The sequence below is a fragment of the Pseudorasbora parva genome, chromosome 4 (assembly GCF_024679245.1).
Source record: "Pseudorasbora parva isolate DD20220531a chromosome 4, ASM2467924v1, whole genome shotgun sequence".
NCBI classification, from domain to species: Eukaryota; Metazoa; Chordata; class Actinopteri; order Cypriniformes; family Gobionidae; genus Pseudorasbora; species Pseudorasbora parva.
In genome coordinates this window covers 16,351,425-16,473,320 of record NC_090175.1, presented here as the reverse complement: position 1 = coordinate 16,473,320, position 121,896 = coordinate 16,351,425, and the positions used below count along the sequence as shown (strand labels likewise).

General features: G+C 38.2%; 6 protein-coding genes across 11 annotated transcripts in view; 4 read left to right on the top strand and 2 right to left on the bottom strand.

Annotated features, from left to right (window-relative positions):
• Nucleotides 1–480: 480 nt before the first annotated feature.
• Nucleotides 481–31,451, top strand: map2k7 (mitogen-activated protein kinase kinase 7). Of its 2 annotated transcripts, XM_067441073.1 has the most exons (12): nucleotides 481–686; nucleotides 16,896–16,943; nucleotides 20,179–20,323; nucleotides 20,423–20,489; nucleotides 20,580–20,693; nucleotides 21,668–21,787; nucleotides 23,000–23,107; nucleotides 23,232–23,411; nucleotides 23,676–23,756; nucleotides 25,076–25,218; nucleotides 25,328–25,373; nucleotides 25,493–31,451. In XM_067441073.1, exons 1-12 carry the CDS (start codon nucleotides 563–565, stop codon nucleotides 25,631–25,633), a joined length of 1,317 nt encoding a protein of 438 aa, XP_067297174.1. In that variant the 5' UTR covers nucleotides 481–562; the 3' UTR covers nucleotides 25,634–31,451. The 2 variants fall into 2 exon arrangements, with proteins under 2 accessions (XP_067297174.1, XP_067297175.1); XM_067441074.1 differs by lacking the exon at nucleotides 16,896–16,943 and having other exon boundaries at nucleotides 490–686.
• A 7,893-nt stretch (nucleotides 31,452–39,344) lies between these two features.
• LOC137072994 (retinitis pigmentosa 1-like 1 protein) lies at nucleotides 39,345–40,616 on the bottom strand. The gene has a single exon (XM_067441082.1). The coding sequence runs from the start codon at nucleotides 40,583–40,585 to the stop codon at nucleotides 39,491–39,493; it is 1,095 nt and encodes a 364-aa protein (XP_067297183.1). The 5' UTR covers nucleotides 40,586–40,616; the 3' UTR covers nucleotides 39,345–39,490.
• On the bottom strand, nucleotides 40,616–82,422 carry pnpla6 (patatin-like phospholipase domain containing 6). Of its 3 annotated transcripts, none has more exons than XM_067441077.1 (34): nucleotides 82,324–82,422; nucleotides 74,620–74,702; nucleotides 70,906–70,959; nucleotides 70,147–70,234; nucleotides 69,345–69,519; nucleotides 67,961–68,101; nucleotides 67,699–67,858; nucleotides 66,869–66,949; nucleotides 66,465–66,593; nucleotides 66,292–66,372; nucleotides 65,996–66,125; nucleotides 65,112–65,186; nucleotides 62,388–62,491; nucleotides 62,032–62,199; nucleotides 61,850–61,927; nucleotides 61,309–61,514; nucleotides 60,271–60,402; nucleotides 59,224–59,347; nucleotides 58,953–59,142; nucleotides 58,280–58,429; nucleotides 57,633–57,696; nucleotides 57,372–57,540; nucleotides 55,675–55,857; nucleotides 55,448–55,566; nucleotides 54,173–54,329; nucleotides 53,957–54,073; nucleotides 53,703–53,772; nucleotides 50,466–50,582; nucleotides 43,130–43,278; nucleotides 42,121–42,273; nucleotides 41,816–41,932; nucleotides 41,635–41,722; nucleotides 41,375–41,547; nucleotides 40,616–41,268 (listed from the first exon to the last, which is right to left on the bottom strand). In XM_067441077.1, exons 2-34 carry the CDS (start codon nucleotides 74,662–74,664, stop codon nucleotides 41,188–41,190), a joined length of 4,068 nt encoding a protein of 1,355 aa, XP_067297178.1. In that variant the 5' UTR covers nucleotides 74,665–74,702; nucleotides 82,324–82,422; the 3' UTR covers nucleotides 40,616–41,187. The 3 variants fall into 3 exon arrangements, with proteins under 3 accessions (XP_067297178.1, XP_067297176.1, XP_067297179.1); XM_067441075.1 differs by lacking the exon at nucleotides 50,466–50,582 and adding an exon at nucleotides 44,536–44,652 and having other exon boundaries at nucleotides 82,324–82,421; XM_067441078.1 differs by lacking the exon at nucleotides 50,466–50,582 and adding an exon at nucleotides 44,536–44,652 and having other exon boundaries at nucleotides 41,375–41,544; nucleotides 82,324–82,420.
• A 1,584-nt stretch (nucleotides 82,423–84,006) lies between these two features.
• On the top strand, nucleotides 84,007–85,452 carry lipt1 (lipoyltransferase 1). The gene has a single exon (XM_067442647.1). It carries the CDS (start codon nucleotides 84,185–84,187, stop codon nucleotides 85,301–85,303), a length of 1,119 nt encoding a protein of 372 aa, XP_067298748.1. The 5' UTR covers nucleotides 84,007–84,184; the 3' UTR covers nucleotides 85,304–85,452.
• A 1,686-nt stretch (nucleotides 85,453–87,138) lies between these two features.
• eif5b (eukaryotic translation initiation factor 5B) lies at nucleotides 87,139–107,580 on the top strand. The gene is made up of 24 exons (XM_067441072.1): nucleotides 87,139–87,272; nucleotides 89,555–89,677; nucleotides 90,191–90,269; nucleotides 91,538–92,189; nucleotides 93,582–93,793; nucleotides 93,871–94,021; nucleotides 94,108–94,200; nucleotides 94,288–94,380; nucleotides 95,177–95,245; nucleotides 95,353–95,669; nucleotides 95,752–95,859; nucleotides 95,939–96,049; nucleotides 98,377–98,444; nucleotides 99,342–99,483; nucleotides 99,561–99,692; nucleotides 99,896–100,078; nucleotides 101,796–101,957; nucleotides 102,059–102,190; nucleotides 102,337–102,468; nucleotides 104,970–105,046; nucleotides 105,120–105,284; nucleotides 105,783–105,921; nucleotides 106,080–106,241; nucleotides 106,604–107,580. Exons 1-24 carry the CDS (start codon nucleotides 87,238–87,240, stop codon nucleotides 106,709–106,711), a joined length of 3,645 nt encoding a protein of 1,214 aa, XP_067297173.1. The 5' UTR covers nucleotides 87,139–87,237; the 3' UTR covers nucleotides 106,712–107,580.
• A 1,319-nt stretch (nucleotides 107,581–108,899) lies between these two features.
• arhgef7b (Rho guanine nucleotide exchange factor (GEF) 7b) overlaps nucleotides 108,900–121,896 on the top strand; it is a 41,725-nt gene continuing 28,728 nt past the window's right edge. Inside the window, exons 1-3 of one of the 3 annotated variants that reach the window (XM_067441071.1) lie at nucleotides 108,900–109,275; nucleotides 110,850–110,957; nucleotides 118,818–118,902. In XM_067441071.1, the coding sequence (XP_067297172.1) occupies nucleotides 109,120–109,275; nucleotides 110,850–110,957; nucleotides 118,818–118,902 (349 nt within the window). In that variant the 5' untranslated portion in view covers nucleotides 108,900–109,119. Of the gene's footprint in view, nucleotides 109,285–110,849; nucleotides 110,958–118,817; nucleotides 118,903–121,896 lie in introns of all 3 variants that reach the window. The other 2 variants (XM_067441069.1, XM_067441070.1) reach the window with 2 other exon arrangements.

Here is a 121,896-nt window from a genome sequence, read left to right as displayed (position 1 = left end):
GTTGTTCAGACTGCTAAGAGTAAAGCGCTCCTGCCAAATAAAACCCGAAACTGAGGGTAGTGCAGATATGACGCAATTGATAGGCGATTTCCTCAGACGCTATGCTGAAACGTCCCGGTCCTTAGTTAAAATAGCAATTTTCTCACAATTTACAAATAGTTGAAAACATTTGGGATATTGTAGGTACTCAACTGATTAAAATATATAACACCGGCCTAGTGGTTTTTGGATATTTTACTGCAAAAATACTACATAGTGCACCTTTAATTGGAAGTACGAATATTCTGCTGGACATATAAACAAATAATAGTGATTGATTTCTGTGTCCATGGTAGCTATATATATATATATATATATATATATATATATATATATATATATATATATATATATATATATACATTTTGTTGTTGTTGTTGTTGTTGTAAAATACAAAATATTTTGCCTTGGCTCTTTGTCCTCATTGGTCACTAGAGGGCGGTTGTGAAAGCGCCGTGTTTCCTCTGTCGCCGCTAGAGAGCAGTGAGTTGCGGTGCTTGATGGTGCTGCTGAAGTTTTCAAGATGTCGTCGTTGGAGCAGAGACTCTCCCGAATCGAGGAGAAACTCAAGCAGGAAAATAAAGAAGCCCGCAAACGAATCGACCTGAACATCGACATGAGCCCGCAGCGGTCGCGCCCGAGGCCAAGTGAGTGTTTGAGAGGGTGAACGGGTGATGGGTCATAATGACGGAGGGATGAAATACGCTCTACATGATATAAACAAACCGATAAAACCCTCACACTTCACTCACATTCACTCTTATGATTCGCTGTTAAAGGTCCGGGGAGTTTTGTTTACCACGGTCTGTACTCCACATTATTTACCACGGATTTGTTCTTTAAAATAAATAAATAAAAATATCTGGCAGTCAGCTCACTAGCGTTAGCCTCGCGGCTAGCTGTTTAGCAGGCCCTGATACTCGCATATCATTCTTACTGTATGTGTGTCTGGTTCTTTTCTGTGAATGTTTTGTCTATTTATCTGTGTGTTTGTTTATCTGGCAGATTTTCCTTGTCTGTTCTCACACAATATTAGTGGGAATATCATTGTTTAGAGATGCTGTTGTTGGTATTAATGTTGTAAAGTCATCAGTCATGGCAGACTTGTGTTGTTGTGAATTGCTGGTTTGGTTTTTCTCTGAGACAGTCACCAGTCTGTATTTAGAGAAAATACATGTTTTCTTTCTCCTTTATAATTTAATGTCTTAAGCTTTTGTCTCTGAGAGGGTTGTCTTGAAACCATAGCCACATTTTCGTGATTTATAGAGATGAAAGGATCATGTAATGAGTGTTTTTAAATATTTCAGATCATTTAAAGTATTTTAACATTCATTTTATGTGAAATATTTGGGTTGTTTCTGTGTGAATGAAGTGTAAGGTCTCTTCTCAAACCTCATCCACACAGAAATTTTGATTGAGAGTGTGTTTAAAAATTATGTGTTGATGTCCCAGCCTCCCACTAATTGTTATATTACTTTCCTGGATGCTCACTGTTTCTGTCAATTGTTGTTTTGTGCTGGCTCATTTTTTACCCTAACCATAAACCCTTTCAGATTTTCAGCTTGTGTATTTATAATATGCAGCAATATCTGTGTCTCTGGATGCTGTTACATGGTCATTAAGCGGGGAGACAGCATACTGATTCCTTATCCAATATTTACTTAATATGGTAAATGTTCAGTGGAAAAAATGTAGTATCAAAAATATGATGTTTCGCTATTCATCAGTAAAAAGTAAAAGAACCATTTTAGAGTCATTTTAAATGTTTTCATTTAGTTTGTGTGTGTAATGTATATGTTTTGTGTATAAGATCTGCAAACTTACAAAGCTCATAGTGTCCCACAAAAGCAGACCTGCCTAAAACACTTCAAATACAGTCCAGTGGGTCCATGGGAAGTCGCATAAACATAGCCTCTAAGTTAAGATGGGATCTTAAGAACTAGTCTGATATCAGTCTTTTTGGATTCAGATTAATCCAATCTACCTTTTAAATTGACTTGCAGAAAAAAAAATTAGATGACTAACTTGTAAGACTAGTATATGCAGTTTATGCAACCGTCCCCAGATATTGCTCACAATGAGCAATAATATTAGCATAAAAAGTATTAGCATAAAAGCATACGCAAAGCAAGAAGATGAGGCTTTGGCAAATTGTAGTGTTTGTTGCGTGTTGCGGAGAGACTGTGATTTTGGATGTGATAGAAAACTGTATTTTGGCCTTCCAAAAAGCGATGAAATTAGGAATCAGATGTTAAGATTTATGGTACATCCTAAAAGTTTAATTGTACGCATCGCATTTTACAGAGAATGGCTTCCTGAACCTGGGAGAGTACAATGCTGGCTATATGCAAAAGACTACTTTCCACTGTGAAATGTTCTGCTCAAGTCGTGCTTGCAAAATTGGTTCCAATCGAGCTGCTTGATCATCCATATCTTCAGAATCCGCCTTGGGCTTGAGCTGATAAGAAAAAAACCGAGAACATTGTTGAGTGATTGGTTGATTGTGACTGTTGTCCACCAATGTGGAAATTCTCCATTGGCTTCTCATTAAAAAAAACATGACTATACACACTATATATCAATATAAAAGTTCCTTTCATTTAATATTCTTATTGCCACTGGTATGAAGGAGTGTTTATACATATTTCTTAGATATTTTGAGACCGTCTTACAGATGGAAGCATTACAAATTCTGAGTAAGTGTTGTCACGATACCAAAATTATGACTTCGATATGATACCAGACGAAAATACCTCTATAACGATACTAAATCGATACCACGGTAAAAAAAAAAACACAACAAAAAAACCTAAGATGAACAAAATGACAACAGAACTTATTATTCACTTATTTTTTACTAAAAATTCACTTGGCCAGCATGTTCCTGCCCTGATTTTTGACCATTCCCTCCTTTTATTGCTATGATAACTACCAGTGTGAACTTCCTTACAGAGATCACTTTATCAATCATGTTATCATTCACTAACCTTTCACTTCTCAATAGGTTGGGATGACCAAAATCTTATTTCATGATATGAGTAGGCTAATTTAATATTTTTTTAAGTGTAATTTTAAAATTATAATATAGATTTTTAATTGTATCTTTGTTTTTTTTAAAGGCAAAAAATGCAAATTACAAACAATATGACAAACAGTGCTTTATTTTTCAGCTACATTAGGTCTATTTAACAGTAGCATGTCAAGAAAGAAATTAAATAATCAAACATAAAACTGCTTACTTAGTTAGTCTTCACTTTATAATTTAAGAATAAACTAATTATTAATAAATATATTTTAGTTATTTAGCCAAGCATGTGGTGGTTTTCTATTTTTCATTGGGGTTTGATTAACATTAATCACACAGAATAATAGGTCTGTTTTAAAGGTCCACTGAAATCAAAATGTAAGTCTTTTAGCTTTTAGTATGACTGTGTTAGCCTTAAAGTTATGAATATGCTGGTATGTTCCAAAACTATGACAAAATTTGCATTTAGGAGATTGCAGTCAAAATTTACAGTCTCCCACTTCCTTTAAAATGAATTTTAGATGTTGGTGACATCATCGCAGACTCTCTCAGGTCTGCTCTTGCGCTCTAGTCAAACTGTATATTAAAGAAACGCTATTGGCTGTTTCAAAAAAGGGGAGGAGCTGCTAACAGCTGACGCCGTTTCAGGTGAAATTACGTCAACACATTGAATAATGCGGCGCATTTCAAGGCACTTCAGTGGGCCTTTAAAGCTACACTGTGTGATATCCAGTTTCTGTTCCTCTCAATTCCAATTTCGTTTTAACTCCTATGGTGGCAGTTTAGTCCAATATTAACATGTGTAACAACAACGACTCATGAGTTTAATGTCTCGGGGAATAATTAACTCAAAAGGGATTTAATATTCAATATTCATGAATTTATGAATATGATTTGCCAGTTGTTCATTACGTATTAAAATTTTCCGATAGGGAAAATTGTTTAATTAAATACAAGTAACCCTTTATGAAATTGCTTGAAATTATCCTACTAAGTTTGTCCTGCAAATTAGTTATAGACTTTCCAAATCAATTCTCAATAATGGATTACTGCTTTACGAGCGCATGAGAAACATTAACTTTACTGATCAGGATAAGTTCAATATTTCAAATGGTCATACAGTTTACTTTACTAACATAGTAGCATAAGCAGTTAGGTAACGTTTAGATCGCAAGTTTCATTGACTTTGTGTATGTGGCAGAATAACAGATTCAACTCATTAAATGTCTTTCGGAGGTTTAATAAACACAGACTAAAAATAACACTACAATTCACACAGAAAGTACATACTAAATATGCATCAAGAGAGTAGAAGTATAGATATTAACGAAAGAATACATAAAAGAGAATAATGAATAGACTGAAGTTAGAGAGAGATAAAAGAGAGAGAGAGAGACAAAGAGAGTGAGGGGGAGAGAGAGACAAAGAGAGTGGGGGGGGGGGTAAGCAAGGCATGCTTTCCTTCAGTTCAACCAAATACGACCTTCACGGAGTTAATTTATCCCAACGGGAGAATAACACACCCTCTTTACAGCAGTAAGAAATAGAATACTTGCATTCTTTTTGGTTTCGTTTTGACTTCTCGCTTGTGTGCGTATGTGTCTCTGCGTGTTCAAATGTCCTGCATGTCCGGCGGTCCTTTCCGAGGTTGGGAGGGAAGCGGCTGTTTGCTTTAGCGATGCTTCGTGTTCTTGAAGATCGGATTGTAGAAGAGAAGATTTTTGGAAGAGCTGAGGCCTGCTTGGAGGGCCTGCATTGGTGGCCTGGCTCAAGGGCCAGCCACAAAGACGTGTTGGTTCAGCCAGAGAGAGAAGAGAGAGTGGGGAGTGTAAGAGAGAAGGAGGGCATCCGAGGTCCTCCTTTTATGGTCTGGCCGTAGTCCCACCCTCCAGGGTTAGACTTAACCAATGAGAGTGTTGGGATTTCCCGGCGGGAAATTCCTCAGCAGACTTTATTGCTCTTTGTTTGAAGGTTCGACTCAGTGGGTCTCTGAGTCTTCATACTATAATTAATGCAACAAACACACACTGCATTTTCTGAATAAGTGATATACCTGGAAGTGTAAGTCGTGAAGTGAGCATTAATTTGATAGGAGACATGACATATATGAGGTTATCTGAACTAGTACTTTGTTAAGACACAGACAAAAAGATGCAAAATACCATACAGAAGAAACATTTTACAAAACAATTGTGTGTTTACATATACTGTCCTGGGGTGCATGTTCATTTATAGATGGTTTGTCTATAATTTGAGGCAAAAGCTCTGTGTCTCTGTGTCAAAAGCTCTGTGGCCACATTCTTTCCGGCCATAAAAGATCTTATCAGATGGTTTCCAGGGTGACTGAAGAATCTCCCTCTGTTGTGTTGGGGGGGAAGGTATGCTAGTGAGCACAACTTTCAAAACATATTTGTTAAATGTAACTGGCGATTGTGTGTTTGATTCGCCTGAGTCGCTACATAATCCCCCCTTTCGCTAGTTGTTGTCCCTCCTATGGACAACAACGAGCGATATCAAAGATTCAGGAAGATCAGACACACCATAGCCATGTTAGGCTCCAGTTGTTTGTGTCTCCGGAAGTTATGGTCGTTCCACGGCAGATAAGGCAGACAGTAGCCCAGTTCAGGTCTCTGTGCTTGTGCAGCAGGTGTCGAGGCAGCAGGTGCCCTGACGGTGCGTCACCTGTCATCCAGAAGTCTGTTTGTGTGGTGCAGGTGTGCTGTGGGCTTTCTGCAGCCCTGGGTGGAACCATGTTCCTCGCAATGGCCAGTCAGTCCTTTAGGTCTCCTGCCTAGGAAGATGGACTGCATCTTGACACTTTTATGTCCTATGCTGACTAGGAACTTTTCAGAGGGTGCCTCGCATTGTGGCCAGGCTGGGTGCCTTCTGGTGATCCACTTTGGTTTCTCTGTTTCAAAGTTCAAAGTCATTGGGGTTTTGAGAATCCCTTCAGAGGCGGCCTTGTGTTCGTTTAAGGCCTTCTTTCTCAAATCACATGCATGACATAGTGTGGGGCTTGGCAGTATTGCCTACAAGGTGACTAACTGGTGTTGGAGGAGAAGGTTCTTGAAGCTGGTGTAAGGTTAGGCAGAGGGCTTGGGCTCCTCCCCCCCTTTGCGTTTGTGTGCAGGGCTGGAGGAGCTTGCGCTGCTGATGTGAAGTTCAGGAGAGTACGTCTTTCTTTTGAGGATTCATTTGCAGTTGGTGATCAGCAGTCCAGGTTGCTCTCTCTCAGTGCGATGCCCGAGGTTGGACCCGGTGTGATGATGTCTGGTGGTGGCTGGCCTCTGATTGTCTGGAGGCACAGGAGCATGATCACGGCCGCGTTTCTTAGGCATTTCCAGATCTGTTGCATGGCCTCAGTAGTGAAGTGGATGCCTCTGTCTGAGTTGATTCTCAGTGGCAATCTTGACAGGAAAAAGATGTGATTCATCAGGTGGTATGCCGTGGTCTGGGCGGTGTCGTTGGGTGCTGGTTGACACTCCACCCACTTGGTAAACTGGCACACCACTGTGAGAAAGTACTTTTTGCCTTTTGTGGACCTGGGCAGGGGTTCTACCCGGTCGATTTGTAGGTTTGACCATGGGAACGTGGTCCCTCTGTGTTGCAGTGGGGCTCTGTGGTTCGGGTTTGCTGGTTGGAACCGGCAGCGAACTAGCCATTCTCTAACATACTCTGCCGCATCTTGATGCATCCCAGGCCCATATGCCACCTGTTTCAGTGTGTCATACGTGGCTCTGGTGCCGTGGTGTCCAGCACATGGTGTGTTGTGGGCGTACATTAGCATCACCCCCCTTTGCGACCGTGGCACTACAAGCTGTGGCGCTGTGTTGCCATCGGGTGCACACCAGAGAATGTTGTCCATAATACGCATCATGTGTCTGGAGTTATGTAGATGCTTGTGGCTAGAGTCATCAATGAGCTCAGAGTCAGTGATAGGGTGGTTGGAGGGGTCTGAGAGGTGGTCAAGAATTGTCTTTATTGCAGTGTCAGAGGTTTGCATATCCGCAATATCATTGTTGGAAATTTGCGGAGTTAGCGGTAGCAGCTGCAAGGCCGGCATTGTAGCCGGTGTCCATCGCTTGCTGTTAGTTAGCACTGCAACAATGGGGCTGGATGTGGGGTGCGGGGGTGCCCACATGTCGCCGTGTGGTGTGTTTTTACTGATTGTATTGCACAGTGGTAGACTTTTGGTTGAGTTGTCTGCCCACAGTGCAGGGATACTGTTCGTTGTGATAATGTCATTCAGCTGTAGGTCATTCATGACCTGGGGGCAGACGGCATCAGAGTCTTTGGATAGCTGAAATGTGCAAAGTAGCGAACTTGAACTTGGCTTTGGGGCTGAGGCTGTGTTGTCACAGTGTGCTGCAGGGGGTCCCGTGGCCTTTGTGACCTGGCAGTTTGGCTCTGTGGGAGTTCCCGTGACCTCTGTGACTTGACAGTCTTGCTCAGACGGTGTGTGTGTCTGAAGGGGCAGAGGGTCACGCACCTGAGCCCAGACTTTCAGCTGTTTGAAGTCCAGTACGGGTTCGAAGCGGTCCAGCAGGTCTTTTCCGATGAGAAACGGATAAGTGTTCATAGGGGAGATATAGACTGGGTGTATCAGCCTCATAGGTCCAATTGTCAGGTGGATGGAAGCTACGTGCTTGAGCTGGATGTCGTTTTGGCTATACGACTGCACATTTAGCTTACAAGTGTGAAGGTTAAGGGTGCGATTTTTCCTCTGTGCTTCAAATCTGAGTCTTTCAAATAGTTGGGCGGATATAAGCGTGAGGTCGGAGCCAGTGTCAACTAGGGCTTCGAGCTTAAATTCCCTTTCCATAGTGATAGTCAGATAGAGTTTTCGAGCCATCCCCTTCTCGATTAGGTTTCCCAGGAATCTTGGTGTGGGGACCTGTGTGTTGCTTGATAAGCCGTCTGGATATGTGTCAAGTGTCTCATTATGCGTGCAAACAATCAAAACAGCGCTTTTTGGTACATTGGGCTGCGCCATGATACTGTCTTGATTAGAGGCTGTTGCTGTCAGCTGTCGTGTGGGTGTGCTGCTGACATGTGGGGGTGCAACAGTTAGTACACTAGTCCGTGATTGGGGAACAGTGTTCAGGGTGGATGATTCAGTTGCAGGAAGGGCGGGAAGGTTGATTTCAGGTATCATGTCTAGTCGTGCTGTACCTGGTCCGTCCTTCTTGTCTTCCTTGTGAGGTTTCTGTCGGAGGAGCTCTTTCAGGATCTTTATGAGCTCTGTAACTTCAGAAGCAGCTACACTTTCTTTGCCAGACGTGGGTTCAGGTCTGGGCCTACCATTGTCCCGTCGAGAGTGGCCTCTTCGCTGGCTTTCTGGGCGAGGCGGGTCCCAGGATCCTTCAGAGCGATCGCTCTGGTACCGTGGACGGTCGCCATTATGACCACGCTGCCCTCTGCTGGCTTGGAGTGGTTTGGACTCTCTGTTGACGGGTCGGTAACTGTGGTTCTGTTTGGCGCCCTCTAGGGTTAGCTCTGGGTGGTGCACAGAGACAGGGCAGATGGTGGGCTGTTTTACAGTCTTTTCAGAAATGGTTTTCTGTTTGACGTAAGCTTTGTGAGCCAAGTCTCTTAACTGTTGCGTGCCCATGCTGCGCGGGCACGCCAGCACCCCCAGGTGGTAACTGATGGTAGGGTGCAGGTTTCGGAGGAAAAGAGTTTTGAAGTTGATGTCCTCCTCCATGCCTGGGTCGTTACGTGTCCCGAAGTAGGCACGTCGCAGTCTGTTATAAAAGTTCTGTGAGGTCTCACGTCGAGCTTGCTTGAGGTCCATGGCAGTGATGAACCCCTGGTCTGACTCGGGGTCGGAGTACTCACGAATTAGAGCTTGTCGTAGATGCCAGTAGTCCGCTTTGATGGCCTCTGGTTGTCGATCCAGAAAGCTGCGTACGTCACGATTAGACGTGGCCCTGAGCAGGTACAGTCTGTCCCAGTTGTTCGCGTGAGCGACAGTTTGCAAGTAAAAGTCTATGTCTTTTAAGTATGCGTGGACGTCGTGTCCTCCTGCCGGGTCTGGGCTGAAGGTAGGAATATTTCTGGCCAGCTTGTCAAGGTTCTTTGAAGCTTCGTGGCTGTTGACCTTGACTTCCTGGAAGGGCGTCCTTTCCTTTGCTGCTGACGGGGATTCGTGGAGACTGGCGGGTGCTCTTTTAAACAGGGGGCTGTCATTCCCCTTCGTAGCTCTTGCTTTGTGGCTAAAATGTGCGGAGTAACTGGTCAGGGGAAACTGTGTGTTGTGTGTTTCCCCCTTCCGGTAACGTTGCACTATATATGATTGTTTCAGTTCTCTTTGCACCATGTCAAGTTCATTTTTGAGCTCGTGTCTTTGCTGGATGAGCTCGTCGATCTCGGCTTGTGCCGACTGCAAATGTTTTGCATAGACTTTAGCTTTAATGTCTCTGTCTTTAAGTTCATCAGTGGCTCTCTCCAGGAGGAATTCGCCACGCCGAAGCTTTTCGTCGAGGTGTTTCCTGGCGTCTTTCTCTGACTGTACTCGTCGGTCGGTGTCACGACGGAGCTCCTTCAGGGTCTTTTGAAGCCTTTCTATTTCTTGTCTTTGTTCTTTGTCTGTTTCGTCGTCTTTCTCTGTGTCTAGAAGCTGATCTAGACGAAGCTGGGTGAGGGCTTGGTCTCTCCGGGCCTCCTTGGCTTGAAGCTTTAGCGTTGCTGCCTCCTGTTCCAGGTTGTCGTAGCTCCCTTCGCTTAGACGTGCCTGTGCGATGAGGACGTGGGCGAGGCTTCCGAGGATCTTGGCCACTTCCTTGTTGGAGTAGCTCTGCGTGGGGTCGTGTGTCATCAGCTGGTCTAGCTCTGTGTCCAGTTGTCCCTGGTTCAGCTGTCCCAGACTTCCTTGACTGGTGGCCGTTAGCGCTTCCAGCCATGTCGTTAGGCGATCCCACGGGACGGCGGAACTGGGTGCACGGAACATTACTGCGGACGAAAGAAACACAGCACACACACACACACAGAGAGAGAGCCAATGCAAGCTTGTTCTAAGCTAATGAGCTATCGTACGGATAGCTGGGAATTTTGGCTAACTGATCTAGACAGTTAGATAATTAGACAATTCAGACAATTAGGTGGGCGGTAGCCCTGGGGGGTCACTTGGTGAACTGCTGCTCGGTCGTCCCGGGACTATTTAATTCTCCTTGGGGTCTCTTGGTGAACTGAAAGAAACACAATCGTGATAGTCCAACAGTGAGGGTAGGAAAGAGCACAGTGGAAACAAACACAAGATGAATTGGTCTGTAATGAAAGGAATGTCAGCGTGCGCGCCGGGAGTGTTAGGGAAATTAATTGGCTAAATGCTCAAGATATACTAAAATTCGGCTTGTACTATGGGTTATCCCATTTAGCTCATCCGGGGTGGATTGAGGTCGCTTACGTGGAAGATTAAATATCAAGAGCAATTTAGAAAAAGGCAAAAGTTTCTGTCAAGTAATGATAAAACAAAAAGCACTTTTGATACCGTTTGTAATTACCAGACTGAGCTTTATTCCCAATGGGAGGGGAACAGAAAAACTTTTGCAGAGAAAAATAAAAATAAAAATAAAAATAAAAATGTAAAAAAAAAAAAATAATAATTAAAATTAAAATTTAAAATTAAAAATTAAAATAAAATTATAAATAAAATAAAATACAATAAAAGAATTAGAAGCTCAACTTAATTCAAATTAAATTCAAAGCAAGTTTAAATGAAATTTAAATAAGCCTGTAAGGAAAATCAAATAAAAGAAAGCCAATCAAAAATCTTATCCTATAACGATTAATCTCTAAGTGGGAGTTATCCAAATAAAAGAATTAATCAGAAAGGGAGTAGTGATTTAGTGTTGCGCTGACTTAACAGGGTATAACCACACGGTGGCGTCCTTCCTTCCAATTGGACTGTGTGACTTAAACCTAATTTCACTTTGAGTTAGAGGAAGTTATGTTTCTTTTTAAACTTCAAATTCGAATAAGGGTGTTTAATCAGCGAGAAAGGAGATTTGGTTGTTGCTAGAAAAATTGTATAAATGAAACTGTGTACAACAGTAAGCAATAAACAATTTATAGGCTCAAACTTATTTTGTTAAGGCAGAATCACATAACGGAGAGTGAAACTATCCGAATTTATCCACACGATGGCGCTATTGCGCCCGCCCTAGACTAGAGTTAGTTAGGCGGAAATGCTCACCAGATGGCTTTGTCTGGTTCTAGAGTCGCCCTCTGGCGGTTTGCAAGCGGCGTTGCAATTCTTGAGTCGCCCTCTGGCGGTTTGCAAGCGGCGTTGCAATTTCTTGAGTCGCCCTCTGGCGGTTTGCAAGCGGCGTTGCAATTTCTGAGTCGCCCTGGCGTTTTGCACTTTACTGGCTTTTGCAGATCATTTAAAAATGACTGCACTTTATGTGCACGAGCAACGAAACGGGTGACAAACAGGAATTTATCTTCTGCCTATTCACGCATTTTACATGGACTCCAATAGACATTTATCAATATGGCTGACGGTTTTCAGCATCTCTGATTCAAATGTTTTAGGTCTCAGGTCTTTGGTTAGCTAAGCCAGACTTAAACCAGGAGTTATCGTTTATCTTAACGATATAATAATTATTCTGAGGCCCCTTATATTGTACAGGAGAGTCTCGCCCTGTCCCAATCTTCCGCAATGATAAAAACTTTCCGTAGTTCAGATCAAGCGGGATAACGCAACGTACGTGTCTACAGACTTCATCAAAATCTCATTATTTTGATGGAACACATAATATATTGCTCGAGTCAAATGTATGGGTTTCCTACAATACATTTGTTTGGAAATCACGCGGATAAAACCTATTGCGCCTACGGGCTGCAGAGTTTTTCGGAGATCACGCGGATTTTCGTACCGTTCATATTTTTATTAATATAATCCGGCTACTTCAACATTTCTCAGCATCTGTTTATGCTTGGGTTCGCTTTGCGCGTACCGTTCATAATTCACAAAACAACACCAAAACAAAACGAAACAAAAACGCGCGTGCAGGTTATTAATACCTCAAAAATACACAATGAATAGAATATGAATATCATTCACACATACACAAACGTTTGAAACCTGCTCGCATTTTTCTCCACCAAATACATGTAACAACAACGACTCATGAGTTTAATGTCTCGGGGAATAATTAACTCAAAAGGGATTTAATATTCAATATTCATGAATTTATGAATATGATTTGCCAGTTGTTCATTACGTATTAAAATTTTCCGATAGGGAAAATTGTTTAATTAAATACAAGTAACCCTTTATGAAATTGCTTGAAATTATCCTACTAAGTTTGTCCTGCAAATTAGTTATAGACTTTCCAAATCAATTCTCAATAATGGATTACTGCTTTACGAGCGCATGAGAAACATTAACTTTACTGATCAGGATAAGTTCAATATTTCAAATGGTCATACAGTTTACTTTACTAACATAGTAGCATAAGCAGTTAGGTAACGTTTAGATCGCAAGTTTCATTGACTTTGTGTATGTGGCAGAATAACAGATTCAACTCATTAAATGTCTTTCGGAGGTTTAATAAACACAGACTAAAAATAACACTACAATTCACACAGAAAGTACATACTAAATATGCATCAAGAGAGTAGAAGTATAGATATTAACGAAAGAATACATAAAAGAGAATAATGAATAGACTGAAGTTAGAGAGAGATAAAAGAGAGAGAGAGAGACAAAGAGAGTGAGGGGGAGAGAGAGACAAAGAGAGTGGGGGGGGGGGTAAGCAAGGCATGCTTTCCTTCAGTTCAACCAAATACGACCTTCACGGAGTTAATTTATCCCAACGGGAGAATAACACACCCTCTTTACAGCAGTAAGAAATAGAATACTTGCATTCTTTTTGGTTTCGTTTTGACTTCTCGCTTGTGTGCGTATGTGTCTCTGCGTGTTCAAATGTCCTGCATGTCCGGCGGTCCTTTCCGAGGTTGGGAGGGAAGCGGCTGTTTGCTTTAGCGATGCTTCGTGTTCTTGAAGATCGGATTGTAGAAGAGAAGATTTTTGGAAGAGCTGAGGCCTGCTTGGAGGGCCTGCATTGGTGGCCTGGCTCAAGGGCCAGCCACAAAGACGTGTTGGTTCAGCCAGAGAGAGAAGAGAGAGTGGGGAGTGTAAGAGAGAAGGAGGGCATCCGAGGTCCTCCTTTTATGGTCTGGCCGTAGTCCCACCCTCCAGGGTTAGACTTAACCAATGAGAGTGTTGGGATTTCCCGGCGGGAAATTCCTCAGCAGACTTTATTGCTCTTTGTTTGAAGGTTCGACTCAGTGGGTCTCTGAGTCTTCATACTATAATTAATGCAACAAACACACACTGCATTTTCTGAATAAGTGATATACCTGGAAGTGTAAGTCGTGAAGTGAGCATTAATTTGATAGGAGACATGACATATATGAGGTTATCTGAACTAGTACTTTGTTAAGACACAGACAAAAAGATGCAAAATACCATACAGAAGAAACATTTTACAAAACAATTGTGTGTTTACATATACTGTCCTGGGGTGCATGTTCATTTATAGATGGTTTGTCTATAATTTGAGGCAAAAGCTCTGTGTCTCTGTGTCAAAAGCTCTGTGGCCACATTCTTTCCGGCCATAAAAGATCTTATCAGATGGTTTCCAGGGTGACTGAAGAATCTCCCTCTGTTGTGTTGGGGGGGAAGGTATGCTAGTGAGCACAACTTTCAAAACATATTTGTTAAATGTAACTGGCGATTGTGTGTTTGATTCGCCTGAGTCGCTACACATGGCAGTCCCCCTCTTCACATTCGAGTGCCATCGAGTGTTAAAACACGAAAGGCGAAGCTTTAATTTATGGGTATGTCCTTCTTTGGCTAATGTACTTTCAAGATGGAGGGGCAACATGGCAACCGGCATTCGAACCCCTCACCCGTATGTATTTTTAATGGCATTTTATAAACTTACGAGAATACTTTATTACTTGAAAGAAGTAAATATACATTAATGAGCACATATATTTTTGAAAGAACTAATTGTTTTTAGCTACAAATAAACTAAAAAAGTTACACAGTGTTGCTTTAAGACCTGCACGGATCTCATTACCTCAGCTGTCTACTTTCACTAAAGACACAATATCCGACTGTTTACCTGAATACTCGCCAGACCGTGCATTTTTACATATGTTTGACCATTCAAACCCAAACAATAATCCGTGAAAGAACTGAAAGGCCTGTGCCCGTTTCAGGTCAGAGTCTGCGTGCCACGCTTTTTCTTCTCATGCGCACATATTTCTGTTGCTTTCTTTATCGTGCGCTGGCCGTATATATTTCTCTCTTCTACTTCCAATGTTTAGTGAACGGTGGAAGCAGAGCTCTGCACACACGTCCTGACACCTGCTGTCACTCATCGATGCAAATTAAGAAATACAGCCCATATTAGCGCTGTCCTCCTTAAAGTACCGGTACTAATAAAAGTCCATATCGTACCGTTTGTAATAGCTGGGTATCGCAATACTTTTCTAGTACCAGTATATCGTGCAACACTATTCTGAGTTAAGTAGGCGTGTGGAGTCAAATACAACTTTTAATTGTGTGTTTACAACTACTTTAAGCCTTTGAAACTGAAGCTTGTGATTATGGCAAGAGGCATTATATGGTGTTTGGCCAATTACAACGTACTTGGTCTGCTGGCCAATAAGAACACTTAAGGCTTTTTGGAAGAAAGGGTTTTGTAGAAATCGGCGTGTTTCAGACAGACTGAGAATAGAGGTACTGCTGTAATATTAAGCATCTGTATGTGAAAAATGTGTTTTGTCATATTTAGCATGTTGCATTGCAATGAATGAAAGCGAGAAACTGTTTCTTCAGGAATCTGCAGACACACATGTAATAGACAGTCTCAAGGACTAAAAAGACCACAGTAAATATTGATATATGGGTGCACAGGACTAAGACTAAGGGATAGTGTGCAGTAGGGGTGTAATGGTCCTTTGTCAAAAATCGAATCGCACCGGTCCCCACTTTCCACCCACGGTTCGGCACATAATTGCACCATAGTTCATCTCAAATCTGACCATGCATCTATAATATATATATTTTTTTAAATATCAACAAACAGATAGACTAATGTGTCTTTCTGTCGATGGAGTCTTCCCAATATACTACAGCAATGATCAAAAAGTGCAGACAAAACTCTTTACAAAGATTCACTCTTTGTGATCTTGGTTCACTGCGAGTGCCGTATGCTCTAATATGTCCAGTCATTTACACCGTTATCACCCAGGTGTTGATAGCACGCGAGTGCATGTAAGACCTGAAGTCCTGATTTGTGTGTGCACTCATCTGAAGCACATAAATGGAAAAGCCATTGAGTTCTCTTTTAAGTCTTTTGCTTGAATGGACAAAATCACACAAAAGTGTCCACATGCCTATCTTAGCAAGTATCCTAGCAAACATAATAGGTAATGTGTTAAGTGAATGCAAACTGTCAAAACAAGGACAACGCATGTGTAACAGTATCAGTGTACTGGATAAGTGCATTATGTCTTAAAGTGACAGAAGCCTAATGTTCTGCCGTCTGTGTTTGTAATGTTAAACAACAATAGACAAAGAAATCACTCTCTGCTCTTGACTGAATAGCTTTTGTAACTTCAATAATGATTAACTAACCTGGAAACTAAGGTTAGATACCTGAAAAGCACTGTTTATTTGATTTGCTTCATTTGGTCCATTGTGTTTATTTGTGCTGTTGCTCGTAGTTTGATTTATTTTCTTTTTTCCTTGAACAGCACATACCGAACCTTAGTGAAACCATGACCCTAAAACCATAAAACCGAACTGTGGTAATTGAACCGTTACACCCCTAGCGTACAGTCAGCAGATTGTTATGCACAAGAAATCTCTTTAGGTTGATACAAGACCCCACTGTGAAGTTACCCTGCTTATGTGGCAACTTGCAACATAAGTAAAGATAAGTTAATTTGAGATATTTTATTACCTCAAGATTACTCGCAATCAGAATACCTGCTTCAGTGGTCTTTTATTTGTTGTTGTGGAATAACACAAAGCTAGATAGTGTGATTGAAGAATCAGAAGTGTATATAGTCCAATAACGAGGCATTATATCTTGCCCTCGGATTCACCATTAAAATGGTGGGTAATGAAGAGAGACCACAGACCACTTCTGGCAGTATGAAGCCAAGCAATTTAAAATGGCACTTATACACTTCACATCAAGAACACAACGAGGCTTGTTTAAGTTGAGAAGTTGTACTGTATTAATTACACACACAAAAAAATCCAATAGGATTTTGCAAGCAAGGTTTTGTTTTATTCTGAGTGTCTTTATGGATGCAAGTGGAGGGGCTTGAAAATAGTTTTCTCCACTAAAGGGAGGCCCAGCAGAAAACGTTTGGGAGCCACCAGAATAATGATCAATTTAAAGGGACAGTTCACTTAAAAATGAATGGTCATGATTGACCCCCCCTCATGTCGTTACAAAACTGTATAACTTCCTTTCTTCTGTTGAAGTCAAAATCCAAGAACATATTGAGAGAAGTTTTTGTCAATAGCGTACATCCCTACTTGATGGTCCCTTTAATTGATTATGGTTTCAGCTACCAAAGTGAAGTTCTTTTCAGGTGTAAGCCATGTTACTATATACATGTATGTATATATGTTTTTTTTTTAGCTGGTGTCAGTATTAAAAAGGCTAGGTGAAGTGTGCTCATGTTGAGGGTGAATTATATTCATAACATTTGAAGAGAGGACTCAGTGATTCCTGTAGGTGTGTGTGGGCTTTCAGTAATGAGTGTGTGTGTATTTTCTCTCCTGTGTATCTAGTCATCGTGATCCAGCTCAGTCCAGCTCCAGCCCCCTCCCAGCGCGCAGGTACCATCATCATCATCATCATCATCATCACTACATCACGCTGCGTCACCCTCTCTCCCCTTCTCTCTCTTTAACTTGCAGGTTACATTCACTACATCATCTCTCTTTTGCTCTCTTCTCTTTCTCAGTCATTCTTCTCCATTTTAATATTCTACCAATTCTCGTTCTTTTTGTCTCTTTCTCACACTCTTTCTAAAAGTCAACATGAAACGGCATTCGCAGCCCTTTTAATTTTCACAGCATGACGTGAAACAGGGCCTTCGACAAGAACAAATACAGAAAAGGACTTTTATTTACCAGTGAAAAAGTGGTTGGCGACTTCAGCTGACAAAGAATAGTTGTTTCAAAAGCAGATTCTAGCTGCTGCATTTTGACGAATGACTATGACAACCCTTTTTCCTCTGGATTATCATGCATATATGTTTCATTTGGAATTAGGTTGCAATTTTGTATAGTAAAATACGATATGTTAATTTAGCTAATTTTCTGTGTCCTGCTCTTGAGGAGATATCAAGCAGTATAATATTTGCATTAAAATGAATTATTATTTAATATGTTTAAACATTTACTGAATTTACCTATAAGTTTACTAATACATTTTGTAATTTGTCTATAAATTACAATCACAAATGAAGTTTAAGAAGTCTTTGCTCACTAGGGCTGTATTATATCTTATCCAAAAAACACAGAAATATTGTGCAATATTAGTTTCAATATATTAATTAGATCATTTATTCCTGAGATGTCAAAGCTGAATTTTCAGCATCATTACTCCAGTCTTCAGTGTCCCCAGATCGTTCAAAAGTTGCTCTAACATGCTGATGTAATGCTTGAAGGGATAATTCACTTTTAAATGAAAATTCTGTCATCCTTTACTCACCCTCAGGTTGTTTCAAACCTGTATGAATTTCTTTCTTCAGCTGAACACAAGGGAAGATTTTTTGAAGAATGTGAGTAACCAACAGTTAACTGGAGCCATTGACTTCCATAGTAGGAAAAAAAATTGTATGGAAGTCAATGCTGAAGTCAAGGGTCAGTAAAGGATTACAGAATTTTCATTTTAAAGTGAACTATCCCTTTAGGATGTTTTTTTTTTTTTTTTAAATGATCAGTTAAAAACAGCTGTGCTGCCTAATATTTTTTGTGGAATCCAGGATATATTTATTCTTTGAATAAAAAGTAGTTTTTTTAGCATTATAAATGTTTACGGTCACTTTTGATAAATGTAATGCATCACTGTAGAATAAAACTTTTTTTTGTATGAAAATGTACATTCCAGAAAAGTGGATTAATAAAGTAAATAGGGTCAATTTTATTCATGTTGGCTTTAATCTCATACAACTTTCTTTTTCATTAATCTCATTTACAGAAACACTTATATAATTTCATCAAATGCATGATGTTTGTTTCGAGAAGATCCATTTTCCGTACTTTCACCTCTGAAATCTCATTCTGTTTTCATTCACTTTGACTATACTCAAAATATAATTTTCCTCTCTATCTTTCATTTCTTCCCTCATTCCCTCTCTCCACTTGAACATGTAAAGGGATCTGCGAGCGTGTGTGTGGCGTGAGACCTGTGTGTAGGATTAACTTGTTTTGTTGGAAGATCAGACATTGTGCATGTTGTGGCTATAACTGCACGGGCCGACTGAGTGAACACCTCCCACACACAAACACAAAGCTATGGCGGCACTCGACAGGGTGTTCTGTGTTCAGTAACTGTTGGGTTTGAGCTTGTCTGGCCTCTCCTGTCTCTCAGCTCTTTGTCCGTTCTCTCCGGAAGAGACGGCTTTGGCTCTGTTTTCTGCACAGATGTGAATTATGGCCACGTAGTCTCCTGTATGTGTGCGTCCAGTAGGCGTTTCTGCACCGAATTGCTTGACCTCACTGACTAACCCAAGCTAACCGATTCTCTCCCATTAACAGGTTTTCCTGAGGAGGAATCAGAAGTTCTTCAGTTATCCCTTTCTCCTTTTCCTCTTTAGTTAATGTATTTGTCAAACTCTGGAAAAAGCAGTGTCGTTTCTGTGCTCAAACAACACATAGAAAATGTATCAAATGTTTATTTTTGCACGGTTTGGTGAGCGAATGCCAAATGTCACCTTGTGGTGACTGCTGCTTGTCTATCATAAGACTCTGCCCCGGTGCATGCTGGGAATGCTAACACTAACTCCAATGGCTGGTTTTCACTGTTTGGCAGCCTTTGTCACTTCTGTGTATGAGTGTGTCTGATCTTGGCATGACATGGACAGTTATTATTACTGTCTTGATTTGATTGATATTTCCTCAGGATGTGAAATTTCTTTTAAGACAGTCAAATTAAACATCGACACATAATGTGCTCCACAGCTCACAAGCAAGATATATTAAACCTCAGAAAATCTTTAAAGAAATTTCCAGGTCATATTTCAAAATATTATATTTTTAAAAATTTGTTATTAAATATACATTTTAGTAAATCTGTTATTATGTTTTGTACTTTATATAGGAGAGGTATAATGATCATAAATATAACAAATTATATTTATAAATTATTTTTATAGACAGATATCTGAAGTTTCTGTTATCTCTAATAACATCAAAAGCAATAATTAGAAAACATTATATAAAAACAATAATAATGAATTATTAGATAACAAATAAATGTGATTGCTTTTATATTATAAAACGAATAAAAATTATTAGAAAACAAATACATTTAAATTTATGCTGTAATACACAATATATTTTAGAAAACAAATTTGTTTTATTGTTATTATTTAATTGATTATTTTTATTTGTATTATACAATAAAAATCATTATTATTAATTTGATTAGATTACGTATCTCATTATATTTTTATATTATAACGTAATAAAGATTATTCCAATTTTTTATTATAAGTTGTAATATATTTTAGAAATCAAATGTATTTTAATTATTATGTTTTAATATTTAGTATTTTTATATTATATTGTTTTATTATATTATTATCAATAAAAAAATTTGAATGGCATTTAAAAATAAGCATGTTGCTGTTTGATGCTATTTTCATACGTTACGCCCATTTTTTGTAAGGAAAAATATACCTCCGAGTGAATCTGGATCAGCTGTCAGGTTCTGGACCCTCAGACCTGAGGCTCTTAATTCAGGGTCCTTCCTGAACATTTGTCCCTGTAATGGCCATCAATTAACGGTTACTGACTTCTGTCCTTTCTCCCACTCCTTCCAACCTTCTGGTCTGTTTTACAGCTTTACAGTTACCATTGGCCAACGATGGAGGAAGTCGCTCATCCTCTTCAGAAAGCTCTCCTCAACACCCCTCGTACCCTAGCAGACCTAGACAAATGCTCACGCTTCCCACCCCACCCTACTGCCTACAGAAGAGCCTGGAGAAGTATGCCACGTGCACCGCATAGTGTAGTTTGCTTACTTCTCATTTTAAGAAAGTAAAGGTCTTGGTGTGTTAATGTGTTCCTTATGCTTTTATCTTCAGTGCTGAAATCGATCAAAAGCTTCAGGAAATCATGAAACAAACCGGATATCTGAAGATTGACGGACAGGTGAGTTACCAGTGTGAGTCTTCATAGTTCCTGAAGGGAATTGAATGTGGAAAAAGTGCCTGACCTCTTGTGTGTGTGCGTGTTCTCCAGCGTTACCCTGCAGAGGTGACGGATCTGATCAGTGAGGGGGAGATCGGCAGTGGAACCTGTGGACAGGTTTTTAAAGTTCGCTTTAAAAAGACTGGCCATGTGATCGCTGTCAAGGTCAGTTCAGCACTTGGTTTCTCTGCTCAATCTTCTGAGCCCTATTTTAGCGATATAAGCACATTGTCTAAAGTGCACGGCGCAACTGCACTTAGGGCGTGTCCTAGTTTGATGACGGGAAAAATGGTCCAGCAGGGTTGTACCTATTCTCTCAATGAGTAATGTGTGTTTTGTGTGTAACATGCAATAAACCAAGCAGAGTCTCATCCCCCATTCCCTTTAAAAACCATTTGCGCTTGAACCATGTTGGAATTTGCAACGGAAAAACTGAATGCTTCTCCAGGGGGGAATCCTTTTATTTTTATTATTTAAAAATCTTTGTGTGCTGCTGCACGTCCCTGTGTGTGTAACAAGCAGAGTGTACACGTGTTATGGACCAGCCCATAGGCGCATATTACTAACGCACCCTTTAAATAACACAATAACAATACTGCGCCATTGACTTTAGACCAGGTTTTTGTTTTGTTTTGTTGGTCATTTTCAGTTCCTCAGAATAGCTACGCGCAAACAATGTGCCTGCCCACACCCCGTTTTCAGACCAGCACGCTCATGGCCGCAAATGCATTTGTTACGTGAAAATGATAACTGCGCTGGGCTGGAACTAGCATAAAACACTTGCGACGCTGATAATTAGTGATGGCCACTTCGCAAACACGCTTGAACAATTGGTTTATTTGATTCAAAGTTTCTTACATTTAAGAAGTTGGTGTGATTTGTGATATCAAAAAATATAATAATTGCTATTTATGTTGAAATTCAAATATTATCCAGAAAATCTTATTCAAATTTTTATATAATGGAGTACATGTTTGTCATCTTGAACTTTCCTTGTAATTACTGAATCATTAAAACAGCAGCTTAGGCAGGAGTAAATACTGTTTACTAATTATATCACTGCTCTTTTTATAAATGGATTGTGTTGTACTAATAATGTTTAATTTGAGCGTGTTCCATTTGTGTGTTTTTCCTTGCAGCAAATGAGGAGGACGGGTAATAAAGATGAGAATAAGAGAATCCTCATGGATCTGGACGTCGTTTTGAAGAGTCATGACTGTCCGTACATCATTCAGTGCTATGGAGCAATAGTCACCAACGTAAGTAACAAGTCAAGTCAACTTTATTTATATAGTGATTTATGCAGTACAGTGAAAACAGGAAAATAAGGATTCAATGATGCAAACAGAATTCAATTCTGCTTTGAGGAGCTTTTAAAAGACAACCCCAAGTCATTATTTATTTGAAATCAGTACAGTGTTGATTCATTTCAGTTCAGTAGCTGTGTAAAGTACATAATAAATTGTCCCCAACTAAGCAAGCGAGAGGTGACAGTGGCAAGAAACCCAAAATCCATCAGATGTCACAAATGGAGAAAAAAAACCCTTGGGAGAACCGAAGCTCAGTGGCTCAGAGCTCCTTTGGCCAACGAAGAACACAGTGTGATTATGATTCAAGTCAGAAGTCAGATTGTGGATCGGTAGCATTCAAAATATTTCATTCAGTTCCTTCTGCTTGAAGATTGGATTCATCGCGCTGGTATGGAGACAAAGCTGGCCATAGGGGTCTGTGCAGAGGACTTGTCTGGTTCTTGCGGCCTTTGCTGAGGATCTGTGCCGATGGCTGTCGTGTTGACGAGGTCTTCACAGGGGAATGTTCTAGTAGTCAAGTCTCTGCTGACATTCAGGGCTGCGATGAGGTCGTGTCTAGGTGCAGGTCCACCATCTGATCTGGATATGACCCGGATCCGGCTGACTACGGTAACCTCGTGATAGGGATGAGACAGGGTAATATTAGCGTACATGCCATTCTTCTTAAGAAGTAACAAGAACATCAGGTGTTATGGGACGCATTCCCAGTTCCGGTTCATCTAATTTATGCAGCCTAGCAATCCTTTAATGGATATGAATAGTATAAATGTGATAATGTGTATGCCAGGTTAAAGAGTTGTGTTTTAGTCTAGATTTAAAACTCTCTGAGTGTGTCTATTTCCCAAACAAGGCAAGGAAGCCTGTTCCAGAATTTGGGTGCCAATTATTGTTTCAAATATAACCTTTCATGCAGTGTGATGAGGTGGAATTGATATGAAGAAACCATCATTCATATCACTGAGTATCAAGCGTTTAGGAATCCTCCAGAGCTGAAATTTTGTTTAGGACACACTGTAAGCGGTCGACCAATCAGAACAGAGTAGACTAATTTGTCTGACTAATTAGAGCAGGGTAGGCTTTAGAAAAGGGGATTTAGTGAGACCGAATCTTTGAACAATTTGAAATATATTGAATTATTTAAAGGTGTTTCTACCTCTGTAGACGGATGTGTTCATCGCCATGGAACTAATGGGGACGTGTGCAGAGAAGCTGAAGAAGAGGATCCAGGGGCCCATACCAGAGGCCATTCTGGGAAAGATGACCGTGGCGGTAAGACTGTGTTTTAAACTAATTTGTTTCATAATGGAATCTATTATTGGTTATATTTTGGACTGTTTGCAAGTTGAAACTGTCAGATCTTATTTTATCTTACACTTTTTCTTTTTGTATGTAGATTGTGAAGGCTCTGCTTTATCTGAAAGAGAAACATGGTGTCATTCACCGAGACGTGAAGCCATCTAATATCCTGTTGGATGACAAAGGGCAGATCAAACTGTGTGATTTTGGCATTAGTGGCCGACTGGTGGATTCTAAGGCCAAGACACGCAGCGCTGGATGTGCTGCATACATGGCGGTGAGCACACATTGGGATTTCAATGTCATAAAGGAGGTTTCAGGATTTTGAAAAATGTAAAACAAAGCAAGATTATGGGGTAAAATTTTAAATAAATAAAAAGATTCTGTAGTGTTTGTACATTTAGAGTATAAGTATACACAAATACTTATTTATCCTGCTGTCATAAAAGCAATAGGTGGATATAATATAGGAATTATTGTTTTACTGACTACTTTTTCATAATATGCATCATACATATTTTCCATCTTTTGTGTTTTTTAGCCTGAGAGAATAGACCCTCCAGACCCCAGTAAGCCAGACTATGACATCAGAGCTGACGTCTGGAGTCTTGGCATTTCTCTGGTGGGTTCTTCCTTTCTTCTTTTTCCTAGCTGACCTTCATATACTGGCATTACTTTGCTGGTCAGTAGTTGGTTTTATGTAGGGGGTGTTATATTATTATTATATAATATTATGATCACACTTTTAATTTGCTTAGATGTGGAATTTACGCTACTGTTCAAAAACTTAAGTAATGATTGTTATTTTTGTTGAAAGAAATTAATACTTTTATTCAGGATGGATGTAATTGATCCAAAAATGATAGTAAAGACATTTATTATGTTGCAAAAGATTTGTATTTTAAATTAATTCTGTTCTTGTGAAGGTTCTATTCATCCAATAATCAAGAAAACAATTATTGTTTCCAATAAAAAAACAAAACAATCAAAAGCAAACAAGTCAGCTTTGACATTGAGCACCAATAATAATTGAGCATTAAATCATATTATAATTATTTCTGGGATCATGTGACACTGAAGACTGGGGTAATGCTGAAAATTCAGCTTTGCATCACAGAAATCAAATGCTTTTAAAAATATTTTATATAATAAAATATAATATTTCATAATGTTTCTGGTTTTAGTGTAACTTGACGCAAATAAACACAGCCTTGATGGGCATAATTACTTTTTAAAAACATTACGATACTTACAAACCCCTAAGTTTCAGACGGTATTGTAAATGTAATTAAAGTGCTGTGTTTCAAAAAACAATCTACGTGAATAACTAAAGCCCCTTTCACACTGCGATTCCGGCAAATACACGGATAATGCGACCTGGCATTTGTTCCCGGGCTGCTAGATTTGGTCCATTCACACTGCCAGCAAAATACCGTAATATGTGCGCTTTCACACACAACCCGTAACAGTCCCGGGTCGAGTTGACACGTGACATCCGGATGTGACGTATAATTGCGAGCGATCTCAGCTTCAGCGCGGATAATAAGGAGCTCTGTGGTCTCGACTTGTGTCCAGTTTGCGCACATTTCTGCTTGTTTAATTTTAGTTTCTTTTGTATACGAACACTCTCTACGTTTAAAACACTGACTAGCTCTTCTGGCACTGCAGGGTTGTATTATTGAAAAAACAAGCTCTAGGAGTCGCACGATAACTACGTACACGTTGCGGCATTAGTTTTAGCTTTTGTTCACACAGCGCTCGTCCCGGGTCGAATCCCGCAATGTTACTAGGTCCCCGACCCGGGTTTAATTCGGTAATCAATTCCGGGACGTGGTTGCTTTCACACAGAAGGCGACCCGGCAATGTTCCGGGAATATTGCGGGTCCGACGTGCTGTGTGAAAGGGGCTTATGAGATTCTTTATATTCCTCCCCACCTGTAGGTGGAGCTAGCCACAGGACAGTTTCCTTACAAGAACTGCAAAACAGACTTTGAGGTTCTCACCAAAGTTCTGCAAGAGGACCCGCCAGTTCTTCCTCTTGGCATGGGATTTTCCGCTGACTTTCAGTCCTTCGTCAAAGACTGGTACGCCCTCACACAGTTACATAAAGATAACCAAGATTTAGCACCAGTATCAGTCAGTTGTGTTTGTGTGCGAATTTTGTACAGATCTTACTTTTCTTTAACTCTGCAGCCTCACAAAGGATCACAGAAAAAGGCCAAAATACCACAAGCTGCTTGTAAGTCTCCATCTCCCATTAGTTGTAGTGCTCAGTTCAATATCAAAAATATAAGATCTTAAATAGCCTTGTCTGAACATTTCTTCACACTAGTGGTCTTTTTCCCCCCTTTTCTATAGGAACACAGTTTTATCCGTCGTTACGAGGTGTCAGAGGTAGATGTGGCGGGCTGGTTTCAGACGGTGATGGAGCGCACAGAGTCTCCTCGCAGCAGCCAGTGCTTCAGCCATCACCAGCTCCACTCTCTCTTCAGCAGGTAGCCAGGCGGAGAACGGCAGAAACGGGAGAGAAAGAATGGTGTGATGTTGAGAAGTTGATTTAGAGACACGGATGGACAGGTTTGAAATGTAAATTACGTTAACCTGAAAGACAGGACGGAGTGGAAATGGACCGATTGAGAGTGGAGAAAACAAAAGATAGAATGTTTATTTTGGAGTTTGACTGATCGACAGACAATCCTGGGCAGGTTTGATGTAAATCTGAAATATTTTTGTCCTCATCCACCCATCGAACAGGATGGACCATCGCAGGTTGCAGTCTAACACACACACTGTGACACGTGCGCGCACATTTACAGTAACACCATTTCACTAACCTCAGAGCATTGACCGTCATATAAAGATCAGCCACACGAGTAAGCATACAGTCCATTTAGTTCACTTTAAAATCCAAATCTGCACATCCTCCGTAGCCCCTTACTCAGGGACTGAACAGAGTAGTCGAACAACACTGTGTAATGGTGTGTGTGAGTGTGTTATCCGTTCATCGGTCCTGGTTCTTCACTTTCCTGTATGATTCAAGCGCACCTTCAGTTCACAGCCATTAACTGAATCCAAGCAAATAGAAACTAGCTGTGTGATATATCATAAATTATGTTTTATAGAAGTGTTCTTTTCTACTCTAGCAGAAATCAGCAGATATTTCTATAATTGTAACACGTACTTAAAGCGTATGTGATTCTTAGTGATATAACTTCTAATCCTTGATGTGTAGATTTTTATAAGTAGTTTGGTCTGGAATTTCATGTATGGAAATAGATATATTGGCTAAGAGATAAGGTTGTATATTAAGATAAAACTAGTGGTTGACCGATAAGGGTGTTTTTAAAGGTGAAGTGTATAATTTCTCGATATTACAATACCTTATCCCAATTCAATAGCCACAACGGTTATAAATGAGCAATTTGTGTTTGTTTGAGGAGCGTTACTTAGTGACATTGGTTCAATTGATCAATGATGCGATTTTGGGGTGGGACTATCGGTTTTGTCTGACCAATGGCAGTTTGGGAGATTGTTTATCATAAATATCGTTTATAAATAATATCATTATTTGTGCAAATCCGTTATGCAGAAATTACACACTTCCCTTTCACCGGCGATGCTGATGCCTAGAAAGAGTTCTGTTCATCGGCCAGTGGCGATAATCTGACAATTGGGTGTTGTATCGGTCTATCACTAGATAAAACACAAAAAAATTAGCCCAGATTTTTTTAGTCATAACAATGCACACCTCAGGAAGACAAGTGTTAGAAATGGGGATTTTTAACAAGATTTAGGTGTTTTAGTCTTAGTGTGTCTGAGGATGACAATAGTACCCGCAGCACACCAGTTTCAGAATACCATCCATAGAACTGGAAGTGAGGGGCGGGGCTTAAAATGTCATAGTTGCCCTATACATATATGTAATTTTCTTTTGTCAAATATAAGCTGTTTTCACTTGGATTTTGATCGGATCGATGGCTACAATATTTAACAATAATACTTTTAAATAAAGTCACTTTTCTTTTCAAATAATATACATGTCATGATGTACAATGATCAACATTTTAAAACATAGCCTATTGATCATGCTTAATATCAATGAATACAAAGACAGTAGTTTATACTTCATAGAAACAGGCTAAAACTATACACAGTTTAAAAATATTAATAAATGTATAACTTTTGTGAAAATATATCTATTGACTATAGATATATTAGTATTATGTAGTTCACATTCATGTTGTTACAAATAATACTGACAGAAAATATCCTGAGAATTAATGTTAATGGATACAAAAACACTGTAGTTCAGTGTTACTTCAACAATACTACAGCTTTTTTAAATTATTTAAAAAATATATTAGGCCTAATACATACGTAACATGTTATAAAGTGTTTCACATTTGACTCCATAGTCAATCGTATTATTTCGATTGAAAATAATAGACAGAGAATGTGACATTACTATTTTCAAATGTCAAATAAAAATAACCATTTTACACAAGGCCTTAAAGTGAAACGTGTTTCTCTGAAAGAAAACAAAACGGACCTATATAAAATAGTTCTAAAATAATAGGTTTAAAACGAATTTAAACTACACATAATACAAAAATAAAAACATGCAAAAAAAGTTATCATTTTAAAACATTTTAAAATCCATATCATGGCATTTCTGCAGAAACGCTTGAAAAGATTAAAGTTATTTCATCCCAGAAAACGAAATGAATACGTTTTATTAATGAATAATTATTTAATATTAAGACAAATAATATATTTTGAAAAATGCCATAAAAATGTGAAAGCCGTAAACAGATTGAGATTATTCGTTCACCACTGCATGCATCATGACAGCAATATCACACACACACAACATGTTCTCCTTCACATCTCACTATTTCTCAAGGATATGAATTGAAAAGTAACTATGTAAAAGTATTGTTGTCAAATATTGTAGACATCGATCCGATTAAAATCCATATGAAAACAACGTGTATGGGTAGCGCCGCTTGCTTTCAGTTCTGTGGATGGGGCTGTGAAGCTGGTGTGCTGCGGGGCTGCAGCTGGATATATCTCGAGGATGAAACCACAAAGCAAACATGAGAGATGTTGTCAGAGTCACTCAGAGTGGCGTCGAAAGTCAAGCGAGGGAGTTGGACTTTTTGCTGTTTGTTTCAAGCGTTTCCTCCACAAGAATATAAAACGTCTCGTTTTGTGAGTAGAACATTTCTGCTCCGATTCACCCGACTCATCTACCCAGACAACCGTTCATCATTTCATTCTCTTCACCGTTCGCTCTTTCCCATGAGCATTTGAGTTCCTGCAAACCAAAGCTTTTTTTTTCTTCTTTTTTTTGACACGGCACTGCTTTTTTCCTGCCAAGCTGTTGTTCTCAGAGGATTTCAGCACCTGCTTAAGGGTCGTGCTGAAGATGTTCAGCAACTTTCACAACCAAAGCTGTAGAGTGTGAGATTCACTGCTTTAAGAAGCCAAATCACTGCTAGACTGAGTGAGGAAGAAAAATATATGACTGAACCAATCAGCAAAGAAAGATTTAGAGGGTAACTGTATGTTGAGACAGGATGTATGGTGTTATATAAGGGACTGAAGAAAGACTAATGAACGTAGCAGAGGGAACGATAGGATGGAAGAGAAAATGAGGAGAGAGGCATTTGAAAGTATGAAAGAAAGTCTCCAGTGAAGTCTTATAGAAAGTATTGGCTCATTTTTGAAAGGTTTGGTGAGATTTCAGGGCTGACAGTAACAGGTGTCGGTTGTTTTAGAGATTGCTGTTTTGTGAGATAGCTGGATGTTGCATTAAAGCTTTCAATCGTTTTGAACCAATGTACCATTTTTTTTTAGGGTTATTTTTAGTTTGTGGTGTTTTGCATCTTACTGTTTTGCTCTATATCCTTGAAACTTTGTTCTTATTATCTGCTATTATTTTTATTTTATATTTATTTATTATCTTACTGCTGCTACTGTTTACTTTAGATGCTGCTCTCAGTGATTATATTCCCCAAAGGATGATTCTTTTTTTTTTCTAAACCAAATGCATAAAACACTGCAATGTCTACACATTTACCAAATACGAGAATGATTGCATGTGAAGTGCATGACAGGATTCATTAAGAGACAAAGAGGAAGCAAGCAAGGAAGTAAATTGAGAATCTATACCTATATCTATATTTATATCTCAATAGTTTGTTTTTAAAAACTATGCCAACTCACAAATGTCACTGCTCACTCTATGCCACTAACAAGAACGACTTCCAGTTATTTGTACAAAATAAATAATAGACACCAGCTGGTATTATCTATATATATTTGAGCTAGTTTTCCCTTATTACACCGTTAGCTGTGGGTCACGCAAGCAACTTCTGTGTCCGTCCTGCGGTGGATGAATTCATGAGTTTTATTCATCAACTTGATTGGGTTGTTATTCGCCTGATTAAATGTTTTGCCTGCTATGATTTTGATAATGTGTGAATTTGACAATGCAGTAACACCTTTTAGTAAAATAATTCAGAAGACTTTGCCCCAAATTCATCAGTTTGCGGAATCCTTTTGGATCTGATCATGATAGACATTTTAAGTTTTCCATCGATTTGGATCGACAAATAAAACAGGAAATATTGTTTCCGAACGCGATATTTAACAATGAGCTGTAACTATTTGCCTCCCAATAGGTTATTCGCTCCTTTCACATGCCAAATAGAAACTTTAACAGAACACTGGTTTCCTGTTTGGTGTTGATATTCATCAGATACTGTGGAACCTGCCTGTCTGTCTGTCCGTCACTCTCTCAGTAGACCTTATAGATATAACCGCAGCATTACACACCAAAGGTGTCATCAATAAAACAAATTCAAACCAGTGGCGTTGTTGTCATTAGGATGATTGTTGTTATTCTAGATGATGCTGGATTGTTATTCTGAGGACCTCCAATGAGGGATATAGAGCTTCATGTATGTAATTTCCAGCGAGACTGTGGCGGGCGAGGTACTGGAAACAGCATCTTAGTGTTATGTTCTTTTTCAGTCCGTCACCCTTCCCTGTTGGGGTTTTATTTGGCTAACACATGCCCATGGAAGCTTGTTTGATAAAAATGGCGAATTTCTCACAGTTCACTTTTTTCCTCAGAATTTGGGTTATAAACTCTCAATTATGTGAGAGAGTCAGAATTGCGGAGTGTAAACTCTTCAATTTAAAATGTCAGCTTTATATTTTGCAATTATGATATTATTTCTAACAACTCTGAATTTGGAGGGAAAAAAACTGATAAAAGAAGTGAGAGATGTTAATTCACGACTGGAAAAAAGGTCAGAATGGTCATACAAACTAAGTCAGAATTTCAGGTTTACATTTTGCCGTTCTGACTAACAGATTTTTTATTTTTTTTTAAATAGATATCCGCAAAAGCAAGAAATAAACTTAGAATTGCAGTATATAATTAATTCTGAGAAAAAGAAAAATACAAGAAATAAGTCAAATTGCAAGTTATAATCTTTTAATTGTAAAAAATCAATTATTTCTTGCATTTGCAAGTTTACATCTTGCAACTCTGACTTCTTTCTTGCAATTACGAGTTTATGTGAAAAGTCAAAATTCAGAATTGTGAGATAAATGACGTTTTATTTTTATTCCGGGGCAGAAACAAGCTTCCGTGCACACCGCTAAGGCAAAATGTTCTGAGATGCTAATCTTTATGGTTTATGCTTGTTTAAAAGTGTACTTCCATTCACTGTTTTCTGGCACTATTTTAATTTTTATTTGTTTTTATTGATTCTGAAATCAAAGCATAATTTTATTTTTATTTTTTTAATTGGTTGTTTCTGTGAATAAGAGATACCGAACCCATTTCTGCGGCGGTAGTAGTACACATCCCTGAACACCAAATGATGTTAACTAAACCAGTGCGTGCTGCTGTTTCATTTCTATCATTCTCGCTGTGTGTGTGTGTGTGTGTGTGTGTGTGTGTGCGTGTGTTGCAGCATCACTGTTATTTTGGAGTGTGTGCTCAGGTGTGTTCTTTACCGTCATGTTGTCTTTATTACTTTGTCAGAATTTTTTTGAATCATCATCATAATGGCCCATCTGTAATTAAACCAAATACTCACTATGCAGTCACTCAAATCAAGTCCGTTTGCATTTTCCCCCACTGAACTTCCTGTAAATACACAACTACTGGAGTCTCTTGATCTCTGTGACGAGCGAGAGAATGTCACTTCCTCAGCTAGTGCGGAGAGAGATTTTATGATCAATAGAGAGAGATGTTCTTTTGTTTTTCCTCAGTGAGCTGACATATTTAAGGATTGTATTGGGGCGGGGCGGGGCGGGGCGTGTTTGGGTTGGTAGTTCAGAGAAATAGTTTGTCAAGTGCTGTAAGTATATCAATTGCATGTTATGATCTCTGAAGTAACTGCCATTGATTTTACATTTTGTTGTGGGTTGAATGGGAGGGAGGGGAGACAAATATTTTCTTTTATTTATGATTTTTACATATATATATATTTTTTTTTTCTGTATTTTTTTTCCAATACATTGTGTTTTTAGAAAAAGACACACTTTTGCCTTTTATTGTCTCCTGACTTCTTTTTTTAATCTTAATATGCATTATACAATTTTCACTTTTATCATTGTTGGCTGATTTGAAGCTGTGATGATATTTTGTCATTTGTATTGATTCTTGACCTTTTGTTTGTTTTTCTTCCATGTTAAGTTTGTGTTCGGTTGATCTGTGAGTGTGTGTGAAGAGAGGTTTTAGCAAGACATTGTGTCTTCAGCTGTTAGAAAACCAAAAGTCTATTATTTTGTATCCGTTTTGGTCCTTTGTAACCATTTATTTTCAGTTATTTTGAATACGATTACCGTTTTGTTTGTTCTTATTATTGTTATACTATTATCTTCAGGGTTAAGATCACACCAAATTAAGATGAGACCGATTGCAAGTTATTGTTTCACAAATGGTTCCTGCGAATGTTTCGTCAAAGGTGTGTCTTTTTCTGTTGAAGCTAAGCAATCATTTATTGCTCTTTTTCGTTCCCCCTGTTTTTGTGTAGTTTGTTTTCTTTCTTTCTTTCTTTCCCCTGGAGCGGTTATCACAGCTCTGTTTTGCTGTATGGTTACAATGTGTCTTTATGTGGAAATCTCACATTTTTTAGCTGCTGTTGCACTGGAGGTTTTTTAAATTATTATTGTTATTATTAAAAATTGTCATGATGGAGTTTAGAACCATGTAGTTCCAAATTCTGTTTGACTTAGTGTTTAAACCTGCTAATTGAGTTTGATGCGGCCGTTGACATGCTGTTCAAGTCAAAAAGAACAGATTTCCATAATGTACTCTATTGTTGTTGGCATCTTGATACAGCTTGGGAAATATATTGTAAAAATTAGAAATGCTTTGTGCCAACAACAAACTTAGACAGCCTTTCATGTTTTCTGGTATATGGATAAATGAAAGTTATAGAATATAGATATTATGATGCAACATTTTTACTTTTTGGGATTAGTCTGATTTAAACGAAGATATTTGATGTGGTGTTTTAAAAATAAGACTCAACTACAACAGCTTGTCTTTTGTGAATATTGAATTTTTTTGTTTTTTTGTTTTTTTACTATTTATTGTTTTCCTTTTTTGGGGGGTACCATTTTAATATTCGAATGGAGCAGAAATATCCCAAACTGTTGTATTTTATTGAGATACAGCCATTACAGTTTTATCATCAATCTGATGCCCCTCTCCCCACTAGTTTCTGATGTTTTCTCATTTCAAATGAAAGAAATGCCATTATATTGTGAATACCTCAGGATTTTTTTTTCTTTTGGGAAAAATTACAAAACTTTCAAAAACCTAAAACAAATAAAATACAAAAAAAGTGTTTTTGTGGTTTATTTTTGTTTTATGTACCAGTTCTTTAATCAGACAACTGTTCTGCTTTTGAAACGGGATCTTTCTTCTTGCACACTGTACTTGTACATATGCCATACCTTAAAGCAGAGAATGTCCTCTAATCCACAATGAATTTCACTGAAATTGTTTGCAGAATAATTATTGGGAAGGATCACCAAAGGGAAAGGATCTGGCTATATATGGTGTAGGTCAAGATGTATATGATAGTCAATGTAAATTTTAATATTTATATAAATTATAAAATAATTTACACAAACCTTCTTGTTTCCCAGCTCTTAACTCCTGGCAATAGCTAAAAATATAATAGTGCAAATATCGTCTTGGAAATAAAAAGTTAAAATCTATTTTATTAGGGGTAAAAAAAAACTCGTTTTTAATTGATCCTCATTTTTTGGAACCAGTCGATTCTTAAATCCCAAGGATTGATTAGTCATCCTGTTTTCAGTTGTCGATTGAATGTTCCATTGTAGTGCCTCCCATCCAGTAAATCGCATTAATTTTTGAGCTTTGTTACTATTCATATGAAACAGATTCTCAGATTTCAAAATGCGTCCATTTTATTAGGAAATTAAAAAATATAAGCGCATACTGTTTTGGAGCTGTGATGTGAGATCCTTTTGGTGCAGCTCAGCTCAAGACAAGCAACACATTAACTGATATTCTCTTCAGTTTTATTATTATCAGTTACAGCGCAAAATAAACATGAATGAGCATCTGAAAGTGTTAGAAGATACAGTAAAACTTGAGGAATCGGAATCCGTATCATGTCACATAATCGCTGAATCTGTGTTTCAACCGTGGTAAGATGTCAATAAGCTTGCTGGGAACAATGTCAAGTAACGTCACTGTGTGTGTGTTGGCCCCCCTTTTTGCTGCCAAAACAGCCTTGACCCGTCAAGGCATTGACTCCACTAGACCCCTGAAGATGTGCTGTGGTATCTGGCACAAAGATGTTAGCAGCAGTTCTATTTCAAGCATACGTTTCGGTGTCTCACTATAGGATACATACACCCCTTCCACGTATTCCTCAGCTATTACATTACGCCAGCCCCAATAGACTGGTGGACATGACATAGTGTCTGGGAGTAGCCTCCCATCCTCAGTATAAAAGGGGCCACACAATGTCACTACAACATTCAAAAATCTCTTCTCGCTTTACACAAGAAGCCGAAGCCTATCTTTTGATAAAACTCTTGAGAACAACTTCTGGACGAACTTCTGGCCGCCACCACGCTGTTCTCTCGCCTGGCTCCTTCAATTTGCATCCCAGGTTTGCAAGGATTGTTTGATAACAAGGCCTGTGTTTCATGCAATGAAACACACCAGGTCTGCTCTGCATGTCTCTGGCTGAAACATGCCCATTTGGCGATCGAGAATCCCGGCTCCTGAGAACACTGCGCACGCTTCACCATGAAGAGCCTTTGATGGAGGCTAGCACGCAAAGCTAGCCTGTCAGGCCACGATCCCCACATGTCACCTAGTCCGGTTCCAGCTGCCACTGTGCAGGTAACCATTCCTGTAGTAGTGTCCCTCTGCCTAGCATGCTTAGCATGGACGAGGATGAGGATGCACTCGATTTAGAGAAAGAGGGACAAACTGATTTTCTTCTCTCAGAAGAAGAGGAAGATTTTGAGGACTCCCCTTCCCCTAGCACAACTCCTCACCGTGGTGGGAACCACGGAAGGGGCGGGTGGGGCACCATCCTCTCTGCTTCTCAGTGTTGATCTGCAAGGTGTGTGCAAACACGGTGCAGATTAACAAAATATTCTGTGGCCAACCCTGATAGCGGAGACTGCAAAGACTCGCTATGAGGGCAAGAGGCTGCCGAGAGGGAAACGGGCAGCATGTCAGCTCCTTCCATTATTCCCTGAGCTCCCGGAGGAAGTTACAGTGACCTGGAAGGACAACCTGTTCACCAGCAAGATGCCCGTGCAGGAAGGATCCACTCTTGACATTTAGTGGATGGAGAAGGATGGCCTTCTCCGAATGCCCCCCATGGAGCCATGAGCACACCCAAAAGCGCACGGCGGCTGCAAATCCGACATTACCATCTAAAGCGGACAGATTCCAGTCGAGCAATGAGGAACACGCTTACAAAGTAGTCGCTCTCTCTGTCAGAGCTCCGAACGCGATCTCTATGCTAACCACGTACCAAGCGGAGCTTCAGGACGAAGCGTCGACCATGCCAGGTCAGACACATTGGGAAGAGATCTGTGTCGTTACGGATCTCTCTCTGTGTCTTCAGAGATACGTGGTTTAAGCCGCGGACAAGGCCATGACCACAATGGCCATTTTGAGAGTGAGGACTTTTCCTCTGACATGAAAAAAAAAAAGCCATCCTGGACACGCCAGTGGTCGCAGAGGGCATTTTTGGCTCAGCTCTGATACTGATGCCAAAGAGAAGCGAGGAAAAGAAGAGGGATGATGAGGCACTGCAACCTCTGAATGCCCAGAAAGTCACAGACTGCACCGCCTTTGCCACCTCGGCATACCTTCGCACAGGCCACGGCCCACCCACCCGGCAGCTTTCATGTTCCTAAACGGCAGAGACCGATCGTGAATGCAGCGGGTCAAGGTGGAGTACAGGAACAGAGAACTGCCTGGTCTAGAAAGAACTATCCACCCGCATCAGGTCAGACCGTTCAGCCAGCTCCACGACCTCATCCTCATGCCCATTCTCGGGAGCGAGGAGGAAGAAGAAGGCAGTTTGATGGGATCTTCCCCAGGGACGGGAGCCCACAGCCACCCTGTTTGCTAGCTCCCGATCCTCAAAAGTTCAGTGTTCAACAAGGAACGAGTTCCCACTTCCAGATGTTCTGTGTGGAAAACAGCCCGGCTGGGCCAGGGGAAACGGAGCGGTGAAAAGAACGAGAAACGGTGTAGCGGTGCACACCCACCCACCAGTCACAACCCCTTTCTATGTTCAAAACTCAATAAAGTTTTCACTCTACCCCCAAAACATATTGAAAAACACAATACCACAAACATATTAACAGAACACAATATAACATCTACTCGGGGATGTTAAAGGACAACTCTGGCGAATTTTTAAGTTTATCTTGATCGTTATATCTTTGTGAGTACAGTCTATAGGAAAAAAAAACCCCGAACCGAATTGGTCCTTGCAACACAAAGTTATTACAGTTAATGCCCAGATTCCCCCCCCCCCCCCCTTGGGGGACTGCATGTAAAGGGTGTCTTTGTGCCTCTTAACAGACAAAATGCAATTAAAATGTCCGTCCATCATAAAGAGGGCCCTTACATGACAACGAGATGCATTTAGCCACTTAGCCATTGTTTAAATTCACCTGTCTTAGACGGCTAAAACAGTCACGCTGAAGTCATGTGGGAACGCAGCGGTAGCGGAAATAAGGCAGTCCAGTTGGGAAGAGCGTCAGGTGTGTGTAAAGCAAGATTATTTTAAATTACTGCACATCTTTTCTCAAGCCGGGTGTGCCCAAATGGAAGGATAAATAAAGTTTACATTACCTCCACAGTGGCTGCACCCGTCTTTAATCACGGAATGGCATTTTTCTTCAACCGGCCTGGCTGTGTTGTGTCTTTGTAAGTTAGTCAAGTGTTCGCTGCAAATTTTTACAATTCGGAAAGGCACAAACAATTTCTTCTTCACTCGTGAGCCCGATCGGATCATCACTCTAGTGATGTCCGGTCACGAACGAATCGTTCTTTTGAACCGGTTCTTTTTAGTTAACCGGGCAAACCAGTTCACCAAAACGGACTGAATCGTTCTAATTGTTTCGGGTCTCAAATCATCGCTGACCCCACACGTTATTTTAGTTACTCACTTTCTGACATGAGTGACAGTCCCTCCGAATATAAATAAACTAATGTCTTGAATTATATGTTGTAATTCCAACTGTTCACTGAGTCATGTTTTGCTGAGAGATCTGATGAACTCACGAGCAGCTGATACTGAGCATGCGCGAGTAACTGAACAAGCAGCGGTACAGAATCGAAAACTATTGGTGCTTGCAACACGGAGTTATTACAGTTAATGCCCAGAGCTCCCCCTCAGCTAAATTTTTCAATTTTTTTTCATTTTTTGATAAACTATCCCTTTAAGTGAGGTGTTTCAACAGATCACCCTCTCTGCTGTACTTGTTTGAATGTAGTAGTGACGTTGTGTCGCCTCTTTTATAAGATGGGATGCCACGTCACGTCTGCCAGCCAATTAGGGTTGGCATAACGTAATAGGGCTTCTGAGGAATATGCGGAAGGGGCGTATCCCATAGTGAGACATAGAGTGACCTATTGAAGTCCTGTAAGTAGCGAGGTGGAGCCTCCATGGATCGGACTTGTTTATTCAGCATATCCCACAGATGCTCGGTTGGATTGAGATCTGGGGAATTTGGAGGCCAAGTCAACACCTCAAACTCGCTGTGCTCCTCAAACCATTTTTATTTTGTGGTTGGGCACATTATCCCGCTGAAAGAGGCCACAGCCACCAGAGTACCATTTCCAAAGAGGGCATTAAAATGAAAAAACCTTAAATACAATACAGATCTAAAGTGAAAATTAACGCTACAAATGATGACAGACTGTATAACTCTTACTTCTTCCTCTTAGAACTCCCGCTGGTAGTCGACCGTTGAAAAGTCCTAAAGTCAGATGATGCAGTTCATATCAGAAATTTCTTAATTTTCTTTTTTTAATGTACATTTAAACGCTATAAATGTATAAATACCCGTAGTATAAATCTTTTTAAATACTAACAAAAGGTAAAAGAATGGTAGCCACAAGAATACTTGCCCACACTTTCACACACACCACATGTTGGGTTTCCATGTTTTACAGAGACTTTCCATTGACCGTATATTCTATCCACTGACCCTAAAAGTGAAACATGTAAAAGGAGTAGCTATATCCATATGATGACCAGAAAGATTTCATTCATTTCCTCAGATTTGTTGATGTGTATAAACAAACCATCCATGATCAACAGAGCTGCTAACAAATTTATAAAATCCAGTTTTAAAGCTCGACAGGAATGTCATAGGTTTTATATAAATGCTTGCCCACACATTTCAAAAAGACATAAATAATCACTCAGAAACACCAAATCTTTCTTCAGAAAGTGATTAAGTCATGGCATTAAATAGAATTTTATTCATCATTATTTCAATATTCAGTATTCATGTCTTAGGCTTCAAACGGTTGCACGTGACCTGCCTGACCCTCAACAACCTCTCATATTAGACATTCGAAATAATTTTTTCTTCATCATTATCAGTGCAAAAATGCTAATCAAGCAAAATAATGTTTACTGTTATTCTCCACAACCTCTAAAGTGTTTTAAAAAGCTATTTTAAAAAAGCTAGTGGTAAAACAAATAAATTAAATAGTAGTTGGCAATCCTTTTAGTTCTCATAAACGTATAAAACAAAGATGTCTCAGCATAAAAGACTGAAACCACGCAAAAGCATCAAGGATCGAAGAATTTGTACATCATGATGAGGCTTCATACATTGATTATGGACAACGTTTGGGTTGGTGAATATGGGATGACATTATTGATATTTGGCTTGCTCCAGTACTAGATACTGCATTCCTGGCACTCATTCGACAACATAACAATTTAAACTTATTTAATTTAATGAATTAATCTAATGTAATCTTCATGTCTGGTATAATATTACAGGTGTCCATTTTGTTCATTTTCTCTCTTTTTTTTTGTTTTTTTGCTTTGTGAATGTGCAATAACAAAATAAGGCATCCACCTCGTCTACTTGAAGCACAAGTAGCTCTACATTTCTGAAAGGCTGAAAAAACACTGTAAAAAGACAAACCCACATGAGATATGTTTGGCATTATGAAACTCCTCATAAAAGCTCCCTTCATTCTGCATTCCCTCCCTTTCTACTCTTTCTCACTCTGTGTCAATCATCTTCTCCGCTCACTTCCTCGCTCTCACTTCCTCGCTCTCTGGCGCTCTCACTTCCTCGCTCTCCGGTGCTCTCACTTCCTCGCTCTCTGCCGCTCTCACTTCCTCGCTCTCTGGTCCTCTCACTTCCTCGCTCTCTGGCGCTCTCACTTCCTCGCTCTCTGGCGCTCTCACTTCCTCTCTCTCTGGTGCTCTCACTTCCTCGCTCTCTGGTGCTCTCACTTCCTCGCTCTCTGCCGCTCTCACTTCCTCGCTCTCTGGTCCTCTCACTTCCTCGCTCTCTGCCGCTCTCACTTCCTCGCTCTCTGGTCCTCTCACTTCCTCGCTCTCTGGCGCTCTCACTTCCTCGCTCTCTGGCGCTCTCACTTCCTCTCTCTCTGGTGCTCTCACTTCCTTGCTCTCTGCCGCTCTCACTTCCTCGCTCTCTGGTGCTCTCACTTCCTCGCTCTCCGGTGCTCTCACTTCCTCGCTCTCCGGTGCTCTCACTTCCTCGCTCTCTGATGCTCTCACTTCCTCGCTCTCTGGTCCTCTCACTTCCTCGCTCTCACTTCCTCGCTCTCACTTCCTCGCTCTCTGGCGCTCTCACTTCCTCGCTCTCCGGTGCTCTCACTTCCTCGCTCTCTGCCGCTCTCACTTCCTCGCTCTCTGGTCCTCTCACTTCCTCGCTCTCTGGCGCTCTCACTTCCTCTCTCTCTGGTGCTCTCACTTCCTCGCTCTCTGCCGCTCTCACTTCCTCGCTCTCTGGTGCTCTCACTTCCTCGCTCTCCGGTGCTCTCACTTCCTCGCTCTCCGGTGCTCTCACTTCCTCGCTCTCCGGTGCTCTCACTTCCTCGCTCTCCGGTGCTCTCACTTCCTCGCTCTCCGGTGCTCTCACTTCCTCGCTCTCCGGTGCTCTCACTTCCTCGCTCTCTGCCGCTCTCACTTCCTCGCTCTCCGGTGCTCTCACTTCCTCGCTCTCCGGTGCTCTCACTTCCTCGCTCTCCGGTGCTCTCACTTCCTCGCTCTCTGGTGCTCTCACTTCCTCGCTCTCTGGTGCTCTCACTTCCTCGCTCTCTGCCGCTCTCACTTCCTCGCTCTCTGGTGCTCTCACTTCCTCGCTCTCTGCCGCTCTCACTTCCTCGCTCTCTGCCGCTCTCATTTTGTCGCTCTCTGGTGCTCTCACTTCCTCGCTCTCTGGTGCTCTCACTTCCTCGCTCTCTGCCGCTCTCACTTCCTCGCTCTCTGGTGCTCTCATTTTGTCGCTCTCTGGTGCTCTCACTTCCTCGCTCTCTGCCGCTCTCACTTCCTCGCTCTCTGGTGCTCTCACTTCCTCGCTCTCTGCCGCTCTCACTTCCTCGCTCTCTGGTGCTCTCATTTTGTCGCTCTCTGGTGCTCTCACTTCCTCGCTCTCTGGTGCTCTCTCTTCCTCGCTCTCTGGTGCTCTCTCTTCCTCGCTCTCTGGTGCTCTCACTTCCTCGCTCTCTGCCGCTCTCACTTCCTCGCTCTCTGGTGCTCTCATTTTGTCGCTCTCTGGTGCTCTCACTTCCTCGCTCTCTGGTGCTCTCTCTTCCTCGCTCTCTGCTGCTCTCATTTCGTCGCTTTCTGCCACACTAAGTTCCTCATTCTCTACCGTGTTCACTGTTTTAAGTCTAGAAGGCATTTTATGGGAGAAGTTGCCAATGAATATTCAGTTTGTGCCCGTACACACACACACACACACACACACACACACACACACACACACACACACACGCACACAACTAAATTAAAATAAATTAAAATCACAAACCAGACACAGTACACATTATCGCTACTCAACTGGTATAATCTGGAAACAGACCAGACCAGTGGTATACTGGCTGCCACTGTAGACATCACTCTCATGAAACTCCCTTTAGAGATTTAAGATGTAAAACACCAAAACATCTCAAAAGATATAGAGCCTCTAATTTCAGTGGCACAGTATCTCAAGGAGTTATTTCACTTCCTAGGTGGGCCTCCACAGTCCTTGGGCCCTGTTGGTGCAGAGTCTTGAGCCAAAAAAAATGTCAAAGGCAAAACAATAATAGAGGAAGTCACAATTTTGGTGACAAGTTGTGGGTAATGTAGTATTAATGGGCCTAAATCACAGTATCTTTGGTGACTTCCCAACAATCTTATTAACTAAGAAGTCTTTTCTTCTGTATCTTTACACTCCTCAGCCTGTGGTGGGACTCTGCTTCTCTTTCCAGTGCCCTTTGACCTCTGGACCTTATTCCCTTTTCAGCAATCTGACACTCCAGAAAAGTCCATGTTTAGGTCCCTTGTGATGTTCTTCCTCTGACGGACCGTCTTATCTTCATCCTACACAAAATGTTTTTAATTGCACCAGTTATGTGGTTAGTTACTGAATTAACTGGGTTTAACCTTTTTTAGGATATATATATATAAAAGGTGTGTGTATACTCACTGCTGTGAAGATCCCGTTTGGTCCCCATTCTCCAGGAGACTGGTCCTCAGGGTCTTCAGCCTCCTCCTCCTCTTCTTCCTCACCCTCACCCTCACCTTCACCCTCACCCTCCTCCTCTCTCACTGTGTCCATCCCATCCTCCTCGTACTCTGTCGCATAGTCAGACTCCTCTGCTAGACACAGAAACTTCAGTTAAGTACAAGTGCAATGTAAAGCAGGTACATGAATTGAAGAAGAAATGTGTTTTTTGGGCCACTGACCATCAGCTCCTAGGTAGCTCTGTACTGGCTCAATCCTGGATACAATTTCAGCAAGATCAGTAAAGTCTGCACTAGGACACGTGCATGACTGAAACAAACAGCCAATCACAAGAAAATGATATTAATAGACAAAAAAGGGTTGAAAGATGGCTTGTTTAAATGAGTTACTAAGAAAACTCACATCGGTCTTCTTGCTGTCATTATAGTCCGCTGAGCGATGGTCTTTCAGCATGTTGTCAATGATGTCCCCACGAGCCCACTCAGTAAACACCAGTTTACCATGCTGGTAACCCACATCCTGAAAGACAACAGAAAACATTAATTATCCCAGTTGTGGGAGGTCATTTAGTTCAGAGTAACAGCAATATGCACACAATAAATACTGCTATTAACTATACCGCTATTATCTATCTATCTAGTATAAAGAAAACATAGCATCATTGGCCCCCATATGGTTATCGTAGATATTGGCTTTTGTGTTCTCACATAGATTTCATCAAATTTCCCGAAGTCCATGGTCTTAAAGCGGTCGATGGGAGGGCGGATGTACTCGCAGTATGCACTCTTCTTCACAAGTTCCAGCTGCCGCACACAGGATACATAGGCCAAACGGGACTGGATTTCAGCCATGTCAGGCACCTGGAAGACAGAGGGAACGTTTCTTCAACAATTTATGCAGAGCTAGTAAAATCAATACACTGTATATTTGTTCTGCATAGTACAGTCTCATAAACTAACTGTCCAATAGACAGAAATAGCCTAATTAAATTATGCAATTAATATTTTCTAATAATAAAATATAACACACACAACAATCTAAGTACAACACTTTACTCTAACAATTTAAAAATTAAATAGCGTTTTCACTAGGGATGCACCAAGTATCAGTCAAAAATCCAGCAAAAGGTCAGAGCCGATTATATCCTGTCAATCAGGTGAAAACTGTGTCCGACTGCAATTCATAGGGCCCTATCATACACCCATCGCAATGTGATGCCTGGCGCGACGCAAGTGTTTTTTTCTATTTTCAGCCCTTCGCAATTATCATGTTCATGTCCAGAGTCACGTCGTTTAAATAGGAAAGCTCTCGCGCCCATCTGTTCACCAAAGTTCAGCTGGGTCTGAAAATGAGGTGTGTTCAGGCGCATTGTCGGCGCGTTGCTATTTTGAGGACATTGAAAACGACTGACGCAGTATTGTTTGTGTGTTATTTAAAGGGTGCATAACGTGCATACACTGCTTATCTCACACAGAGACGCCAAGTACATGTTTGTAAAAGCTACCATATGTGCAACCGAGTTAAATAAAAAAATGGAATGTTTGTAAACGAGTGTAATTATTAACCTGTATCTAAAAATAAACAGCAGTTGAATGTAATAGTTTGGGGTCTGTTGTTAATATTAACCTCTAATATTGCAATACTGTACTTTTTAAATTTATTACAAGATTAGCATTTCCTTCATAAGAAGTCTAACATCCCACAATATTGACTCACCTTCACTTTCTCTGCCCACGGGTTGATTCGTTTCCATAGCAGCCACCAGCCAGAAAGACTGTCACCGTAGTTACAGAGATCAGTCTCGTCCTGGCTGCCCACATCAATGGCAATGACGGTTTTTGTGCCCATATTACGAGCTATGTCCGCTGCAGGACGTTAGAATGCCAGATGAATGCAAACAAATGTACACAGACACACACACACACACACACACACACACACACACACACAAAGACAGACATCCAAGGTAGCAGGAAGAATCAAAATACTGTTAATATTTGTAGACAAAATCCTTAAAGTAATAAAAACTGATCACTGATCAACACTTTTTCACCAAACCCATAATTGGAAAGCTGACATTTTCATCAGGAATATGACAATAAACATCTATATTCAAAAGTTTTCAATTTCATAACTAAATGATTTCGAAAAACTGTTGCTTTTTTGCAGAATTTTGGTGAAAAAGCCTTGCAGGTGTTTCAGGACAAACCAAAGAATGGAAAAAGACAATCAATGATGACTAGTTATGAAGACACAACTGGCTTAAAACATAAGTGGTGCATTACAATTTTTATTTTATTTTTTATAAAATATTTTATGTTCAGAGGGATAACACACAGATGATCTTCATGCAAGGTATCATTTTGTTTTTTGATTGCTGCAAAATAAATCAGATCAAATTATAATACATGCAAAATTGTCTTTTCCCCTCAATTAAGATGCCCTAAGTTTGAAATGCAACATCTGAACTATGTGAACGTTGTCTTTCTGCCTATTGTGTTGCACTGCAAACTCAAGGGCTTTATGCTGTTGCTGTCTGGTGACTTTAAGGGCCGTTTCCTTTTCTTTTATTATTTAGGAAATTAGTCAATTTAGAATTTGACTAAATTAAATGACACTTTCTTATATGGTAAAGAAAATAGATCAAAAATGTATAAATCAAAATTTAAGACCAATCATACACCAAACAACAACAGTAACTTAAACAACTGATATTTACAATCAGATGAAACATCATGTTTTTAATAGGTTGATGAAGACTAGAGGTCATACAACTGACCGTCTTTGTCCACACCACCCAATCCCTGCTAAACTTTATCCATTTGTCTCTGAACAATTCATAAAATGATCTAACAGTTGTCCTATTTTATATATTATATATATAATTATATATACATTTTTAATGGAAATATCCCAGATGCCAAATTGACTAATTAACATATTAAAATAGAGAGTTCAAATGGATAAAGCAAAACCACTCATTCTACCCTCAAAATGACAAAGAAAAAATGACATTATACTTACTCAGAGCCACATAGCTCTTTAAAGCAAAAAATAAGTAATTGTCCAACCCAGATTGTTTTTCTGGCCCCAGTGGCCCTTCTCTCTGAGGGCGTACTTGCCTGGCAGGTTGTTGATGTATCCTCCGTCCATGAGCAGGTTTCCATCTTTAGGGTCGCAGAGGGGTGGCAGGTACCCGGAAAGGGTCATGCTCGCCCTGACATAGCGCCACAGGGAGCCTACCACACCGGGAGGGGACAATAACCTCTTAATAACGTCTAAAGAACCTATACGCAATGCCGCAGCGGCGTTTGGAGGTGACACTAAAGTCACATTTTTGGTTAGTAGCGCACAGACCAGCAGGGAGATACAGTGATGGTCACCCCAAGGACGGTGTGCGGTGGTTTAGTTTGGCCTACCTCATACAGTGAACCCAACCTTGACAGAAGTAGAGTAAACACCCATGAGGTAAGAATGATTCATCTTTCAAACCTGACTCAATGCCCTTTTTTTTCTTGCCTTTTTTTTAACAAAAATGTTTAAAATGTAATGGATTATTTTTCAAATTCACAAAACATACAAATGATGCTAATATTCATTCAATTAATTAACTTATTTTCATCCATGATGATAATGATGTATTTTTAGGCTAAAGAGACTTGAGGAGACAGAGTTGAAAGACAGTCAGTGAACATATTGGGTTCTGCCAACCTGTCCCTGCCTGCAGTACCAGACTCGAGCAGCAGGTGTCAGGAGAGGCGTGACAGTGACATGGGTTGGAAGGAGAGAGATAAATCAAGAGAGGCAGGTACATTCAGCATGTGGCACTCTTAAAGGGATAGTTCACCCAAAAATGAAAATTCTGTAGTGAAGCATTTTTGTAGGGCAAAACCCGGAAATTAGTTAACATGTCCCAATCCCATGTTTTTATGGGGTTTTAGTTACATGCCTGAAATAAGGTCTGTGGTTAACACAAGCTCAAGATATTTTCACGTTCTATTCAATGACACAAATACGTGATTTTTTTCCTTTTACTTGTCTTGTAATAGGCGGTTGTTAACAAGGGTTGAATGGGAATACAGAAGTTGACGGGGACATTAAAGTCATCTTTTCAGCCGAACAGCAAAACTCATCTGCTCACTTGTCTGCTTTCACAGCCTCATTGTGTTTATAATCATGACTAATCAAACTTTCAGAGACAACCTTTTTAAAATTATTTAAAACTTTTAAAAAAGATTGAAAGACTTGTCAGAAGCTTAAAGGTTTACTTCAGCGATTAGCATATGGCTTTGTATGAGTAGAAACCCGGGAGTACATTTTAATGATCGTCTGCGCTTACCTCAGGTGTAGTGATGAATGTAATCTGACTCCTGCTGCGTTTGTGCCGTGACACCCGCTCGGCTCACTCACATTATATTAAAACAGACATGTTCAGTTTTTAATTGTTGTGACTGTTCTCTAACTGAACTGATTTTATGAAAATGAACGTGATCCAGTAATCCAGTAGGTGGCTTTGGGAGTGGCCTCGTAGGGCAGCGAAGCATTCTGGGAATTGTAGTCTTTCATCCCCATGAGACAAAAATACATTTTCTCAGTCTAGAAGGCACTAAATTCAAAAATAATTTCACATTTCTACTACATTGACGACCCAGTTTAAATACAAAGCTTAATGCTAAATCACTGAGGTAACCCTTTAATGGTGGCGCAAATCAAGATGCTTTGACTAAATAAGTAAAATGATTTTTTCTTCTTTTCTAGGGGGAAAAATTCTAAATAAAGTGAGTTTTTGCTTAAAACAAGCTAAACTATAAGGAAATGAATCTTGTTTCTGTCCCAAACTGAAATATTGGCAGATAATTTAGCTTGTTTTAAGCAACAACTCACTTCATTTTTAATTTATCTAGTCAATGTGTCTTCATTTAAGAACTTTTAGATGTTTAAACTGGAAACAAGACAAAAATACTAAATGAGAAAAGCATTTTTTTGCAGTGTGACGTTGAAACCAACAGTGGTGTACTTCAACGTTTAGCGTTTTATTTCTGACGATTGAATTTAAGCTTCAAAATTCATAAAAGGTGTGTTCATTTGTGATGGTAATCTCAATTAACAAAATGTGTAATAATCATGAACTTCTGTTGATTCACAGAGCATATTTTCTGCATTAATCCAAATGCCAATGGAAAAATCCAGTTGGGTTTTTGTCGAAAGAACCACGGGTATGCAAGGTGGCCTACAAAAATATATCCGCTTCAGTGCTCTATTTACTCACCCTCATGTTTGAAGTAAATAATGACAGATGTTTAACTTTGAGGTGAACTACTTTAAAGCCAAAGCGTGCCCACTGATAAAGGTAAAACAACCTAATTTTTTTTTACATTCTTGAAGTGTGGAAAAAAGTGTGGCACATGCAAGAAGTGAAAAAGTGAAGGTATACTAAAGAATAAAATATAGCTGTGCCGGTAAATTTAAATGTGGGTGCCAGCCCACTTCGAGCACTGGACATTCCTAATAAGTTAGCATATGTAGCTAGCAGTGCAATAGAATCCAGAACAACACCTTCCAGTGACCTCATAAATACTTTACACATGTAGAATAGCGACCTACGATCGATAAACATGCAACAACATGCACACAGTGTGCGCTGATGACAGCCAAGCCCAAGGTAGATGGAACGAGTCCATGCGATGAGTACATGATTGAAGTGCATGAGGAAAATATATCTGTCCGAACAACAAAACTATGACGCAAGTATCTACACGAGGCAGACAAATGAAGCAATATCCTGTTCAGAACTAATTATATATGTATTGAAATGGAATATGTCTTCCAAAAACAAAACAAAAGGTCATCATTAACCTTGCAAACACCCTTTCACACAGAGCATTGATCCCAGAAATTAGCCAGAGAACTGCTAGAGTGCCTCTGTGTGAATGCACACACGTCCCGGGATGGGGGACATAGTAACATTGCTGGGATCAGTCCAGGAACAAAAGGCAGGACTAATGCTGTAAAGTGTTGTAGTGACGACGCACGTGTCGTAGTTATCGTGCGACTCATTGACCCGGGATTTTAAATGCAGATCAACGTTCACGCTGCACATTAACAAAGAAGAAAGTTTGTGTTCTTCATCCTGATGTGACGTGTCTTTACAGGACCTTTACGGGATGTTTGTGAATGCGCGCACAGATTTCAGAAAATCACTGGCAGTGTGAATGAACCGAAATCAAATGATCCCCGAATCTGTGGAAGAGGCTTTAGTAGTAGCTTGATGAATATCAACATAATTATGCAGTGGGTTAGCTAGAGAAACTGACACTAGACTGCAAAACTATATTCACCAACTATCCTGACACCTGACCTCAATGATATACTCCCTTATTAATATCTCAGTGAATGACAACCCCAGAAAAAACTCCCAAAACATTCTAAACTTAACGAAAATATTATATATAATATTTATTGTATAATTATATATTGCAGAAGCCAAATATTCATCTATTACATTTGAAATGCAAAATGAAACATGGCTGAAAAAGGAAAGGGAATCTGAGTAAGAAATGTCTGATGTGTGCACTTGAAATTTAAAGACATGAGTCTATTGGTGCATCCCAATTCACATACTATCCTTCATAAATAGTATTCGAATATGGAATTAGTACGTCCCAAATCGTAGTATGGCCCTGTCCCAAATGGAACACTTATGTGCACTTTCGATCTTGTGGACTTACAATGGCCATCGCGTGCGCATGTCCGTTAACTTCACAAGACCATATGGTGTCCCATTCGTCATTTAAGCTCAAATAAGGGTGCTCGTGAGCGCTCCCTTTGCTGCTGCTATGCGCCCTCGATGCGCACTTCAGCTGAGCCCGCAAGTTCACGAGCTACGCAGAGGACTTCCACCCCGCAGTCAAAGCGGCATTACGTGGTGAAAGTGCGGACTCAGAGGAAGACCATGAGGGTTTAGGGTGCCATTTGGGACAAGGCCTATATTGAAAAGAGCATTGAAAAGATACCCGGATGGCCTACTATTTCTGGTCAGAATCCGAAGTGCTGCTCAACGCCCTGTCCCAAATGGCACCCTAAACCCTCACGGTCTTCCTCTGAGTCCGCATTTTCACAACCTAATGCCGCTTTGACTGTCAGGTAGAAGTCCGCTGCGTAACCCGCACCAATGCGGACTCGGCAGAAGTGCGGATTGAGGGCGCATAACGGCCGCAAACAGGGGCGGTCGCGAGCACCCTTCTGAGACCTAAAATGACAAAGGGGACACACTGAGGTCTCGTTGACTTGACGGACACGTGCATGCAGCGGTAAGTCCACAAGACCGAAAGTGCACATGAAGGCCCTGTCCCAAATGGCACACTTTATGTGCACTGTTGGTCTTACAATGGCCATTGCGTGCACGTGTCCGTTAAGTCCACAAGACGGGTATCCCATTCGTCATTTAAGCTTAAAGAAGCTCGTGAGTGCCCCCTTTGCGGCTGCTATGCGCCCTCGATGCGCACACTTCAGCTGAGCCCGCAAGTTCACGAGCTACGCAGAGGACTTCTACCCGGCAGTCAAAGCGGCATTACGTCGTGAAAATGCGGACTCAGAGGAAGACCGTGAGGGTTTAGGGTGCCATTTGGGACAAGGCCAAAATGTGCCATTTGGGCCAGAAACGACTGATATTGCCCACAGCCCATTGCGTGTTGGACGAGGATTTGATTAGAACTACAAACTCTGATAAAAAGTGTTAAAAAAACTACAAACATGACGGATGTGCGAGTCCAACGGTTAGGTAGAGAGGTTTAGATAAAGGCGTTTCAGTGAATATTTCTCATTATCTAAACTGACAAAATTATATTTATTCAGTGTTATCCACAATATATTTAATCTGCAACAGCATTGTAAGCTTTTGTAATGATACGATTGGCCATTACCTTTTAAATGCATCATCATATTTAAACTGCAAACGCATGAGGAGAGTCTCCGCATGAAAGAGCTTCGATTGGCAGATCATCGCGCTACTATATTTTCTTCTGATATGAAAGGAAAATAAATGAAATTGAATGTGGAGGATTTGAACTGTGACGATGATTGGCAGGGCAGTTTAAACGGTGACAGCATGCACGTAACTACGATAGAGTCTGTTAAAGATGAAGAAGTAGTATGTGTTAAAGCTTTCATACACATTTAAGAGTTTGTACTTTTTCTTCACAAAAAGAGTACGGTACATACTTTTAGGTCATAGTATAAGTAGGCGAATTGGGACACAGCAAATGTGTGTAAAGTGTCCTTATAAAGAGCTACAAAGGGAAGAGTGGTCTTGAATATAAAATAAAAGAAATAAATGTAAATTGTGCACCTAATGGTCCTGAAAGTAAATGGCTGAATCTTACGAAACTGATCAAGAACATAACAGGGTCATATCTCATCGTACAAAAGAAATTATATTTTGCTAAAAGAAAATTAAATAAGAAAATGAAGCCTACACCACTACCATTAAGCCTATGTTGTACTACTCATGACAATTAAGCACAAGAAAAAATATATTCATATATCTATATAGTTGCTATATAGTGGTTGTATAAAAGTAATTTTTAATAGAAAAAATTACAGTAATAAAAATCTAATGACAAAAAATGGAAATTACATAAAACATCCCGACATATTATGGTCATCAGAATATGTGGGATAGTAGTGCTTAATTGCCATTAAAAAAAATTTAAATCCTAAAATTTATGCAAAGTAAAATTTCCTTTTTTCTCTCGATTGGGATCAAATGACCTGGACATGTTTTTCGTCAGATTCAGCCCAATGTAATGTTTATCATGACTCTCCTCTATTCTTTCTCTCATTGAATCCTATCCCATGTTCCTTCCAAGCCATGGGTTCCCAATGTAAACAAAGGGTTAATTTGTTTTTTAAACAGGACAAGAGACAATAAAAAGCAAAGGGTAACTGAGTGGTTGGTTGTCGCAGGGATATTGGTGTAGAAGATTTTTCTAAAACCTCTTCTAGGCTTCTGGAAGCTGGTGGATGGGGGGGGGAAAGGGGGCAAAATCCTGACCTGGGACATTGTTAACATAGCAACCATCCACGAGAAGGTGGCCGTCCTTGGGGTCGCAGAGAGGAGGCAGATAAGGGGTATAGGAGGCACTGGCTCTAACATAGCGCCAAACACAGCCTGGCAAAATGAAGATGGAGAGTAAATCAAAACTGGACAAGACGTGGAGAGAGACAGAGGAGGGAGGGACAGTAAACAACAGGAAACAGATGAGTGAGAATGAGAGGGGGCGACCCAAAATTCTCAAATAACCCTCCGTAGTTTCATCTGGACATCTGGTTGAGAGATGGCTTTGCCAATCAGACATCTTATTCTAATCAGTGTAAACAAGAAAATAAAAAATTCAACGTAGATTGTTACGTAAGTTTGTGGTTTCCTAACCAGAGAGGGGATGAAAGCTGAATGTATAGGCAAACTGCATTTATTGGAGATCTAAGCCATGCCAAAATGAGCAAATAAACAGATTAGAAAAGGAGGCAGAAGAGGTGAAAGGGCAAAAAAGAGGGTGAGCTTCAGAGATTTGCAGGCTGTTAGGTATTATGGCACACACAGGACATGAAACTAAAGATATGCTCATATTGACTGCTGTGTGTCTTACTCTATGTGAACTGTGAACAAAACTACAACAGTGTGATTTGTGTGATCTTGAGTGTCACTTAATTTATAACCACTGACACAAAGGCGAAGGACTGACTGATATTCAATTATTTACATAGAATATATAAACTAGAAAATAGTACAAATAAAAAGGTTTTCCAGGCCTGACAATCACATTTTAAAACTAAATTAATATTATTTCAATATTATTCAAAATATTTCCAGGTTTTCCATGTGGGAACTACATAAAAACTAACAAAACTATGAAGGAGAGTGGTTGCCTAAGGACAATGGTCATACACCGTTGACCATCGCTTTCATCCAATATGCAGAATGCAGCAACTAACCAATCAAAATCAAGTATTCCAGAGAGCCGCGTCATATACACTATCGTTCAAGAGTTTGGCGTACAGTATGATTTTTCATACTGATCACAAGATCAAATTAAATTGACTAAAATTACAGTAAAGACATTTTAAGACAGATAAGTGAATTCAATTTCAAATAAATGATGTTCTTAACCTTCACAGGATCTTGAAAAAAACACTTCCATGCTATATTAGGTAGCAGCATTTTTTTAAAACTAATAATAACAAAAATGTTTCTTGAGCAACAAGTCCTCGTATTAGAATGATTTCTGAAGGATCATGTGACACTGAGGACTAAAGTAATAACTGATGAAATTTTTTTAAAAATGGATTTTACAGAATATTTTTCAGTAAAAAAAAAATCTGCTCTAAATCATGTATCTCTTATTCAATAAGCAGTCATAGCTTTCAGCCACATGCTCACATTTAACTAATAATGCTCGGTAATCTATAGCTTGATCATGTTACTCGCAATTTGAAACTGCTTGAATATAAGAAGACATTCTGTTTCTAACACATTGGCACAACATCCACAGCTGAGTGAAGGCATAATGTTGCAGTGTTTGGACTTGTGATTCCTTATGTGCAGTGTGAGAATTAGAAGAGCCTAAGCAATGCTACAACAGCAGAATGAAGAGGAAACGACATTAACAGGGCAGAGGGAAGCAAATGGGTAATGCGTTCTGGATCCTACAGACACCACTAACAGGGGTTTCGCCTTCTACAGCAGCTTCTACTACTTTGACATGATGGGCATTTAGAATGTAATAGAAAGAAAACAGTGAGATCAAGATGTGTGAAAAGGGTGAGAATTAATCCGAGATTAGCAGTTTCTATGACAATAGAAGGTTAAGACGGAAGGTAGGACAGAAGGGATGGAGTGGGAAAGAAAACAGAGACAAGCTTGAAGCTTTGTCCTTGCAGTTAGTGAGACATGCAAATTCAATCTCATAATCCATTTGGGCAAACCCGGGTGACCACATGACCCTTAGAATGCCCCCAAATCCAGCATTTTACTGCTCTAAACTTTAGTCAGTGTGATTTATCTGATTTGTCCAGAGTGAACAAACTTATATTACAGTATATGTGTTTAATACCTTAATTCATCTTTGACTGAATTTGGGGACCAAACCCAGAATTATGAGCTAATGGATGCCATTGGTCAATCCCAAAATACATATTAGTGATTATGCATTGAACAAACAGTAATGAAACAAATCACTGCATTAACATTTCACTTGGGTCAATGCGAGTTAACATGTAAAATTAAACAACTTTCTCAGTAACAGTCATTTCAGACTTTTCAGCAAACATGCAACATTAACTCCTCTTTCTTAATGCATGCGATCATTACAAATTCATAACTAGACAGCCCGAACATCCCAAATTTCGGTCAATGGTATGTTAACACTAACGGTAAACGTCTGAAGAGCCTTTTACCAAAGTTCATAGTTACTTTTTAAAGGTCCCGTTCTTCGCGATTCCATCTTTCAAACTTTAGTTAGTGTGTAATGTTGCTGTTAGAGCATAAAAATAACTGTAAAATTATAAAGCTCAAAGTTCAATGCCAAGCGAGATATTTTTTTAACAGAAGTTCCCTTTCAAAGCCTACAGCGAACGGCCGGTTTGGACTACACCCCAGCACTTCCTTCAGGAATGACGTCACTAGAACCGTTTGTTGACTAACCCTCCGCCCACAAGAACACGCAAAATAGGGGGCGTGGTCTTGTTGCTCTCCCACGTGGAGAAGAGCGCACATTCAGCGCTTGCATCTCCCAGTTATGGTAAGAGGCGGGACCTTTCCAGTCAAAGAGCGCTAAGCTGCTGTCCAATCACAACACGGGAAGCGCTGGCCCAATCAGAACTCGTTACGTGTTTCTGAAGGAGGGACTTCATAGAACAAGGAAATCATCAGGCCGTTTTTAGGACAGAGGAAACAGCGCTGTACAGATAAGTCAATTGTGTGAAAAATACTGTGTTTTTTACACGCGAAACATGAACTCATGTTATATTGCACACTGTAAACACAATCAAAGCTTCGAAAACACGCAAAGAACGGGACCTTTAATAGTTACATTTATCACTGCTGTAAAGGTTTTTTATTTATTTTGATCTATCAATATTTGACTGTCATTTGCCAAGATTATTTTAATGATTAAATTCATATATTCTAAAATAGCTTCTATAATCAAAAGACAAATACCCCAACACGGAACCCTGTGGAACCCCACATTAAAGCTGAAAGTAAAGAGGACACAGTTCAGTCATCGCTCACCATCTTGATGAACACGCATAGCAGAAGCCGTGATGTCCGTGGTCACGTTGAAGTAAGGCAGCCACAAGTCCTTCAAACACAAGCACGAACAACACATAATGGTAAAGTTGTCGTGCATATGATAATCACCCTGCTTAATTCCATAAGATATTTTAAAGATTAAAAAAATAATACAGAGCCATTAAAAACAACAAAATATGTTTCTAGATTTCTGAAACAGATGCACCCCCAAAAGAGCTGTGGTGACCTCTCACCTCGATTTGTTTGTCCTCAAAGACTTTGGAGATGCTGGTGTTGAAGGCAGAGCCAGAGAACATGGACGTGATTGGATAAGTAAGATCCAGTACCGTTTTGAACACAGAGTTCATGGCCTGACGGCAAGAGAAATAGATTTCAGCGATTAATAATTCAAGATCTTATCTCATTTCTCAAAGCAAGGTAGGTGTGAGGGGACGGCTATTGGATGCTACCTTGGACCACTCTCTCGCCCTCTGCTTGACCCGGACAGCATTTCTCTCCTCTGCATACAGAGCACCAATGAAAGAGCCAATGGAAGTCCCTCCCACTATGTCGATGGGAATTCCCGTATCCTCCATGGCTTTGATTACACCGACATGAGAGCAGCCCCTGCAAGATTGAATATAACGTTGACCATTTAGTAAAACAGTAACACTTACAATAAGTTCGCATTTGTTAAAATTAGTTAATGTATTAAAGGTGCACTATACAACTATGCACTGTTTATCGTATTAGATAGATTTAAGTGTGTTTAAAATGATGTTATGATATTACTTTGTGCGTTCGCTCAGCGGCTGCTGTGACACTTGTTCACACTGCTAAGAGAAAAGCGCTTCTACCAAATAAAACAGGAAACCGAGGGTAACGCAGATATGATGCAATGGCATAACAATAAAATAACAATTTTCTAACAATTTACAACATTTGGGATATTGTAAGTACTCAACTCAACAAAATATATAACACTGGCCTAGTGGTTTTTGGATATTTTACTGCAAAAATATTACATAGTGCACCTTTAACTAACATGAACTAACAAGGAGCAATACATTTGGTACAATATTTATTCATCATTGTTAATGTTAGTTGATTAAAAAATACAGTCCGTCATTGTTTGTTCATGTTAGTTCACAGTGCATTAACTAATGTTAACTAATATAAATTTGATTTTAATAATGCATTAATAAATGGTGAAAATAACATTAACTAAGATTAATAAATAATTAATAATAATAACCTTGGTTTTTAGGTAACACTTTACAGTAAGGTTTCATCAGGTAACATTAACTAAAATGTAATTAAAACTATTAAAAACATTTTTGTGAAATATAACTGAAATGAAAAGGGGAAAGAAAAAAATATATAAGATGAAAAAACTCAAAATAAAACAAAAAAGAGAAATTTTGCCTTAGCAATGAAGGCAAAAAGTTTAGGTTGAAGCCCTAAAATTACCAAATGGAAATAACAAATAAAATGAAATCTAAAAAGTAATGTAATGACAAAAAAAACATAACAGGAAATAAAAATTGAACTAAATTGAAAATAAAAATTGAAAATATAAAAATAAAAGTTAATTCCAAATATTAAAAACTATAATAGTATATAAACAAAATTAAAATTAACACTGACAAGACATTTAAAAATAAAATCATTTAAAAAAAAAAACTTTACTACATTTTTTAGGTTTGCATTTAAATGACAGTATAACGAATGCTTGTGTGGCTCACCTGGCTCCTCCTCCGCCCAGCACGAGGGCGATGCTGTTTCCTGTGAGTACTCTGGCCAGCCGGGAGAAATCACTGTGTCTGTCTGCAGTCTTCTCAAAAACCTTTTCATATACCTCTCGCTGTTTAACACAACAACCACATCCATACCCAACACAAGGGTTACTGAAAATCTTTGTTCTGTAAATCAACAGAAAGCTAAACATGCATTGTTTTTTGTTGTTTTTTACCAGTTTGGAGGGGCTTCTCCGTGAGAAGACTCTACGGGGGCACTTCAGGTGAAGGTGTCCAGAGCACCAGCTTCGCATGTTCAGCCATTCAACGGTTCTCGAAGGACCTGGCCCATCCTCGCGATGTAACAGAACTAACTGCTTCAGGGCCCGAACCGCTGTGTTCTCCAACATCTGCTCCAACTGAAAAAGTAGGAACATGGGAGATTCAAAACAGAAAATTTACCAATAAGTTTGAATCTAAATTCTGACTGGTTAATCGTTATTTGAAGCTGCTCGAACTCAAATCTGTGACTGCTAGGGGTGTGATTCTTTGTGTTGACATTGAATCGATTATATTCACGATTCATAGGTTTTTTGATTCAGGAACAACTTTTGCGAATTCATATTTTTTACAAATTCAATTACATTTAGTACTTTTTAAGTACATTCATAAGAATACAGTATGTAAATGCTTCTCCTAATGTGTCTTGGGTATAAAAAAGAAAAAGAAAGGCGCCTTGAGGGCGCCTATTCAAACAAAGGTGTAGTTTGATGACGCCAAGTTTGAGCGCAGTATCTTGGGAAATGTGGTCTTCACCTCACAGCCGGTGGCAAATAGGACTCGGGCAGAAATCATGTTCATGGATGCGGTTATTAACGTTACTGTAGTGTGAAGCAGAGCAGGACCGAGTGTTGTGGAGCTGAGCACAGCTGCTGGAGCAATTGTTACACACACGCGGCTTGCGAGCAGCGGGACTTTTATTATGACAGGACAGGACACAGTCGCTGGGCGCCTGCACTATAGCCGCTTTTTCGGTCATAAGTATAAGGTAAAGCAGCTCTGTTTATCATATTAGGTACATTTAAGTGCGTTTAAAATGATGGTATGACGTTACTCTGTGTGTTCGCTCGGCGCTGCTGTGACGTGTTCACACTGCTAAGAGAAAAGCGCTTCTGCAAAATAAAACTGAGGGAAATGCAGATATGACGCGATTGACAGGCGACTCGCTCAAACGCTATGCTGAAACGTCCCGGGTCATTGGTTAAAATAGCAATTTTCTCACAATTTACAAATAGTTGGAAACATTTGGGATATTGTAAGAACTCAACTGAACAAAATATATAACTCTGGCCTAGTGATTTTTGGATATTTTACTCCAAAAATACTACATAGTGCACCTTTAAACACCCTAAGTGATCACACCTTCTGTATTTAAGTGCCAAGCTGTTTGTTTGTTTTTATTGCCATACCAGCATCTTTGGCTATTGAAAAGAAGAAGAGAAAAAAGAAAGTAGCAAGTAGTAATGAAAAACAAAAACTGACAACCAAGTCACATCATTAAAACAAACATTATGTAAGATTTTTTCATTTCAATATTTGATTATTCCTAGTGACACATTTTTTAAAATATCCATTAAAGACCTTTCTGAGTAAAAACGTTGCATAGTGGCATTTAAAGCAGTAGGCATGCTTTATAAACAGATAATTCTGACAGAAAATTACATGTTGGAGGTATATCAGCGGTGCCAATTTGCACAATCTGAAGTTGGTTGCTCAAGGTGACAGGTAAAATGAACCTTTCTGTTTTTGTGAGATTTGAACCAATGACACTGGTTACCAGCTTTCATCTTCAACCATCACCCCACCTCACACTTTCACATGAATGCGGACAGAAATAACACAGAGTAGGCCTAGGGTGAATCTAGAAAAATACCTCTCCAAGTGCAGGTTCCTGATCTCCAAGCCCCACAATGAGAATGCAGTCAGCTTGTCGGATGCAGCGTTGAGTCCAAGGGGTCATACCGCTGTCCGTCTGATACAGGACTATACGATTAATGTCCTCCTGCTGAGCCAACCAACCTGACAACCTGTACTCATGGATACTACAAAAAAAGAGAAGCATTTCAGATTACAATGAGATGTGAGAACGAATGAGATATTATAATAAGATGTTCTGATATATATAAATATATACCTGTCCAAAGCAGAAGCACCAAGTCTCTCTCTGATGATTTCACTGGTTAGCAGCAGGGTTGGTCCTGATTGAAGAATGAGAGTGTGATAAGGCCCAGATATATTTCAAGCGAAATCGAAGAAAGCACTGGGGGAAGTCTTTTCACACAAAATGCGGCCAAAATGAAGTTTGAGAGTTTCGGGAGTTCAAAAAGGCTTGCCAACTGGTAAACGCCTTTGAACTACCATTGGTCCATGGTGATTAAGAAACAGGTAGGTGTGGCTCTGGGGCTCCACCTTCTTTGACATAGAAATCTTCTCTGGTTCATTTCTTTTATTCAATCCGGTGAGGTCAGACATGACTAAAAACATGAACACACTGGAGAGCTTCTTTATAGTAGAAAACAAAGCTGTAGTTCTAATTGAAAATGGCACTGTTTTTCATATTTAATACTGAAAACACCTTGCTTTAAAGCGATCTATTGACATGACACCTATTTACATATTCATCTAAGCATGTCTGCTAACAGACTGTTAGCAGACATGTTTAGATGAATATGTAAATACGCTGCTAAGTGAAAAGTCCCCCCCAAGTGAAGAGAGTATGTAGATCATTAGGTTATGTGTCTTGATCATTGGCTTAAAATGTCAAGAACTGCTTAAGTGTACCTATGGCGCTGAGGGCGTGGCTAAGCTCCAAATTGAAGGCATTGATTGGCACATCGTCACAAACAGGAAGCACAGCCACAGTGGAGAGATTACTGGCTGGGTTAGTGACGTCTGGACTGGACGCCATGCTTGGCAGACCCAGCGCAGTGCCTAGACAAAAGAGAGAAGTGACATTTAAAAAGTTCTTTAAATATGCATTTCTTTAAACACAAAAAAGCTCTGCTTCATGTTTATTGGCTTACTAGTTTTTTTAAAAAATATGACCTGACCAGAACTCCTCTCCTTTGATCACTTAAAGGGATAGTTCACCCAAAAATGGAAATTCTGTCATCATTTACTTTCCCCTTATGTTGTTCCAAACCTGTATGAGTTTTTTTTTTTTTTTTACTGCTGAACACAAAATAAGATATTTGGAAGAATGTATTGTTTTTAAAAAGTGTTTCCCCCTACTATAATAGTCAATAGTTGTTATATCTACTTTACTACAAACATTTTTCAAAATATCTCCTTTTGTGTTCAGCAGAACAAATAAACTCATATACATTTGGAACAACAAGAGGGTAAATGGTGACAGAATTTTAATTTTTGGGTGAACTACCCCTTTAAGTTCAACTTTGCTGAAGAATTTAATGCAAGGTGACTGATTAATGTTTGGTTCTGGGGCTAAACGTACTTGAGAAAGGTCCACGGGGCTGTTGGAGGTTTCCTAAAATCTTCTGCCCCAGCAGATGGATCAAGCGTGTAACCACCTGCGGGTATCTTCTCTTAATATTGTTGAGCGTTCCTTCAGGAAGCTTCACCAGCTCAGTGTCTCTGACGGCATGGACAGTGGTAGCACGAGGCTGCCGTGTCAAAGCCTCCACCTGAGAGGAGTTATGCGACATTTACGGTTAGTCAGATTAGCAATCCTAAAACTTGAGTTCATGTCAAAGCTTTAAACTCACAACTCCGATGAGATCTCCTCGTCCGTACTCTCCGACCAGCTCCTTCTTCCCATTGGCTTTTCGAATGACAGAACGCAGTCGTCCATTTAGCACAATATAGGTGCAGTCAGACTGATCGTCTTGCCTACAGAACACAACAAATGTAATGACTGTTTCCCCCCCAAATGAAATGAATACTTTAATGTAATATTAAGAATAAGAATAAGCCAGGTTTAGGCCTTATTCCAATTAGCTTTTATAAACATACCCTAGAAAAAAAACATTACTGCTGTGCATCTTGAGACAAAACTATGGCACTGACATATTTTAAGACATGCCAGTGTAAGTTAGCCTAGAAATCTAGACTCACCCTAGCGGCAGCAAATGTCGCGAGTGTCGTCTAGCAACTCTCAATACCCTTCTAAACTGTAAAAACCAAACTCTGGTCAGGCCAATAACATTTTGTATAGAGTCGGTGGGCGGGGCTTAACATAATGACGACGGCCGAGTTGCGCTTGAGTGCTTCTAGTAAACACAGAAGCTGGCGAACGGTCTTTCGAATCAGCTTTGACTGCGACTCTGGAAGACTTGGAGTTAAGCTTTTCTCTGAGAAAAGAACGGCACTGAAGTCATTCTTAAAAAGGGAAGATGTGTTCGGAGTTTGCCGACCGGATATGGCGAAAGTTTACTGTCAAATAGCTCCGCTTTACGTTGCTCTGGTTGGTGTAGCGCTATCCTATCGCGTGCAGAGGGAGTTTGAAAGACAACCGTTTATCCCGCCCCTCGGATTGAACCCTGTCAATGGTGAGTTTCCAGACCAAACATCTTGATGTGGGTCTGGCTTGTCAAGCTAAATGTAAGTTGCTTCCAGTTAAAACAGTTAAAACATATATTTTAGTCTGGGACAAGCTTAAGCCTTGTCTGTGAAACTGGGGGAATAAAACAAATTGCAAAGTACATTTGCACTATTAACTGTGATTTTTTTCAGCTAAATAAAACATTATACTGAACTAAACATTGCAGTTCAGTTCAGTTAAAAAAAAAAAAATTAGGAGAAAGTGATGGTACCGATACAGGGCCCGTCCAGCTTCAACAGCCATCCAGTCGATGGCGAAATCCATCTGTCTTACAAACGGAGACATACGGATAGCCACGGTGTGAGCTGCACTAAGAACAACACTTGGTTGTTCACGCATGATCCTAAAGGGGGCAGCACAAACACAGACAATATTACCAAACCTGTTCACTAGATGTAGATTTGTTCTTTGTTCTTATAAGAGTTGCATTTGCACTTTATTTTACAGTATATGCTCTTTCAATGTACTTACATTGTACTTACTCACAAAAGTACTGAGTAGTGTAAGGTCACTACATAGGTTAAGGTTAGGTTCAGAGGTAGGTCCCGGAAAAAATACCTACTGGTAGTTATTACCCAGTTAGTGTCTATCCGGTTGTTAGGTCTGACATCACGCGGCAGCGCTTCCGGGTCCAAACCCTCTATCGCATACCACAAGAAAAACTACAAACGGTTCTAATATACACACATAATGTGGTGTAATACGACAAAAAAGTTAGAATCATAACCTTTTTCTCCATACCAAAATTCCAGATGGCCAGACGTGATATAAGTCGTTAAAATATTAATGCCTGTAACGCAGTGATCACAGACACTGTTGTGTAGACTATAAGTTTTTAAAATGTTTAAATTTTTTAAATGTTTGATATTTAATATGAAAAAATAACGCTCATAAATGGGCGTCGATGGCATTCTCAAGTGAAACGAGTTGAGGCTTGGACCCAGAAGCGGCGTTCCTTACGTCACGACTTAACAAGTGGATACCACAATAATGCTACCTTCACGTGCTATCGAAAATGTCCTACTTCCCACTTCTGAAGTCGTAATTACAAGCTCATTACATTCAAATGTTGACCTGAGAGGGAGTTCTTGTCCCATTTTTGACCTAGAAAAATAGTATTTATGATAATTCCGACAGCACGTGAAGGCAGCATAACTACATAACGTACATGCATGCAAAACAGGGCTGTAAGATACATTTGCAATCTGAAAGAGTCAAATCAGCTGCAAGACTGTATGGGAACACTCACTCATAGAAGTCGGATTTGGAGATCTTGAGGAAGGTGCAGTCACGTTCAGCTTTGATGGTGAAGATGAGCGGCTCTCCTGTGAGTACAGCCAGCTGACCTACCATCTCACCTGGCTGGGTCACAAACAGACACACTGCATCCTGTTTGTCGATCATCTTCTGAAAGACGTGAAGACAGCCAGAGAGGACAAAATGCAGACTCACATCCTAAAGAAGAGAAGAGGAACAAACAGGACTACTGAGTATATATGGAGTGATAATGTGGAACTAAATAAAGCTGACGAGTGACCAATCAGCTGTTCAAACTGTCTGTCCAAATTTATTTTTTGTGCATTTCAGATCATATTTAGCTTTTTACAAATCCGTTTCAAGCTACATTCATACAGTATGTGTTTTGAAATCCTATTTAAACCTTATTTCTGGAAATCCATTTCAGTCTGACCATTCTGATTGAAATTAGCATTGTTTTTTTTGTTTTTTTGCATATGTCAAAAAATGTGCAGTAGAGAAAGAAAGGAAAGGAGATTAGAGAATATGAGCACCTGGTCTCCCTGTCTGGCTAACACAGATCCAGCTTTAGCATGATGAAACGTCACCCTCCCATTCAGCAGCGTAGGATCCTGATGATGAAAGAGAGCATATGAGGAAACAGAGAGTGTCAACAGAGAAAAAAAAGTACATGTGGGGCTGGAGAATGAATTGTAGCACACAAACACAGATATACCTCAATCCTCATGAGTTTGAGAATCTCCTTCTGGGCCTCCTCGAACACCGAAGCGTTAGTTCGTCCTTGAAGCGGGCAAAAAATGTTCTCCATCCCTGACTCCTCCTCAGGATACAAATACACACTTGAAGGAACCTCGTCCACCGTCACCTTCCTCTCACGCTGCTCCTGAGACAGAAAACGAGCATGATATCTGTACATTTCACTCAAAATGTTTCATACCTTTATGTCTGACTCATTTCAACTTAACTTCCAAAGATGTATTTTTTTCTAATTCTTATTCTCAGTGAGGATTTGCATTAGACTCCCGATACTGTGATACAAAATATGTAATTAATATGTGCAAAAAAACTCACTCGTGTGAAAGCAGGTGGAATGGGAGCTCCATCTTCGGCAGAAACAGAGATACGGCCTCTCTCATACGCCATGTCGAAATCTGAACGCAGACTCTTCTGCATTCCTGTAACACACACGCATACACAACAAAAAGAGTTCATGAAAAGGTCAGCAATAACATCACAGTATGACACCAACATAAGCACATTGTTATATATATATATATATATATATATATATATATATATATATATATATATATATATACACATAATAATAACTGTATAAATTATATATATATATATATATATATATATATATATATATATATATATATATATATATATATATATATATATATATAAATTCAGATTTTTTGATAAAGAGAAAGTTAATTTATTTAAAATATAACTTTTTTTGTAACAATGTAAATGTATTTACCAGTTTTACCAGTTTAAAGGAGCAGTATGTAATATTTATGAGCGATCCCGCGATCTCTTTTGAAGTCAATACGGAAGTAATGTAAACAGCAATTCATCGACTGACCACTAGGGACCACTACAGCCTCCAGAAGGGAGCAGACTTTTATTGAGTCCAACGTTAAAATTCCCAACTTTACAGTAGAAAAAAACATGTTTACAGCCAGGTACAAATTGTGGTTTTGGCCCTATACAGCTAATTTTGACCTTCATGACTGTGAGGGGGGTGAATTATTTTATAACTCATTCGTTTACATTATATAAAGCCTTAAAGTTCTGCATAATTAAGGGCATGGTTACTTTGAGTGACAGGTGGATAGCCATTTATCCACTGTCTATAGCAGTGTTTCTCAACCGGTGGGTTCGCGACCCACTAGTGGGTCGTGGATCATTCTATAGGGGGTTGCGAGACTTTCTGTGTTCCCCTATTTTCGAATTTCATATATGTTGAATCATTATTGCCGTAACTTTCTAACGCTTTTTCTAGACTGTCCTATCACAATCAGTGTTAAGTGTAATTAGTTACTGTATTTTAAATACTTTTCCTTGAAAAAGTAAAGTAAGGGATTACTCTTATTTTTTCTGTAATTTAATTACAGTTACTTCACAAGTACTTGAACTAAATACTAAATATAATTATACATAATACAATAGTGAAATCACTTTAAAAATACATGTTTTTATGTATCCTTTTCCTATTTGTAATACTTTATTGAGTTAATAAGTTTTATATTATTTACTTGAACAAATTAACAGAGCCGTTTCATGTCTAACCTTAAATCGCTTAACTCAAGGTTGATCTAGGATTTAGAAAGTAATTAAAAAGTAATTAGTAATAAGTAATTAAATACTTTTTGGAGAGAGTCATTTGTACAGTTATCTAATTACACTATTGAAGATCTCCCAATAGTGAGATATCAATCTTCTATTGCTCTCCCCTTTTTTGTAAGTCGTTTTGGATAAAAGCGTCTGCTAAATGATTAAATGTAAATGAAGATGTAATTAGAAACTAGTAATTAATTACTTTTTTAGAGTAACTTACCCAGCACTGAAAAAAAAAAAAAAAAAAATCCCCCTCTATTTCTCCTTTCTTCTTTCCTTTTCTGGTCTTTGCTACTCTAAGCAGTGTACAAATCTTAGTATTTAGGGCACTTTTTGTGTTTCGTTGCCTCTTCTTGACGGATCGCTTCCTGTTCTCCTGAGTTGTAAGTCGCTTTGGATAAAAGCGTCTGCTAAATGCATAAATGTAAATGTAAATGCACTGATCACAATATTGTATCACTTATTGGACAAGGTCTTACTCTCTTTTTTTACCCCGCGTTTTACCCCGTTGCTTGGTAACGGTATTCGAGATGCCAGACCTACACTGTGTGCAGCCACGGCCTGTTAGCTTGAGGCCTGAATTCCTTTTGGATTCAAACAGGACACGAACACGAGTCGAGATTTTCAACAGTGACTGCAATGAAAACAAAAAGCAGGAATAGACTGACAACAGCTAGTTTGAGTGCAACACTACGAGTGGCCCTTTCCCCAATTCCACCGCGACTGGCAGTCTCAAATGTCACATTAATGTGAGTAAAATAAATTAATCAGTTTGCCTCATAGTCTGCTTAATTATTGAAAAAAAATTTTTTCGTGAAATTAATGGTAACACTTTACAATATGGTTCATTAGTTAACATGAACTAATAATGAACTGCACTTTCAATATTTACTAATGCATTATTAAAATCTTGTTAACATTAGTTAATGCACTGTGAACTAACATGAACAGCTGTATTTTTATAAACTAGCCTAGGTCTAAAATGTATGTTATTTATTTCCAGCCTTAGTGGGTCGTATGACTGGCATACAAAAAAAAGTGGGTCGCAGTAGGCAAAAGGTTGAGAAACCCTGGTCTATAGCCATTATAGTCGAGCCACGTCTATAGTTGAGCCACGTCTCGCCTCTTTGCCCATTTTCTGTTATCCGGGAGTGACTCGCGATGACACGCTTGCAAGATGGCGACGCCCAGCTCGTCTCTACTTTAAGCTTCAGAACGGCTTATGGGTGACGCCACTGACACTACATCCATATTTTTTTTACAGTCTATGGGATATACTGACAGAAATGTAATATTATGTTCATAAAAATGTTTTCAGTGGTGTATAAAGATCTTACATAATGAACCGTTATGTTTTCATTACCTTAGAGTGAGTCATTTCTAGCTACATACACAAAATGTGTAGGATTGTAGTGTGTACGCCGTTAAGACACAAGCACTTACCCGCAATGTCTACAGGCATGGATATGGTCCTACTGAGGGTCGGTATAGTGCCACCATCCTTCCCATGATCCCCACCTGCAGACGAGGGTGCGTCAACCAAACGCTCACTGTTAAACAAATCTAAAGGCCTAACATCCCTCAACACAAACACCTAGATAAGCAACATTATGCCTGTTTACGTAATCAAGGAAGAATTCTTAAACAAATGAACAAAGCTTATCAAGACTGATGACATCAAAAATATGCTATCACATGGTCTGATTTTTAAAAGTGCGTAAACTACAGAACTATTAGTGTGAGGCATCCTTAATAGAGTGCAATAGATTATAGGCTTTTTCGAGATCCATCGGTGCTGCGCAGACCAATCGGTGTATGACATCAAAGTACCGCGAGAGAGATTCAAAAGCATAAGGAGTAGTTTGCTCTACAATCGTTCTCGCGATACTTTGATTTCATATGCTGATCAGTCTGCGCAGCGCCAATGGATCTCGAACAAGCCTTATGTCATTTGCAGTGCTTCATGGGAGTATGTGGTGCCTTTTGATGACTTTTTCATCATGGGTAATGTAGTTCTTTTACAAGAAACTCAGCTGTTAAACACAATTCATTTGGGCTGGCTAAATTTGGATTATCTGAGAAAAAATGATGTTGCAATAGTTTAACTATACTATAATATTTTACATTTTTATAAAAAATATTCTACTTTTTTTAATAAATCTATTTTTAGGACTACTAAAATGTTTTGCATTGTGAGATTATTCATTAGATTATCGTTAATTAATACACAGCAGAGAATTTAAGTAATATATAATTCTTTATTTGCATTTAAGGAAGGGAAAACTGTTTATATGTAAATAAGTGTGAATTATGATATTGTGCCTCACCTGTAGCATTTTGGACAGCGGCGTCACGGTGTTTATCAGGAACGGTGAGACTGCCAAAGCGTTTGCTGTGTCGTACGGGACTGGAGCGTGTCGGATGAGGAGAGAGAGGAGAAGGACGGGGCTGCATGTCCTATATGAAGGCAGACAGAAAAGAAATGAAAAATATCTGTAATAATTTGGATACTGTAAAATATCTTAACCCTTAAAAAAAATTACTATATGACTTCCAATCCAACCAAGCATGAGAAAGAAACTGTGTGTGTACATCGAGTATATATTTACGCGTGTTGACTCACATGGCTGAAGAGTTCGTTGGTGAGCCCCAGGTAGTTGTGCAGGGCAAGAACCGTCACTCTCTGAAGACGGACCATGATGATCTGCAGCGGTGACACAAGCATTTTCTCGATTACATGCTGTGTCCTTAAAAAAATCAAAATGGAAACTTTTGGGCCGTCTCATAAATCCAGACCTGAACCACTCGCACAAGACTCTCTGGGTATTTCTCAAAGATGGACAGAAAGGCATCGACAGGCAGTCTGAGGACAGTGGACACCTCTGCCGCTCTCGCAGAGACGGTTTTATACGGTCTCTGGTGACCCTGGAATACACAAACACACATGCATACAAATGTTCAGACTACTTTCAAACTTGAATTATGCATTATATCCAGAATATGTAATCTCCTGAGAGCATTTTTCAATGTAGAAAAGTTGCAATTTGACCTTCTTAAGGAAATATATAAAAGAAAAGGGAAAGAAAAAGTAGAAAAAACAGGAACAGGAAAAGATAAGGAAAAACAGAGACAAAGGTCGTTTAATGCATTTTATAAAATAATTATGTTAGACAGAGAGAGGAATTATGGGTGTGACTCACTGTGATGACATCAAGGATGCTCAGTAGACTGTGAACACTGTCTCCAGGGAAAACCTCCTTGACCACGCCATCCTTCCCATCCTTGAGAGAGAGAGAGAGAGAGAGAGAGAGAGAGAGAGAGAGAGAGAGAGAGAGAGAGAGAGAGAGAGAGAGAGAGAGAGAGAGAGAGAGAGAGAGAGAGAGAGAGAGAGAGATCAATCCAGAGGTATTATTGTTAACTAAAACCATAAAATATGTTGATCACACTTTATATTAGTTGTCTTTAACAACTACTTACATCCAAAATAAGTACATATAATAATTGTGTTGATGTTGTGAATACACTTTTGCTGCTACTGAGGTGGAATAGGGACATGTTTAATGGGATAGGAAGGTTTAAGGGTGGGTTAAAAGGGAAGGGAAGAGTCAACAGTGTATTTATAGACGTAGTTACAGAAATAAATTACACATGTAATTATATATAATATAATAAGTACAATCTAAAAACATATATATAATAAGTGCAATGTATCAAATGATTTATTTAAATGTTAGTACATAGTAGACACCTAATATAAAGTGGGAACAACTTTTTTTCAAATAAGTTTAACTTAAAGTATTAAAATAAAGATTAATACAAATATAGTCAATAATCAAAATTATAGAAAATGATTAAAACTTTAGATTTTAAACAAATACAGAAAACATAAATATCTATATTAAGATATCAATGATACTAAAATATCACTGGGTGAGTCACACTCACACACACAAACAAGCACATACACAGATTGCAGTGCCTTTTATATTGCTTTAGCCACAACAGTGTTCACACACACGCATGCACACACCTGTCCAGTAAGACACAACTCCAGCTTGCCATCCTGTACTACATATATGCTGCTATCAGGCTGACCGGGTCTGAAGACATATTCACCCTGCTGGAACTGCAGAAACACCATGTGTTTACACAGCTCCAGAAACAACGGCTTCTCAAAGTGACCCAACACACTGTGGGAGAGAGAAACCAGGCCAAATACATACATTATATGTCATATTTCACTCTCAATATGAAGAAAACTCATATGTAACAAGACCACAATGAGAGCGTACCGCACGTTCTTGAGCATGTAGAGCACCTCCGATGGCAGGTGAGAGTTGGCCACATCGAACTCTGTGAGATCTGCCTCCAGCACTGACGGAGGAGGCTCCTTCATCTGCAGAGTAGGCACTTCCTTCTTAAAGCGCAGGATTCTGAAGGACAGAGGCATGACATGATGCTTGGGAATGTTCTGAGACAATAAAAAGAACCAAATAGGGGGGTGCAGGGATGACGTCAAAACTCTGACTAATTCGCCACTGCTAATTCGCAAGATTTTTCAATGGGGTTTTTCGATTTATGAGTAAAATAAGGTCTGTGGTAAAATTAAGTTGACGATACTTGCACATTTTGTTCTACAATGTAAACTGCACGCCCTCACAAATTAAAGGGTTAGTTCACCCAAAAATGAAAATAATTTAATTAATTACTCACCCTCATGTCGTCGGACACCCGTAACACCTTCGTTCATCTTCAGAACACAAATGAAGATTTTTTTGTTGAAAGCTGATGACTGAGAAAGGCTTCACAAAAGGCCTCCATTGGCATTCAGTACATTTCCACACACAAGACCCATAAAAGGCACTGAAGACTTTGTTACAAAGTCCATCTCACTACAGTGGCTGTACAATAATTTTACAATGTGACGAAATTAGAAACGGCGTATACACTCTAGTTATTGTGCGCACAAAAATCAAAATGACGACTTTATCCACCAAGTTATTGATGTAAACTCGACGCATGCGCGAGAATATGACGCAGCTCCGCCGTTCAATACATGACCCGGAAGAGGAGGAGCCGCTATCGTGTGAGTTCACGTCAGAGACCTACACGGAAGACATTAACTTGGCGGATAAAGTAATTTTGATTTTTTTTGCGCACAAAAACTATTCTTGTCCCTTGGTAAAATGATTGTACAGCCACTGTAGTGAGATGGACTTTGTAACGCCGTCTTTAGTGCCTTTTATGGGTCTCGTGAGTGGCCCAGTGGAAATGTACTGAATGCCAATGGAGGCCTTTCTGAAGCCTTTCTCAGCCATCAGCTTTCAACAAAAATATCTTCATTTGTGTTCTGAAGATGAACGAAGGTCTTACGGGTGTCCAACGACATGAGGGTGAGTAATTAATTAAATTATTTTTGGGTGAACTAACCCTTTAACCGTTCTTATCTAGTTACTTAAAAGAAGAAGAAAAAAACCTATTGTAGCTTCAAAAATGTACTTTTGATATGTGTGTGTGTAAGTTACGTCATAGGGCAAAACATTGTGTCACAAGTTATGTTTACCACAAACCTTATTTTACTTATAAATTGAACAACCCCATTGTAAAATCGCATTGGAAAATATCGAGGGAACCACTGACGAATTGGTCTTCTGGGTTTTCACTACAGAAACTCACTTTTTGGCAATGTTCAGCATCTTCTGTTTCTTTTTGAGGCGGGGCCTGGAGGAGGAGGCGGAGCCCACCAGTGAGGAGGTGGACTGAGACACCTTCCTCATAATCTTCCTCCCATAGAACAAGACTTTGTCTCTTTTACGAAAACGATACTTTGGGGCTTCCTGAGCCTCGAGTTCTGAGAAAACACACCAAACAAACAAATTATAAATCTAGATTACTTGATCATTTTAACAGGGTTCGTACAGATACTCTTCCAGCTCTACTTTTCTGGTTTTCAAGGACTACAATCTGAGATCTCACTTATCAAAACAATATCTTTATTATCTTTTAAAAAAGCACATGCAGCACATGCAATGACTTTGATAACTTTAACCATTGAAAGAATACTATGACAAAAATGTATTCAAATTCCTTTTTAAAATTCATACTTTTTATGAATACACGATTGACCTGAAGAATGAAAACTGTATCATATACTTGGATATTTCTATGAGCAAAATCATGCTCATAGTCATGCAAAATGTCTTTATATCTATTTCAGACAGGCTGCAGTGTTCACTTTGCATGAAAATATGGTTTCATCGAAAAAAATTAAACACTGATTTCATATCATTCAAGCACTTTTCAAGTACCTCTTCATAAATATGGCTGTTTTCAAGGGTTTTCCAGGAATTAAATTGCACAAAGTCAAATTCAAGTACTTCAAGCACGTTAAGCACCTTGTACAAACCCTGTTTTAAAGACCTTAAAAAAAATGTATTAAAAAAATGTAAATTTCACAAATGAGTTTTTAAGAACTAACTGCGGATCTGCATCCTGCGCAGGACAAAAAATATAAGGACAGCAATGAGAACGATGACGACTCCAGCGCCGATTATGATTCCCACCACCTGTACGGAAACAGAAAGAAATTTTCATTTTCAAAATTGATAATAATAATAAATGTTTCTTCACAGGAATCACAGGAATAAATTAGACTTCTAAATATATCGAAATAGAAAACCATTATTTTAAATACTAATACTTCATAATAGTACAGTTTATTGTTTTATTTTTTATCACATAATAGAGAATTCTTTAAAAGAAATAAACACACAAACAACTCTCTCTCTCTCTCTCTCACACACACACACACACACACACACACACACACACACACACACACACACACACACACACACACACACACACACACACACACACACACACACACACACACACACACACACACACACACACACACACACACACACACAGACACACCTCATATGTCATGTTTATGATAATTCATAATTGGTAATTCATACACTCTAAAAAATGCTGTGTTAAAAACAACCCAAATTGGGTTGAAAATGGTCAAACCCAGCAATTAGGTTAAAGCCGCTGGGTTAAAACAACCCATTCACTGGGTTAAAACAACCCAATCACTGGGTTTGTCCATTTTCAACCTAATTTGGGTTGTTTTTAACCCAGCATTTTTTTGTAGTGAAAGATTAAATATTTGCACAATCCTGCGTAAGACTATGATTCAGTGTAATCGTGTTAATGAGTATTTACTGACCATGCTGGTCTGCAGCTGATCCTCCACTAAACTCTTGATGTTTTCAAATCCGTCCTGCCGTAAAACACACAGGATGTTAATATACCCAGATTTGGATGTGAACAAAACGCTGGGTTAAAAATTAGCACATGAGAAAAAGAAACAAAAGACTAGCTAAAGATCTGGCTCATGAAGAGAGAGAAAATGAAAGAGTGAAGGACAGGAAAAGACACAGATAATCCCATTTTGTTCTTCGAGCACAACCATATTTTCCTGTCCCTTGATTATGTAAACCTTTCTTCTCTCTCCTTCGTGCCGACATTTCTTTAAGCATTCCCACTCTGTGTCACTCTTCTACTCACTCATTCCTTTCTTTTCTCTTTCTCTGCTCATTTATTTTCAATAAAGCATTGTTAACAAGGCCCACAGTGTATGTGAAGTGAACAGCAGTGCTGTTTCTAGCTTCTGAAGAGTAATGCATCTTACACAGCAAAAATATTTTTTTAAGTATTCTTGCCTTGTTTTCCTGTAAAATATCTCATATCATCATTATAACAAAATCAGTTGAGAAGACAATTTGTCTACAAACAAAACGACTATTAATCTGATTAGTCTTTAACTAGGAATAATGTTCTTGTAAAGCTATTTAGCTTGTAAGCTTTTTTTTGTATATTTTTGTTTCAATTATGCTTAAAATATATTTTTGTGTGTGTGTGTGGAGGGGGGGGGGGCATTCTTCTAAAATGTTGAAGTCCTATAAAACAGAAGTGGTTGTTTTGATCAGTGTGTCTGTTATAACCACATAGCCATGGTATGCGGATGTTAACATATCCTCTGACTTTATCAAGACATTTACACTTACTTGCTGAACACAACAGAAGATAATTTGAACAATGTTTGGTTAATGTTAATGTAAATAGTTAGTTACCAACATTCTTCAAAATATCTTTCTTTATGTTCAGCAGAAGAAAGAAACTCATACAGGTTTGCAACATTACTTAGTGCACTTGTAATTTACCTTAATATAAACTGGTGATGGACTTAGAAATGCTTTGATAGGCCAACATTCAGAATGCTGTTTCGTAGACAAATACACACCCTTGCGATTTGTAATCTTTGGACCGAGATATGGATTTGTGCAATTCTGCATTCTTACTCCAGAAAGAAGTTCAGGTTGCATCTTCTAAACTCTCCCTTTGCCAATCAAAAAGTCACATGATCAGATTAGCTGCGGACAATCTGCCCAGCTACAAAACAAGTAGCCAAGGATCCACACAAATAAGATTTGTAAAAGAAGGAAAAGAAGGTGTTAAAACCAAAGTGAACAGCTGCTGATATCGACATGTGAATAGAGTGGTGAAAGTTGGGTTGGGTTTGCAAAGTAATCGTGAATGAGGTGCAAGTTGCATGATGGGAAAGCAGTGCAGCTGCTTATCTCTATGTGTGGATGAAGACATTCTGCAATGAGAAAGAGTCCAAAACTTGTGCGTTTGTGGCTCGACTTGTCAAGACTGTTTTCCAAGATGGCTCCTGTCTGTAAACGCGTAATGTACTGTCTTTATAAAGTATCGTCTTATTAAACTGTTTGTACACTTACAAAGTTCTCAAAGCTTCGGTTTGCTTATACAATGTAAAAAGATTTGGTTGTTTTTTGTTGGTTTAACTTAAAAAAGTCAGTAACCTGGTTGCCTTAAAATTTTGAGTTTATTGAAATTGAGTTGATACAATGAAGGAAATTTGTTTAATAAATAAAAACTCAAAATATTATTGTATCTGAACCACATAAAAAATGTGATAAATCATGAAAATAGCACTATTTGGCATGTTTCACTGCGTCATCAGAAATGAAACACACAATTACCCAATATGCTTACAAAATCTTTTAATAATCTTTTAATAAAGGTTGTCGATTCTCAAAAAATGTTCATTGTATTAACTCAAACAATGCTCGAAATATTGGAAGAAAAATACAATATTGAATTGGGGGTGGGGGTTGAATGTATCTCTGAAGGGAAATGATAGTCTTCAGAAACGTTTTGATGGTATTCCAGCCCCCCCCCCACCCCCCACCCCATATAAAGAAGCGTTTAAAAGCACAGCACTGCTTTGTGTACAGGGTGTTCCATAAGCACCAGCTACTGTAGAGAGTAATTTCACAAATCAGACCATTCTCTTTTTGCTTTAAAGGTGCTGTATGTAAGTTTTTGACTGTACTAAAGCATAAAAATACCATAATATGTCATTTCTCTGAAAAACAATTCTACAGTCTGTTATTATACGTTGAAATGTGCGTTCTGCTGTAGTGATCTATATATTAAGCGCAATAATGCAAATGACACTACAAAATAGTTTTCTATATGTTACTTTGATGTAGGCATGTGCCGATATCAATTTTTCATGTTGCGATTAATTGCTGAAGTTTTATCACTATATACAATATTAGCGCGATATTGAAATAAGTTGCAAAAAAAAAGTGTTGCCATAGCATAACAGCTTTAAGAACTATTTGTAATAACAAAAATAACTGAATGTTTAAATACAATAGTGCACCAAAAATATATACAGCTCTGGAAAAAAAATTAAGAGACCACTTAACATTATGTTTTTGGTAATGTTAGTTAAGAAATACTGATCATTGTTAGATTTTGATTTTAATGTTATTAAACAGTAACTAAGAAATTAACATAGAATGATTAATTCTTTATAAGTATTTTTCATTGTCAGTTTGGTAATAATGAATTAACATGTTAACTAATGAAGTCGTATGTCTCAAAGTTTTACTGAACAATAACAGAACGTTCTTATTTATTAGGGTATGTTGTAGTCCAGATTAAAACATAAAAATGTTTAAGTTTGAAAATAAATAGCCTATTAAGTCTTTAAGTATTAAGTATTTGGTGCTGTGATGAACAACATTGAGATTACAAAAAATGAATGGCTGTTTTAAAAACTACACGCGTTTTTGTTTTGTTTGCGGGGTTACCGGGGTAACAGCTCCATTCTGCAGTTCATCAGCGGGACATCACCTGCTGTCACTGAGCGGCACTTCAGCAGCGCGTCTCCTTCACCGGTTCAGTCGTGTGTAAACGCACGTTGGGCTTGTTTATATCTGAGCGTGTGTCCCTTTGACGCAGAATACAGCGGTGTTGAGCATTTATACGGTTGTTGGCAAAGTATTCTTGAGTGCATTATAAAAAAATTATAAATTGTTAATAAATTATTATTTACGATATTTTATAGTGCCCATGATAACAATATCGTGCATATTCATTATCGTGATAAATCGCATTATCGAAAATCGGCACATGTCTACTTTGATGGTAAACCAGGTGACGGCTCTCCACTATTAGAATTGAGCCAAGATAAGAGATGATTGATTGGGGGGGAATAGAAAAGGATGGGTGAACAATAATTAAAAATGACCCAATGAACGCTCATTGGCTGAGAAGAGTTAGGGGCAAGGTGTTAGAAACTGTATAAGAATGAGAGTCTTGACTGAGGCTGTTAGATTTTCTGCAGGCATCCGGAACTCCCGGACTCGAGTGATTTCTTACAAAGAGGAGAAAACTTTTTCCATGACAACACGCGGGGAGAGTTTGGGAAATTTGGCTAGTTTGTACTCAGAATGAAGGTACTCCATTACACTCACAATGAAACTTCTGAAAAGCTCAGACTGAGAGGGTAAAGTTGTGTGTATTTGTGGATAAGGGAAAGCATTAGGGTGGTGCTGCTCACCTTTGGAGGTTCTGCAGGCTCTGGGCCCGACGTGCTCTGTCCCATTCTACCTCAACGCACAGCTGGGCCATCAACAACAGCCACTGCAACACACAGCAAGACAAACAGGCTTCATGCAACATGCAAAGATCACCACATTCAGTCAGGATCACTATTCACTACAGGATGCAACACAAGATCGTCACGCACGTATTCTGCTAAAGTCCATGCACATTACTGGGATCATCTGGATGGATTTTACTCCAAAAAAACAATAAGGCGCTAGATTATAAAATAGATTGTGGATGATGATTGGTCAATACAGCTTCTGAGCCATGCTAAAATATACAACATATAGTAACAGCGATGGCATGCAATTTGCTTAATAGAAAATATTTGTATAAATATTGTGCCATTAATTTAGTCGATTGTGTATTAACTATTTTACAGTATTGTTATTATTAAAAATAAATTTAAAAAATGTTTTGCTAATTGAAATAAAGCTCAAATAAAATATAAATATTAGATCAAACTTAAAAAACTAACAAATTATAAATTGAGAATCATGTTTTTTTCGTTTCAAATAAAGATCACAATTTTCCCACAATTCTGAACAGACAACTAAACAAAATTACATGTCATTTAATAGAGGTTCTGACAAAATTAAGTAAATTAAGTAAAGATAGTTTTTTTTTTTATTAGGTTGAAGGAATTATTCAATAGCTCACTCTTAAATATTTCATTTGTTTGTTTCATTATTGGATGAATCATTTTTTTTGAATGAAACTCTTAAATGAATAATTCAATGACAAATACATTTTTAAACAGTCACTTGTTGCCACCTATACTGGCGTAACGATGCAATCCAAGTTACTTTCAGAAGGTGATTTTCTTAAAGGAAGTGTATGTAAGAATATGGCCAAAACTGGTACTGCAATCACTTTCACGAGCAGTGTGTCTATAGACTGTAAAAAAAAAAAAAATGGACGTAGTGTCCGTGACGTCCCCCATAGGATTCTGATAAGCCTTTCTGAAGTGTAAAGTAGAGATGAGCTGGCCGTCGCCATCTTGGCAACGCGTCACACCCCGATAACAGAAAATGGGCAAAGAGGCGGGACGTGGGCGGAGCCTAGGTGACGCAATGACTATAGACGGCGGATAAATGGCTATCCACCTGTCACTCAAAGTAACCACACCCTTAATTATGCAGAACTTTAAGGCTTTATATAATGTCAACGAATGAGTTATAAAAAAATTCACCCCCTCACAGTTGTCATTAAGGTCAAAATTAGCCATTTAGACCAAAACCACAATTTGTACCAGGCTGTAAACATGTTTTTTTCTACTGTAAAGTTGGGAATTTTAAAGGGATAGTTCACTTTAAAATTAAAACTCTGTCATCCTTTACTCACCCTCAAGTTTCTTTCTTCAGCTGAACACAAGGGAAGATTTTTTTTGAAGAATGTCAGTAACCAAACAGTTAACTGGAGTCACTGACTTTAAAATAGTAGGAAAACAAAATACTATGGAAGTCAATGGCTCCAGTTAAAGGACAACTCCGGTGAGAAATGAACCTAGGGGTAATTAACAGATGGTTACCAAGTAGATCGTTCTCTGGGATACGTTTTCATGAAAATCGAATGTAAAGAGTTTTATCTCTAAAAACAGATTAGCTTATAACGCTTGTATATGGGGCAAAGGGTAAGGGAAATTAAATCGCTAGTTATTGCCAAGGCTCAAAAAGCCTCACACTAACACGGTAGCATAATGAGAGTCCCTACATGCAAACCAAAGCATTGAGAACTTTGTAAGAGTACAAACAGTTTAATAAGAAGATACTTTATAAACACAGTGCATTACACGTTTACGGTAGGGCGCCATCTTGGACTAGTCTCGACTAGTCGAGCGACGAAGGTTGTGCTAAGTGAGCTGGTTGATAGGAATTAAGTTTATAAAAACAAAATGGACATTTTTATTTGTATTTATTTATTTTCTCTGTTGCGTTCAGTGCTTTCAGTGAAACAACGGACCATATGAGATTTAAAGTCACAGTTCATCACTTAGCACAGTGTTCGTGGTTTGAGTTGTCGGGACTGTTTTCCAAGATGGCGCCTGTCCGTAACTGCGTAATGTACTGTCTTTATAAAGTATCTTCTTATTAAACTGTTTGTACACTTACAACTCATTATGCTACTGTGTTAGTGTGAGGCTATTTTGAGCCTTGTTCAATTATATAATTTCCCTTACCCTTTGCCCCATAGACAAGCGTTATAAGCTAATCTGTTTTTAGAGATAAAACTCTTTACATTCAATTTCATGAAAACGCATCCCAGAGAACGATCTACTCTGTAACCATCTGTTAATTACCCCTAGGTTCATTTCTCACCGGAGTTGTCCTTTAACTGTTTGGTTACTGACATTCTTCAAAATATCGTCCCTTGTGTTCAGCTGAAGAAAGAAATTCATACAGGTTTGAAACAACCTGAGGGTGAGTAAAGGATGACCGAATTTTCATTTTAAAGTGAACTGTCCCTTTAACATGGGGCTCAATGAGATTCTGCTACCTTCTGGAGCCTGTCCCTAGTGGCCAGTTTAGGAATTACAGTTTACATTAGTTCTGTTTTGGCTTCAAGAGAGATTGTGGGAGGTTGCTGCTTGGGTGTATCCCCTCTCCCCCTCCTCCCTGACTCAAGGTTGCCAGATTAGTAGGAACGTTTGTAGCTGCAGCTGTGGTAACTAGAGCAGATCTGGCAACCCGGATGCAGAAACACTACTGACTTTGTGATTGGTCGTTAGGTGGAGGGCGGAGCTTCAGGCCAAAACACAACATGTCTACATCAACATCAGTTGAGGACTGCAACAACAACTTTTATATGACAATATCCTGGCCGGAGTACTGCTGTCAGTGATAGAAGTATTTGAAATTAACATGATTTCTTAATGTCTCGTGACACATCAGGGCCATTTTATGATTAATTGAAATACATTTCTTACATACAGCTCCTTTAGGATCGGTACCGTAGTGTTTCTATTTGAACTATAAACTTTTTCCCAGTACTTGTGATAATTTTAATATTTGTAAGAGAAATAAACATACTGCAATGTTGAAAAGACTGTTTGAGAAGCTGTTTCATTCCTATACTTGATAACTGCACTGTCAGCCAAATCTCAATGTTTGATAGACACAGGTGAATCGCTGTCATGTAGGAATATGATTGCAAGGGTGTTTGAATCGAAATCACAATCTTTTAACAAATAATTGTGCAGCTCTTTTGCAATATGGAATAACAAATTAATTAAAGCTAAATAGAATTTTTTTTTAAATGAAAACTGAAAATATAAAATTAAAGGCTAAAAATAAAAATATTAATAAATACTATAATAGCATATAAATAATACTAAAATTACACTGCAATTTTATAAGATTTAACCTATTAAAATGTATTATTAAACCATTCAATCCCTTATTATGTATCACACAAACACGCACAAACAAGTAAAACCAGTATTTAAAAAATGTTTGCTGCCAAAAGTGATTAATCGCATTTGGCAGTAAACAGAGAACATGTAAATATTGTTTTTATAATAGTAATATTAATGTAAACAGTGCTCAAAAAAGGCCTGCCAAAGATCCCGATCAGCAGAGGAAACCCTCCAATCACAACCACTCCCCCAATCTGATGTCATCATCCCTAATATATATATATATATATATATATATATATATATATATATATATATATATATATATATATAACAGACTCACACAATAACACACACACAACCATCTGACATCATGAGTAGCCTAATTCACTTTCATTCTGATCTTCCTCCTAGACCCACCGTAACTTCTCTAGCTCCTTTAACATTCAGTGCTGCACGAGCAGACTGCACGCACACTGAAACACACGCTCATGGATTTTGCTGACCTATGCAGCATTCAATAAAAGCCCTTCACATTCATTACACGCATAAGCACGTTTATACCATGAGACTGAGACCCAAACCTACAACAAAAATGTATGTTCCCTTGCATCTCCCATCAACACACACACACAAAAACTGATCATTAGTCCATCTAAAGCCATTCAATGATGTCATCACAGTGTCTGGAGGCAAACAACTGAAAACATTGGGGGTGGACAGAGGATTAGATTACTGAGATCACAGCAGACATAAAGGGATACATCGTCCACATATCAGATTGGGAGTGAGTATAAAATGCACTGGTATGACTGGAGTTTCTTTTTTGTAATTTTAACTGTAAAGACTAAAAAATGCTAGTTCCCTTAGCTCAAACTACACAAACTATAAACAGATCTAGCCTTACATTTCATGGAATTTAAAAGTAAAATCCTGATAAAAGAACACTACAGCTATAATACCAACGGCTGGTGAATGATAAAAACAAATGACAGACAATCAGAATCCATAAAGTGCTCAAGCATTTAAAGCGGCAGAGGACAAAACTGCAGTGTGTTTACAATAAACAGAACAATACCGTCCTCAGGTGTGGACGCTATTGTCATAATAGCTATCGTTCTAGGTGTCAACGGGCATGTATGTTTCTATTGTATGTTTTTTTCAGTAATGTACATTAGGGTTTTCCGCTACATCTTATTAGTCTGTGTTCTATGTCTAATCTTGTTAAATTAATGTTTATTGCATTTTTTATTGTGTCATGGAGTTACAATGATGGTGTTTGTTTAGTATTTGTGTGTATGACAATGTGCACTGTCTATATATTAGTTTCTCTCAGCTTTCTCATCTGCTTGTGATGAACTTTGATTCATCATGTCTTTCTCTTGAGTCCTTGATTATGGTGGATAACCGCTTAAAATAAAATCCTGACCGTGCTGTGCTTTACTCTGAAACATGCAGCGCATAAGACTATATATTTATATAATTACATCGCAACCATAATAATTTGTTGATCTGGCTAAGACATTCGCACAACCATGCATTGTCCATATCCATAAAAATGACCCAGGCAACTGGCGAGTAACACTTGCATTTGCCCCTTTAAAAGCTGGCTAAAATGCAGCCATGTCAGAAGCAATCCATGTGTGAAATAAAGTAACATTTTACAGTTTATAATAATGATAATTATTTAAGGCCATTTAATGCGTCCATAATACAGTAAATAGAAACACGCCTCCCCCACAACCATTTCTCCCCTCTGATTAGTCAATTCACGTGGGTCATACTTTCAGAAGGTCAAAAAAAAGGGAAATCCATAAAAATCATGGATCTAAATATGGAAAACTCATATCCATGTGTCAGCATAATATGGCAAAGGTACAAAACTGATTTTCATAATTCAGCAGAAAAGGGCTGTTAGATTTACCAGTTTAAATGTATTTTTCTTTAATTTTTTTAATTACAATTTTAAATTAATTTAAAATTTGCAGGTTGTTCAAATGTTTAACATAACTGTATTTTTACACAATTATTCTGTGTATTTTTAATTTATTTTTTACATTGCATCTATCAGAGAATTACTGGAGATAAATAGTCCTACCCAAGTGATTGTATCACATTCAGATTGATTAAAGGCAGAGCTAGCACTGAAAAACTCTGACATTCAATAACACACTATAGAATAACACGAGAGTAAATGGAAACCACAGGGCAATAATGCCTGTATTCGTTGCTCACTAATGGGCACCTTCTAATAGCCATTGTACTCGGTTAACAATGCCCTTAGTATGCACCCTTAAGCATGAGAGAACAAGAAAAGATGGGGGCACACACACACACACTTACAGAGACAGTTTTGTTTCAAATCCCCCAACTGACAAATACAAAACTCAATAAGAATCGTCAAAGCTGCACTTTCAGTGGTCAAGAAGTTTCGCCAACAGCTTAAACACACAGTGGACATTTTTGTGAAAATGTATTTCAAATTTTATGTTTACAGATGCTGCTGCGACAAAGACGACTCATGCATTCACTAAAGCTGGACTTTAATGGAAACAACTGCTGCCACTTAGTTTCCATTAACAGAGTACAAAATAGGGCCTAAAACTCTTTCACAATATAAATTTGAAAATTGCATTAGTACTTTGTACTTTTTATTAGTACTTTGACTTTATATGTATTTTTATTTGTTTTGTCAAAAATAGAAATTTCACTGAACAAAATAATGACTTAATTAGCACTTCTCAGACTCAGCATATATTTGGTTACAACAGGTAAACATGTCAACAACAACAAAAAAAGATGTTGGAGTTGCAATATGTCAAGTGTGTTCGTCTGAAATATCAAGGTACTGGCTAAATTGTAGATGAAGAACTTTGTGACTGGACTAAAACTAATTTATCACCTGAGAAAATGAAACTTTATCCAAATGTTATTTTAAGTTACGGCACAATTAAAACTTTAATTGCAGTTTTGCCACTTCGGTAAAGAATTTATTTCAGTGGAACACTAATTTTATCTAAAATTTGGGAAATGTTTAATACATTTTACAATTGTGTTTTACCATTTTTAATGTTGTTTAATTGTGTTTGTATAGTAGTACATATTAAAAAACGTAGATCAAATGTATAAAATACATAAATAACTAACACATCTGAATTTTAGCTTAAGCTGCCTAATAAGAACTAGTTTGGAGCCCAATCTTAGTTAGTTGCTGATGAAAAAAATGTATAAAAAATTAACCTTTAGGGATACAACAGCTTGTCACTGGGGCATCTTTGTACCTTGTTCACCCTTAAAATGTGCATATTAGTAGTACCCTTAAGTGATTAGTAATAAAACTTTTGGGGTATTTTCAATGAATTTTAAAAAAAAAAATTTAAACATTGTAATTCTACAACTACTTGACTGACATGGTTGAATGGTTAATCTGACAATCTGTCATCCTTTGTTAGACAATATGTTTTATCATTCTAAATATATTTCAAACCAATTGTAAAATATATTTAGATATAATATTATGTTAAAATTACAAATTATGTTTTTTTCTTCTTTATTATTAGATACAGCTGGGACATCTAAGGAGGGATGGAGCACAAATCACTATATTAAGGGGGAATAGACAGACATTTGATGTGTTTAAATCTAGCTACTTTTCATACAACATTAAATGTATTAATAGTTTGTCTAACTTATCTAACAGTAAACACTGGATGGCTGATGGAATTAGCACCTTTGCTCAATAATAGGGCACTAAATTACACCATATTCATTAAAAGCCCAGCATATACTGCCCAAAATCTATCACATGATATAGGCCACATGCTACTATAGCACATTATACCTGAGAATCCACGAGACATAATTTATGCTCATTACCATGTCATATGAAAAGCAGTACATGTCATCGGTTGTTGAAATAATGAAACAACATCATCATCACACGGATGGGTCTCCTCAGCTGATCACGGGTTAAAACATGTCAGCAAACAAGCCCTGGATAGCAATGCACTGAAGCTAAACACATTCATTTAAGAAAGTGATTGAAGATCTGTCCCATGACTCAGCCGTTATGTCTTGATGTTTTTTCTCTGCATTCAGTGTTGTAAAGTGACCCGTCCGGCGGGCTGCAGTGGCGGTGATGCTGTGCGGTGACCTCGGCAGATCAACACAGAGCACCATCTGCGACCTCAGCCGGGAAACTCACGGTACACACACAGTAAACTTACACTAGATATAAAACGTGCTGTAACATAATCCGGATGACCAGTAAAACTGTACATAATGTTTTGCTGATAAACCTACCTGAAAGCGACGCTCCGTCCCGATCTGTCAAACAACGGTCATACCGGAAACATCCGCTCAGATCTCTGCGTAGACTCCACTCAGTGTGCAACAGCCAATCAGAGATGACACGCTGACCAATCGGATTTCAGAGATTTGACGTTTACCGATTCCCTCCCCCGTTGTTATTTACAAAACGTTTTTAGTCTTTAGCGTTCTCTCACATCATTTTTACTTGACATAAACAACACCTAAAAAGAAAATTAACTGATTTTAATTATTTGCAGACTACGCAAAACAACTGAGCCTGACTTATCGAATCATGATTTGAAGGGGAAAAAAATCAGTTTAACTTATAGGAACATATCACTTCGATCTAAGACTAGATAAGTGCAGTTTGTTTCAAGGAAGATCAAATTCTCTTGAACAGGGGTGGCTTGAAAAACTGATCAAAATGCACGCTATTTATTAAAATGCTTTCATTCTGATTGAATTTGGTCATTTCCTAATCTCATCCTGAATCATTAACTACGAGGGGAGTAACATGGATCTGATCACATTACAGCTGTCAAACTGCATTATGCATTAGGAAATATCCTAATACCACCTAGTGGTTATCTTTAAATAAGACTCTTCACACAGTGCGACAAACCCAATGATGACGATGATGGAAATTCATCTCATCTAGAAAGAATGTTATGGTTAAAAAGCTTTTTCATGGTAAGAAAAAGAAAGAAAAAGTGAGAGAATTCTGACACAGTGGTCCATGTTTTTAGCAAAAAAAGTTTGGTGAAAATAAAATACAACTTTTGTGATTTTCCTTATCTTATAGATATTGATGCCAAGAATTTAATCAAAGGATTTTTTTTTTTTTTTTTTTTTTTGTGGCTGTATAAACCTTGTATTTATTGCAAAGTTTTAAATCCATAAATGTAAATATAGAAATGGAAAAAATAAGAAAGAAAGAAAAATACACCGGGCTTTAACATCTTCAAACAAGAATTTAATTTGTATTTAAATACAATTTCAATGTCTCTTAATAAGAGAGCTAAAAAACAAAAAACAAAAAAACATCTAGAATTTGGACCATGCTTTATTATTTTTATGCCCCTCACCTTTTTTTCTTCTTTTTTTCCCCTTTTACATTTCTTGAGAAATATTTTTTCAATAGGTTAATTAGGCTTTAATTTATCTTGTTGAATATTGAGGCGTAACTGTCTTGTCTGAAAGGATTGTCTTGTCTGAAAGATTGCTTGTGTTATTGTAAAACTGCAATGAAAATGTATTACAATAACTTATTTATTGTCTGTTTATTGTAATATTGTATTTTCTGTTTGTTGAAGTTGGAAGTAAAGACTGCAATGATTTTACAAATTTACGAGCAACACGATCATATCAACAGAACAACATGTCAAAATAAAAGAGCATCGCGAATATATTTTTGGGATTCAATTATTAAGACATTACCTAAAGACACTTTTGTATTATTATTATTATTATTATTATTATTATTATTAACATATATATATATATATATATATATATATATATATATATATATATATATATATATATATATATATATATATATATTACTTAACATTAAATACATTTAATATTATAGTTTTTTTATATCATTCAAGTTCTTCGTGCAGAACTTTTATTATGACATGTAAGGAAACGGGAGTCTATTTGACCCGGTAGTCAATGGTAACGTGCCCTTGGCCCCTTGCTGGCTGAAAGCATGGGAATTGGAATAAGCGGTACATAAACTGTACGGATAGTTTTTTTAAATTATTTTTTTATGTGTGATATTGTCTCGAAAGTATTTGCAGCACACGTCAGAATGAAATAATCTGCGATGCATTAAGAGCCTAAAAACATGATTTTGAGATTGTCAAACAGGGTATGTGCCCTGTCTGGGTCAGCTCGCCTTAAAAGTACTTTGTCAACCTACTTCGATGAGATGGGAAAAGCTGGTGTCATCCTAAAATCTGCGTCAGCTGGCATATTTGAGAACCTAGCCTTAGAAGACTGGATTCACGATCACGTTGATCTGCAAAACAGAAGCTTATTGTTATTATGGAGAAATTCCCCCGTGGTGGTCATAGGCAGACATCAAAACCCCTGGCAGGAGTGTAACCTTCCCCTGATGAGGCACTTAGGGATCCCGCTTGCGAGACGTCGCAGTGGAGGTGGGACGGTTTTCCATGATTTTGGAAACATCAACATGACCTTCTTCACCTCCAAGAAGAAATACGATCGTCAAAGAAATCTCAAAGTCGTTACTAGTGCATTAAAAGCACTGAGACCCGAACTAGATGTCACTGCAACAGACAGATTTGATATTTTGTTGAATGGGCATCACAAGATTTCAGGCACTGCTGCGAAATTAGGCAGAACCTCTGCTTATCATCACTGTACACTGCTGTGTTCTGTGGATCGTTCAGTATTGTCCTCGGTTCTGAAGAGTAACGCTTCTGAAGTCATCAGGAGCAATGCTACCCCAAGCGTTCCTTCCCCTGTCAAGAACCTTTCAGATGTGGATCCCACTCTTGACTCCAACACTATCATGGAGGCTATCGCTTCACAGTACAATAATGAATTTGGTTTTGACAGCCCAGTCATCACAGTTGACCCTACTAATGAAGCTCTTATGCCTGGCATTCATAAGATGACAACGGATATTCAAATGTGGGAGTGGATTTATGGCAAAACGCCAAAATTCAGTGTTTGCACATCTATAGTGGTAGATGATGTGAATGTTAAGCTTGATATGGACATTAAAAATGGTACTGTAGAACAGTGTGCTATGGAAATCCCGGAAGACTGGCTTCCTCCAGAGACGGTCAATGAGTTTACATCAACTCTCAGGGGCAGCAAATTCTGTCCAATTGAAGCTGCAGTGCTGGTGGCGGCTTTCATTAGGACTCGATCAATGAGAGCTGATGTTGCTGAGAAGATTCATAGACTGTGTGATGGTGTGCTTTCAGTAATGTGAATAAAAAGGAAATCAGATGAAATAAACATAGTGACACTTGTTTCAAAACCATGGACATAAACTTTGAATTAAAGTGGTCTCCTGCACAGTCACACTTTATCCACAAATGCAGATTTGATATCAAAAACTTGAATACTGCTAGTATTTCTATGAAACCACACATACATTTTAAGCATGGGCAGAGATTCTAGTACTACATATATAATTTGCTTATTTTAATTATTAAACCATTACATTTTTGCAAATATTAAATTAATATTACAATTATATTGTTAATATTATATTCAATAAATTATATTAATAATACTATAAAAGTAATATTCATAAAAACAAATATCCATCCATACATCTACAAAAATAATTAAATAGCAGAACTGTGTTTAACATCAATAATAATGAGAAATGTATCTCGAGCAGCAAATCAGCATTTTAGAATGATTTTTAAATGATTAATGATGCTGAAAATTCAGCTTTACCATCATAGGAATAATTAATTAAACAATTAATTTAAAAAAAATTACTTTCAGACTACTTTCAAAAAACCTTAAAACTTAATGTTTCCAAACTTTTGACTACTGTGTGTGAGTGTGTATATACTACCAGTCAAAAGTTTGAGAGCGGTAAGATTTTAAAATGTTTTTAAGGAAGTCTTCTGCATGGCTGCATTTGTTATAAAAAAAATTGTAATAGTAAAATAATAATAATATTGTGAAATATTATTCAAATGTAAAATAACTTTTTAAATATATTTAATTTATGTAATTTATTTCTTTGATGCAAAGCTGAATTTTGCATAATCAAAGCATCATTACTCCAGACTTCAGTGTCACATGATCTTCAGAATCATTCTAAAATTATCTGATTGGCTGATCAAGAAACATTTGTTTATTATCAATGTTGAAGCATTTGTTTAAAACATTTTTTTTAAAGAATTTTTTAGAATTTTTTGATGAATAGAAAGTTCAAAAGAACCGTATTTATCTGAAATAGATAATGTAACATACTACCGTTCAAAAGTTTTGGGTCGATTTTTTTCTTAAATAAATGTATTTATTTTCCAGCAAGGATGCATTAAATTGATCAAGTGACAGTATAGACATTTATAATGTTGCAAAAAAATTATATTTATATTTCAGATAAATGCTGTTCTTTTGAACTTTCTATTCATTAAATAATCCTGGGGGAAAACTTGTACACAACTGTTTTCACATTGATAATAATAATAATAATAATAATAATAAATATTTCTTGAGCATCAAATCATTTTAGAATGATTTCTGAAGGATCATTTGATCCTTTTTACTTCTAAAGACTAGGTAGTGATGCTGAAAATTCAGGTTTGAATCACAAATAAATAGCATATTAAAATATATTCAAATAGAAAAAAGTTATTTTAAATTATACAAATATTATAAATAATATTTGAATATGTTTGTGTATCATGTTTGTGTAAATATTTACCCCACCATCTTTTTAAAAATTATATATGAATTTGTTTATAGATATTTTACTTATATATTATCTAAATATGTTTTGTCATAAAGTTGATCTGCTAACATCCTTGCCATGTGCGGCGCTCCTGTCGCGCTCGCCTGTTCCTGACGCGCAGACTAGTATGCCATGTAGATGGCATACAATTATATTTATTAAATATGTTCTTCTTTTTTTGTGTTTTATGCGGTTTGATTGAAAACTAGCAAAATAACGCTATTATTTTTGGATCAAAAAACCCGAAATCTCATTAAAATCATCGCACATATCATTTTTATATGTAGCCGAATGGACTATCCAGATGTGCTAAAGGTCTGCGCTGAGGCCGCCATGCGCGATTACTCATTGCCAAGTGCGCATGCGCGACGCGAGCACGACCAACTTGACGCGCTAACACTGATTATACTTCACCGCAACGAGGAGGTTACAGTCATTCACACATAATGGGAAAGAAACAGAAAAATAAGGGAGATGATGGGTAAGTTAGGACACGGGCGAGTGCCTAACACGGACTACTGTGAAGTACTGTGCTGTTTGTAATTTTGACAGCAGGGCAATGTTTAAGAAGACACACTGTTAGCTACCTGGCTAGCTTCTGATGGGCATGAGTTCATGTGCCGCTGTTACTAGGCCTGTCTTGATCCTTACCATACTGAACGCTTAACTACGGGAATATCATCAGGAGATCACTGACATTTACTAATACATTTGTAGACACGATGCTGATTGTGTAATTTATTGTAAGCGGTTTTTATTTGTCGCGTTTGGTGCTTTAAAATGAGACACGAGCAGGTTTTGCCAGCCCCCCTGAGTCGAGGTCTTCAAGCTGTGAGTCTTAGATTAGATGCACTTCACATCTGCTGTCATATCAGGCACTGTCCGAGCAAAGAAGACGCTAGTATTTAAGGACAGTGTCCTCTATGTATTACACGCAGTATCTGATTCCTCGCCCGGCAGTGCAACATCATCCGTTTCCATTGTGCTGACCGACGGTTCCGCATTGTCTTCAGTAAAACGCTCTTCTATGGGATGCCATCGATCTTTGTTCGTGTAGAAACGGTGTTGTACCTTATTTTACCTCCCTGCTAAATGGTTCCTTGCTATAATCCTAACCCCACCCACACACCCAATCCTAAACCTACCTGGGACTCTTGGGGGTACAAATCTGGAGGGTGTCAACATTTGGCACAAACCCGATAACAGTTAATAAAAATAAAAAAATGTGATCCATGCTGCAACATCTGAACCTTATTTTTCTATAAGTTCATATGTGTTTCATAAATATTGTAATAATTAATGGTTGAATACATTGTCACTACAGGTCTAAAATAACCTGGAATGACTTCATGGATAATCTGATTTAAGTAATAGTTTATAGAGTGATAGTTTAGTATTATTAGTTTATATATATAAGCTTGGAACTTATTTATGTCTTGACTCTAATCATTTAGTTTATGAAACATGTATTTTCTTCTGTTCTGTAAGCTGTAAGCTGTGATTTGTTTTTAGTTTATTTGGTTAAATGCTCAATGTGGGACAGTCGTTTTTATAGTCTTTTGAATGGCTAAATTTACCCGGGTCTGACGCTGAGCAGATTTTTGCTCTTCTGGCCTTGCTGGAGGTGGTTAAGTTGATTAGTGCCCTAATGAGTGTGTTAACCTGTGCCAACCCTTCTGTGCTTGTTGCTATGTCATTCCCTTTTCCAATAATCTCAGATGTCATGAGATCCAGCCATGAATTTTCGACTTTCAGTTGCATCAAAAACAAGATTACCTGTTACTTTACTATTACCGACTTTTGAAAAGGCTTTGCATTGCGTCAAAGTGTGGTCTGCTAAAACACATTTTTGGATTTCTCTCCTCCATTGAAAAAATGTGTCCATCTTTCCATTAGTTGGTCTTTCATCACCTGCTCTGTGTTTGCTGAGGGCTGCAGGTTTTTATACGTGAGAGGGCTCTGCCCTGTTATGACAGGCCAGTAAATGGTGATTTTCCCTTTCTGATGCAACAAGCATGCAAGGAGGGCTTTAGACTCCACTATAAATACAGCACAAGTTCACTTCTTCCTCATTGCTGTGTTTGACTTGTCAGGTAAGGTGCTTTGTTTAGGTTTTTAATATGCAGTTTTTGTAAATATATATATTTTTTCCAATTTTTTAAATTTATTATCCAGAGTGTTTTTTGGGGTGTAATATTCATCTTTACTGTTGGTTTAATGCTGATTGATGAGTTTGTCTTACACCGCTGGTTTATAATGATAGTTTTTTTTGTGTGTGTGTGAGTGTGATACAGCCAGAATAGGACACCCTTTTTTTCCTCTGGTGACAGATGTGAGTTTTCCTGGCTGGTTGCTAGTTAATCATTTCTGGTGGTCTGCATTTAGTCAGAGGTTAATTGTTTTATTGCATCATACATGTGTGTTAACCTGATTTCATCAAATATTTTGAGTTTTATGTACATTTCTTTTGGCTTTCTCAAAACATTTATTTAAATGCATCTTAATCTTAAATTCTACACAATTTAAAGAACCTGTTCAATCACTTGACAAGTTTATCTTTCTTGTAGAGACATTTTAAGTTTGAACAGAAAAATTAAAGGCAGAATCATGTGATTGGAGAAAGTTATAGTTATAGTCCTTGAAGAGGTGAACAGTAAATGTTAAGTGTGTTTAATCTCAAAGTTAATATATATGGGGGGAAATGTTTTTTAAAGTTCCTCAGTCAAATTAAATTGATTCTTCATCTTTTTCTGAATTTCGTAGTGCCAAAGACGACGGGGTTGACATCGACGCACTTGCGGCAGAGATTGAAGGAGCAGGAGCAGGCAAGGAGCAGAACAAATCAAAGAGCAAGAAAAAAAAAGCGAATAAAAAAGATGACTATGAGTAAGTCTTTGTCTCTTTCCTCCAACACTCACACAGTTTTCCTTTCTATATAAATAACCTTCTGGTCAAGATTCATTTAATATTGTTTAAATATTCTCTTATGCTCACCACCAAAGCTGCATGTATTTGTTTAAATATACAGTAAACCAGTAGTACTGTGTAATAATGTTACAATGTAAAATAAAATAACTGTATTCTATTTTAATTATTTTAATTTATTCCTGTGATGTACAGCTGAAATTTCAGCATCATTACTCTAATCTTCAGTGATCTTTCAGAAATCATTCTAATATGATGATTATGATGCTCATAAAACAATATACGTAATAGTTCATTGATGAATAAAAAAGAACAGCATATATTTAATATATAAATCTTTTGTAACATTATAAATGTATTTACTTTTGCTGATAAATGTAATATGTGAATAAAATGATGAATAATGGTATTAATTTACATGAAAAAATCAGAGGTGTAAATGTTTGGGAATTACTGATTACTTTTTTATTGCAGTGAGGATGAAATCCAGAAAGAACTGGAGCGCCTGTCATTAGAAAACCAAGCAGGAAAACCAGAAAAAGAAACAGCAAAGGTATTTAGCTTCACAAACTAGGGGTGTAAATATACATCATCAAGATATCGCAATTTAAAAAATAAAAAAAGATATGATTTGCAATGTAGAGTTAGTTTTATCCATGGCTCAGCTTACTGCATTTATATGGTTTAATTCACTCAACAATGTAAATTGTCATGTACTCACCCTCATTTCGTTTTAAAGCTATAAGATCTTCGTTCAGGTTCGATACACTAAATTAAGTAATTTTTTTTAATGATACCTTTGAAATTTTGGTCCCTCTATTTAAAGGGATAGTTCACTTTAAAATGAAAATTCTGTCATCCTTTACTCACTCTAAGGTTGTTTCAAACCTGTATGAATTTCTTTCTGCAGCTGAACACAAGGGAAGATTTTTTTGAAGAATGTTAGTAAAGAAAAAAAAAGAAACCAAAGAAAAAAAAAACTATGGAAGTCAATGGCACTGACATTCTACAAAAAAATCTTCCCTTGTGTTCAGCTGAAGAAAGAAATTCATACAGGTTTGAAACAACCTTAGAGTGAGTAAAGGATGACAGAATTTTCATTTTAAATTTCTTTAAAACTTAAAAGATCCACAAAATATCATGAAGGCATCGTAAAAATAATCAATCAAAAAACAAACTGCATCAATAGTTCCCTTAAAGATGTTTTTTGGGAAGCTGAACAAGGTTATCTTTTTCTCACAACCAAAAACACACTTCTTTAGTGACATTGTTGATTTCATGTTCTAAAAACAAAATGACAAAATCTTTCTAAAGCTAGTCCTGTTTAGCGCTGCAAACGATTTCTGAAACCCCAAATAAGCTCATTGATGGGTGTTCTCTTGTTCTCGCTCTTTATAACATCATACAGGGCCATATTTGGAAAAAAAAAACGTATGCGAACCCTGTGTCTATGGAACCATTCACTCTCATTATAATGCTTGGAAGAGCCAGAATATTTATTTCATATATCTCTGAATGTGGTGGGACACATTTTTTTTGTTTTAGGTGAACTAACCCTTTAATATTATTTTAACAATAATAAAGTAAAAATAATAAATCTCTCTTCTTCATTTTGCCTTAAAATATCACGATAGCATCATATGAGTTCAGTATTGCGATTTGTATTGTATCATGACTTGAGTGTATCGTTACTCTCCTAACACAAACTGATAAGCACATGTTCAACACAGGTTTATTTTTTTCCTCCCACTTCTAATAATGCAGATTCTATAAGTTGAGTCGTGCCATTAAAAGTAATTCCTTCGTGTGTTTCCCTCTTAGACATCCGATTCAGTAGAGGACGCTGAACCTGAGCCCACCCTGACAAAAGCAGACAAGAAGAAGGCCAAGAAGGGTAAGAAGGTGAATCTGGAGGATGAGGAAGGTGATGAAGATCAAGGTCAGAACAACATGGAGAACGAGCACAGGGCGAAAGACACCAAACCGGTGGCGGCTCCCGCTCCTGCAGGTCCTGCTTCAGACTCTGAGGACGAGGGCTCGCAGTCACGGCAGAAACCCAAGGCTAAAAAGAAAGGCGAGCGTAAGGGCGCATCTGACTCGGAAGAGGACGATGAAGTTGGTGGTGCAAAGAAGGCTGGAGGAGCGGCCGACAATGACGAATCGGATGACGATTCTCAAACCACACGCAAGAAGAAGAAAGGTAAAGGCAAAGACAAACCAGACAGCCAGGAAGACGAAAGAGAAGACCCGGCCTTCAAGATGAAGACGGCTGCGCAGAAGAAAGCAGAGAAAAAAGAGAGGGACAAGAAGAAGAAAGAGGAGGAGAGGGCCAAGCTGAGGGCTAAGAGAGAGAAAGAGGAAGAGGTCTCAAAGAAGGATGGAGGGAAAACGGACACCACACCTTCAACAGAGAGCCAGAAATTAGAGAGCGCGGCTTCAGTGGAGCAGGATGGAGCTGATGTCCAGGGAGAAGGTCAGATTTTCCATAATACATTGTTCACTGGAGTGTTTCTCTATATGTCTCTGTATAGTTGCAATCAAAATTATTAAACTCCCATTGCAAATCTGATTTATTGGCAAAATGTTAAGATTTTCAGCTGTTCGCAATGAACAACTCAGTAATCGAAATAGCTTTTAATGACTTCTGCAGTCTCAAAATGATTCAACCCCTTCATGGCAAGTATTGATAATGATCATATTTGTTTTGTATTTTTGTATTACTTTTTAACATTTATTAATTTATTGTGATAAATTAATGTACGGTTTTTGAAAGAAGTCTCTTTTGCACCCGAAGGCTGTAATATTGTGAAATACTATTACCACTAGGTTATTACAAAAATACAGAAATATTGCCGAAAAAATTGGAATTGAAAAATTTAAATTGATATTCAATTTATTATTAATTGATATTCTATTTGAATATATTTTATCATCATTCAAATATGCTGATTCGGTGCTCAGGAAACATCTTAGCAATGTTGAAAAGCATTAATGCTGCTTTTTTTGTGCCAATTTTATCAATTTGGTGCTCAAGAAACTTAAAATTGTATAAATTTGTATCAATTTGGTGCTCAAGAAACATCTTATCAATGTTGAAAAGCATTAATGCTGCTTATTTTCTTTAGTTTTGATGAATTTAATGTGCCCTTGCTGAATAGAAGGATTCATTTGTTTTAAAAAAACCTACTCAATCCAAACTATTGATCTGTAGTATATAGCCATTTCCGCTACTGAAGTTTAATCAAACACTAATAAAGGGATAGTTTACCCAAAAATGAAAAATGTATATTTATCTGCTTACCCCCAGGGCATCCAAGATGTAGGTGTGTAGAACACTGAAGAAACAAACACACCTACATCTTGGATGCCCTGGGGGTAAGCAGATAAATACAAATTTTTCAGTTTTGGGTGAACTATCCCTTTAAAGTCATGAGATGAGTCAAACACACTCCATAGGAAACTTGGGTTCCATTTTAATTTACAGTGTCCTTGTTACATGTTATATGTAATTACCATAGTAATAACAGTAAATTATGCATAATTACATGCAACTAACCCTCAACCGAACCCCCAAACCCTACCTGAACCCTATAGTAAGTATATAATAATAATAATAATAATAATAAATTTTATTTATAATGCACTTTATATTAAACAAACACCTTAAAGTGTAACTAAAAGGCATCATAATTGTGAATATCCATATATAACCATGTCCTAAGTTTTGTTAAGACAATAAATTAGTTGATAACATCTGAGCCACACTTGTTGATATCCAAGATGCTTGTCTGAGTTACTTCAAGCCTACATGATCACTGTTTCTTTATTCTCCAACTAATTTTCATTCTTATGCGCTTTTCTACAGAGGAGGCTGAGGGGGATAAAAAGAAAAAGGACAAGAAGAAGAAGAAAAGTGAGAAGGAAGAGAAAGACAAGAAAAAGGGTCCCAGCAAAGCGACAGTGAAAGCCATGCAGGAGGCCCTCGCCAAAATGAAGGAAGAGGAGGAACGAGCCAAAAGAGACGAGGAGGAGAGACTGAGGAGGCTGGAGGAGCTGGAGGCTCAGAGACTTGAGCAGGTCAGTGGAAAGAAACTTCAAGATCAGGGTGTCAAAAATGTTTATGACTCCTTCATCTCTGAAACCTTCATCCACAGGAGCGTCTAGAGGCTGAGAGGAAGGAGAAAAAGAAGCAAAAGGATAAGGAGAGAAAAGAAAGACTAAAGAGGGAGGGAAAACTCCTTACTAAGGCCCAGAAAGAGGCTCGAGCCAGGGCAGAAGCGACACTGCGAGCACTGCAGGCTCAGGGTGAGAATATGTCTGATGATGTGCTTATGATAAAGTTATGATGATAGCTGTTTTTTGACCTGGTGGTGTCGTTGGTTTTCTTTCAGGTGTTGAAGTGCCATCCAAAGATGCAATGCCAAAGAAGAAGCCTGTTTACTCTGACAAGAGAAAAAAGAAGCCAACAGCACAAACTCCTGAAGGTTAGATCCCGATTGATCCTGACTTGCTCTTTGCAGTAATCAAAGATGGTTATAATGTCCTAACAATTTTTTTTGTGCTTATATTAGAAACTTCGGAAGTGACATCACCTACATCAGAGACACCTCAGCCGATCACAAAAGCAAAAGAGGTGAAAGTAGACAAGCCTGAAGCAGAGCCAGGTAAGGACCAATCACAGCAAGCTCTGCTAGATTTACTCGGATAAAAAAAAGTATTTCTCAAATTTAGGGTCCTATGAAATCTGTTTATTTCCCCTAAATTCAGTGTTTTCTTAATTTTTCATTTTAATGGTTTATTTACGTTTTAGTCAGTAAATAGCATGTCTCACCAATTATCTAAATATAAAAAAATCACAATAAATTAGCATTTTCATTTGTCAAATTGCTGCACAACAAAACGTTACTGTATAAATTCAAATAGTAATCATCTAAAATCTAAAAAAGTTATTTTTTCTTCTTACTACTAACTACTTTCTTCTTACATCTTACCTACTACTTACTATCTACTTACATCTTACTACTTCTTACTACTACTTTCTTCTTTTTACTACTTTCTACTTCTTACTTCTTGCTACTTATTTCTTTTTTCTTTTTACTACTTCTTACTTACTACTTTTTACTTCTTACTACTTACTTCTATTATTTTCAGAATTTAATTTTAGGATATAAGAGTAATATATTTCTATCGCAATTTTAAGTTAACCAGACTTTTATTTTGGCATTGTGTCATGAAGACCTTTTGTGTTTCTGTAAGTATTTGACATGCTGATACTCCTTTTAGTCGTTTAATAATTACTGACTCTATTCCATATCGCAATTTGAATTTGATTCATTTTACAGCCCGACCTTTGAGTTATTAATCTTCAATTTGCCATGTTCTGTGACTGCATGCTATACATTAAAATTGTCTGTAAGGAAGTATGATGTCGTCTTAAAATTGTAGTTGTTATTGTTACAGTTAGGGAGCCAAAGCCGGAGGCTGCTGATCTGGACGACTGGGAGGCCATGGCCAGCGATGAGGAGAAAGGTGGGGTTAAAGCAACCTGTCCCACAGATGCATGTCTTTTAAATCATTGAAGTCATTGAGTGGTGGTTTGACACAGGCGCTGATTAATTTAACATTTGTGCACTCAGAGATGAAGAAGGTTCACATCGAGGTGAAGGAAACCACTAAAGCTACACACAAACCAGCTGAAGACCAGGAGGACGGCAGTGAGGAAGAGGAGGATGAAGAAGATGAGGATGACGATGATGAAGAGGAGGAAGAAGAGGAAGAGGCTGAAGGAGAGGATGAGAGTGAGGATGAGGAGGACCACAAAGTCAGCAGCAACAAGACGACCACAAACAAAGCAGGAAAAGAGCCAAGCTCAGAGTCGAGCAGCGAGAGCGATTCGGATGATGATCGAAGCAAGGAGGAGAGACTTTACGACAAGGCCAAGAGGCGCATAGAGGTACATTTACCCAGAATGTGTACAGATATACGCACATATTACTCAGCGGAGTGGAATAAATCATGTTGTCCTTTGTGTGCAGAAACGAAGGCAGGAAAACCTGAAGAACATTAATTTGGACCAGCTCCGATCTCCTGTGGTTTGTGTACTGGGCCATGTGGACACAGGGAAGACCAAAATCCTTGATAAGGTACATTTCAAGGTGACTGAGGTGGACTTCAGCAACTGTGTGGCTTTTGTTTCATATAGTTTTTTTCTCTCTCCATTAGTTGAGACACACAAATGTTCAGGATGGTGAGGCTGGGGGTATCACACAGCAGATCGGAGCCACAAATGTGCCTCTGGAAACCATAATAGAACAAACCAAGATGGTGAAAAATGTGAGTATCTTTCTGTAACGCACCTTCTCTCTTCTCTCAGGGACAGTTCTGTGCACTCAACCAAAGCGTAGACGGATAAATCTGCCATGTAAAAAGCTTGCAGGTGTCAAATTGAATAAATAAATTCCTCCCATAATTCATCTAAAGTAAAAAAAACAACAACAACTTGGCATTCGTGCAGTCATGTTATGTTCTCTGCGTGGAAGTAACATCAGTTCAGTTAGTTAGTTCAGATATGCTATGATAAATTGTAACAAATTATTAGGGCTGCACAGTTCTAATTACAAATCATAATTGTCGATTATTCCCTTGAAATTGTAATTGTGATTATTAAATATGATTATCACAGTTTACATTGAATAATGTTTTCAATAGCTTATACCTTTGTCTGAAGCGAATGCATGCCATATTTTTATATAAAAATAAAAACAAAAAAGCTGAAAACACTCTTCTTGAAAAACTCGTATTGCTTTTCTGTAATCCTCAAATGTCACACATACACTGGTTTGGTTTCTTCTTTAAATAAATGTACAAATATGCATCCAATTACAGCAGCTTTCACACCGGGTAGTTCTAGGAACTTAGTTGTAGGAACTAGGAATCAAGAGTGGTTCAGCGAGATCTAAACATTCCCCTAGGGATTTTCCAACGGTGTTCAAAGGTAAAATAACCTGCATCCCTTAATTAATAAACTTTGTTTAACATAAAAGTAATGGACAATTAAGATATGCACAAATTAGATGTTATGAGATGATATTATGTAGTTATTTAGTTTCAACTTTGCGCTAAGTAGAGACGAACTCCCTGACAGAGCCAGTCAGGTAATCCGTCATGTCACAATACAGACGTAACTTCACATGAATTAAATAAAAAAAGCCATGAATGAGTGCATGTTGGAAATAAAAGCGTCAAACGTATTTCTCTTTGTGTGTTTATGCTCAGTCACGTTTAGCCGTTCTCTCACCGAGTTGTTGCTCCAGCATATAAGCTAGTCATTGTATGTAAAGACCGATGAACTCCTTAAAGCTACACTGTGTGATATTTTCCCCCATCTAGCGGTGTAAAGGTATATGACCATCCAGTGAATAATAGTTTCTGTTCCTCTCAATTCTGATTTCGTTTTAACTCCTACGGTGGCCGATTTAGTCCAAGATTAACATGGCACTTCCCCTCTTCACATTCGCCATTGAGTGTTAAAACGCGAAAGGCGAAACTTTAATTTATGTGTATGTCCCTCTTTGGCTAATGTACTTTCAAGATGGAGGGGCAACATGGCGACCGGCATTCGAACCCCTCACCCGTATGTATTTTCAGTGGCATATTATAAACTTACGAGAATACTTTATTACTTGAAAGAAGTAAATATACATTAATGAGCACATATATGTTTGAAAGAACTAAGTGTTTTTAGCTAAGAATAAACTAAAAAAGTTACACAGTGTAGCTTTAAATCATATTAATGTCTGCTATATAACATTTATATAATAAACATCTAATTAATTACATTTCCGTGAGAATGAATTATTAGGCTTATCTCCGCGAGACGTGTAAATTAAACGCAGAGATGAAAACAGCGCTCTGTCATCAGCATTTCATAGCATGCTGACACAAACATTAATTTTGATGCCGAACTAGATAGTGTTGTCACGATACCAAAATTAAGACTTCGATACGACTAAAATACCTTGATACCGATACCAATACTCACATTTCAAGCTCATAGTTATGGGGAGTTGATATCAACTCTTTTATTTATGTTCTTCATTTGAAAACATAAGACTTTATAAATGTATTTTGCCCTTTGTTAATATGGTGAAACAGCATTAATGTTAAAAAGACTTTGCACTAAATAAAAAAAAAAAAGATAAACAATAACTATTTATTGATGTAAATGTCTTTTGTTCTGTATGTAAGGAAGTGAAACTGCAAAAATTACAGTGTTTAAAAAGCTCAGTTATATATCAAATAATAGGTATCTGTTATAAAAAAAAATCTATATTGGTCGCTCACTAGCTATTTCGCGTACATTCTACCAGTCAGCGTAAACATTCGTTACTGGTAGTTCCTACTCTGAAGTAGTCGTGATTTTCCTCTCAGAGAGTAAAAATGCTCTAAACACACCTCTTAAGCATGCAAAATAATGTAAGTGTTTTTCGTGGCATTCGTAATTGTGATTACAAATTTGATTAATTGTGCATTCCTAATTTTTGTTCTTATTTTACATGTATACATAGACTTTCATGGAACATTAGGTCATAACCTCAAAAGTCATGGAAATGTATTGGTGAAAATGTGTATGAACCCTGGTGTTTGTATGTTTGTATCAGTTTGAGAAGGAGAATGTGAAGATTCCTGGCATGCTCATTATTGACACACCTGGACACGAGTCTTTCAGGTACACACTATAATGTTTTTGTTTTGTGTGTTTGTGTGCCATATAAAAATGATAGACAGATTATATATACTACCATTAATTAATACTTTTATTAAACAAGGATTTATTAAATTGATAGTATATTGACAGTATAGAGATCTATAATGTTTCTATTTCAAATAAATGATGTTTGTTTTGAAAGTTCTGTTCTTTAAAACATGCAAAATCATGGTTTCCACAAACGGATTTCAACACTGATAATAATAGTAAAGGTTTCTTGAGCAGCAGATCATCATATTAGAATGATTTCTGAATGATCATGTAACACTGAAGACTTGGAGACTGAAAATTCAGCTTTGAATCAGAAAATGTTTTAGTGCATTTTATAATATATTCAAATAGAAATGCATTGTAATAAGTAGTTTCACTGGATTTTTTTATGTATCCGTTATATTCGTTTTCTGATAAGGCATACACTTCAACAAACATGAGGTCCAAAAAGTGGTATAAATAGCTGGACACCAACACAACAGTACAGTATAAATAACTGGATACCAAATCAAAGACACATATCACTGATATGTAAAATAGAAGCAGGGTAGTCAAGTCAAAAGATCACAGTTGGTACGTCAATAGTTTACTCTATTTTTGCTCAGATTAATAAGTGCAACCTTGGTGAATAGAGAATTAAAAAAAAAACTGCCAATCCCAATCTTTGACTGGTTTTGTGTGTGTGTGTATTTAACAATATCATGTATTTATTTTAATATTAAAATTATTATAAAAATGAACTTGCTGTCATTACATTTGTATAATGTGTAGAACTTGTACAAAATCCATACCAGTCAACCACTAAACTTTTTGAAATCTATTTGTATTGTATTTGTGCATTTAATGGCTCTCTCCTCCACCCTTCAGTAATCTGAGGAACAGGGGTAGTTCTCTGTGTGACATCGCCATCCTGGTGGTGGATATCATGCACGGTTTAGAGCCACAGACGCTTGAGTCCATCAACCTGCTGAAAGAGAAGAAATGCCCCTTCATAGTAGCACTTAACAAGGTACCAGATAGTGACTACTGAATGCTGATACTGATGATTACAACAAGTATTTGTATTTACTAATGTTTCTTTCTCAGATTGACCGTCTGTATGACTGGAAAAAGAGTCCAGACACCGATGTAGTGGCCACACTAAAGAAACAAAAGAAGAACACCAAGGATGAGTTTGATGAGAGAGCTAAATCTGTCATCGTAGAGTTCGCGCAGCAGGTCTGTTGTCATTATCTTTTTGTGTAGTCCCATTTACTTTTCACTTTAATGGTGTTTGCAAGTACTGTTTTATTTTACACACACACACACACACACACACACACACACACACACACACACACACACACACACACACACACACACTCACACACACAACTGAGCTTAACTCAAGTGTTGTCTTGTGTGTTTCTTTCAATTTTCAGGGTCTTAATGCCGCCCTTTTCTACGAGAACAAAGACCCTCGTACGTTTGTGTCCCTGGTACCCACCTCAGCCCACTCGGGTGATGGGATGGGGAACCTCATCGCCCTGCTGGTAGAGCTCACTCAAAGCATGCTGGCCCGCCGACTGGCTCACTGTGACGAGCTTCGGGCACAGGTTATGGAGGTAAGAGGTCAAAAGAAAAGCTTTGAGTTATTACATTACATTTAGCTTATGAATGCAATGGCCAATCAGAGGGATTTAGATTAGTCACTGCTGAAAATGAGTTTGGTTTGTTGGGAGCCCTTACTGACTGCATTCTATTTGTGAATTCTTTCATCATATACAGCGGTGGGAAAAATTGAGACCACTGCAAAATTATCAGTTTCTCTGGTTTTACTATTTATAGGTATGTGTTTGGGTAAAATTAACATTTAGTTTTATTCTATAAACTACTGACAACATTTTTACCAAATTCCAAATAAAAATATTATAATTTAGAGCATTTATTTGCCAAAATGACAAAAAAGATGCAGTGTTGTCAGACCTCGAATAATGGAAAGAAAACAAGTTCATATTCATTTTTAAACAACACTAATGTTTTAACTTAGGAGGAGTTCAGAAATCTATGTTTGGTGGAATAACCCTGATTTTGAATCACAGCTTTTATGCGTCTTGGAATGCTCTCCACCAGTCTTTCACATTGATGTGGGTGACTTTATGCCACTCCTGGTGCAAAAATTCACACGGCTCGGATTTGTTTGATGGCTTGTGACCAACCGTCTTCCTCTTGATCACGTCCCAGAGGTTTTCAATGGGGTTCAGGTCTGGAGATTGGGCTGGCCATGACAGGGTATTGATCTGGTGGGTGCAAGACACTCTCCAGGCCTCCGTCTAACCATTAGACGAGCTGTTGTTGGACAAAGCTGAAAATTGGACTCATCAGAGAAGATGACCTTACTCCAGTCCTCTACAGTCCTATCCTTATGATCTCAGCCTGGCTCTTCTTTGCTTCTTATTGATGAAGGGCTTTTTTCTAGCTTTGCACGACTTTTCGACTAGTTTCGAACCGTCCTTGCCATGCACTTCATCCCAGCTGCCTTTTGCCATTCTTTTTGCTGGGCACTTGATGTCATCCTACGGTTGTTGAGTGACATTCGAATGAGTTGGCGGTCATTCCGGTCAGTGGAGAGTCGTTTTCGCCCTCTGCCGGTTGTCCCCAATGTCTGCTGCTTGACCTTGTTCTTATGAACTGCCGTCTTTGAAATTTTGATTGGATGGAAGCAACCCGACGCTTACTGTATCCCTCTGCCAGCAAAGCCAGAATTGAACCCTTCTTTTCCTCACTCAAAGCTTTCCTTTTAAACTTTTTTGGCATGGTCAATAGTTCTTTTTTAATTCCAGTGACTTTTGAGGTACTACTAGCACTGTCTTTTGCCATCCAGCTGGTCCCTACTGCAAGAGGATAGTGATGACCACAGAAGTGTTTTTTTTAATACTTTTCCTTATTTATAAGATTAGGCTCAGGTGATCACCTAATCAGCACCTCATTCAGCAGAATGAGGTATGCCTGTGTTGGAATTCAACAGACATTGGAATGGAATGGCTTCCATACTCGTAGAGATGCTGATTTAAGAAAAAAATTGCAGTGGTCTCTTAATTTTTTTCAGAGCTGTACAGTACACAGTTGTGTATAGCTGTAATAGTTTTTAATCAATTAATAATCATTATTACAATATCAAGAGCAATAATTGACAATGATTTATTTATATATATATTTAAAGGTAAAAAAAGTTCATTTCTGTCATGTATGTTCAATCAAAATGGTTTGTAAAACCTGCTTTTTTTTTGCCATGGATCCAAGCTTTAATATAACCTATGCGGCCCATTTCCTATACCTCAGGTAAAAGCTCTGCCTGGCATGGGTACGACGATAGATGTGATCCTGATCAATGGTTGTCTGCGGGAGGGTGAGACCATTATTGTCCCTGGTGTGGATGGACCAATCGTCACTCAGATCAGAGGGTTGCTCCTTCCTCCACCCCTGAAAGAGCTCAGAGTGAAGGTCTCATGCACAATTCTATATTTCATTTACCATATCCGTTATGTTGCAATAGACCTCTGAGCTGATCTCACATGCTATATTTTTCTTCTCTCTGTGTACAGAATCAGTATGAGAAGCATAAAGAAGTGTCCACGGCTCAGGGAGTGAAGATCCTGGGAAAAGATCTGGAGAAGACTCTGGCAGGTCTGCCCCTCCTCGTAGCTCATAAAGAGGATGAGATTCCAGTGCTGAGGGTAACTATGTACCTTTACAAAGTCTCCTTAAGAACACTATACTTTTCTTTCTTTGCTCACCCATACATGAATCAAGTCAGAATGAACTGTTTAGCTTATTGCTGCACTGGTGAGGTTTCCTGCATCCTGATGTTCGCTGTTTGTAGGACGAGTTGATCCGGGAGCTGAAACAGACCCTGAACGCCATAAAGCTGGAGGAGAAGGGCGTGTATGTGCAGGCCTCTACGCTCGGCTCTCTGGAGGCTCTACTGGAGTACTTGCGTACATCTAAAGTGCCTGTAAGCCTTCAAACCCCCTACACTCTCTCATAAAGCCTTTTTTTTATTAATCAGTTATTGAAGAACTTGCTTGGATTTATTATGGTTTTGTACTGTATGTTGTCATCCAAGCTTTTTCAAAACCAAGCAAGCTACCTACATAAACTGTTGCCTTTTAAGGCAACATCCTGTCAGTCATGGCAGAGTGAGTGATTTAGGGCACCCAAAATTGGCAGCCGCTCTGACGCACAAATAGCCCTCCTTACGTGAAGCACATGAAAGATTCCTGTTTACAAACCGAGTTTGATGGTACCATCTTACTCTAAAGAGCAATACATAGTGTGCAAATATTGGTTAAAGTAGTCGTTTTGATTTTGTTTAAAGTTCAAAGATTGTATTATTATATATGAAGTGTAATATACAGTCTTGTTCAAAATAATAGCAGTACAATGTGACTAACCAGAATAATCAAGGTTTTTAGTATATTTTTTATTGCTACGTGGCAAACAAGTTACCAGTAGGTTCAGTAGATTCTCAGAAAACAAATGAGACCCAGCATTCATGATATGCACGCTCTTAAGGCTGTCCAATTGGGCAATTAGTTGAATTAGTTGAAAGGGGTGTGTTCAAAAAAATAGCAGTGTGGCATTCAATCACTGAGGTCATCAATTTTGTGAAGAAACAGATGTGAATCAGGTGGCCCCTATTTAAGGATGAAGCCAACACTTGTTTAACATGCATTTGAAAGCTGAGGAAAATGGGTCGTTCAAGACATTGTTCAGAAGAACAGCGTACTTTGATTAAAAAGTTGATTAGAGAGGGGAAAACCTATAAAGAGGTGCAAAAAATGATAGGCTGTTCAGCTAAAATGATCTCCAATGCCTTAAAATGGAGAGCAAAACCAGAGAGACATGGAAGAAAACGGAAGACAACCATCAAAATGGATAGAAGAATAACCAGAATGGCAAAGGCTCAGCCAATGATCACCTCCAGGATGATCAAAGACAGTCTGGAGTTACCTGTAAGTACTGTGACAGTTAGAAGACGTCTGTATGAAGCTAATCTATTTTCAAGAATCCCCCGCAAAGTCCCTCTGTTAAAAAAAAGGCATGTGTAGAAGAGGTTACAATTTGCCAAAGAACACATCAACTGGCCTAAAGAGAAATGGAGGAACATTTTGTGGACTGATGAGAGTAAAATTGTTCTTTTTGGGTCCAAGGGCCACATGCAGTTTGTGAGACGACCCCCAAACTCTGAATTCAAGCCACAGTACACAGTGAAGACAGTGAAGCATGGAGGTGCAAGCATCATGATATGGGCATGTTTCTCCTACTATGGTGTTGGGCCTATTTATCGCATACCAGGGATCATGGATCAGTTTGCATATGTTAAAATACTTGAAGAGGTCATGTTGCCCTATGCTGAAGAGGACATGCCCTTGAAATGGTTGTTTCAACAAGACAATGACCCAAAACACACTAGTAAACGGGCAAAGTCTTGGTTCCAAACCAACAAAATTAATGTTATGGAGTGGCCAGCCCAATCTCCAGACCTTAATCCAATTGAGAACTTGTGGGGTGATATCAAAAATGCTGTTTCTGAAGCAAAACCAAGAAATGCGAATGAATTGTGGAATGTTGTTAAAGAATCATGGAGTGGAATAACAGCTGAGAGGTGCCACAAGTTGGTTGACTCCATGCCACACAGATGTCAAGCAGTTTTAAAAAACTGTGGTCCTACAACTAAATATTAGTTTAGTGATTCACAGGATTGCTAAATCCCAGGAAAAAAAAAAAAATGTTTGTACAAAATAGTTTTGAGTTTGTACAGTCAAAGGTAGACACTGCTATTTTTTTGAACACACCCCTTTCAACTAATTGCCCAATTGGACAGCCTTAAGAGCGTGCATATCATGAATGCTGGGTCTCATTTGTTTTCTGACAATATACTGAACCTACTGGTAACTTGTTTGCCACGTAGCAATAAAAAATATACTAAAAACCTTGATTATTCTGGTTAGTCACATTGTACTGCTATTATTTTGAACAAGACTGTATATCATAAATATTCATATATAATATGATGTCATAAATTCAATGAATCCAAACTGCCCCCTAAACCCTCATTCACTATTCCCTACTTTAATACTTATTTTCCACCATAATTTGCAAAACAATGTGATTTTCTGGATTTTGTCCCCTCATTCTGTCCCTCAAAGTTGAAGTGTACCTATGATGAAAATTACAGCCCTCTCTCTTCTTTTTAAGTGGGAGAACTTGCACAAGTCATTTTAAAGACTTTTGTTTGTTTAAGATTATTTGTATTAGCACAAAAAAAGATCTGATAATTGAGATTAACTGAGATTAAATCAGATTAACTGTCAAAATATTGACCGATTACTAAAACATTTAAGTGACAGCCCTAATTGTATTTGTTTTCTCCGTTGAGCTTGTTGCAGGGTAATCGAGCTGTAGTGTTTCAGTTGATTGCATCACAACTTAGATTCTCTCTCTGTCCATCAGTATGCTGGCATCAACATTGGTCCTGTCCACAAGAAAGACGTCATGAAAGCTTCCACTATGTTGGAGCATGATCCACAGTATGTATTCTGAGTAATACATTATCTCCTATTGTGAGATTATATCATGCTAATCATATCTTTCTTCCTGTAGGTATGCAGTGATCCTGGCGTTTGATGTGAAGATAGAGCGAGATTCTCAGGAGATGGCTGACAGTCTCGGCGTGCGCATTTTCAGCGCCGAGATCATCTACCATCTGTTTGACGCCTTCACCAAATACAGAGAAGACTACAAGAAACAGAAACAGGATGAGTTCAAGTGCGTTATCTACTGTCCTCATCCTCACACTTTTGTTCTCTTTAACAGTTCAAAAGTAAATACTTTTTTAGTTAATAATAAAAATGTATACTTTTATTCAGCAAGAATGCATTAAATTGATTAAATCAATAGTGACATCGAAGACTTTTATAATGTTACCAAATATTTATATTTCAAGTAAATGCAGTTTACTGCACAATATTTTTGTTGAAACCTTTTTCAAAAATTCCTTGTGGAATAAAACCAGGAATTCTTTTAAAAAAATGTATCACAGTTTCCCAAAAAACATTATGCTTTTTAAAAAAAAAAAAAGAAAAAAAAGAGGAAAAAAAATAGCTCATAGTAGTGTAAGGTTTAACATTTAACTCCTCTAGACCAAAACATTTTCAATTCACATTTAAGCCAAGATAAGGCTGTGGTTACAATTGTTACTTTGAAAAACAGAATTTTTCCTGAATCTTTTCAGTCTGAATAATTGAAAGTTTCTCTCTTTTTCAGACAACTAGCCGTGTTCCCCTGTAAGCTGCGAATATTGCCCCAGTTCATCTTCAACTCCAGAGATCCCATTGTCATGGGCGTCATAGTGGACGCTGGCGTTCTGAGAACAGGCACTCCGGTGTGTGTGCCCAGCAAAGGGGTGAGAAATTTAGACAGTGTGCACATTATATGCTCATTAATAAAAGCAGCAGAGAAACTGCTTTCCTCTACGTTCAATATTTACATTTTCCAGTTAATTTTATGGGAAAGTCACATTTGTAGTGCTTTTGTTTGCATGAATTTTTCTCTCTTTCTCAGTTTGTAGACATTGGCATTGTGACCGGCATTGAAATAAATCACAAATCTGTAGACAGCGCTAAGAAAGGACAGGAGATCTGTGTGAAAATAGAGCCAATTCCCGGAGAATCACCCAAGATGTACGGCCGACACTTTGAGGCTGTAGACATCATTGTTAGCAAGGTATGCTCTCTCCCTACATCCTGAAATAAAAACACTGGAACTCACATGATGCCAAGACAATTAGGACTGCCCCCGGCTAAAGATTTTTCTAGTCAAACAGTTGTTGTTCATTTTAAGCCATTAGTTGAGTAATCACGTTTATATAATTGAATTCATTAAATATATACTGGGGCTGGAATATATGCGCTCAAGCGTACACATAAAGCTTTCTGTAAAGCCCTGGCAAACGTTATGATTATCAATGTGTCGGAAAAAATATTAAGGAGACACTTTAATTGTTTATTAATTAGTGCTTTCCGAGTCAGCATTGGCTGCAAAGATGAATTCACCATCCTAATTTTTTTCCCCTTTATCTCTTGTAGATTACCCGTCAGTCAATCGACACTCTGAAGAACTGGTTCAGAGATGAGATGCAGAAATCAGACTGGCAGTTAATCATGGAACTGAAGAAAACCTTTGAAATCATCTGAACACACCAACGACTGACTGACTGACTGATTCTCGATCTCAAACGACCCCCGTGCACACATACAAACGCTACATGTTGTACACTCCTAAAGGTCACACGTGATTATGGAGTCATCAGTGTTGCTCATACATTTAAGGACATTCGTACTCAGACACAGCCTCGCACAGTCCCGTATCGAGGATTAGTTCCTCGTGTGTGTGTGTGCATGGGAGAACTCACACCTTTCCCTTTTTCCTCTCCAGCTCTTTTTGGGTGGTGGGGAGTGTTGGAGACCAAAAAAAAAAGATTAAAAAAAGAAAAGTGGAAAAAAAGCAAGGAAAAAAATGTTTTTCTGTGAGAAACTGAAACTATTACCACTGTTTTAAACAGTGACAAATGTTAGAAAATGTTAGATGACCTTTACAATTATTCCAAATGTGCCTGTTCTCTCTGATCAATCCAGTTTATTTTTCATTTCATGGATTTCACCATCTCAACGTTCACTGTATGGCTGGATTAAACTTGAGCTGCTGATTTGGGCCTGAGGTCTGACCTTAGATTAACGCTGAGGTTTAAATTGAAGGGTATACATTGAAGACGGTGTGGTTTTCCTAAAACGACTGCTGGAGATTTCACCAGGATTTTAGATATATTAAAAAACAGCTACCTTATCAGTATTTTCATTTTGCCCTGCCTTTCCCTTTAATTTTGGTAGTACAGTTCTTAAATGGTCCTTTTTAAAACGATCCTCCTCCAGCCAGAGACTGACTCTCCTCCTCCCTCTCGTGGGTGTGAACTTGGAAGGCTTTTCCCTTAATCATTTTGAATATGTAATTTCAGAGATTGATATGTGAATATCAACAACAATAAAGAGATGGCCTATTTATAGACTGTGATGTCTACTTGTTTTGCTTTTGGTGATAATGAATGCACAGATGATGCTTAGAATATGGAATATAATGGAAATTATAGTTTGCTTAAAGGAAAAAAAAGAATCCCTTTTCTGAGGACAACAAAGATTGGACATTATTTTTGCACCAAAATGTAATAAGCTGTAATGTGTAAGCAATAAGCTAAAAATGTAAGTATACATCAACATAGTGTTTGTTGTAGGCCATTTAATTTATAATGATTTTAATAATTAAAATGCAGGATTAATTTCAGTCAATTACAGTACATAATAAGGATTTGATTATTTTGTATATTTGATATACAAATATTTGATATTTTACACACACAAGTATTTTATATTTTACACACACAGAGACAGATACAGCTCTGGGAAAGATCTCTCTCTATTATATATATATACACATACAACACACTGATCAGGCATAACATTATGACTGATATTAAAGCTACACTGATATTTTCCCCCATCTAGCGGTGAAAAGGTATATGACCATCCAGTGAATAATAGTTTCTGTTCCTCTCAATTCTGATTTCGTTTAACTCCTACGGTGGCCGATTTAGTCCAAGATTAACATGGCAATCCCCCTCTTCACATTCGACACGGTGCCATCGAGTGTTAAAACGCGAAAGCGAAGCTTAAATTTATGGGTATGTCCCTCTTTGGCTAAAAATATATATATATATATATATATATATATATATATATATATATATATATATATATATTCTGCTAAATTACATTAATGAGAATATGAGCTTAGTTGTCATAAAAATGTAATAAAAAAAATATCTTAAATGTAGAAGTTTCTCATATTCAGAGATGGGTTTTTAAAAGTTGTCGACTGTCGTGTAATTGAATAACAAAAAAAGCGGTGCGATGCATGAGGTGTGGGAATCCGGCAGGGGGCGCTATGTACATTTGGATTTCAATGGAATTATTTGGCATAAGCGCCTTTTTTGAATAAATTTAGACACATTGATTCGTCTTTTTTAAACAAAGTGCTGACTTTTATGGTAGCACATGATCTGTAGACAATACAAGTTGACTTCTGCTCAAGATTGTGTTAATAGTTTCTGTTTTTCTCCACCTGTGGACGTATGATGGTAAAAATATTTCATATGCAATATAGTGCATAGTCTTTCATATACAAGTGTCCCAAAAGCCTAATGTGTCAGTGTGTGTTTTTCTGAAGTCTTTCATGTGTTCAGTGACCCAAACTGCACGAACTGGGTGTCATGTGGCAGAAAACAATTGTAGGTTGTTGATTTTGGTTTAGCACTAGCTGACATCCTGCCAGATGAAAGAAGAGGCGAGAGAAACCGGACCTGCCAGATAACCCTAAACAAATCGTCATCCCTAACATCCAGGGAAAAGGAGGGATCAGAGCCCTAGCTCCAAATGTCCTGCTGCTGCTGCTGTTGTGGACTAGCCTACACAAGATATCTGTCATTTCATACAGCTTTCATATTCGTTTGCTTGTGGATTATCGCTTTTGAGCTTTGGACACGCATGAGGTCATGAATTCTGCTGAACAGACCATCACATGGTTAATAACGCTGGGTGTCCTGGAATCACCCAAAAAGACACTATCTGATCCTGAAGGATTTCTACAGGCATCTCTCAGAGATGGAGTGGTTTTGTGTAAACTACTGGAAAGACTGCGACCCGGTACAGTTTATACGGTAAGCTGTTGTTCACGAAGTCATGCAATGCAGTTTCATATTCGAGTAAATAAATTAGTTAACTTACACAAAAAACACTATGACAATTATATTTGTGTTCGCGCGCGTTTTGTCCACCGCACGTCCTAGATGTAGATATTAAAATAGTGTTTAATTATTTATTTGGTTTATTTATATCACCTGATTGAAAGGGGATCAAATATAAATATGTCAATAAAATCTCATGTAATCTGACGTGGCAAGACTGGTATTTAAATAATCATAAATAAAAAAACTGTGGCAGTAAATATATAAACGGAAATTAACCTTGGGATTCGTCCATAATATGAGTCGACCGCCATTGATTGTGGCAGAGAGAAGAAGATAGAGAGAGAGATAGAGGGGGAAACGACGATGTCCGGTTTGTGAACGGATTGTTCTTTTGGATATTTTAGCGAATCATTCACGAATCTGATTCTTTGAACCGAACTACCGGCAATTCACATAGGTAATTCATGTCCAATAACTGATGAGTAAACAAATAATAAATGCAGCGAATTCCTCTCAAATCTTTTGTTTTTATGAGCTAATGGCTTAACAAATACTTCAAATTACAGTGAATGCACTTACTCAACTTAAAAAACGTAATAAACAGCAGCATGTGCCATGGTTTTATTTTAACGTTTATGCTGCCTGCCTTCACGTGCTATCGGAAATGTCCTACTTCCCAGTTCTAAAGTCGTAATTCCGAGATGATCGCATTCACATTTTGACTTGAGGGCATCCATGTCCATGTCCATGTCCATGTCCATGTTTTTTGTTTTTTTTACTAGAAAACTATTCACGATCATTCTGATAGCAGGTGAATGGGGCAGGTCTCATCCATTGTTGTTGTTTTTACCGGTTCATTGGGAAGAATTGAAAAAAAGAATTGAAAGAATCATCAACATTGAAAATAGCCTATTTCTAAAATATTACCCCTTTATAATAGTTTCCTAAATATTTATTTTAACATGTTGGTGGTGGAACATTACTTTTTATAATTATAAATTTTTAATTAGGCTATATATAAAAATGCTAATGGTGTAGAGTAATTTGAGCACATTTCAACAAAGCTAAATTATCGTTGAACATCATTTTGCAGGTTAGTTATATGCTATGATATAAATGATATGTGGTTGTATCATTTAATTAATAATACATAAACGTTTTGTAAATTACATTAGAGAATGCGGCTGATATGGTCGATTTATACAGTGATGCTCAATAACTCTGGGATATCCCGTTCGTTGAAAACGTTGTATTGTATAAACAATATGTCGCATAGTTACAGCAGCCCATCGTGAAGATTAGACTTTGCTCTGACAGGCCAGGTAGTGTTTGCCTGTGCCAGCATGCCCCTCTCACTGAACCCAACCACAGCTATAGAGCACGTCATTTCCGCTATTCCTCCGCCAACTTCCCGATGAAGAATAAGTGGCTTTTTGCAGGAACGGGGCGATGATCTGGGATATAAACAAATGGCGTATTCGAATACGTTTTTGTTTATTTTTTGACAAACCTTTTTAAAAAGTACGTCTCGTGAGAGATTCATCTGTTCGCTTAATTTTCAGATCTATCAGGACCCGAGGAAGGACGAGTGTTTGAGTAATATCAGAGAGTTTGTGAAAGGCTGTTCATTATATCAAATAGAGGTGAGTATTGCATGATTGTTTGCGCTACTGCTTTAGTCATTTCATTTGCATGCTCATGTATATTTCTGTTATTGAGTCAGTGACTTGTTTGTGTGGTTTGAAGCAAATCAGGTCGCCAGACTGAGTCTCAGCTGGAGTTGGGAACAGACTAATGTGTCTGTGCGTTTTGTTTTTAGAGTTATTACTCCATCAGTTACAATGGCATTTAGTGGTATTGCGGTATCTTGACCTATCTGTTACCATGACAATTCCTTAAATGATTTATGCAACATTGCATTAATCTTCTTCAAGTCTCATGTGTAGATGTCCAGGTACTTTTTGTTTGCAGACAGCTTTTAACAGTCAATCGGTTGTAGGCAGTTTGATTAAAATAAACAAATTGAAATAAAAATGATCATCAATAAATTATTTAAAAGAGCCTTGTTGCCTGCAGTATGTAGGTAATCATGTTTTATTGTTAAGAACATGAATGAGAATGAATTGAGTTGTGAGACACAAATATGACAATAAATCCCAAGAAGAAGTATTTCAAGAAAATAATGTACATATGCCTCAGTTTATTCACAATATGCTGATTTACCTGTACATATTAAATATCCCAATACCATTTTCAGTCTTTTTCAGAATAAAGCAGAATGTGGACCTTAATCTGAAAGCAATGTGCTTGTAAGTCAAGTCAATTTGAGTTGAATAGCAATTTTCACAATACAGAGCAGCTTTACAGAAGATCATGATGTTAATGTTTATAGTATCCTAATATATTCATACCTTATATAGATGCATTTAACAGATTAAGAGCTGGGTGATAATATGGTTGGCATTTTGTAACAATACGCAAACAAGGCAAGCTGTTGCGATTACGTTTACGTGAGCATGTTGTATGTTTGTGGATGTACTGTTTATCCTACTTTAAAAATATTGCTGTCAGATAATATAGTTTAAATGTTGCGACATAATAAACAAGCAATACTTATATTTGCTTTATAGTATCTTTACTTAATTGTACTGTATTTATGCAGATAAAGTTGGATATAGTATATCCAGTTTATATATAGAGCTGTGCAATAAAATAGTTTACATTTTGCAAAGGGAACGTGATCTTAGTGAAACTGTTGTTAAAGGGTTAGTTTGCCCAAAAAATAAATAAAATCCCATAATTTACTGTCCTAGGTGTATATGACTTTCTTCTTTCAGACGAACACAATCTGAGTTATATTAAAATGTAAAAAATACCCTGGCTCTTCCAAGCTTTATAATGGGAGTGAATGGTACCTTAGATTTTGAATCCAAACAGTGCATCCGTCCATTATTACAGTGATACATACAGCTCCAGGGGGTTAAAAAAGGGGCAGTAGTAAAGCGAAGGGACCGAAGTTTACGCTACTTCTACATCCTACGTCATGTGTCGGGTCAGAGGTCACTCTTCTGCCGGCAGTCGACTCACATACATCCATTACCGGGACACCGGATTTTTTACCGGAAAATTACCGGATTTTTCGTTGAAAAAAAAACGTTTCGCTTCAGAAGGCCTTTGTTAACCCCCTGGAGGCATATGGATTACTTGTATGATGGATGGATGTGTTTTTAGGGCTTCAGAATATATGGTATGGTTCTCTCCCATTATAAAGCTTGGAAGCATCAGGATTTTTCTATATAACTCAGATTGTGTTTGGCTGAAAGAAGAATGTCATATACACCTTGGATGTCATGAGGGGAAGTAAATTATGGGGTAATATTAATTTTCATTTTTTGGGCGAACTAACCATTTAACATAGACTGCTGAATTACATTCGTAAGTATGTTCGTAAGTTTAACATTTCATAATGAACACTTCCCCTTCAGTAATTTACAGGGTGTGTAGCCAGTTGTTATGGGTGTTGCATCTGACAAATGTTAATGCCAGGTAAAAATGTATCTAGAGCCGTCCAGACTTGTTAGAAATGGCAGTGTATTGTAACAAAAATATCAGTGTTGATATGCTATAACAGTTCATATGTTTGTAAACATGATGTTCTGGCAGCTCATACTTCACGCAAATCCACTAGGTGTTGGTGTGAGACTGGATCAGATCCCTCACACACACAGTTTTTTGGGATTTCGAGCCAGTGCTGTTGTTAAACCTATTTTTATGGCTTGAATGTTGTTTTCAGATCCAGCTCTGCTCATTTTTCCTGCAGCTCTCTATGTCTGTACAGGCGATAGCATGTCTTTCCTTGAAAAAGCGTGCCATACAGAGCACAGTATGCAGCCATAAATTATTCACATTATAGTGCAATGAATTGTCACATGACCTTTGATTTACTGCATCCATGAAGTCTTACACTGGCTATGTAATGCATTTCTTTCAGATCTAATATGGTTGCATGTTTTAGTTTAAATGTAACGCTTTTCTCAAAAAGTCATCTTTTTAAGAATGACTTCAGTGCCGTTCTTTGTTCTTTTCTCAGAGAAAAGCTCAACTTCAAGTCTTCCAGAGTCGCGGCCAAAGCTGATTCGAAAGACCGCCGTTCGCCAGTTTCTGTGTTTACTAGAAGCACGCAAGCGCAACTCGGCCGTCATTATGTTAAGCCCCGCCCACCAACTCTATACACATTGGCCCTCATTTATCAATCTTGCGTAGAAACGGGTGTATATGTTGGCGTAAGATTATGCTTACACTCCTCTCACCGCCTGATTTATGAAACTGTGCGCACCTCTGCAATTCAGGTGTACGCAATACTTGCCCTTGATAAATCCCGCGGCTGAAAACGATCGTCATTAGAATAACACGCCCCTATATATTCAAGTCTCTGCCTCCCACACGCCCTCATTTTACGCCATGGACAAACAGAAGACGGCAAAGAAACGAAACTTCTCCGACGTGGAGATCGGGCGCGCTCAATCATCTCTTTAGTCCACTTAGTCAGGGCACTGATTAGGACATAAGTCAACGGGCTGACTCCCTGATCAGTGCTCTGACTACTGAACTATTGAGATGATTGAGATGCGCCCATCGAGACCATCACCAGGGAAGTGGAAAAAACCCGAAATTGTTTTATTTGGGAGTTTAAAGAGTGGGATTAAAGGCGCTCACAATAACAAAATATGGACCCAAATTACGAGTAGCTACTGTTAGTGTGGGGGTTGAGAAGCGCACTCCAGCAGTTTAAATAGCTGTTTGGATGATAAATTACCATCACTGCATTATTTTACAGCACTATTTTGAAACAATTAGCATTTAATTTCGTATCACGGCACATGTATTGGGGTGTACAATAGTGATGATGATGTGATGTGGAGTAAGATTCATTCACATTAATAATTACATGACAATTTGTAAGATTCTTCTTCTTATTATTATGATTATTATTCTTAATGACGCTTGTTATTTAGAAGAAAATGCCGTTTTTATTGATTTTATTATTATTTAAAAGAAGAAGGCCATTTTTATTATTTTGTCAGTCTGAATTATTTTAGTTCCAGTCCGTGCGCAGCTGCTGGGCCAGGCGCGGGCCTGAAACGTCAGATAAAGCGCACATGCTCGCGACTGGAGGAATACATATGCCTACAGATCAAACACTTTGGTAAAGTCACACAAATTAAACATTGACGTTCATGTTACACAAAAATAAACACTAAATGTTGTTGTTGTGGTTTTTAACAGTGGGTCATATAGCATATCTTGTCAGTGCGTTTTGTGGTGTTAGGAATTGTTTTTCTGCGCATTTTCGCACTATCTCAAACGTGCGTACACCACCTCCTGAGCTGGCATAGGATTTGAGCGTGCCGTACGCCAACGTCCATATTGATAAATCTCAAAGTCACCGTGGGTTTGGGTGTACGCAAGGTGTACGCTGGAAATTTGGTGTACGCACTTTTGATAAATGAGGGCCAATGTGATTGGCCCAACCAGAGTTTGGTTTTTACAGCTCAGAAGGGTATTGAGAGTTGCTAGACGATACTCGCAGCAGATTAGATTTGCTGCCGATAGGTTGCGTCTAGATTTCTAGGCTAATCCCATGGAACAGTTTATACGAAATGCTATAAAATCGCTTGGATGTTCAAATTTGATTTCCATTAGCATCCCGAAACGAAGATAGCTTTGCAGATAGCTTTAGTGTATGTGCAATGTCTTTTGAAACCAGATGCTATTTGCTAATTGTGGTACCCTACTGAAGCCAAAATTGTGGTACCGAGCCATCCCTAAATCAGAATGACTGCTGTGTTCGTTATTACACCCAAAAACAGAACACCACTATCGCTTAGACGCCGTTCTGCTCCAGCGTATCAACAATGGCGGACTATGATGAGAGCTCGCTCAGGGCGGGTTTGAGTTGAAACACTGCTGTCAGATAACAATCGTGGGAGGGGTGTCTGACCGTATGACGTCTTGCGGTCAAACGGCTTCATTTGAGACGGAAAAAGATATAAGGATATTAAAAAAAAACACTGGATGGATTTTTATCATTATAGGATGGTTGTGTACGGGCACTGCCAACACACATCTCCGTACAGTCAACTGTAAAAGTGCATGTAGCATTATATGGCCCCTTTAAAGGTGCAGCGTGTAGTATTTATGAGGCTCTATTAACAGAAATGCGATATAATATACATAACTATGTTTTCAGCGGAGTATAATAAACCATTATGTTTTGTATTACTTTAGAATGAGCCATTTCTATCCACAGAGCCCCACCAAACAGACCTTTGTATACACTGAATTAATTATAAATTGTAAATGGATGTGTAATGTGTAAATAGATATTCTAGACAATTTTAAGTCGTAATGTGAGAAGGATATATTAAATTGTAGATGCCGTTCGATAAATTTTTTTGTGTATAAGTATGTCAATTTTCTTTAGAGCACCTCCCTTGAATAGCTCCAGGACATTAAAATTCAGCCAAAAGTGTTTCAAATGTGTTCAGCTCTTAGAATATAAAGAGACCCAGAATCTGCCCTACCTAAATGTACGGCCAGGAGCCACTACTGGTGCTGTGTACGTATGTTGCTCTGTATGGAATTTGTTTCTCTATATGAATGTTGTTGTGTGGGACGGTTATGGCTCTGTGTGTGTGTGTGTGTGTAACTGTGTTTCATGAGTGCCAGTGTCTTCGGTTCTTCTAGCCAGCTGTGAGAGGTTCAGACAAGCCCTCTATTGTGGTGAATGGAGTTGTGTGTTTGAATGGGCAGAGCTGCCAGCTCATTAATGGTGCTGTGGGGTTTGGCACAGGCCGGAATGAAGAGAGGCACTCCACTAAAACTACTTTTTGAAATGGTGTGGCTGGGTGACTGGTTTAAAGAGAAAGAGCAAGAAGGAATTTAATTCCACTACAGTGATGGCAGATGATGTAATGTAGACTTAGATGTGTGTGATGATTGTTGTTGGTGCTTGAGTGTTGGGGATTAGACTTTAGGCTTGTATCAAGTACTGAATATTAATGAATGAATGCCTTTGTGTCTCTTTTTTGAGAGCTTCACCCAATTCATTTGAGCAAATAAACACATTTCTTAATTATCTGAAAGGTGTTGATGAAAGAAACTTTATCCTGACACATTCATCCTTATATGTTAGATAACCTTAAAAATATTATTACAATTTAAAATGGCTGTTTTCTATTTTAATACATTTGTAATTTATTCCTGTTATGGCAAAGCTGAAATTTCAGCATCATTATTCCAGTCTTCAGTGTCACATGATCCTAATGATTTACTGGACATTAAACATTTATTATTATTATTATTATTATTATTATTATTATTATTATTATTATTATTATTATTATTATTATTAAACATAATAATGGAAACCATGTCACATCTTTTCAGGATTATTTGATATAAAGTTTTATTTAAAGAAATCATAACAATTAAAATGTAACATCTTTATTGTCATTTCTGATCAATTTAATGTGTACTTGCTGATTAAAATGAATAATTTCTTAAATTAAATTAAAATCCTCTCCAATCAGCGTAGCAGAAAAATAGTTGTGATAAAGCTACAGGTTACTTTTAAGACAGATGAACCCAAATTATAATACATGCTAAAAAAAATTATCAATCAAGTTTCATTGTTGTTTTACATGGATACTTATACATTATGGAATTAAAATGGTTTGCAACCACCATTTTTGTAAAAATTACATTTTTTTGCATGCTTCCTAGCTGTGCACTGAGGTAAACCATTCATAGGTTGATTTGACCAAAATGTAGTGGTTTTTTAATTTTAATAATCATAGTGAAATGCAAACAAGCTGATCCAACAAGAAACAGTGTGTGTGTGTGTGTGTTTGTGTGTGTGTGTGTGTGTGTGTGTGTGTGAGCCTGTTTATGTGGTTTATGAGGACACAAATTTGTTTAACTACATGGGTATTACACTGGTATTACTCTATAAAGGTGGTTTATGAGGACACATCAAATGTCCTCATAATTCAAATGGCCTTAAAAACATACTAAATGATGATTTTTTGAGAAAGTAAAACTGCAGAATGTTTCCTGTGATGGGTAGGTTTAGGGGTAGGGGCAGTGTAAGGGGATAGAAAATACGGTTTGTACAGTATAAAAACCATTACGCCTATGGAGAGTCCCTGTAAACCACATAGACCAACATGTGTGTGTGTGTGTGTGTGTGTGTGTGTGTGTGTGTGTGTGTGTGTGTGTGTGTGTGTGTGTGTGTGTGTGTGTGTGTGTGTGTGTGTGTACACACCGATCAAGGACCACTTTCAATCTCCATCTTATTGCCTTGTATCTTTTGAAGAGTTAAAGTCAAGCTGGTGTCAGATCAGGCCAGTTTTGGGGCAGTTCGTTTTGCTTGGGATGAGCTTATGTGTCCAGATGGCCCAGAGAGCAGCAGGTAGTCTAAGAGCCAGACACACACACACACACACAAATATTGAGCTTAGCTAAATATTCCCTCCGAGGAGCAGACACATTTTACAGAGAATCTTTGATCATTATAAATGAATGTACGTTCATGTAATGTACTTTTTTTGATTTGGAAATAGAAATTCAATTCTGCAGAATATGCACCTACTCTTATGAATGATTGTTACTGTTCGGCCGTTTTGCATGTCTTCCGGATTTGCATATGTAGCGTTAAATGACATGGGTTACAATCCATCCTCTACTTAAACTGTCCATCCAAGGTTAATATTTAGACATGAAGCTTCTCATCATGTTTAGTGCTTGGCTCTGCATCACTGCACTTGTTTGATCAAAAATACAGTACAAACAGAATTATTACAATTTAAAATAAAAGTTTTCTATTTTAATATATTTTTTAAAATGTAAAATACTTGTGATCAAAGCTTAATTTAGCATCATTACTCCAGTCTTAAGTGTCTCATGATCCTTCAGAAATCATTCTAATATGATGATTTGCTGCTCAAGAAACATTTATTATTCTTATCAGTGTTGAAAACAGTTGTGTTGCTAAATATTTTTGTAGAAATCTTGATTCTTTGAATTAATAGAAAGTTAAAAACTACATTTACTTGAAATTTTAATCAAAATCATGACATTATACAATTCTTTCCTGTTATTTATTTAATCAATTCACATGTTCTTGCTGAAAAAGTATTTATTTATAATAATAAAAAATCGTACTTAGCCTAAAATTTTAAACGGTCATGAATTAAGCCAATCTTGTATTGCAGACTGAAAAACAATATTTGTCATGTTGGGACTTGTTATCCTACTGCACTCAAGGAACGTATCATGTGACTTATGATCTTGCTAATCTAAAATTAATACATTTCCTTTAAAAAAAAGAAATTTTCAGTATGACCAGAGTAGCAGATTCTATGTTTTCATCCACTTCATTATTTAAGTAGATGTGTTTTTGTTTTTTGCATATGTAATTGTGGCATTTTTCCCCTCTGCAGGTGTTTGAGGCCAATGACTTGCTTCTGGGCCAGAACTTCTCCAAAGTCTTGAATTGTTTGGTTGCACTCAACAAAGCAACTTCAGGTGAGATATGTCTGCATTATCAGACCCGTCTGATAGTAAGTTTACAAAATAAGTTTTATTTTGTTTATAAAATAAGTCGATGTCATGGGTAAAAAACTGTGATATATATATTGTGTAATGTATATAATGTGTATATATATATATATATATATATATATACAGTCCCTGACAAAAGTCTTGTCGCTTATCTATTTTCTAGAAATACCTGATATTAACCTGACTTTTAATTAATTAATTGGTGTTAGAAATAGCTCATATGAAAAGCTAAAACCCTCCCAAATGATGTTTAATGCACTGAAATAAATAATTTTCACAGAAAAAATATTTATCATTTAATCAAGACAGAAAGGTCAAATTTTGGCAAGACAAAAGTTTTGTCGCCTATACAGAAATGGAACAAATTTACTGCAGATACAAATATATGTCAGCAAATTAAGTTGTGGTGCTGTGAGATCCAAATTTAATATCTTGTATGACTTCCATGAGCTTGAAGGACTGCATCCATGTGGTTTGGCAAGGATTCATACAATTTATTGATGAAGTCATCAGGAATAGCTAAGAAAGCAGTCTTGCATGCCTCCCAGAGTTCATCAATATTCTTTGGTTTCGTCTTCCATGCGTCCTCTTTCATCCTACCCCACATATGCTCAATGATGTTCATGTCTGGTGACTGGGCTGGCCAATCCTGGAGCATCTTGATCTTCTTCGCCTTGAGGAACTTTGATGTGGAGATGGAAGTATGCGATGGAGCACCATCCTACTGCAGAATTTGGCCTCTTTTATGGTTGGGAATATAAGAGGTAGCCAAGATTTCTTGGTATTTTAGACTATTGATGTTGCCTTCCACCCTGCAGATCTCTCGCACACCCCCATACTGGATGTAACCCCAGACCATGATTTTTCCGCCACCAAACTTCACTGTTTTCTGGGTGAATCTCGGATCCATTCTGGTCCAGTAGGTCTCCTGCAATATTTGCGGCGACTGTGGTGTAATTCAACAGAAGATTCATCTGAAAAATCCACCTTCTGCCACTTTTCCAGCGTCCATCCTTTTAGCAGGCTGTGGGCCTTGGCAAATGCCACACGGTTTTTCAATTGTCTTTTGTTTAGTGCTGGCTTCCGGGCACTGATTCGACCATGGAGGCCATTTCGAGACAGAATCCGACAAACTGTTCTGGTTGACACAGGGACTTCAGGTGACCAGGTCTCGTGGAGCTCTGCTGCAGTGGAAAATGGGCTGGCCTTGGATTTTCAAGCCAACAAACGGTCCTCTCGAGCAGTTGTCTTGTGGGGTCTGCCTGACCTGGGCTTGTCAAAATGTCTCCAGTCTCTTCAAATCTTTTTTTTTATCCCCTGTACTTGACGCTGAGACACATTGAAGGTGTCTGCCACATCAGCAGTGGATCTGGTCTTCAGCCTCTTGATAATCAAAACTTAAGTCTCAGGGTGAATCTTAGGCATGTTTGCAGAGGTCTAAATGCAGTTGATGTGAAGGTCTAGCGTACTGGGGTTCTTTTTATACACACTTGAGACCTAATTGATCCATTATTAGTCACAGGTGAAGCTCATATGACAAGGTGACAACACTTATGTCTTTGCAAAAATTGACTCAATGGGCTTTACCAAGCTGTGAATATTAGAATACTTTTTGAAAGTTTAGTTTTTCACTGAAACATTATCACAAAAGCTGGTGGGATTAAAATGAGCCATTTCTTGTAAAAAAATCTTGATTAGAAATATATTTCAGCGGCACTTTAGGTCAATTTGTACACAAGCGACAAGACTTTTGTCAGGGACTGTATATATTAATATTATCTCATAATTTGGCAGCAGTTATATAATAGGCTTCTGTCACTTTAAGACCTCACACATGGTTTTCTTTCTCAACTGTTTACATTCTCTTAAAACATAACTGACTGCGACTGCGAGTACTGCTAAGAACGGCATTTTGACATTATTTGGTGTGTATTTAACTGTTTATGAGCAATAATCAGCAAAAAGAACTCAATTTAGTACCGGCACTTTGGGTGTGAGCACAAAATCTGCGGTAATGGGTAAAATGATGCGCAATATGCGCAATCCCACTGAAATACAAGCCCTTTAACACCAACAATATCCATCCTGAGCAAATTAAAGGGGAGGCGAGTGTCAACTCGCTGCCGGAGAGATGAGAGAGTGAGAAAGCACAGCTGGTATTGTGTATCTGTTCTGCAGAAAATGATTTCTAGAAGCGTTTCTGATGTTCCAGTGTTGAAATGTATAAAAAATCTATATTTTTGAGAACACTGCACTATGGCCCTGTCCCAAATGGCACACTTAATGTACACTTTCGTGTTGTGGACTTACAATGGCCATTGCGTGTGCGTGTCCGTTAAGTCCACAAGACCGTAGGGTGTCATTTAAGCTTAAAGGGATACTTCACCGCTTTTTCATATTAAACTATTTTATTCCCTTAACTAAGACGAGTTGACTCTTTTATGTTTGTCACATTATAGCGTATCACAGAGCAACCAAAGACCTCTACATCATTGTCTCTTTAGCCCCGCCCACTGATGCATGCATCGTGTAGTAGTAAATTAAGTCGCTGTGACGATCTGATAGCATTTAGCTTAGCCCACTAAGCCCAGTTCATTCACTATGGTACCAAACAGAGATCAAGTTAGAAGCCACCAAACACCTCCACCTTTCCCCTATTTAAATACAGTTACATGAATAGCCGAACTACCAAGTATGGTGACACAAAATAAAACGTTACGCTTTTCTAAGTGGGATGTGAAGGAGGATTTTTTAGCCGGGACTAGTCGAAGTACTCTCAGAAGTGCTATTCCGCCATACATTATAGTTCTCATTTAGTGTTTTTCTCATTTATTGAAATAGGTAAAACGTGGAGGTGTTTGGTCACATCTAGCTTGATCTCTTGATGTTTGGTACCATAGTGAATGAACTGGGCTTAGTGGGCTAAGCTAAATGCTATCAGATCGTCACCGTGCGTCA

What these genes read in the sequence shown, in the direction of transcription:
- pnpla6 (XM_067441077.1), bottom strand. Translation starts at nt 74,664, where the DNA reads ATGGGACAGAGCACGTCGGGCCCAGAGCCTGCAGAACCTCCAAAG. An exon ending in GGTGCTTCTGCTTTGGACAG is followed by an intron (nt 57,541 to 57,632) that starts GTATATATTTAT and finishes CTTTTTTTGTAG; the next exon opens with TATCCATGAGTACAGGTTGT. An exon ending in GGGCGAGAGAGTGGTCCAAG is followed by an intron (nt 54,074 to 54,172) that starts GTAGCATCCAAT and finishes TCTTGCCGTCAG; the next exon opens with GCCATGAACTCTGTGTTCAA.
- LOC137072994 (XM_067441082.1), bottom strand. Translation starts at nt 40,585, where the DNA reads ATGCCTTCTAGACTTAAAACAGTGAACACGGTAGAGAATGAGGAACTT.
- map2k7 (XM_067441073.1), top strand. Translation starts at nt 563, where the DNA reads ATGTCGTCGTTGGAGCAGAGACTCTCCCGAATCGAGGAGAAACTCAAG. An exon ending in GCGGTCGCGCCCGAGGCCAA is followed by an intron (nt 687 to 16,895) that starts GTGAGTGTTTGA and finishes CTGTGTATCTAG; the next exon opens with TCATCGTGATCCAGCTCAGT. An exon ending in TGGGAAAGATGACCGTGGCG is followed by an intron (nt 23,108 to 23,231) that starts GTAAGACTGTGT and finishes TTTTGTATGTAG; the next exon opens with ATTGTGAAGGCTCTGCTTTA.
- eif5b (XM_067441072.1), top strand. Translation starts at nt 87,238, where the DNA reads ATGGGAAAGAAACAGAAAAATAAGGGAGATGATGG. An exon ending in CAGAAAAAGAAACAGCAAAG is followed by an intron (nt 90,270 to 91,537) that starts GTATTTAGCTTC and finishes TTTCCCTCTTAG; the next exon opens with ACATCCGATTCAGTAGAGGA. An exon ending in AGGCTCAGAGACTTGAGCAG is followed by an intron (nt 93,794 to 93,870) that starts GTCAGTGGAAAG and finishes CTTCATCCACAG; the next exon opens with GAGCGTCTAGAGGCTGAGAG.
- lipt1 (XM_067442647.1), top strand. Translation starts at nt 84,185, where the DNA reads ATGATTTTGAGATTGTCAAACAGGGTATGTGCCCTGTCTGGGTCAGCT.